The 144,179-nt window shown below is 37.1% G+C and overlaps 6 protein-coding genes across 14 annotated transcripts; all 6 read left to right on the forward strand.

The window, feature by feature from the left end:
• Positions 1–34,525: 34,525 nt before the first annotated feature.
• LOC105224216 (protein white) lies at positions 34,526–53,643 on the forward strand. The gene is made up of 7 exons (XM_011202225.4): positions 34,526–35,850; positions 51,238–51,481; positions 51,557–52,211; positions 52,295–52,426; positions 52,490–52,676; positions 52,745–52,876; positions 52,927–53,643. Exons 1-7 carry the CDS (start codon positions 35,776–35,778, stop codon positions 53,539–53,541), a joined length of 2,040 nt encoding a protein of 679 aa, XP_011200527.2. The 5' UTR covers positions 34,526–35,775; the 3' UTR covers positions 53,542–53,643.
• A 722-nt stretch (positions 53,644–54,365) lies between these two features.
• LOC105224217 (transmembrane protein 120 homolog) lies at positions 54,366–81,450 on the forward strand. Of its 9 annotated transcripts, XM_049456262.1 has the most exons (10): positions 54,877–55,026; positions 55,407–55,595; positions 55,631–55,803; positions 57,305–57,423; positions 68,566–68,695; positions 71,053–71,192; positions 73,543–73,760; positions 73,986–74,212; positions 74,744–74,896; positions 80,581–81,450. In XM_049456262.1, exons 3-10 carry the CDS (start codon positions 55,741–55,743, stop codon positions 80,878–80,880), a joined length of 1,350 nt encoding a protein of 449 aa, XP_049312219.1. In that variant the 5' UTR covers positions 54,877–55,026; positions 55,407–55,595; positions 55,631–55,740; the 3' UTR covers positions 80,881–81,450. The 9 variants fall into 9 exon arrangements, with proteins under 9 accessions (XP_049312220.1, XP_011200530.2, XP_011200532.1 ...); XM_049456263.1 differs by lacking the exon at positions 54,877–55,026 and adding an exon at positions 54,366–54,470 and having other exon boundaries at positions 55,403–55,803; XM_011202228.4 differs by lacking the exon at positions 54,877–55,026 and adding an exon at positions 54,527–54,787 and having other exon boundaries at positions 55,407–55,803.
• A 17,510-nt stretch (positions 81,451–98,960) lies between these two features.
• On the forward strand, positions 98,961–100,310 carry LOC125778461 (uncharacterized). The gene has a single exon (XM_049456273.1). It carries the CDS (start codon positions 99,375–99,377, stop codon positions 100,308–100,310), a length of 936 nt encoding a protein of 311 aa, XP_049312230.1. The 5' UTR covers positions 98,961–99,374.
• Positions 100,311–100,474: 164 nt separating this feature from the next.
• LOC125778460 (uncharacterized) lies at positions 100,475–103,564 on the forward strand. The gene is made up of 2 exons (XM_049456255.1): positions 100,475–102,037; positions 102,245–103,564. The coding sequence occupies exons 1-2, from the start codon at positions 100,832–100,834 to the stop codon at positions 103,382–103,384; spliced, it is 2,346 nt and encodes a 781-aa protein (XP_049312212.1). The 5' UTR covers positions 100,475–100,831; the 3' UTR covers positions 103,385–103,564.
• A 3,799-nt stretch (positions 103,565–107,363) lies between these two features.
• Positions 107,364–109,469, forward strand: LOC125778395 (uncharacterized). Its single transcript, XM_049455749.1, has one exon. It carries the CDS (start codon positions 107,364–107,366, stop codon positions 109,467–109,469), a length of 2,106 nt encoding a protein of 701 aa, XP_049311706.1.
• A 275-nt stretch (positions 109,470–109,744) lies between these two features.
• LOC125778396 (uncharacterized) lies at positions 109,745–111,022 on the forward strand. The gene has a single exon (XM_049455750.1). It carries the CDS (start codon positions 109,745–109,747, stop codon positions 111,020–111,022), a length of 1,278 nt encoding a protein of 425 aa, XP_049311707.1.
• The last annotated feature ends 33,157 nt before the right edge of the window (positions 111,023–144,179 follow it).

Genomic DNA, 144,179 nt, shown 5'->3' on the forward strand with positions numbered 1-144,179 from the left:
TTTACGCCAATAAAGAAAACGAAGACTGCAGCGGCTGGTCGAATAAATTCGAGCTAAGAGGCCTACTTTTCGACCACTTTGTACAGCAATTGGGGACGTAGGTCAGTAATTATGTGCCGCATATTTTCTTCCAAGGCGTCAATCGTCTCGGGATCGCTGTTAATTTTTTTGTTCTTGTAAAAATCGTCATGATTTCAAAATCTCCCTATTCAAAATCCCAAAAATCAAAATCCAATTTTCCGTTAGAGAAAATTGATGTAAAAGAGTCAGTTCTACCCTCTATGAAAACTTTGCTTTTGCAGACTTTCAGCACTTGCAGTCCTGATCGGTGCAACAGCGAAGTGTCCTCAGTTATTTCGCATAAATAAATCCTGTAATCCTGTTTGTGTAGGCTGCTTTTGGAATTGATCAAAAAATTACCCTGTTTGAATCAAAACCGGTATTTGTAAAGAAAAAGGGAAATTCGGATAACATATTTATTTGCATACACAAAACTTAAGAGTGTAAATATAGGGAGTTTTAGGTTGGGCATTTTAAGTTTTGATGATTTTGTGTTTGATGATTGAAATTTCGGGTATTTCAAGCCTCTCCCACAAACATTGCGTGCTCAGATTATATGGATTACAAATTACCCTGTTAGCCACATTATCTGGGCAAATATCTTAAAGTACCCAAAATAATCTTCTAATTGCAGTGTTAGTGAAGCTATCTACTAATTTTAGTATTTCAAAATAACTTAAAGAAATTAAAATAAATTCCCTTCGCAACAATGTAAACTGACTCGCCTTCCCGAAGCTATCAGCTCTGAAACCATTAGCGATATAATTCCCTTTATTGATTTTTTACATAAATTTCACAATTAAATTCATAAGGGAGCTAAGCTGAAGATATTTAACAGCATTTATTTTTAATAACCTTTTAAAACACACACACACACATCCATATCGAGTATAAAATTTTCTAGAAAACAATAAAATGAATTACTCGGAGTGCTTTCCCAGAAGCAACTAAAGTGACCTACGCTCTTTAAATCAAACACACACATGTTTTCATGCATGAGTCTGATGAATACTTAAATAGTAAACAATTTTGCGGCAGCGATGACAGACAGGCGCTTGGCCAGGTTTCTAGTAGAAATTTTTAAATTAAATTTAAATACTTTATAGAAAAAAGGGATTTGAATGATAGGAGACGTTCGTGGAACAAAGACATACTAAGAGTATAACAAGTCTTCGGAAAACTTTCATGAAAGTCAAATTCTTCCCTTATATTTTCATCACAGTTGGTCCCCCATTGCTCTCTATGTCTCGCTAGGTGATATGTTCCATCGAATACCTAGTTTTCTTCAAGTATATACCTTATCCAGATCCAATCAGATCATCTTTACGGGATAAACCACAGAGTCCAATATCTATTTATCAAAAGTCCACAGCTTCACTCGTTTGTTTGTCGACTGTTTGCTTTTTATATAACTTTCCTTTCATAAACATTATTCCTGAACCCAGCATCCACCACGCGGTAGTCACGCACTGCACGCAGTCCATCTCAGTGGACACAAATACACACAAGAGCAAATATAATTTCATAAAATTAATTAAAATACCTTTCAAGCTTTCAGCGCAGCTACAACAATAAAATAATTTGCGCTGGGTCAGGTTTAATTGAGGTTGTGCGTGTGTGTGTTCGGTAAAAATATATTTGTCAAGTTGACTAACAATGCTGATGATAACAAATAGGACTGGCTGTAGAAAATTATGAAGACGCTGGCTGACACTTTGGGCTCAAGGCCAAACAACGCACGACCACTTGTGCGCAACAAAAGCATAAAACCTCGCAGTGGACCCATAAAAGCTCTTAGCTTTAATATATCACACATACACATGTGAGTACACATATATATATATATCAATATATGTATATACACATGAGTATATATCAGAAATGTGCAGGCAACTTTTCCGCTATTCACACACACTCCGCATGCAATGAGCAACAGTGACCAAGCGACTAGAAAAGCATGGCAGCCGCGCAGACCATTAGTCGGACCGGCAGTGGAGCAGTCACATCCGCTCATGAGAGCTGGCAGCGGAAATGCAATAAAATTGTAATTAAAGCGAGACTAGAGCCCTCAAAAATATATGTATGTATGGGCATAAGTGCTTGTTCAGGTTCACATAAATGCATATACGGTGAGAAGCATGTGAAATTATTTCTAAATGCGCTGGCTCGGACTTAATACATATATCTAACTATATGTATGTATATACAAATATATAGTATATGTGCATAGAGATATATTTCCATAGTTCGCTCAGGCATGCCACCACGCACATTTTCTGCATTGTTCTCACACTGCGGTCGCGCCCTCTAGACGCTGAACTTGCTCCTTGGCCGCGCCGTGCCAAGCGCATTTGTTTGGTCTAATGTGATTTTTCGCGTAAATACTGTTGGCGTATGCAAAGTCGAAATTAAATGAATCTACCGCAGACTTAATGCACTTGGCAATGCATAATTTCATTTTCAATATTCTGAATTCGTAGAGGTGAAATACGAGTATGTGCAGTCGCTATATGAGAAAGTAACGTATACGCCATGGTGATTTCAAGTACCTGACGTTAAGGACTAGGGCAATACTAATTTTAGATGGAAAAGTTGATATAAATTTTTATAAGGCATTAGGAGATCTTGAAGCATGGTTTCGGTGAAAAATATTTTTATATTATTTATATTAGATTAATATTATTAAATACCTAACTTGGTACTCCAGTTTTAAAATGATAGGATTTATAGAAAACCAACCTATCGAGTAAAATATACAATTTTTAGTTCTGAAGATGGAAATTAAATTCACTAATAAATGGATGGACAAAGAAGGTATCTTTGGCACAACGGCCGGTCAATTCAACCTCCATGCTGAAACATCTCCAAATAGGTTGAGACTGATCAACTTCGCCGGGGCCCGAAATAATGTTATCTGTAATACAAGAATCTAGCATAAGAAATTTAATCAATCCTCCTAGCTGCCTCCGGATCGAAAATCCACCAACCAGATCGATCATATGATAGGCAGAAGATACGTCTCCAGTATTTTAGATGTGCTTACTCTCCGAAGTCCTAGCATCGACTCGGACCACTCTCTTGTTGCAGCCACAATACGCACCCGCCTCTGTACAGCAAAAGACGTAAGTCAACAAATACAAGAAAGTTCGACGTCGAAAAGCTGTAATCACAAGAGAGAGCAGAACGATTTTCTGCTCGACTAGCACTCTTCTTCTCTTAGAGCACTCATCAGCAACTCGGTATAATGGAACTGTGGTACGGCATTTCAAGCTCCTTCCATACAGCTGCCACCGAAACCATTGGTTTTCGAAAAATGCAAAAGAACAGCTGGTACGACGAGGAGAGTCGTGTCGCAGCGGAGAGAAAACAGGCTGCCTACGTCGCAACGATACGATCGACCACAACACGTGCATAATGGGATAGATACCGACAGCTAAAGAGAGAAGTGAGACACATTTACAGATAAATAAACAGAAAGGCCGAAATCCGTGAGTATGAAGAGCTTGACAAACTGGCCGACAGCGGTAATGTTCGAAAATTTTACGAAAAGATGCGGCGACTAACAGAAGGTTTCAAGACCGGAGCATACTCTTATAGAACCCCCAGAGGGGATCAGTCTAGTGACTGATGCCCAGAGTATACTAAAATTATGGAGAGAACACTTCTCCAGCCTGCTTAATGGCAGTGAAATCATAACATCAAGAGAAGGCGGACCCGATTTCCCAATCGATGACGATGGAGCAGACATTCATTTCCCGACCATGAAGATGCAATTACTCGCCTAAAGAACAACAGGAGTCGATGGATTGCCGGCCGAAGTAGTCTAACACGGCGGCGAAGAACTGATTAAGAGCAAGCATCAGCTTCTTTCTAGAATATGGCCGGACGAAAGCATGCCCGAAGACGATTCAAATTTAAGTTTGCTCTGACCAATCCACAAAAAGGTAGACCCCACAGTATACGCCAACTACTGTGAGATAAGCCCCCCAACGTCGCATATAAGGTTCTATCGAGCGGACTCTATGAAAGATTAAAGTCCATCGTCAACAAACTGGTTGGTTCTTATCAGAGTGGCTTTAGGCCTGGAAAATCAACAACTGGCCAGATGTTCACCATACGCCAAAACTTGGAAAAGGCCAATAGCATAGGTCACAATAACCGCGGCATTTGTTCTGCTTTCTCCAGGTTGAACAATGAAGCGAAGCTTTCCATCTTTATGCAGAGGCTCAGCTATGTATACTGATTTCAAGCTAAATACCATGTTAACTAAACGGCGATCTCTTGTTCACTCTCAGCACACTTTCTCCCTTTTCCTTGAACTCGAAATTTTTATAATTCAGTTATAAATAGTAAAAAAACAAGAGTTTAACTTCAACACCGGAAATAAATAATCACAGTGTATGACTTCCTTTTGAAATGAATCAAATTTAAAAACTTTTTGAGACGAACAAACAATGGGAGGATTACCATTAAGAAGCTGAGAAGAAAAACGTTGCGAAGAAGCGCTACAATGACTTGCGACACTTTGTCGAAGATTTTAAAACATTTCACAGCTAATGTTGTTGTGGTTATTGCTATATAAATATGTAAGTATGAACTAAAGTGCTCACGTGTTTGTGGTGACCAGGTGTGCGGTTCTGTCTGTATGTACTCGGAAAAGTAAGAGCTGCTGGGTTACTTAACTTTCTTTGTCCACAAGCGCTAAAGTGTTGCAGGTTTGTTGCCTTTGTTGCACATATTGTCGCACTCAAGGCTGCAGCACAAAGTTGCATTGCAACGGCAACAACAATCATGACCACATCATTACTTTTTTATACTTTGTACTTTCTCCTTTCGAGTCTTGTGTGAAGTTTTCTTTTTGATGTTCGGTTGCTTTCTGCTCTACAACTTCGCTTCACTCGAGTGCAAGTGCTCGAAAGCATCTACGCTCGTGCACCGACGAAGAAAGTAAACTACAATGGAATGGTAATTTGCACACTTTGTGGGTAGAAGAAAAACTTTTGTATTTTGTACTCGCAAAGAGACACTTTTAGGGGAGATACTTGAAATTAGTTTTTTTCTTTTTTTGGATTTTCAACACACCGATGCGATACTCATATACGTACACGTATGTATGTAATTTAAACGTTGTATTTGTTGTAAGTACAGAATTTACATACATTATTATACTCTTCCCCAAGTGCAGACATATTTCATATGAGCACCAAATTGCATGCCACTTACTTCAGTCTGGTCGAACGGCTTCAGTTAACAAGAATCTAGTATGTCTGGGAAAAACCAGGCGTAATAAAGAAGAATAAAGCTGAATGCATCTACAATTATATTTAAAGGGAATCACTGCACCTTGAGTAAGGACGGAGTTGCTGATAAGAGGAGCTATCCAAATACCAACAGAAGTGACAAGCAAACTTATGACTGCTTATAAAGTAATGCTCCCTAAAATTTGTGCATTTTCATGCATTTTTAGGAGTACTATAGGAAAACGTTTTTGAAAGTTTATCCAAATGGAAATCTGTATTATTTTAGCTTATTAACAGTTCTGTAGAGGTACTAGAACGAAAAAGAAAACATGAAAAGTTCAAAACTTATAATCGATTTCTGGATCTGTTTTATATGGTGATTTTTTAAGAGCTTGATAACTTTTTTTAAAAAAAAAACGCATAAAATTTGCAAAATCTCATCGGTTCTTTATTTGAAACGTTAGATTGGTTCATGACATTTACTTTTTGAAGATAATTTCATTTAAATGTTGACCGCGGCTGCGTCTTAGGTGGTCCATTCGGAAAGTCCAATTTTGGGCAACTTTTTCGAGCATTTCGGCCGGAATAGCCCGAATTTATTCGGAAATGTTGTCTTCCAAAGCTGGAATAGTTGCTGGCTTATTTCTGTAGACTTTAGACTTGACGTAGCCCCACAAAAAAATAGTCTAAAGGCGTTAAATCGCATGATCTTGGTGGCCAACTTACGGGTCCATTTCTTGAGATGAATTGTTGTCCGAAGTTTTCCCTCAAAATAGCCATAGAATCGCGAGCTGTGTGGCATGTAGCGCCATCTTGTTGAAACCACATGTCAACCAAGTTCAGTTCTTCCATTTTTGGCAACAAAAAGTTTGTTAGCATCGAACGATAGCGATCGCCATTCACCGTAACGTTGCGTCCAACAGCATCTTTGAAAAAATACGGTCCAATGATTCCACCAGCGTACAAACCACACCAAACAGTGCATTTTTCGGGATGCATGGGCAGTTCTTGAACGGCTTCTGGTTGCTCTTCACCCCAAATGCGGCAATTTTGCTTATTTACGTAGCCATTCAACCAGAAATGAGCCTCATCGCTGAACAAAATTAAAGCGCGAAACACATTTCGAACCGAACACTGATTTTGGTAATAAAATTCAATGATTTGCAAGCGTTGCTCGTTAGTAAGTCTATTCATGATGAAATGTCAAAGCATACTGAGCATCTTTCTCTTTGACACCATGTCTGAAATCCCACGTGATCTGTCAAATACTAATGCATGAAAATCCTAACCTCAAAAAAATCACCCGTTAGTTACTTATTATTATTTTATGACAGCAACTTTCAATATTTTTGCAAAATTCTTGTACCAGGGATGCACCAACTCCTGGTAAACATATCATTTTATGGCGATTGCTAAATTTTTTCGCTCTGTAGGACTACTATCCACATCTACGCAAAATCGCGGCGGACTAGTGTGCCAGACACCAAACAGATAGTAAATTTCTTAAACAGATTTCAACTCTAAAGTTTGAGAGTGTATTCTTGAAACATGTATCTATGAGGTTTGTTCGCAAAATTTGAAGTTATGTATTTCATAAAGAAGTGTTTAATTATTCATGACAGTTATGACCCTATGGAGCAGATCTGGGTCGCCAAGGACTGTGTCCAACATCTCCTGAGTAGTATCAAAGTGACGCTGTTTTTGATCGAAAATCAGCAGTTTTAACAAAAACTTCGGGGCTACCGACCATATCCAAATCTTTGATTAAAATCGATGGTACGAGACAATCAATATGTTTAGGTCCTCAGCTTTCAAAAATTAACACAACATTAAAAGTGGCTGAGTAACTAGCAATATAACGCACCAAACCAAACTAATCGAGATAGAAATGGGGATATATATAAATGATCAGCCAGTTGAGTTGAGACTATCCGTCCGTTCGTGCAAGCTGTAACCTGAGTAAAAAGATAGATAGTAGATGGACGAGATCACGTCCATAATACGCCATTAACGGAAAACAACGGACAGCGGATCGCAATGCCAAGGGGTGCGTGTGGGCAAAAAATTTTGGAAAATTGGAATTGGAACCTCTAATAAGTTTAATGTACATATCCCCTAAACCGCTAAAGCTACAACAACCAAATTTGCCTAGCACAAATAATATAACAGCTCCTACCTACTGTGTGAATATGGATGAAATCGGATGATAACCCCGATCACTCCCTATATAACGGTACTGTTGGAAACTATATCACTAACCAAGTTCGCCAGATACATTATATTTTACCCCCGATATGGTTTATCTCGTCAAGAGAAGCGTAACGTCGTCCTTTCATGGGCCTCTTCAGTTTAGGGAACAAGAAAAAGTCACAGGGGGCCAGATCTGGGGAATACGGTGGCTGCGGCATCATTAGTGTGTTGTATTTGGCCAAAAAGTCGCGCACAAGCAACGTTGTGTGAGCAGGGGCGTTATCGTGGTGCAAAAGCCAATTTTTGTTCTTCCACAAATCCGGGCGTTTCTGGCGGATTGCTTCGCGCAAATTGCGCATAACTTGCAGGTAATATTCCTTATTGACCGTTCTTCCCTGTGGCAAGAACTCATGATGCACCACGCCCCTGCAATCGAAGAAAACTGTCAGAAAAACTTTCGCGATACTTTTTGAACAAACCTCGTATATGACTATCAGTGACGTTTGTGTCAAATTTCACATCAAAATAATGTTTAGTGTTTACATAGTATGAGTTGTGATTTTCTTAAGTAAATAAAGTGCATTCGGCGGATTTTACGTGAGTGAACTTTTTAAAGAAAGAAGTTCCACACAATTTTTTGTGAGAAATCAAATTTCCGGTGCCGAAACGTTTACAATGTTGCAAAAAGCCTTTGATCATAATTGTTTGTCGCGAGCAAGTGTTTTTGATTGATATAAATTATTCAAAAAGGGTCAAGAACACGTTGACGATGAATCACGTTCAGGACGGCCATCAACATCAACTGATGATCAACACGCCATTACAATAAAGAAATTGATACTTGAGAATCGACGATTAACAGTCGGATATTTTACTGACATCGTTGTAATATCGGAAGGATCAATGAAAACCATTTTGGAAGATCATTTGAGCCTAAGAAAAGTAAAAGCAAGATTGGTTCCAAATTCACTAAATTTTTCGAAAAACAATGTAAAACAATGCTTTCCGACTATCAGCATGTCAATTAAAGGCAATGCGTCTTGGATCTATGTATACCCGGAATCGATCGGGCGAATAACGTGGCAAAGGCGAGCTAAAGCCAAAGGAAAACACATAAAAGCATGCGAGGTGTGATGCAACCGAAACCTTTGGTTTTCGGAAAGTGTAAAAGAACAGCTGGTACGACGAGGAGTGCCGCGACGAGGAGCATGTATCCGCTTCTTTCCAAAATATGGTCGGACGAAAGAATGCCCAACGATTGGAATCTAAGTGTGATCTGCCCAATCCATAAAAAAGGAGACCCCACAATATGCGCCAACTACCGTAGGATAAGCCTCCTCAACATCGCATATAAGGTTATATCGGGCGTATTGTGTGATAGATTAAAGCTCACCGTCAACAAACTGACTGGACCTTATCAGTGTGGCTTTAGACCTGGAAAATCAACAACCGACCAGATATCCACCATGCGCCAAATCTTAGAAAAGATCCGTGAAAAGAGAATCGACACACACCAATTCTTCGTCGATTTCAAAGCTGCTTTCGACAGCACGAAAAGGAGCAGCCTTTATGCCGCGATATCTGAATTTGGTATCCCCTCAAAACTAATACGGCTGTGTAAACTGACGTTGAGCAGCACCAAAAGCTCCGTCAGGATCCGGAAGGACCTCTCCGAGCCGTTCCATACCAAACGAAATTTCAGACAAGGCGACTCGCTATCGTGCGACTTCTTCAATCTGCTGCTGGAGAAAATTATTCGAGCTGCAGAACTTAATCGAGAAGGTACAATCTTTTATAAGAGTGTACAGCTGCTGGCGTATGCCGATGATATTGATATCATCGGTCTCAACACCCGCGCCGTTAGTTCTACTTTCTCCAGACTGAACAAGGAAGCAACACAAATGGGTCTGGCAGTGAACGAGGGCAAGACGAAATATCTCCTGTCATCAAACAAACAGTCGTCGCACTCGCGACTTGGCTCTCACGTCACTGTTGACAGTCATAACTTTGATGTTGTAGATAATTTCGTCTATTTAGGAACCAGTATTAACACCAACAACAATGTCAGCCTGGAAATCAAACGCAGGATAACACTTGCCAACAGGTGCTACTTCGGACTGAGTAGGTAATTGAGAAGCAAAGTCCTCTCTCGACGAACAAAAACCAAAAGTCAATCATAATTCTCGTCCTGCTATATGGTGCAGAGGACGATGACAACAACTGATGAGTCGACGTTGCGAGTTTTCGAGAGAAAAGTTCTGCGAAAGATTTATGGTCCTTTGGGAGTTGGCCACGGCGAATATCACATTCGATGGAACGATGATCTGTATGAGATATATGACGACATTGACATAGTTCAGCGAATTAAAAGACAGCGGCTACGCTGGCTAGGTCATGTTTTCCGGATGGATGAAAACACTCCAACTCTGAAAGTATTCGACGCAGTACCCGCCGCGGGAAGCAGAGGAAGAGGAAGACCTTCACTCCGTTGGAAGCACCAAGTGGAGAAGGACCTGACTTCGCTTGGAATATCCGACTGGCGCCACGTTGCGAAAAGAAGAAACGACTAATCGCGTAACCGGTGTCTACGGCAGTAAAGAAGAAGAAGAAAATGCACACCGAATTCCTTCTGAGTGGCTAAACTGTCAACAAGGAATACGATTTGAGTTTTAAACGTCGTTGGCGCGAAGCTATTAGTGAAACGGTGCGATAATGCAGCGTCGCATACAGCATTAATTCTTCTTGAGTTTTCCACCAAATTTTCAACCAATATCGTGTCACAACCACCGTGTTCGCTTGATTTTGCTCCGTGCGACGTCTGGTGCTTTTGCTACTCAAACGACCGCTCTGTGGAAACCGTTTTGAGCTAATTGAAGACATGAAACGTGAGTCGATACGCGCAGTGAAGGCTATTCCGGAAATTGACATTAAGAACTTTTTCGAGGATTGGAAAAAACGTTGGCACAAGTATATTAGGGCCTAGGGGGATTACTTTTAAGGTTACGACATAGATTTTAAAGAATAAATTAAGAATTATGAGGAAAATCTTACAATTTATTACACACAGTTACAAGATTTAAAAATTTTCAACTTTTTTCCTGTAAAGAACTTTAAATGAAATTCAATCAGTAAATATTTCACACGAATACTCTAAATGCAATTGCATTACTCAGGAAAATTGGAAATTCTTGCAATTAAGTTAGATATTTTCGCACTTTCAAATTAAAATCAATTACATTAAATTTACAATCAAATATTCACGCAGCCTAATAAACGAATACTCTCATACATATATGGAATATATATGTATATATACATATATGTAGTTATATGTAAAGGTATGTAGAAATATTTGCACAGGAGTACTCGCCAAGAAAGTCAGCGGGAGAAATGTATTGTGTAGACTTCTAACTTCAACCGCAAAACTCCTTAATCCAATTTCAGGCGAATTCGACAAAGGCAAGACAACTTTTCAGTTTAGGAGGCGGCAAGGCACGCGGACATATGTACAGGCATACATATGTATATTACCATGTATGTGTGCGCTCGGGCATGACTGTGTGTGTGTAGGCAAGCACGCGTGAAACTTTTTGCGCCACAGCAAAGCGTTTAAAAGGAAAAATTATATGCGAATGAGATGATAAAATTTCCGCAAAGTCGTACATTACAATAACAATGGCAAAAACAACAACAACTACATTCTAAAGAGAGAGAGAGGGGGCAAAAAAATACATTGTAGCAATATGTGTGGCGAAGCAAGAAAAACGCACGCCTGCGTCTGTGTGTGTGTTTGCGTATACTTTGCCAATGCACACACACACACGCAAGCCTATGGAGCTCAACAGCTCGTGTGGCATAAATTACGCTGCCGCATAGCGAAGCGGACGCACAAAGTGCAGGTAATTCTTGCTCCACATATGTATATATACAGATATATAGGGTGATTTTTTAAGAGCTTGATAACTTTTTTTAAAAAAAAAACGCATAAAATTTGCAAAATCTCATCGGTTCTTTATTTGAAACGTTAGATTGGTTCATGACATTTACTTTTTGAAGATAATTTCATTTAAATGTTGACCGCGGCTGCGTCTTAGGTGGTCCATTCGGAAAGTCCAATTTTGGGCAACTTTTTCGAGCATTTCGGCCGGAATAGCCCGAATTTCTTCGGAAATGTTGTCTTCCAAAGCTGGAATAGTTGCTGGCTTATTTCTGTAGACTTTAGACTTGACGTAGCCCCACAAAAAATAGTCTAAAGGCGTTAAATCGCATGATCTTGGTGGCCAACTTACGGGTCCATTTCTTGAGATGAATTGTTGTCCGAAGTTTTCCCTCAAAATGGCCATAGAATCGCGAGCTGTGTGGCATGTAGCGCCATCTTGTTGAAACCACATGTCAACCAAGTTCAGTTCTTCCATTTTTGGCAACAAAAAGTTTGTTAGCATCGAACGATAGCGATCGCCATTCACCGTAACGTTGCGTCCAACAGCATCTTTGAAAAAATACGGTCCAATGATTCCACCAGCGTACAAACCACACCAAACAGTGCATTTTTCGGGATGCATGGGCAGTTCTTGAACGGCTTCTGGTTGCTCTTCACCCCAAATGCGGCAATTTTGCTTATTTACGTAGCCATTCAACCAGAAATGAGCCTCATCGCTGAACAAAACACGCGCGCGAAACACATTTCGAACCGAACACTGATTTTGGTAATAAAATTCAATGATTTGCAAGCGTTGCTCGTTAGTAAGTCTATTCATGATGAAATGTCAAAGCATACTGAGCATCTTTCTCTTTGACACCATGTCTGAAATCCCACGTGATCTGTCAAATACTAATGCATGAAAATCCTAACCTCAAAAAAATCACCCGTTATATATTCAGCTCTGCATGTAGATATGTAGATATATAGTAAATACAGATATATATGTGTGTGCGTGTGCGACATGCTCTTCGATCTAACCAAAAGTAACGTTAACTTTACACCACCGCCGCCCTGGGCTGAGACCAAGTTACGCAAACAAAAGTTAGAGCGGCATTGTGACGGACGAACAGGAAGCGCTAGCGTACAAAGCGGAGCGGGGCAGGATAAGAAAAAGAAGTAAAACAATAACGAACTTTTGGTCATAAAATTTCAAATGCCTACCGAGCGATTACCTCACATATACTAAGCACATACATCTATGTAGAGGCGTGTATATGCCGTTAGTTGCATATTTGCGCGCCCAAAACTATGCAACAGTAAAACTAACCAAGTTAGTCCGACGAGCAGCCAACAATACAAAGCCAAGCAGTAAGTTAGTGAAACGTTTTTGTGCCACAAACACACACACATGCATACTTGCATATATATTTAGCCGCACAGCTCACTTCCCTCCCCTTCACAGCACTGAAACGCTTGCGTGCAAATGCACACGTTGTCGGTCGTCGCGTCTGTAGTTAGATCACGGTACAAAAGCACGTTTTGTAGCACCGGAAGTGGAGCGCATAACAGTTATATACCTGTATGCAAAAGTGTGTATTAATGTTTGCGCATTTAGCCTGCATATAACGGCACAAGGCAGCGACAGTCAAGCTTAGCTGCCATAAATATGAGTTGGCTCAAGTGTTTCTTAGCGAAAGTTTATATTTTATTCTTTTTACAGCTCCCACGCGATTTGATGTGAGTTTATGACGTGTTTGTTGCCTTTCCCCCAACATACCATATGTGCATTCGGCACACCAGTGTAACGGCACAACATAGATTGTACGTACATAATGGAATGGGCAAAACACAATACATGTGTTTGTGGTCGCCCTCAGCTCAAATAAAACATTCACATACATACAAATGTATGTGTGGTTAATGTTGCTAGAGCCTTGGCTTTAATGCTGCCGAACTCGAACACACATACAACTGATAACATATGTTTCTTTAGGCTTTAGTTCAAACACGCTCCGGTATTCGGCATGGAACTTAAGGCTTTAATTGAGTCTAAGGAAAATAATAGGTTTACAAATTTAAGCTAGCTCAAAATTTGTTAAAATTATATTGACATAAATTCTTTTGAATTGACTCATCTCCAAATGAGCACTTTTAAATATTTTTTTGAAAATCTTTAATTTTAAACTTCGGAGGACCACGATCTTTGGCAAAAAACGACCGTAGTGAGATGGATCTCGCGAACCAAACAGTCAATTAGACATTCTGCGCAATGAAGGACAAAGCCTCCAAAAGCTTTCTGGGGATCTGTAGCAGCTCACCAGTTTTAACAATCGCTGCAAATTTGCCAAAATCCCTAAAAGAATCATTGCAATATGCGACGGTGCATTATATTCGTGCAAAAACCAAGAGTTGTCGGCCCATAATTGCAGGTCATTTTGGGGATTGCTTAGCGCGAACGACGCATAACAGTGAAATAATATTCCTTGTTGACAGTTTGGCCGGTCGGAAATAATACGTAGTACACCATACTCGTTGATCGAAGAAAAATGTCAACATAACATTGATTTTTGATCTGCTTTAACGTGGTTCTTTCGGTTTCGGCTCACCTTTGCCACGATATTCGGCCCATTGATCGTCTGTTTCTGGGTCGTAAGCATAGATCCAAGACTAATCGCCAATAATAATTCGTTTCCTGACATCCTCGTAGTTTGAAAGCATTGTTTCACAGATGTTAGCGCGAAACTGTTTTCGAAAAAATGGAGTAAATTTTGAAATCAATAGTGCTTACACTTCCTTAGACCCAATTGATCTTTCAAAATGGTTTTCATTGCTCCTTTCGATAAACCAATAATGACACTACATAAGCTCTCTGACTGTTTGTCGATTCCAAGTTGTAGTCAAAACTTCTTAATACAGTCAAAACTTTTCAAAAAGAGTGTTGAAACCCAAAAACTGAGTGAAACCCTCGTGAAAATAATAAAAAATACGTTTTTGGGATTTTTGTAGGTTAAACTCTCTGCAATTCCCAATAACACAGCTGAATACTTATATTTGGAATGCCAAAAATTAAAATTATGCTAAAGTTGAATCCTTATGTTGAGAATAATTTTATTTGTTTGTGAATACACTTACACTTTTTGCTTTTTATTTCCTACTTTTTGATAGATTTATACAGTGATAATATAAATTAATTGTACATATCAGGGACCGGAAATAAGAGTTATTTTACAATTTTTAATAAAAAAAATCATACATAAAGGAACATCGTAGAAAAGTTTTGATTACACCATCATGATTTTTAGGTGAACTATATGCGAAATATTGTATGATTTTTAAATTTTGATTTTTATATATTTAGATCAAAAATAAAAGTTATTTTTGATTTTTATTTTTTTAGATCAAAAATAAAAGTTATTTTTGATTTTTATTTTTTTAGATCAAAAAATAAGGATTATTTTTGATTTTTATATTTTTAAATCAATAATAAAAATCAATTCAAAATTTGTGACATAATATGTTTCTTAATCTCTGTTAAGCTTTAAAGTAAAACTAAGGTGTACGGTTATAATAACAGCAAAAAATAAATAAATAAAAATTTTGAATTGATTTTTATTACTGATAAAAAAAAAAATAAAAATCAAAAATAACTCTTATTTTTTGATATAAAAAATAAAAATCAAATATAACTTTTATTTTTGATCTAAATATATAAAAATCAAAAATAACTCTTATTTTTTGATTTTTTCGATAAAAGTCATAAGAGTTACGGTCCCTGGTACATATTCATTCAATTATAATAAAAATTATTTACATATGATAATAATGTTATAGTTTAGTATTAAAGTCATTTTCAAAAATATATGAACGGTTTGGTTTTTATTCAAGTTACGACCATTTGCTATTTATTATATTTATTTTATGAACTAAAATCGCAACTATTTCTTTCGCCACCAGTGTGCATTCGTACCAACAAACATGCTCATGCACATAAATAAATATACATATACATATATACATACTTATGTACATAGGGATGTAGTCGTGCACTTACCAATTTCTATTAAGCTGAAAATTTTAATTTTTGTTCGAACGACGCATAAATTTTTAAACGAGGCGATCGCGATACATACTTACATACATTAGCCGTATAACAACAAAATAACTTTGTAAATGCAATAATTTTACCTTTTCTCATTTCACTTCATTCCTTTTATCACCTTGATATGGCACAGAACACATTTTTTCACCTGCATGCGCAAACATGTTTGCCAATATGCCCTTTTTTACTACGGCATTCAATGCACATTTACACACATTTTTTATTCATTAACACTAAATTCATATTTATTTGCACACTTATCACTTCACATTTTTACAATTAGCTTAAAATAACTTTATTAAATATTATATTACTTACTTTCTAAAAACTTCTACCACGATCACGAACCGTCGCGTAATTACCGATGCCGACGCAATTACAATATATGTACATACATATGTATGTATGTACAATATGTAAGTATGTAGGACTACACTGCAACACAAAGCTTTGTTGTGTTGCGAATCACAAAGACAAGCCGAAGCGCAAAAACGACGACCACGAGCCCAGAAGAATATGAATGAAAATGTAGTTCTCCTTTTTTCTAAGCCAAGCAGACAACAACTGCATTTTTTGTTGTGTGTGCAAATATTGTCAATAAACAGGTGCATGTCAGGGCATGCTTAATGACTTTGCAGTGGAATATTCGTGTGTGCAATAAGTGAAAACGAAAGAAGTAAAATTACTTTTACAGCATGTGATTGCAGCATTGGACTATGTTATGCTTAATATCACTGCTAATTAGCAGGAATTAGGTTATATTCCTGACTTTTCGCTCCAAAAACCAAGCCTCATCGCTGGTTGTAATAAGTTTTATGACATCCTCGTAGTCGGAAAACATTCTTTCAAAGACGTTAACGCGACGCTATTTAAAAAAAAATTAATGATTTTTATACCAATCATGCTTTCACTTTTCGTAGGCCCAAATAATCTTTCAAAAGGTGTTTTAGTGATCCTTGCGATAGTCCAACGATGCCAGTAAAAGCTTTGACTATTGATCGTCGATTCCTTTATTTAAATGACGTGCTGATCATCAGTTGTTGTTAATGGCCACTCTGGACATGGTTCGTTTTGGATAATTTGTACCAATCAAAAACACTTGCTCGCAACAATTAATTATCACCGACTTCAAAAATCAAAAACAAAACGGGTATTAAAAAAAACTTTTAGATTTCTCAAAATGTAAATAATTATTTGTATATCCTGAACAGCATATATCACGTTAGCCACAAGGTTTGTAACACCCAGAAGCAAACGTCAAATACTCTGCAAAATAATATGTACATACATATTTACATATACAGAGTTTATCCGAAAAGTAATAGGAATGATTTTTTTTCTATTTCGGAGCGTGCGCGCACTGATTGGATTCGGTAGAGGGCGTTCCAAGCTAACGGACGAGCGCCTGGTCAGTTGTTTCCGAGCACCTGGAGAGTCAGGACAAACATTTTCGCGCGACGTGTTTCTGTGAGTGGTACAAGCCGAAAATTAAGCGCCTATTAGAGCAGGAGTACGCGATTAAATTCTCTGTGAAACTTCGTAAATCTGCGACACAAACATTTGATATGATCAAGCAGGCTTACCCAGATGATACTTTAGCAAGAAGTGGTGTGTTTCGGTGGCACTATGGCTTTTTGGAGGAACGGGAAGAGGTCGCTGATGAGAAAATCCAAAGTGAAAACGATGCTCATTGTCTTTTTTACATCAAATGGATCGTTCACCATGAATTTGTTCATCCTGGACAACCGTCAACGCCAAGTTTTACGTAAATCGACGCAGTCGTATTACTTTTCCGACAAACCCTGTACATGTGAATGATCAGCATTAGAAGCTGAGACGATTTAGCGGATATCACTCTCTAATCTTTTGTCCGTCCGTCCATCTGTCTGTATACACGAGAACTATACCCCCGGTTTCTTTGGATATCGATTTTACACATGTCCTTTTCTTCCAAAGAAGCTGCTCATTTGTTGTTGCAGCTGATATCAGAACACTATAGCATATTGATGCCATAAGAAGATATGAGCAATACCGGTATAATCTCCGAATTAATCCCTCTAATAGACTCATGAGAACTTATAGCTGTCACACAAACTGAACAATCGGAACAAAGTTTTTTTAAGGAATCTTTTGTGTTTGTGAAGGAAAAAAAACCTCAAAGCACAGATGTAAGTTTGTTTCATAAGTGCATGACTATTATACATATATACATATGTACATTTGTATATACATATATACGTAGATTCGCACGAAAACCGCACCCAAAAGTCTGAGCAAACTGTGTAAATTTATTTTCCCCGACGCAATCACTTAGTCACTCATTCAAAGCAGCTGAAAATGACGAATGTCTAGCAGTTTACCGGTGCAAAGGAAGACGAAAATAGCATAAAGCATAGAATAATAGAAAAATCACAACCACACCTACAGTGGGAAGCATGAAATGCGACAGAAAATGAGCGGTAAATTAGCTTCAAGTGCTTCAAAATTTATGAAAATGACATAAACCACTCACATGAAATGCGCACACACACACAATTTTATGCAGAAACGGTGGGATACACCCACCCAAATGTCTGGAAGTATATGCGTGTATTCTAAGAAGCACAAAAGAACGTGCAGAGTCAAGTGACTCACTGCGCTCAATTCTCTTCACAAAAGCTTTTTTTATACATAAGGTAGGTATATACTGCCATATAGGCACCCACTGCCATCTTAAGGCAGTTCCAATGTGTCTTTTTAGCAAGCCTAAGTGCAAGTGTAATAGACAAATTCAGCGAAATCAGCGTACACTGTTGTCACGCGCCTTAAAGTATGCTACGAATGGAAATGTATGAGCCACACGCGCCGCCAAGTAACAGATTTTATGACAAATGAACTACAATGCAGCGCAAATCTTGCCAAATGAACGCCATACCAAACTGGCGCGCGAACTGTACTGAGCCGAGCCAAGTGTCTGAGGTGAGCAGCTAAATTTTTTCCTCGCGCGAATGGTGAGTAATTGTGCGTCGGTGTGTGCGCGCTTGCCATCGCCAGGAAAATTGGCAATTTTCTAGGAGTTCAAAAGCCCTTAGGTACTTGGCTAATAGGCTAAGTGTAAATGAAGCGCCATACGAGCATTCTTCGCCGAATGGCGGCGCTTCAAATTGGCTGTGTATATGGTTTCTTTTCTTGTGTGGGTGTTAAATGGATTTCACTTGATAAATGTTGATTTTGCAAAAATTACTGCAAAAGGTAATTGCCGGAGATTTGCGCGTCTCATTTTATGTACATTATGCTCTTTTGTTGCGAATGCGTGGGGAAGAGTGTTAAAAAATTTTAAAATAATTTGGCAATGCAAATGAGAATAAAACGGGATGTTAACTAGACTTTAGGTAGGGTAAAATTAAGACGAAAATGTTATAAATGTTTGTGTTATTTTATTATGGCGCTTGGTAAATATTTTTTTTTGCCCACTGACAGCTGTCAAAGCTTAAAAAAAAACTCCCAAAGCCGTTAAGGAAATTGGTATCCACCAGAACCCATCTAATTTATCAATCTTCGAGAACACTACAAGCGATATAGAAAACCTAACCTTATAATTGGCAAGCGTTCTAATGTCTTTACTCTCTTTCTTCATGCTCTTCTTTCGAGATCGTCAATTTTGCAAAAGTATGCACAAACGTTGCTTGTTATGCCAAGGAGAACACTTAGTATTGAGCACAACTTGCTACAAGAATCTTGAAAAGATGAAGTCTATAAGAAAATGTGGATAGTACAGTTAAACTTAAATATTTGCGTAGCAGCACAGGGTTTGTAAAATCAGACAATTATAGAAGAGAACATTGATGTCGTCATACTAAAAGCAATACTCCCAGTGTCCAGAAAGCACACGGCTTACAGACAAAACCGGCAAGTCAGAATTATGATCCTGCAACGGACCTTTTACGCCCTGTTCCGAGAAGCTCATAACTGTTTCACATGGGCGAATATACAGAGGATATACAAGGTCTGTCGCAAAAGAAACAGGACTGTTAAAAAAACAACAAAAAAGTAATATTTTTCAAAAGTTATATTTTTTTATTCAAAGTAGTTTCCTTGTGCTTCGATACAGCGTTTAGCCCGGTCAATTAGTATTTCAAATGAGTGTTTAAGGTCATTTTTCGGAATGCTCTTGAGAATATCGGTCGTCGCCTTTGGATAGCTGAAATGTCCTTAAACCAGTGTCCTTTCATGGGTAAAAATCACAGGGTGCCAGATCAGGTGAGCAGGGTGAGTGATTAATGGTTAATACAGAGTTTTTTGTCAAAAAATCAGTGACAAGTGTGGACCGATGACACGGCGCATTATCGTGCAACAGGCGCCAGGACCCTGCCTCACGGTGTTGTGGTCGAGCACGACGAATGCGTGACAAAAGACGCTTCATAACACCAAGGTAAAACACAGCATTAATCGTTTGGCCAGGTGGGACGAACTCTCGGTGTACAATACCTTCGGAATCGTAAAAACAAATCAGCATTGTCTTTATTTTTGACTTCTGAAGACGACCGACTTCTGATCGTCACAGAGGTCCTCACGACCTTCTTGGAATCGCTTAAACCACTCATGCACATTACTACGGGATAGGCACTGATCACCATAAACTTTTTTTTGTAATTTTAAATGTTTCAGTAAACGTTTTCCCAAGTTTAAAACAAAATTTTATATTTGCTCTTTGCATTTTACGACCGATGACCAAAAGCTGCTGTCACTTTTTGATCGATAACATCGATTGTAGTTATCCAATTGTCTTCAAATTTTTACGAAATGTCAACAAGAGGTCAAACTTTTCATTTTATATACCCACCAATAGGTGGCGCCACCAGAAACAGGTATATTTAAAAATTCGCGAAAATCGAAAATCGCCTCAGAGAAGAATTTGAAAGCACACAAAAAGTTCAAGAAGTCGGTAATTACCCGCAGCAAAAAACCATGCTTTGAGAATATCCGTGAAGAAGATAATATTGACCCTTGTGGAACTGTTTACAAAATCTGTATATCGAGATATAAAAACAAGCAGCTGTAACATAAATATGCATTTTTGATGGGAAAAGTCGTCGAAACAGTACTCCCGAAATATGATCAGATTTCCTATGCCAAGCGACGAAGTGAACACGGGTACTTTAGAAGCTATCAGATTCCACAATGTCATTAGTCCATAAAGTATGCCGTGTACAGAGTATATAGAAGACTCTGAACATGTATTATTTTATTGTCTTTGCTTTTGAAATACAAGGAAACAACTTAAAACTACGAGGTGTGTTCAAAAAGTATCGCGAATTTTGCGTTTTTTTCAAAAATTATTTATTTATTCATGAATATCTATCTTGTCCCCTTCAAAGTAATCCCCATGAGATATTATACACTTGTGCCAACGGTTTTTCCAATCTTCGAAGCACTTCAAAAGATCATTTTTTTATCTTCTTCAGCTCCTCCTTCGATGCCGTCTTTATCTCGTCAAGAGAAGCGTAACGGCGTCCTTTCATGGGCCTCTTCAGTTTAGGGAACAAGAAAATGTCACAGGGGGCCAGATCTGGGGAATACGGCGGCTGCAGCATCATTAGTGTGTTGTTTCTGGCCAAAAAGTCGCGCACAAGCAACGATGTGTGAGCAGGGGCGTTATCGTGGTGCAATTTTTTTGATAGGTAAACATCGAAGACGATCCAAAACACGTGCAAGCAAAGCAGCTGTCAACACTTAAACGAACATTCAAAATGGCCGAGCTTGTCGGCATAAGTGAGAGACATGAGTACCAACATAACGCCACAAAAAATTCGAAATACGAATATATGTATGTATGTACGTAACCCGCGAAAATTCAAAATTCGCGATACTTTTTGAACACACCTCGTACACTCGGTGATAGTTTTACGGTCGGTAATTTACAATTACAATTACAAGCCTTTATTTGAAAAGCTCAACTTTTTCTATTTATCTGTATCATTGTTTGGTGATCTTAGCACAGGAAATAAGCTAGAAGTAGAGAACACGGTGGATGCGGAATAAATTCGAAACCCAATTTACGAATTTTTGCCATCGTTTTCATTGTATTTTCTCTTTCCTCACAGAAAGTCCTTTTTTGGCGCTTTCATCCTTCAAACAGTCCACTGACGCTATATAATAATCGCAAAATTTTGTGTTTATTACGCTTGAACATCTCCAAACACTGTGCCGAATCATCAACTCGTCGTTGTTTTTGGTCAAAAATGAGCTTGTGCGGCACCCACTTTGCACAGAGCTTTCTCATACCCAAATATTCGAGAACGGTGTGATGTGCACGTTCAATTGATATCTGTAGGGGGTTTGCTAACTCAAAAACTACAGTTTAAGATCTTCCCAAATTATTTTGCGAACTTTTTGATGTTTTCGTTGGCAATAACTTCTTTGAGGCATCCATTGCGTTCGCCGTTTTCGGTATTGATTTCACCACATCTAAACTTAGCATACCAATTCTTAATGGTTAACCTCGTCACCAAGCCAAGCTCTTGCTTCAACTATATTCTTACCCTTCAAACAGCAATATTTTATCAACATGGGACATTTTTTATTAACCTTTTTTTGACAATAACAAAAGTTGCTTCACTCAAAATGATATAATTCACAAACTATTGATCCGACCGCGTTTGGATTTATACAAGGACCTTGTTGAAGTAAAAATTATAAAAATTTAATTCTAGTAGCACCATATAAGTATCGGGTGGGGCACTTTTCAATTCACCGCTCATTTAAACGCTGAATACGTCTCAAACCATTTGTTTTATTAATACAAATTTTCAAGGCTGAACAGGCAACTTTACCCAACATCAACAGAAAGTCTAATATGCATTAATATTTCAAATTTTCATAATTATTTGGTAAGTAATATCCAAATTACTCGTACTCACATGCACTTCAAGATTAATAATCCAAACACATTTGGATGGCTGCCAAATACTTGCAACATTGGACCAAAACAAAATCTAATCAAAACAAAAAGCATAGAGCAAAACTTTGTATGTGGAAAAGAATAAGCTTAAAAAAATGGAAAAATATAAAAAAATAAAATAAATACAAAAATACGAAAATAAAAGAAAAAATGCCAATAAGAACAAAGTGAAACCAGAAAAGGCAAAGCAACGAAAAATAAGCATGAAATTTACAAGCATAGAAATGAGAGCAGAAAGTGCAATGCACCGCCGCCACGACTAGCTTGTCCAGTTGGTAATAACTAATGCATCACTGTCACTGTCATTGCAATCATTCAGCGCTGTGCTGCACTGCAATTGCTCTGCAACGCACAACGCTGCACAATGACACTGGCGAGACTCGTCATTGTTGCTAAATTATTGTTATTCTAGCCAAAGCAACCGCGCACATACATTCATATGTATGTATATATAAGGCAAAGTATACATATATAAGCATACTGCACACATACAAAGACTTTTTTATGCATTTTAACTACACATTTTGTTAGCAAGCAGTTTTATTACTGCAACTGACAGTAATAGAGTAGTTATTTCAAAGACTATATATGAGACTGTCAGTGTGTGTGTGTGTGTAAGTGTGTCTTTTAAAAATACATTTATTTTAGTCTCCACTTTTTACTACCGTTGCAGTTGTGTAGTGCAACTTTCTATTGGAAATACTCGTAAAAACCGTAAATATACTCACTTTAGCAACTCAATTGTCAGTAACTAACGCTCAGACACTCAATTGGGGAAGCACTTTAAGTGCGCCGCATAAAGCTGACTCACTGCTAACTTGGAATTGTTTGCATTTTTACCTCTATTTCACCTTAAAGCACTCTTTATGTCAGCAGGCTTGTGTTACTACAGTCAATATATTTATATAGAAATGCAGCAATGTGTGTGTTGACGCTAGTTACTTTATATTTTTAGTATTCAGATTTGCACTGAAATGTTGCCCTGTCAGAAATCGCCATGATGAGGATAGTGAGAATGTAGATAAATCAGAATTCTATGGAAATTATAGGACCAAAGCACTTAGTATTAACGAAAGCGCCTTAATTTTTTCACTTTTCGTCTATAAAATCGAGATTGGAGAAATCCGAGATAAAAACATATCTTCTAGTACGAGGACGAACTATAAACCAAAAGAAAATCCATAATTTTTAATTTCTTTCTCAACGTGGTATCTTTATAAAGGGAGTTTTTTAGATATATGGTTTCAAGAAGAAATAAAGGGAGATCCATTACAAAGTTCCCTACAGTTTTAAAGAAAAAAACACAGAAACTTCAAATTTAATAGGGAATGTTTATTATCATTCGAAAAAGTCATTTATTTTTTGAAGATTATCTCTTTCAAATATTGGCCGCGGCTACGTCTCAGATGGTTCATCCGTTGCGCCCAATTTCCGACCCGGTAACTGGCGAGTGACACGCGTGTTACTTTGCTCCAAGATAGAGGCGGGGTTGCCCGCCTAGACTTTAGACTTTACACACCTCACGGTGTGGTATCACACGATCTTGGTGGTCAATTGACCGGCTCAAAACGTTAAATCATCTGCTCACCGAAGTCTTCTCTCCATAAATTTATTGATTGTCGTGAAGTGTGAGAAAAGGCGCCGGCTTGTTGAAACCAAATGTCGCCGAGATCACGAGCTTCAATTTCAGGCATCAAATAGTAATTATCATGGCGTGATAATGGTCGCCATTGTCGGTTACGTTCTCACCGGTATCATTTTCGAAGAAATATGGACCGATGATTCCAGCGACCCACAAACCGTACCAACCCGTTGTTTTTTCTGAATAAAATGGCGACTTTTAAATCTCTTCATGTTGCTCTTCATCGCAAATACAGCAATTTTGTTTGTTTACATACCCATTGAGCCAAAAATAGGCCTTACTGCTTAGCCAAATTTGGATCCATCGGATCTTCTTGGAACTTTTCAAGAGCCCATATAGCAAAGCGAAGTCGCTTAGGAAGGTCTAGCGGTTTCAGTTATCCGCCCATACGTCAGTCCGAGTCGCTGCGAACGTCTCCGAATCGACTCCCTACAGTTTTCATGTACACTCTCAGCTATGACTGCTATATTATTTTCTTTACTGCGTGCTGGATGTATTCTAATTGGTCGAATATTATCCAATAAAGAATGTTTGATTTGAAAATGGGTTATGGCTTTGCGGTTAGTACGCTCAATAGGCCGAGCAATAAGGCGCGTCACAGCGTCAATTGTGTCGGGCGTGGAGATACTGCGCTCACAAAAAGATTATTTCAATTAGTTGTGTACTCCGTTGGCAGTATGGCATGCAGCGCCATCTTATTGGAACCACATCAAAATCCTCTAACTCAGGCACGAAAAAATCATTAATCATGGCCCAATAGTGTTCCTCATAGACTGTAACATTAAAGCCGGGTTCATTTGTAAGGAAATATGGACCAAAGATTCCCACTGCACATAGAGCATAAACCAACATTAACTTTTTGAGGATGAAACGGAGTCTCAACAATAGCTTGCGGATTATCATCACTCCACAGGCGACAATCCTGTTTATTAACCCATTCCAGCAAAGACTTCGTCGCACTGAATCCAGTTTGGAGCATATGATAGATGAGGCAGCCGTCCTGGAAATCCGCCGCGAATGAGCTCAATATTTCTACTTAGTAGCAAAAATAAGATGTAGGGTACATAATTTGCCTTTTCGGCCGATACGAAGACTTATTGCTTCTAGTGCATACCAGCGGGTTCACCTGAGTATTTGAGATGCCTACTTCCTCAGCTGTCTCCTGCGGTTTGCCAATACGAGATCGCGGATTTTTGATACGTCGTTATCCGTGGTAGCAGTTTTCGACGCTCCTGACATCCGGTCGTGGTATATTACAGCGTTAGTTCACATCGAGCGTTTTTGATTATTTTCGTCAAAAATTCAAAACTACATACATTCCGAGTCATGTACTACACGATAGTAAATTTTCTTTACGATTGCGCCGCTATCATCATGGGTCTTGTTAGCTTGAAGCTCTTCATCAGCTCTAGTTTCAAGGTACCAGCTTCTTACATATTCGACTTGTATGAGTGCCCGGTCACAGTCGCCGAAAACTGAAGACCTAATTGGAAGGGCGCTGTTTCTTCAATTTCATCCGATTGCAAGCGACTCGGTTTTCCGATGCTTTCTTGCGTTCTGGCGTTGGACTTTTGTATCTTCATTGAACTTAGTCAGCAACTAGAACTTGAGCGACTGCGGAATCCTTTAGGTCCAATCTGAACGGTAAGAGATCCTTCGAACTACTTGCTCTTAGCAAAGTCAATCTAGTGGCAAATGTAAGTCTTCTGGCTGGATAGTGTCTAGTGGATTCACATGCCATCGATCGTTTATTATTAAGTTTTAAAACCGCGATTATCCAATTCCAAAAGGTTTTTCACCAATTTAAATTTTTCAAATGTTTTATAACTCTTTTAATTATTTAAAATAACGCACAAAGCAATGTATTTAATAAAACATTAGAACAAAGAGAATGAATTAATATGCAACACTAAAAATTCAGTTAAAGCAATTGTACTCAAGCTTCCGTTACATTATAATCCAACCGATTTTTTCCGCTCCCAGCAAAATTTCTTTCGTTACATTTACAACTGTCAAATCGCACTGTCAAAAATGATGAATGTGCACAAAAAGTGTTTATATTGCAGTTTTTATACAGCTGGCAACACTGTTGCATGCAAGCGCAGACTGCGCCATATACGCGCATTGAACAAGAAACTGTAAAAAAAAATATTTAACAAGTCCAGCAAATATGGCGACATTTGCTTTTTCATAAATTGCAATATCCTTATTTTTTCGAAACTCAAATCAACATCCATTGGGTGCTAATGCGCGAATGAACGGCAATTAACCCGTTCAATGCAGGGACCATATTTATGTATGTACGTATGTCAGTATATGAATAAATTTACACATACTACATTTTCGCGCGAACCTATATTGTGAGTGAGTGCGGGTGTGCGTCCACTGTGGCGGAAAGTGCAAACAGTCATATATCACAGTAACAGTTACAACAATAAAACGAAGTAACGGTTGTAAAATAGAAAATGACATAGAGCACAGTGAGTCGACGCTCTCTAAAACAATTTAAAAAAGTTTAAGACACAGACCGTTAACGGGTCATAAAAGTCAAGAGTTCGAAATTATCGACGCAATATATAGAAGACTTCAATTTTATTATGCTGACATGATTTGGTATTAAGAGCCGTAATTATACTAAAATTTAGAAATATTTTGCATTATTGAAATTATTTTCTTCAAGATGAATACTTTTCAGAAATATTTTCTGATGATGCCAAAAAAAATCGTAATCCCGTATCCCTAAAAAAAAGCCTTAAAATAAAGGTTATGAAATTATTCCTTCGCTTCCCAGAAAAATACGGTTAGTTACGATCTTCTACATGTACTACTATGAGCAAAGATTAGTAAGACTTTACTCATAATTTTATAATTCCTAATTTATTCTTCAAATTCTAAGTCGTTCCTCTCAAAATGAACCTCCGTGGCACCAATGCACTTGTCCCAATGTGTTTTCCAATCCTCGAAATAGTTGTTAAAGTCAATTTCCGGAATAGCCTTAAAAGCGCGCAGCGATTCAGGTTTAATGTACTTAATTAACTCAAAACGGTTTCCCCGGAGCGGTCGTTTGAGATTACTGAAAAGCCAGGAGTTACACGGAACAAAATCAGGTGCATACGGTAGTTTGGACACGATATTGATTGAAAATTTGACGAAAGACTCACGATGAACCAATACAGTATGTGACGCTGCATTATCATAGTGTAAAAATCAAGAGTTGTCAGCCAATAATTCTGGCCTCTTTTCACGAATAGCTTCCTGCAAATGACGCATAACTATCAAATAGTATTTCCTGTGGACACTTTGGTCGGTCGGAATAAGTTCGGAGCGCACCATACCTCGATAATCGAAGAAAACTGCCTTGCCGTTGTTTTTTCGGCTTCGGATCATCTTTGCAACGATATTCGGCCGACCGATCGTCTGTTTGCGTGTAGCAAGCATAGATCCAAGACTCATCGCCAGTACTTTTTATGGCATTCTGGTAGTCAGAAAGCATTGTTTTACAAACGTTAAGGCGACGGTGTTTTCGAAAAGATTTAGTGATTTTGGAACCAATCGTGCTCTCACGTTTCTTAGGCCCAAATGACCTTTCAAAATAGTTTTCACTGATCCTTCCGATATTCCGACGATGTCAGTAAGGTCTCTGATTGTTAGTCGTAGATTCTCAAGCAACAAATCTTTTATTATATTGACGTACTGTTTGTTAATATTGATGGCCGTCCTAGGCGTGGTTCGTCATCAACTCGTTCTCGACCCTCTTTAAACAATTTGTACCAATCAAAAACTCTAGCTCGTGACAAACAATTATCACCGAAGGCCTTTTCCAATATTCTAAACGTTTTGACACCAGATTCGCACACAAAACTTAATGGAACTTCTTTGTTGAATAATTTCATTTATCGTAAAATTCTTTCTGTACTTTATATACTTAAAAACAGCCTATACTAAACACTAATGATTATTTTGATGTGACATTTGGCACAGTTGTCACTGACAGTAATACCAACCCTCTAGACATTTCTCTCTCTATACATCTACCGAACTCGGCTAGCATCTCCCAAACGGAAGTACTGTACATAGAAAAGGCCTGTGAAGCTCTATTGGAAAACCACGAGACTATACGTAAAGCACCAATATTTACAGATAGCGAGGCGGCGCTCCTGGCCTTTTCTTCGCCCATGGCAAATTCCAGCATAGTCCACAACTGCTTGATCTGGGTTACCGGCGGCAGGAACATTTTCGGCAACGAAAAAGCAGACGAGTTGGCAGAAGCTTTCCTTAACGAATCCGAGGCGGAGCTAATACCAAGCTCGCTAAGATCGATCAAAAGGGATATGAAGACAATTTCAACAAGTTGCAAATAACAGATGGGAAAACATAACAAAATGTATTTTTATAACTAAACAATTATGGCCAACATATGACAAGAAAAAAATAACAACTTATTAAATGGGTCTAGGAAAAGTATCTACAGAGTAACAGCTACCATAACAGGGCACTGGCCATTTGGAAAACCTGCGTCCAAAATGGATATGTGCTCTACAACAACATCGGCCTAGGCTACGGAATAGCAGGGAACAAGGAAACAATTTTCCACTATCTCTATGAATGCCCAGCCGTATCACATATCCGACACAGAACACTTGGAATCCATCAAGCACCAAACCTTGAAAGGATTTCTACTAAAAGCATGTCGGATATAAGTAGCTTCACCGAAACCTCAAAATGGTTTTAAAGAGAATGTGAAACATGACAGCAGATAGAAAAGGTTTACTAACAGTGCATCAAAATAGCACAGCTTGTGCTAATTGAGCCCGAAAGACAACAGCGCTGCACTCCTACTACTTATAGGCACCAGGAAGGTACAGGAACGAATAATTCTCACCATGGGAGAGTTTGGGAGTGCTTCACATATTTACAATTGAAGTATCTCTGGGCGTAATATTAGTTTCAAGAAAATAAAATATCTAACGCCTTATAAAGAGTTATGGTAAACGGAGGCTGCGTTCATTCTAGCCGGATAAGTAATCGGAAAAGCGATGAGCTCAGTAATGTTGTATGCAGCTCCAATATGGGAGAATAACTTGAGTGATTATATCAGCTATCAGCGCCTAAAACATTGTCCACAATGAGTACCCAAATGTGAGAGGAGAGGTACAAGACCACCCAGATGTGGCAGCTGTGGTGGCAATCCTCAACCAAAGGGCGCTGGACTCACAGTGGATTTCCACTTGATCCAAATGCTTACTGGATTTTCGTGCTTTAGATGCTAACTCTACAGAATCCACGATGACATTAGTCCAAAGTATCCGAGCTGTTCAGAATGTGTAGACGACTCTGAATATGTATTATTTTATTACCCTCACTTTTTAAAAACAGAGAATTACACTCGGTAGTAGGGAGTTTTACGGTCGAAATTTTGACGATACTCATGTGTCAGTCTATTGAGAAAGCGAAAGCTGTAGGCGAAGCGTCAGCTTTACTAATACAAAACTCAGGCTTTTTCAACAGTATAGGCGTCCGTCAGTCCGCACTCCGCGAAGTAATACTTAACTGATGGTCCCGTGGGAGAGTATTGAGTTCAGAACAGGTTAGTTTTAGAGATTAAAGCTCCGCACTCGTGCTTTAGATGCTTCCCGCTACTATAAACAATATTATCTTAATATATAAAAATCACGTGTCACATTGTTTGTTTGCGATGGACTCTTAAACTACTGAACCGATTTTAATGAAATTTTTAACACTGTGTGCAGTTTGGTCCAACTTGAAAGATAGGATAGTTTATAACTCGCATTATTTATTTATTGCAAATTATTTGTTTATTATTAGCAAAGAGCTATCCACCAGTTGGTGGCGCTAAGAGCGGTATTGAGTGCGGTATGTTACAGTAGATGGCGCTACAAACATTAAAAACATTAAATGAAAATGCGTTGTTTGAAGTTTATATTATTTGTGGTAAAGTTATACGAGTCTATGACTTCCAAAAAAAAAATAAAAATTGGGCGGGGCGAAGTTCGCCGGGTCAGCTAGTTTTATATATATTTTGCCGCGATATTTCTAACACCAAAAAAGAAACGTTGGAAACCCTAAAACGTACATAAACATACAATATAAATATTCAACGTGATCACCTGAGTAGATTTAGACACGCCCGTCTATCTGTATTCACGAGAACTTTTCCCTCAGTTTTGAGATACCGACCTGAAATTTTGCCCACGGTGAGTAAGTAAAGGGAGGTTACATATGCAGTAAAGATTTCATAATCTCGTCAATAATTTGTTCATTTGTCAGAACAGATATTGGAAAACATATATGTAGCTGTCATACCAACTCAAATCCCTGTTTGGAAACATTTTTTATTCGCCACAAAATTTGGCACAGATTACTATCTTAAGCGTCAATAAAATCTCTGAACATATTGTTCAGATCAAATCCCCTAAAATGGTCCAGTTAAAATCAAGAAAAATATCTTTCTGTACAATTTATACTATAAAAAATTAACCTGTAAAAAGTATTAAAAAAACAGACGGTCAATAAGAAGTACTATTTGGCCGTATTGAAGTGTTTGAGTGAGAACATTCATCGAAAACGGTCGGAATGGTGGAAGAACAATACATGGATTTTACACGATTGTGACCGAATGTAAAGTCAAAAACACAACGAATACCATCGATTAATCTACGTTTTCACAACTTCTGGCTCCATTTGATTTTTACTGCAACAGATAGGGTTGCCACCTTATTTTTTCATTAAACTTTAGTAATTGGTGGGAAAGTTTTTAGAAATGATTTGTTATCATTTTTACAATTTTATATTTTATTAAATACAACACGCTAATTTTTTTCAATTTTCAAATTTATGGCAACCTTGTTTTGAATTATATCACAAATTTTGTTCAAACTAATGCTGTAATACTATATTAAATAAATATTTAATTTGTATTCAGGCAGACATTTTTCTCAAGAAGCACGACGACATTCTACTATAGTTTTGAATGCAAAAATTTTTGGAAAAATTTAGTCACTAAAGCACCCAAAATTGTGGAACTAATGTAGAAATTCAGATTTTTTCTCATTTAACCACTGTTAACACCCCGATACCAGTAAATAACCCTCCACACGTTACAAGTGGCAACTTGATTTTTAGATTTTGGCCAAATTCTCCGGAAATTTTCAGCGAAACGACTTCTATGTGCTCTTGTATAGATTTTTGTACCCACTTCTTGTATGGCTATTTACTATTCTCGTTATTTGTTGTTGTTTTATTGTTCTGTCTACAACACCAATGATTGATAAATTGTGTATCGATGTGGCAGTAGCAGCAGCGTAACTCGGCTCCGTGCAGGACGCAATAATTCACCGTAATGGTCAGTGGACAGCGACGGTCATAAATCATATGAACGCCAAGCGTTTGCCCAACAACAATAAGTTCATACCAACAAGTATATTGAAAGCTAAAATAATATCGCTTGCATACTAGTAGTATTTGAAATACAGCACTGGCATGACAGGAAGAAAGGCATATCACCGCTGGAATATCGTATGAGTGTGCGCATGTAGCGGAGCGTAAATACCAAAGTGCTCCCTGTTCCATTTCGACTCAGTGGTGTTGGTCGCTAAATGTCAGATGTCAATCGGTTTCGGCATAAATCTTGAAAAATATTATTTTAAAATGTTAAAAATGAAAGTCGATCTTTTTTGGTGTCACAAGGGAACCGTCTAACTGTATGGATTTTATAAGTTCATTGATCTTCATTCAGCATTAAAATTGTAAAATTTTTGTTAGTTTAGTTGAGTATAAAAAGGAAGGTTTCATATTTAGTACAGATTTATCGATTAAAATTTTATAAAGAACTTTTTAACACATATTCGGTCAGAGAGGTAAGCATATACATATGTACTAAGAGGAACGACTTAACTTGTCTACATTCCAAAAAAGGTTTTAAATTACATAGGCTGCTATATATATTTCTGGACTAGGCAACACTAAGTGTTGCCATGTGCAATCTGACATTTCCATTGGAAAGTTTGACATTTTTTAGCATAACATCACTCAGAACGTTTTGTCATTTAATCGTGAATTGTTTTATTTACAGGGAATTAAAAAATTCATCTCGGCCAAAAAATGGAATTAACTCGTGAACATTTTCGTGCGATCATTTTTCACAACTTTCGACGTGGATTATCACGACAAGAGTGCATCGATGAACTAAAATCTTTGTATGGCTATGAAGCACAATCCTATAGCACTGTGAAAAACTGGTACAACGAATTCAATCGTGGCCGACGCTCGCTCCAAAACGAATTCCGTGAAGGTCGTCCAAAAACAGCCGTTGTGCCAGAAAACATCGATGCCGTACGTGAACTGATAATGCAAGACCGTCATGTAACATACCTTCAGATAGAGGCATGCCTATGCATTTCTCCCACCAGCATACATTCGATATTGCATGAACACCTGGCCGTAAAAAAGGTTTGTTCTCGTTGGATCCCGCACAATTTGACAATCGCTCAAAAAAAGGCTCGTGTGGATTGGTGTAAAGAAATGGTGAAAAAATACGATCGCGGTGCTTCAAAAGACGTTTATAAGATCGTCACAGGTGACGAATCATGGATCTATGCATATGAGCCCGAAACAAAACAGCAATCGACCGTGTGGGTCTTCCAAGACGAGTCAAATCCAACGAAAAAAAAAAACATTTTCGTTGATAAATATGCCTATTTTCATTATTAGCAGAAATATATATGGCAGCCCTCGTATTGCAGAGATTGCATTAAGTGCCGCTTGACTCTCCTAAGTATGGATACGTTCATTGCGATAGTTGAGTTGGAGGTTAATTCCTACGCAACGACATATGGCAAAGACTTCTGCTTGAAATATGCTTGAAAGACTTTCCATAGGTATAGCAGGCCTCGTTTAAGGTCATGTAAATGTCAAGCTGTCTGTAAATCCAAAAAACTTTTTTAATTTCCATCGAAGATTCTTTCGGATTTTCTTATTTCTGTAATTAAAGCCGAATGGCTAAGCTTGACCTCACCTGTAATGTCTAACGTTCCGTGCGGCAAATAACAAGCAATGACGATGGAGTTTAGTTTAGGCGTATTGCTCACCACTTCAGCGACGTATCGTATATTTCGAAGAATCTCCCTCCAAAATGAAAAAACAGATTGCCTACCTCTCAACGTTGCGATCGCCCACTACACATACGGGATGGTATAAATACCGAGAGCTGTAGGGGAAGCGAAACGCATTTGCAGAAGATTTTAAGCCTTACGATAAAAAGATGTGGATTTCTCTGAATTTCAATTATACATTTCAGAGGTTTCACAATATTTTCAGTACAATAACATTTATAGGGACTGCGGTCCATATATTGGGTATCTGAAGCAGTGAAACATTGCTGTCAGATTTCGACAATTTTTTGACATAAAATGCCATACCCACAAGTTACTTTTTGTACAAAGCTTTGTTCCGAAATCTTCATTGGTTACTTACTGTAAAGAGATTTGGGTTTGTGATCCAAGCGGTGGTTGTACTCCAACTTTTCCCACTTTCATAAGGTAACATACGAATGTTGAGATAAAAAGTGTAAAATTTAATATATCTGACGATTTTTTTAGAGAGTTATCACACTTTGAGTAGTAGTATTCAACATAACCATTATATATGGAGTGCGATGATCTAATTGGTAGAGTGTGCTCTAGAGAATCTTACTTGTAGATCAATGTAACAGCTTATGGGTGACATTTATGGAACTTACTGTAATAATCGCTGTCGCCAAGGCTCTATCTTCTAAAGTATATTATAGAACTAGCAACAAGTTGGGAACGGGTGTTTTGCAATAGAACCATGTGAGCGTCGTAAAAATGCAACATAGTTATATTCGACAGACATCAGAGCTACCGAAAGTAAAATCATGATTTTGTAAAATAACAAAATTACAAGACGAAAACTCAGACTAACTTAAATATCAACAGATCTGTTGCTTTTTATTTGCTAAGTAGAAAAGCGGGTCAACAACACAGTGCATAATCTATCTGGATTATAATTTTTTTTTTCGTTTCTACAACGTTCTATTAATTTCTTTGCCGACACACGAGATGCTACACACCGGCTAATACACCGACAGAACGGCGGATTAGCAAAAATCAGATAATGCTATCAACACACTACCTTGGCTACAGGGCATACTTATCTGTCATATTTAAATGAATTTCAGATAAGCAAAGCAAACTAAGCGCCTTTCCAAGCAAACCGATTGCCAGCAATTATCACTCAACCGACGTTGAGACCCCAAAAACAGCAACAGCAACAACCAGACGAATAAGGTGCAACGCATTTGTACGAAGATTTGTACTAGAAGCCGCAATAGTTCTCTTGCTCAACGCACAGCAAACAAAAGCTGAGCATCATTTGAGTTAATCTTTGCAACAACGTTAGCCAAATGAACGCTGCAACTCTGGCGAGGGCTTTACCAGCGTTAACTTGACGAGCATGCTCAGTTCAATGCAGTCAGTGGGAGTGCACAGTAACGCCTGGTGGAATTACAAGTGGCATAAGTAAATTATTGGAGTTAAATAAATTGTGGTGAAAAGAGGTGAAGAGGCGCTAGATGCAAACATATATGTGTGCTTAAATATAGCTAAGTTTGGAGGTTATTTGTGGTGGCGCGAAGGACGAGCATACGAACTTAGTTAGCTATTTATAAGCGTCAGTGAACTGCGGCTGCAGGCCTTATAAGCATTTATGCGAGAGATATATTTTAAATATCGAAAAAAGTGTTAAGTAAAGCCTTCAAATTATTAAAGTCAGTGAAACCGCAAGGAAATTAAGTGAAACAGAAACGATTTGCGACAGAAAACGAAGTCACTGAGAAACGTGAGTCTTCATAACCGCCATAACGCTTGCGTCTGGTGAACTCTGGCAAGCAGTGTCAGCGACGCTGTCAACGTGACGAGCAGGTCATAGCCGCAGCAAAGAGGCGGAAGTGATTTGCTGATGCAACAGTGAAATTGAAATTCAAGAAAGAAAAAAAAAATAAAAAAATTTAAATTAAAAATAAAAAGCTTTTTGTGAAAATAAAAAGAAGACAACATTTAGTGGATATAAAAATAAATGAAAAAATAAGCATTTTGTTGAAATAAATGAAATGAGTTAAGGAAAAGTGAATAAATTGCTCTCTTTTACGCCAATTTAAAGTGAAAATTACAAAGTGTAATGAAAAAATACTAAAAGCCTCCGAAAAAAGCGCCGTTAAAAGTTTGTTTTGAATGCAAACTTCCGGTTAATTGCCATTAATTGATTTAGCATCAATAACCAACCTCCGCGCACTCACACACACACAACCAACCAACCGAACGACGCGAAAAAATGCAAAGTTTTTCACGAAAAGTGTAAAAATTCCTTACTTTTGACTACTTATCTTCATTTACTCACTTTTTTGTGTGTGCCTTCGCAGCGTGCCGCCCACGCCAATACATTGTTGTATTAGCACAAATTACGACTTTTCGGCAGCAGGCAGCAGACAGCGGGCGAAAAAAAATTATAAGTTAAATTGAAATAGAAAAAAGCGAGCAAAAAAGAAAAAAGTGAAATATTTGAGTGAAAAAAGTTGCAACAAAAAAGTAAAATCAAACAAAAATCGTAAAAAAGTAGAAGAGGACAGCAGCAAAGCGAACTGAAAAAATGGGTCAGGAGGATCAGGAGGTGCTAATAAGAGGCGGCAAGGCCACTAGCACATCGGCCGAAAGTTTGGATAATGTAAGTAAATACATATACACACACAGAAGTGTAAATATAGACAAGCATACAAATATAACTGTAAGTTGGCCGTAAGGATGCACGAATTACAAATAAATGATGAGGCAAATGAAAGACAGCTGAAGAGACCAGCTAAACAAGGCAGCTGCGACGAATGGACAGACACAGCAATACACAGATAGACAGATAGACAAACAGACAGACAGACAGACAGATAGACAAACAAACAGATAGACAAGGAAACAGACAGACAGATATAGCACAATGAATGTAGACAAACTTTTCTAATGGCAAATGACAAGTTGTTAGGTAAACAAAAAATCAAAAAGGATCCAAAAAAAAAACAACACAAATAAGAAAGTAGAAAAACGAATAGAGACACAGTACGCCAGACAGTAATAGTAACAGTCCAATATGCCGTCGCGTGTTGGACTTGATGAAGGCAAGCGCAATTTGGCATTACAAAACGACAAGACAAAAAGAAATGTAGATAAGTAGAGCAAATGACTGTGAAGACGCTGTTGAGTGTAATAGCGTGGAAATAAATATAAAAATTAAAATAAAAAAGAAAATTACTTACCACTTGTTTAGAGGCGGCGTGTACCTAGAAAAAATAGAAAATTAACGTTTTAATTTATTAATTTTGGGTTTTTCAGCAGAAATTTGCATTGTGGAGTTTAATAAAAGCGGTAGAAAAAGGGAGCAATAGTTTGAAATTTATATTGTATTGCCTCTAAGTAGGCAGGCGCAGAACTTCAGATCAGAAACTACAAATCACATGTTCTCACCTCAGTCCACTGCGCAATGTAAGACACAGCAATACTAAGCAGAATTTTCATTAAGAGGGTATTCTAGTATGGATATATGAATTTCAGGTGATTCTTGAAGCGTACTGAAGTAAAGCATTAAGGGGGTATTCTACTCAAGAAATCAAATTTTGGGCAGTTTTTTGAATTTTATTTACAAAAAAAACCAAAAATATTTTTACCATCCATTTTCATACTCTCGAAACAAAGTTGCTAAGGAGAGTATTATAGTTTTGTTCACATAACGCTTGTTTGTAAGTCCTAAAACTAAAAGAGTCAGATATAAGGTTATATATACCAAAGTGATCAGGGTGACGAGTAGAGTTGAAATCCGGATGTCTGTCTGTCCGTCCGTCCGTGCAAGCTGTAACTTGAGTAAAAATTGAGATATCATGTTGAAACTTGGTACACGTATTTCTTGGCTCCATAAGAAGGTTAAGTTCGAAGACGGGCAAAATCGGCCCTTTGCCACGCCCACAAAATGGCGAAAACCGAAAACCTATAAAGTGTCATAACTAAGCCATAAATAAAGATATTAAAGTGAAATTTGGCGCAAAAAATCGTATTAGGGAGGGGCATATTTGGACGTAATTTTTTTGGAAAAGTGGGCGTGGCCCCGCCCTCTAATAAGTTTTTTGTACATATGTATCTCGGACACTACAGAGTCGTTTCCTTCAGGCATTTCCATATATAGTTCAAAAATGGAAGAAATCGGATAATAACCACGCCCACCTCCCATGCAAAGGTTATGTTGAAAATCACTAAAAGTGCGTTAACCGACTAACAAAAAACGTCAGAAACACTAAATTTTGCGGAAGAAATGGCAGAAGGAAGCTGCATCCAGGCTTTTTTTTTATATTGAAAATGAGCGTGGTGTCGCCCACTTATCAACCAAAAACCATATCTCAGGAACTACTAGACCGATTTCAATGAAATTCGGTATATAATATTTTCTTAACACCCTGATGACATGTACGAAATATGGGTGAAATCGGTTCACAACCACGCCTTCTTCCAATATAACGCTATTTTGAATTCCATCTGATGCCTTCTCTGTATAATATATACATTAGGAACCAATGATGATAGCGGAATAAAACTTTACACAAATACGGTATTTGAGCTGAGGTATCCCTTATAGAAAAATTGTGGTGATCGGACTATAACTTTTCGAGGTCCCTGATATCGAACACGAAGAACTCAGTGCCCAACCTAACCTAACCTAATTTTTCACCGAAAATATCGGTAAATCTCTCAGAATTTAATTCTAATTAATTTTACAGCAAAATAAAAAAATATGTAAATGACGGATAATGAAATCTCGATTATCACTTTATCATACGAGAGTATAAAATGTTCGGTGACACCCGAACTTAGCCCTTCCTTACTTGTTTTATGGTATTTTTATTGATATCTTAAAAATACAGAAAAAAAATTTAGAAAAAAATATTAAAAATTAAATAATTGGAGGGGGGAGAGACAGGTGTAAAAAAATGGCGCCTGGTGGCCTGGTGACATTGATCCTGACTCTCCTGTTGGTCTGAAAAAAAAATCAAAAGAAATTCTTAATCACTAAGGATGCTGTTATAGTCCTTACCTCAGGGAACATGAAAAAAATTTTTTTTGAAAAATGGCGAATGCCTGTAAATAAAAATCCTTTTTTACGCTTTTTTTTGAAATTCCTGCATTTTTTTTTTAATATTAAAAACAAATGATTAAGGATTATATAAAGATAAAGAATCAAGGATTATCTAAAGAAGGTTCACACAAAATTTCAAGTAAATCGGTTGTATAGAACATGAGATAATGCCGGTACTGTGTGGAAACAAGTAGTTTCGAGAAAAACGCGTTTAAAAAAGTGAGTCTACCTACCTACCGGGCTAGGTACTGCGTCACTAAAGTAACTGTAACTCTTAAAATAATTTTAATTTTTAAAAATCCTTTGGAGGATATGTTCTTAAAGGTCTAAACTGTAAAATACGTATATATCTAAGAATAGTTTGAATTTTGAATAATCCTCTCGTAATCATATACATGAATAGTTAAACATTTAATATTAAAAAAAAATCGAGTTTTTATTATTTCTAGACTAGTGGACAAAATGTTTCAATAGGAAAAAAGATATTTGATATTGACGACTAATGTAGGTTAGAAAATTAGTCAGGCTTTGGCCTAAAAATTTATCGAATATTAGAAACGCGAAAAAAATAATAGCTCTTAAGTCCTAACAAAAACAACGCTTTATTATCGGGTGTTCCATCCGAGGTGCTCTACTTTTTTAAGCAAAAACACAGAAACTTTAAATTTAATGGGGAATGTTTATTATCATTCAAAAGAACATTCTTTCACATTTATTTTTTGACGATTGTCTCAACTCTTGAGTCCAATTTTTAATGACTGCTTCGAGCATTTCGACTGATAACTGGCAAATGACACCTGTAATACAATTGCTCTAGGTCTGAGTCGAAGCGGAATAGTCCACATAGACTTTAGACTTGACATATGCTCACAGAAAAAAGTCTAATGGTGATGTCACACAATCTTGTTGGCCAATCACCAAAGTATTCTCTTAATAAATCCATTGATCAATACCATGTGTGGGAAATGACGGTGAGATCACTAGCTTCAATTTCAAGCATCAAATAGTCGGTTATCACGGCGCGATAACGGTCACCATTGACGTTTACGTTCTCACCGGCATCATTTTTGAAGAAATAAGGACCGATGATTCCACCGGCCCACAAACCACACCAAACCGTTATTTTTTCTGGATGAAATATCAGCTCTTGAATCTCTTCAGGTTGCTTTTCGTCATAAATGCCGCAAATTTTGTTTGATTAAGCCAGAAATGGGCCTCATCGATCAACAAAATTTGGCTCAAAAACATCGAATTTTCTTGGAACCTTTCAAAAGCCCATAGAGCGAAGCAATATTGCTTGGGAAGATCGAGCGGCTTCAGTTTTAGCACAAGCTGTATTTTGTATGCTTTCGTTTTAAAATCTTGACGAAAAGTGCGCCAAGACATTCCATACGTCAGTCCGAGTTGCTGCGAATGGCGCCGAATCAACCATCCACGATCCAAACGATTTGTAAACTATTGAAAAAAGGAGCTCTACTTGTGTCACCCGTTGTGACGCAATTACTCACCTGAGAAAATTTTAGTAAAATAAAGTGCTAGAAATAAGTGATGCCAAAACTGATTGTAATCGACCTATGCCTTATAAACATTTCCCTCCCATCATCTATTATTTATAACACACCATTTATCGATTGGTTAAATAGGGTCCAATATCTAACCTAACTTATTTTAGTGAAGTGGGAATCGGTCCCTTAATATAATTAATAGGAGTTTTTCCTATAAAAACTAAGAAATACATATATCTTTCTATACCTAGATAAAACTGCATGAAGTAGTAAGAGTGGGTACATATGGTATATTATGAATAATAACGAATGCTAATTTCATGCGGACAATATGTATAGTAAATTTTTGTAAATACCTTGAAATATTACCTATTCCTATTACTAAGGACTAGGTAATATTTCAAGGTATTTACAAAAATTTCCTCGAAATTACTACAAGATAGTTTCCTGCCGCTACTACAACAACATTACCACGTCTTTATTTCTTAAAACATTACTTTTTTTGGTTCCCCATGAACTTAGCCTGTCTTAGTTCTTCATATTTCTTAAGCTATTTTTAGAATTATGTAATAATATAGTATATGAAGATGCAAAAGCTATCGACATTGATGAGAAATGTGTCAATCGAATTCTTTATTACTTCTCGATCTATTCTATTTATTTATGCATTCTAAAGCAAATATGCATATTACTATCCGTATGTGAACGTATACGTACATATGTATATATTAGGGTGGTTCAAAAAAATATTTTTTTTTTCGTTTGGTACTCGGAAAAATAGATTCCTAGACACTTCTAAGAAAGCCTCTCCAAGCATGAATTCTTAATTGTAACGGGAAGGTCCTCCTTCTTACAGTTTTCTATTTTTTCTTATTATCAGATAGAAAAAGTTATATCTCGCTTCCAACTACTTGAAAAAATATCTTGTTTCTTAGGTTTTGTAGGAAATTGAATGCACTACAAAAAAGGTCTCCACGATTTTTTCGTAAACTCAACCGTTTAAAAGATATTAACGGTTGAAATTTGATTATTTTTGGGAACATTTTTTATTTCTTATGAATTTTATAACTCAATGAAAAAAATCATTCTAAATGATGAAACTCATAGGTTTTTGGAGAGGCTTTCTTAGAGGTGTTATATTTCCGAGTACCAAACGAATTTTTTTTTTTTTGAATCACCCTAGTATATATACATACTATATCAAACAAATAAATATGAGTGCATTTCTTTATAGTTACATAGTAAACACATGTGTACAATAAAGTAACTAACGGTTTTGTGGTTTTATTTCACCGGTATGGGAACAAGCACTTCATGCAGCTACTCGTATCTCCTTAACTGCCCCATTAGAAAATGAATCATAGTTGAACATGCAAAGGTGGTTTCAACGTGGGATTTAGGGATCTGATATTAAATGTGAATATAAATAAATTAGTCATCGTGTATTAGCAAAAGATCAAAAACATGGGTTTTGTGTCACACATAGGTTATGACACCTACCATCGTCAGATCTTATTAATTTGGACAGCTGTTTTCCATCACTTTTAGATCTTGGTGGAACCGCTTTCTCTTTTCCTTACTATTATTCCTACAACTAACCGAAATTGTATTCATACGGTGGTCTTATAAATATTTGCTCCTAGAGTCTGAAAATTTTGTAGCTTACATATTTTACTCAAATTCTTCGTAATTTGGTGCTAAGCTTCGGAAATTTTTCAAAATGTAATTAAAACAATATCATTCTACCTTCAACACTTTTATAAAATTGCTTTGTCATTCCCAAGGGTTTTCACGTTTGAAAGCAATTAGTTCATTATGAAAAAATTGGTCCTTAATGAATTTCAAGCAGAGTTTTCGAAATAATGTTGTGAACTCCATTTAAGACTGAAAATAAATAGTAAGCTTAACGAACTTTAGCAGAAATGTATGTTTAGCTCGAAAATAAGTTCTTTTTAGTTCTCAGTTTCTTGCCGGGTCTTTTCGGACATAAATGTGCTATATATTATGTAAGTAAAATATAGTTGAAATTCCATTCATGCGAATATTTGTTTTGCGGTTACCTTTAGGCGCCGTTGGAAAGCGCTTCCAACTACAGCGCCTCATACTAGTTATATATTATCTTACTCAAACTACTACCTCTAAAGCCAATCGACTAAGTCAAGCGGAAAACGAATAGGAATACGTGGAGATACGAAATACTACACGAAGTTGTTATGCTTAGATGAGCAATTGGCTGATTGTCTCTGTGCTTATATTAAATATTTGCGTCAAATTATTTCAATAACAATATTTTGTATGCTATTAGGATCTGCATTAAAAAATGTAATGATTGAATTTTAAAACATATTGAAAGAAAAACTTATCATTTTTAATATAATTGCTTCTGTATGGAAGAAATGAGACATTTTGAGTGAAATCAGTTGAGATATGTAAAATTATTTTTTAAATGCGGTAATCTGAGGATGAAGTCATGTGTAGAAGTTCACGCAAATGAGGAAAGTTCTCTGATCGCCATTCACTTGGTAGTGGCCAGAAACGATTTTTTTACATATGACTCAAGCAGCTCACGACTTCCGATCTTTGACCAAGTATCCTCTGGGTAGCCTAAGAACATCCGTTTGAAGGCGAGCTAAAGTGAGAAGGCGAAACATCCCCTACATAAGGTTGTGCGCTGGGTTTGGAACCCGCCACGTAAAAAAACACCCCAAATAAGAAGTAATCCAACACAGGATAACTCTTGTCAACAGGTGCTACTTCGGACTGAGTAGGCAATTGAGAAGCAAAGTCCTCTCTCGACGAACAAAAACCAAACTCTATAAGTCACTAATAATTCCCGTCCTACTATATGGTGCAGATGCTTGGACGATGACAACAACTGGTGAGTCGACGTTGCGAGTTTTCGAGAGAAAAGTTCTGTGAAAGATTTAGGGTCCTTTGCGCGTTGACCACGGCGAATATCGCATTCGATGGAACGATGAGCTGTATGTGATATACAACGACATTGACATAGTTCAGCGAATTCCTTCGGGACCTTGGAAATGACCGAGCGAATCATCGAGAATTGGACTCGGGTCGGCCATCTGCGAACTAACCGCGGACAACATTTGAATGAAATAATCTTCAAAAAAAAATAAATGCCAAAAAATGTTCTTTCGAATGATAAAACAAAAAACATTCCCCATTAAATTTGAAGTTTCTGCGTTTTTCTTTAAAAAGGAAAAAGGTTTTTTGTTTTAAAGGAAGGTAGGGAATCTTGAAATAGATCCCCCTTTATACATATAGAAATTTTTGACAGGGAAGCAGAATTCCAAATAGAGAGATAAGGAACTCTCACTGACAAGAATCATTGCTCAGTTATAGCTGCACTGAGAAAATGTAACCAAATTTTATAATGACTTTTACTACGAATGAGGAAACGCAATAGAGAAAAAATAATCTAAATAACCTTTAAATAATATTTTAGGGAAGCGGTTATGAAAGAAGAAGTTATGTAAACGAGATCTATCGATGACACTATTATTATACTTATATGAAATACTAATTCTATAATGTGTCTGCAGGGATTACGAAAGACCAGACCAACTTTTCAGGAATATAAACAAACATCCAAAGAAGAACTATACATTGTTCACATACATACTGATGTATGTATGTATTTAGGAATAATCAGTGAAAAAATATATCCAGATAAATGGCGTGAACAGATATGAAATAGACATATTTGTGTTATTTTATCACGAGTGTTATCACGGTACATACCAATGTGATATCTTTCACGTTTAGTGAAAGTGCAATCATATATATGTATCTACATATCTACGTATGTGTAGTATGTAAATACATATATAAATTATTACGTACTATGTGTTCATATTTGTGTATAAGTATTTGTACATATACGTATGTATGTATGAGCATAAAGCTGAGCATCGGTGTACAAACGATTCTCTCTGAAACTTTAGAAGCACAATTGAAAGTTTATCTGGAGATTTTTATATTTGATTTAGTACGCAGACTAAATAAATAACATTCCCTCTTTATCTAGCATTTATTTATTTTAGACGAGCATGCTCATATGCAGCGTGAGTGACAGCATACTTGTACAAAGATGTACATACATTTAGTTTCTTTTCTAAAGACCAATTTATAATTTTCGAAAAGTCGAGATTTTTTTGGACTAAACTCCACTCCAGGGACAGTATTACATAACTAGAATACGGGGAAAGAAAAATATTTCGGTCCTATCCATTGTAGAGTAAACGATTTTTTTTGTGTAAGACAATGCATTTTTGAAACTTCAATGTGTAAATCGGGCGATAAAGATACTCGAGAACATATCGATCTCAAATTTTGCAAACGTCATTTTCTCCTCAAGAAATTGATCAGCTGTCGGAACCAGCGCTAACGGATCACTTTAGCATATAGCTGCCATGCACACTAAGAGATGAAAAATAAGGAAGGGCTAAGTTCGGGTGCAACATAACGTTTTATACTCTTGCAACTTGCAAGAATCATAGCCAGGAAAATACCTTAAGGTCTACAACGTCAACCACAGGAACTGGATCTAAGCAATTTTATATATAGTCGTACATGTAGTATATACAGTGTCCAAAAAATAAGGTGATTTGATTTGAATTTAAACTGCGCGCATCGAAGGATTTGGAGAATTATTTTTTTTTAGGTTGGTAGTACTGTCAGTCACATTTATGTCAAATTTCATGTCAAAATATTCATTAGTGTTTGAGATACGTGTCGTTTTGTGAGCTGCTAAAAGTGAGTTTTTCGTTTTTTGCGATGTCGAAATTTGTTGAGCAAAGAATTTGCATTAAATTTTGTTTATGGGTTTATCAATTTTCTGCTGCGGATACGTTGAGGATGGTGCAGAAAGCCTTTGGTGATGAGGCTATGTCTAAAAAAAAATGTTTATAAGTGGTATAGTGAGTTCCAAGCCGGATGTGAACGTGTCGAAGACGAAGAGCGTCCAGGGCGACCATCATTTAACAATTAGAGACCTTGCTGATGAAGTTGGCATATCGAAAGACTCAGTCAATACCATTTTGAAGGATGTTTTGGGCCTCAAGCGCGTCAAATCTCGATTGGTACCGAAAACATTGAATTTATTGGAAAAAAATTCGTGATCATTTCGCCAAAAACTCAACCCATATCGTTCCGCAACCACCGTATTCACCTGATCTGGCGCCGTGCGACTTCTGGCGGTTCACCAAGCTCAAAATACCGCTCCGGGGACACCGTTTTTATACGATAGAGGAGATTCAAGCCGCAGCGAAGACGGAACTGAAGGCCATCCCGGAAAGTGACTACAACCAGTGTTTCGAAGATTGGAAAATCCGTAGGCATAAGTGCATTGCATCGGGAGGGGATTACTTTGAAGGGTATGAAATTGATTTGGAAGAATAAATAAAGAATTTTCAAAATAAATACAATGTCACAGTATGGGCTCATATTCTGACCGACAAATTCAGCATTAGGTTTGTTAGAAAAACGAGAATCATTTCATATACTCGTATATATACATATATACTACATATATGTATGTAGTATAAGGAAGTTGGGTTGATATCAACCCGATTATATCTATTAACTATTATCATCCCGCATACTACATCTGGGTTTCATTAAGGTACCTTACACATAATCACCAATCATATGGAGCAAAGTCAGCTGTATGTTCCAAAATCCTGGTAATAGTTATATGGAGGGTCAAGTTTTCGTCTGAATGTATCTATTTTAGACACAAGATACACTGTTATGAGTAAACCATTTTCTGTATTTTCATTGAGATAACTCAAATATTGGCCGATATATGCAGCAAAAGTCACCTGTAAGTTCGAAAATCTTTAAATTAAGTATAAGGGGGCTAAGGGCGTATTGACCCGATTCAACCCATTCATGATACACAGAACTACTATTGTAAGGAAAGGTTTCTGTCTGAATATCAATTGTATATCTCTCACATTGACCTATATTTTCGGTTGAAAGTCAACTATAGTTACTGGGGTCCACATATTAAGCTCTTTTTGAAGATTTCGATCCCTAAAATTTTAAAACTACTCAAATTTTAGATTAAAAATTTGTATGCACGATTTTCAGATATAAAATTAAAAAAAAAATAATATTACAAATTTTAACTGTCAACCACCTTTTTCCCACAACTCTCAAAATTCAAACGGAGTTTTTTAAAAATGTGCCGCTAATTGTCAATTGTGCGCGCATTTTATATGGTTTCACACCACACGCAACCAAAAACCACCAACCATTGACCAATTGGCCATTCATGGAGTGTCAAGCAAATGTACAGTTAAAGCCACCCTCTGACACACAGCGTGCTCAGCTTGCATTCATTCATGAAAGCTGCTAAGCTTTGATGGCAGCGACAAAAATACCGAACAACTCTTTCAAAAAGAGAAAAAAATATATATATTTCAAATAAAAACTAAATAATAGTAAACCACAAACAAAAACTAAATAACGCTGGACTAGAATTAAGGAAAAAATTAAATAAAAATCAAATATCGCTAAAATAACCAACAAAATGGCAGAAAACGCGCATGAGTATATTTTATGAGAACCAAAAAAAAAAAAAAATAAAATAAATATGCAACAAAAAAACAATTACCGGCAGTTGGCCCTAAGCAGTTCAAAATGCCCACAACAACAAATAAAAATAAAACATAGACATATTTTATTTAGAATTACCTAATTTCCCTGAACAAATATACACTTAGCACTGTGTACTTTGCGCATTTGTTGTTATTGTTTTTATAATGTGTTATAAAACCTCAAAGGAATAACACAATTACAATTTCCCGCCAAATATGCGCACACTCTGCCGATTTCCATTACGGCGCTATGCAATTTATTCGTCAGCTTGTGGTCACTTCTGCAGCTTGTTGAAACTTAGATGAAAATTGGCAGTAATAATCATAAAAAGAATAACGAAGAACACCGTTAAACTCGACGGCAACGATGTGAATATGAAGAACCGTATAATTTAAGCAAAACAGCCACAAGCAGGTGTGAGAGCAATTTTATCTTGTGTTTTCCCCCTGGGGCAGATGTTGTGTTGAGACACGCTGTTAGTATATTAAGTAATATAATAGGTATGATCTGGACCTGACGCTGGCCATGAATGCCGAAGAACAAGTCCATGTTAAGTATTATCAGCGAAAAGCCACAAGCAATTGGGGAGTGAGCATAAAAGTTGTGTGCACATTTAGGCAGCCCATGCAATTAATTTGCGCCAGGCAGTGGCAAAGTAAACGGAGACAGGAAAAACTGTTAACTTCGGCTGCACCGTAGCTATAATACCCTTCACAGGAGCGCTTTTTATAGCACAGAAGAGTATAGAAGGATCTTTATCTTGATTTTGATGGGTCAATTTACAAAATGTCGTGAAGATATCTCGGCCAACAAAAAAATTGTCCATACAAAAACTTGATTTTAGTCGGTCAGTTTGTAAGAAAACTTTATGCTATAGTCGTTCGATATTGGCGGTTGCTACAAATTGCTAGCTTCTTGGGAGAAAATTACATATGCAAACTTTCAGTTCGACATCTCCAACACTGAGGGACAAGCCCGACAGACTAAATCGACTCAGATTGATCATTTATACATACATAGTATATGTATATATGTACATACATACATACATACATATGTATATATTTTACAGAGTCTGCAACATTCTTCTAAGTGTTACAAACTGGGTTTAACTTAATACACGCAGTCCAGGGTATAAAAAAAAATAAACGCAATATGCGGCAAGAAAAATTATCAAGTGAAAATTTAATATCCGTTAAATGTTGAAAAAGAAGGAAACATAATGGCGTTAAGTCGACGAAAAGCGAAAAACGCAGACACATCACGTCCCATGTCCGAGTAAGTAAAGGAAAACATCTCAAGACAACATATTAATGTAGTTGTTGTTCTTGTTTTTCTTATTGGCGAGTGAAAATGCTGTGATGGCGGCTTTTATCATTTCACTTGCATAGCTTAAATGAGACATGAAATGCTTCACAAACAAAAAATGTAAATAAAATATTGTATACCAACGTCTGCGGCGGTTTAATTCGTTATTATTGACTGCCTTAAGTTAAACTTTTAGCGGCCGACAGCTGAAAGGATAATGGTATTAAATATCTTCATTTCTGATTGGCACATCAAAACAAAAAAGTTGCTGCACGTTGAATTGGAAATTCAATTAAACAACGGTTGAACACAAGCGTATGCCAACAGCTGTTAACGGATGCTGCATGTAATGCCGGCTGCAGTAATAATCCTCTAAATTAAGTGTTAGGAAAGAAACTTTGACGTTTACCTTTGGCTTTGTTGCAAGTTAAATTGTTTTTTTCCTATTAGAACACGGAAGCACAACAAAAAATATGCTGAAATAAAAGCAGTTGGCGATTATAAATATGCATACAGATGTATACATGCATATGTATGTAAGTTACAGCGTGATGAATGGTAGAATTTTTCCATTCTTGTGCAGCCACGCATATTTGCATTTAGAACCTTCCACATTTATCTTACTACAACAATACGAACGAAACAGTTACTACTCACCAATGCCGCCTCAGAGTCGTACGCAATTTCAATTTGCAATTGCTCCTCGCACTTTTTCCACTACATTTATATTTATTTCCATTCACATACATTTAATTACACTATAAACATTGCACAAATTAACACATTACATTTGTTAACACAATTTTACCGGCTATTAAACGCGCACTTAACTTTTTGGCTTATTTTCATTTTCCACTTGAAATCCAACTGCTGGTATCGTAAGGTTGCCAGCTGATGCTTAAAAAAGCTGAAGTTTGCATACGAAATGTGGGTGATGAAAGCGAAAGTATGGAAAGCGGATATAATGGTATTAAATATCTTCATTTCTGATTGGCACATCAAAACAAAAAAGTTGCTGCACGTTGAATTGGAAATTCAATTAAACAACGGTTGAACACAAGCGTATGCCGACAGCTGTTAACGGATGCTGCATGTAATGCCGGCTGCAGTAATAATCCTCTAAATTAAGTGCTAGAAAAGAAACTTTGACGTTTACCTTTGGCTTTGTTGCAAGTTAAATTGTTTTTTTCTTATTAGAACACGGAAGCACAACAAAAAATATGCTGAAATAAAAGCAGTTGGCGATTATAAATATGCATACAGATATATATGTATATGTATGTAAGTTACAGCGTGAATAATGGTAGAATTTTTCCATTCTTGTGCAGCCACGCATATTTGCAGTTAGAACATTCCACAATTGTCTTACTACTACAACAATACGAACGAAACAGTTACTACTCACCAATGCCGCCTCAAAGTCGTACCCAATTTCAATTTGCAATTGCTCCTCGCACTGTTTCCACTACATTTATATTTATTTCCATTCACATACATTTAATTACACTATAAACATTGCACAAATTAACACATTACATTTGTTAACACAATTTTACCGGCTATTAAACGCGCACTTAACTTTTTGGCTTCTTTTCACTTTCCACTTGAATTCCAACTGCTGGTCTCGTAAGGTTGCCAGCTGATGTTTAAAAAAGCTGAAGTTTGCATACGAAATGTGGGTGATGAAAGCGAAAGTATGGAAAGCGGATATGATCAAATGATTGATGGCAATTTGAAATGTGTAAACATGTGTATGTATGTGTGTAAGGTGGCAGCACTAGCACTACCGTTTGTAGCACGGATGTGGTCAGTTAATGAACGTTTATTGCTATTTACTCTATTTCGGTGTTCTTATTGGAAACTGGAAAGATTTTTGACAAATAAGCAAAATCACGCAGCGGATAATTGACATTTTCGTCAGAGGACAAATTATTTTAAGGAATTCTGGTGAGCTTAAAAATTTAATGAATACAAGCTTTGCTTACAACAAGAATTTGGCAAAGTAAAAAAAAGGGTTGAAATAAAATAAATCAAATACAAGTGTAAACATACAACAGAGGTGTGAAAGGAAATTGTAATGTTAACTTCTGTCTAGGATTCAAGTGTGATTAAGAGATACATCCACTTGTGAAAAAATCTTTTTATTTGTTTTTAAATATTGCGAATAAACACATGTCTGTATAATAGAGAATATTTTCCTGAAATTTCAAATTGTTCCGGCAAATTGTTTTGGATATATGTACATACATATATGTACATATACATATGTAGGTATGAATGTGCTTATAAGAAAGAGTTTAATCGGTTATCAAACCTTTTAAACGCGTTTTTCCAGATATGCTGTTTTCATAGTCGGTGAGCCAATAATCAAAGGAAGACATAGTTTTCCGACGCTCCTCCTGGAGATGGGCTTTTTGATCTAAGGAATTCACAATTTTTGAAAACAAAACAATTAAAGTAACTTAAATTCTGAACAAATACTTATGGATACATTAATACCTTTTCCCCAAAAATTTAAGCACTGAAGTTACATATGTAACTATAATAGCTCTACGCTTGTAAGTGTATTTTCGCCTAGAAATCGTTTATGAAAGACATTTAGAAACCGAAGGGCGTTAAACAAATTCACAACCTTTTGTGGCACAGCTTCAATGAGAAAACCACAAATATGATGAGAATCTTGCAATCTTACTAGCATTTCCTTGAGTATTTCTCTTAAACACACATACATATGTACATCTATTTCAAAAGTAGTATAAGAATGTGTATAAAGAAGCGTTCGAACCACAAACTTTTAACTTTTACGGAACACAGACAGACAGTATTTATACTCCTGCAATGCCTTAACAACTTTATGCTCAAACCAATTAATTTGTGAAACAATCTGTTAATGTTTGTAGCCACTTTAGCCTAAGCCCCTTAGCTAACTTTCAGCCCACCAGCTCGCATGTAGTGAACTTTTAAGATTTGTGCTTGAATAGAATTTTTTATGCCTACTCCAACAGTTTCGAATTGTTTTTTTTTTACATTTTACTTTGAAGTTTTTCGCTGTTAAGCTTACAAATTTGCTTAACCGCCAACAGGCAGCAAGGCAACAACCGAACATGCCCTGGTGTTAGCAGCAAAGAAACTTTTTTTTTGCTACAAATTACAGAATTCTTCGAGAAAAATCCAATTTGCACTTACAGCAGGCGCTGAAGCGGCTTATGCACCATTCGGACCTGCTAATTTATGTTATTACTTTGTTATTCATATATTATGGTGGAAGGAGGATGGAAACTACTTTAAGCTAATTTCGTGAGAAGATAACTCGCTTGCTTGTAGACTCCTTTCGTAAATAAACACAGCTTGAGTTTGGGCTTATTACGTTATTCGCCATAAATAATAATGTTATTTTATAAGTTAAATATTTTGCCTTCATTTTCGTACACCTTATGGCCACTAGAGACATAAATTAGCACATAATTTTAAATTACTTCTAACAACCATTTTTTTTTTTACTTTCTAGAACAATGAGCAGTCCTATGAGCAGTCTTCCATAAATCAGGGGTTTAGTAAAAATTACGGTACACTCTCACCACCATCGCCCACACTCACCGCGGAAAATCTCACCTACTCTTGGTATAATTTGGATGTGTTCGGTGCTGTGCACCAGCCGGGTTCGGGTTGGAAACAACTGCTGAATCGTGTAAAAGGTGTTTTATGCAATGAGCGTCATATTCCTGCGCCGCGCAAACACCTCTTGAAAAACGGTAAATAGCTAATTAAGTAGATTTAATTATTTTACTCGCGTTTTACACTCTTAAACTGCTCAATTTGTTTTCCAGTTTCCGGCGTCGCCTATCCGGGTGAATTGCTAGCGGTCATGGGCAGCTCTGGTGCCGGTAAAACCACACTACTGAATGCGATTGCTTTTCGCTCATCGAAAGGTGTACAAATATCGCCATCCACCGTACGCTTGCTGAACGGTCATCCGATTGATGCCAAGGAAATGCAAGCACGTTGTGCTTATGTTCAACAGGATGATCTTTTCATTGGTTCACTCACCGCACGGGAGCATCTCATCTTCCAGGCAATGGTGCGTATGCCAAGGCATACGACAAAAAAACAAAAGATACAACGTGTGGATCAAGTTATTCAAGATCTTTCGCTCGGAAAATGCCAGAATACTTTGATTGGCGTGCCGGGTCGTGTGAAAGGCTTATCCGGTGGCGAACGTAAACGCTTGGCATTTGCTTCGGAGGCGCTAACGGATCCACCACTATTGATTTGTGATGAACCCACTTCGGGTTTAGACTCATTTATGGCGCACAGCGTCGTACAGGTGTTGAAGAAACTATCGCAGAAAGGCAAAACAGTCATATTGACCATACATCAACCATCTTCTGAGTTATTTGAACTTTTCGATAAAATATTGCTCATGGCTGAAGGTAGAGTCGCCTTTCTGGGTACACCGGGCGAAGCGGTAGACTTTTTTTCATAGTAAGTGACCGTGTTTTACTCAATTCAGCCTAACCTAAGTTTCTCTTAATTTCAAACTTTGCATTTTATTTGTTGATCCTTAGCATCGGCGCTCAGTGTCCGAACAATTACAACCCAGCAGATTTTTACGTACAAGTTTTGGCCGTTGTGCCTGGTCGAGAAGCGGAGTCACGTGACCGTATAGCCAAAATTTGTGATAATTTTGCAGTTGGAAAGTAAGTAGCGCTCGCAAACAAAGCCACACATTTCTATACTTAATGTCTTCCATTACCGAGCAGGGTCTCTCGCGAGATGGAGCAAAATTTTCAAAAAATGGAAAAATCTAACGGCTTGAACAAAGAGGACGAGAATGGATTTACGTATAAAGCTTCATGGTTTATGCAGTTTCGTGCGGTCCTTTGGCGCTCGTGGCTGTCAGTGTTGAAGGAACCGTTATTAGTGAAAGTGCGCCTATTTCAAACGACGGTACGTACATCCATATACCGTTATAGTGGATTAACTGCAACTTGATACAATAATGTCTTTCATTTTAGATGGTTGCTGTTCTCATTGGACTGATCTTTCTGGGACAACAATTAACCCAAGTCGGTGTGATGAACATTAACGGTGCCATTTTCCTATTTTTAACCAATATGACCTTTCAGAATGCCTTCGCCACCATAACTGTAAGCTACATATTGCATATTTATGTCCAACTCAGCATCATATTTTACAGGTTTTTACATCCGAACTGCCTGTATTCATACGTGAGACGCGCAGCCGACTTTATCGCTGTGACACTTACTTCCTGGGGAAAACAATTGCCGAACTGCCACTCTTCTTGATTGTACCGTTACTCTTTACAGCCATTGCTTACCCAATGATTGGTTTGCGTCCTGGTATTGATCATTTCCTAACAGCGCTGGCGCTTGTTACATTGGTTGCCAATGTTTCGACATCGTTTGGCTATTTGATTTCGTGCGCCTGCTCGTCGACATCAATGGCGCTTTCCGTCGGCCCACCTGTTATCATACCATTTCTACTTTTCGGCGGCTTCTTTTTAAACTCCGGCTCGGTGCCGGTGTACTTCAAGTGGCTGTCGTATTTATCATGGTTCCGTTATGCCAATGAAGGATTATTAATCAACCAGTGGGCTGATGTAAAACCTGGCGAAATTACTTGCACTTCATCGAATACCACCTGTCCCAGCTCAGGTGAGGTTATACTGGAGACGTTGAATTTTTCGGCGAGTGACTTACCATTCGACTTTGTTGGATTGGCTTTGCTCATTGTTGGTTTTCGGATATCCGCCTATATAGCATTGAGAGTGCGCGCTCGGCGCAAAGAGTAAGATGAGGTCGAAAGAGACTAGTTTCCAGTTTAGTTTTTTGGTATTAAATATCTAGTTTTGTATGCTTTTTTTTCAAATAATAAATCGATAATTTTGGCAAAACTCGTGTTTTTCTTTCGAGGAAAGGATATTTTCCCAAGAATCAGACGTGTCAAAACTTCATAAAATAACAGATTGCCTCTTGATGTGTCCCATCGAACGCATGCTCAATGACAACTTAATGCTTCCGGTTAAGGAACACGATGTACATCCTTCAATCAGCTTCTGCTAAGACTCTTTGGTAGAAATCATTTTTTCAGTAATAAGTTTGGAGTGGAACCGCCTTTTAGGTTCAGTCACGCACTGAACGCCATTAACAATGAAGCTATTAACACCTTCACATACTCCCACCCAGCGAATGGCGTATTTGGAGTCGAAACTTCGTGATGGATACTGTAGGTGGTTCAATACCTACTTAACCAGAATATACCCGCAAAACTAAACGTTTGTCTTGCATGTAATGAATCCACAACCAGGATTTAGTTAACCGCCACACCAATAAAGACAATCTGTTTTTGTTTTGAATTTAATTTTATAATATTTTTATAATTAAAAGTAAAATTAGTATGATTTTTATAGAAATTGCAATAAATTTTCTATTTCATTTCCCAATAATTTTTAAGTGGCTACACCGCAGGAAGTCCGGTTCCGTAAAATTTAAAATTTATATTTCCATTCAAGCAAAACAAAGCATTTAAATTTTTCCACCACCTTTGCCAAGCGACCTAGTCATATTCACCACAAACACACCACGTACGAATGTCAGCATGACAGCCACACAAGAGACTGAAATAGCAACAGCTGTCAACAAAGGAAAGGCGAAAATGAGAAATAAAGCGTCAAAAAAGAAGGAATGCGCAGAAATCGCCGGCGTGAACATTTTTCTGAAGGTAAATTGCAACGGAAATCGATTTATTAATGGAAAATTACATAAATTTTAGGAAACCGTGCCCAAAAAGTCATATTATATTCTTGACTCGTGTGTGAGAAGTGAAAATAAGTCAATAAATACAGTGGAGAGCCGAGAATGAATCATTAAAAAATTGACTGGCTGTGCGTCTGCTAGCGTGGCTACGCTTGCTGCAAGCGATGTCTACATAGGCTGGAGCTTCTACATATATTATAAATGTTTATACAATACAAATCAACTATATGCTAAATTATTTATCTAATCAACAAACGTATTTTGTTGAGCGGAAAGAGTGGCGTGAGTATTTCAAGAGATGTGCACGTCGTGAGTGTGCTCCATGAGCGCTTGTTGTCCAAGCAAACGTCGCACAAGAAAACAAAGTAAACTCACTATTATAATTTGTTAAAAATATCAATTGTTTAGTAGTGCTCCTAGCGAGCGGTTAAAGAAGCAGTGCGCCCACTACAGTACATAGCTGGAAATATATAAATTTCGTAGTGACGTGATAATACAAGAAATTTATTTTACTTTCACACGTAAGTGTTGTTGAATAGTTGTGCGTCGCCCACGGGAAGTGACAATAAAACGTTTAAAAAAGAAAGAAAATCGAAACGTGTAAAGCTATTGACGTTGTCATGTACCTACGTCACAGAACCGCATAGTTCAACAGTCATACGAGCATATGTAGTGTATTGCGACTACAATCCCTAAACATACATCCTTTGGAACAACTAAATACGTGCTATTTAATTGCTATTAAACGTGTGTATACGATACTCTCCACAATAAACGTTCAAATTCGTATTAATTCTTTATTTTGTTATTTAACCGGTTCTTCAACCCCTTGTAGGTTATAACGCTAGCATTGGTGTCTCATTTTATTTATTCTCTTTCATTTCTCGGTTCGGTCAGACAGTTCCAATACAATTAATTAAAACTGCAGTTGGTAAAACAACAAGGGACAGTTCCCACAACTGCTCCAGTGGTCGGCAGCTGTTACACACGCACATTACCTCAAACTCAACCAGCTGATTTTGATTTGCTTGGCTGTGAAACTGGCAGTTTGTAAACAAAGTGTTATCAGCGCAACAAATCCACTCCTACCTACTCTTGCTTCACAACCAAGAAGTTATCCGCATTTCCTTTTATGCTCCGTTCGACTTTGCGCCAGTCAAGAAGTCACATTGCTTCCCTCGTGGTGAGTTAATAAAATTGTGCATGCAAGGAGTGCGCTAGTACAGAAGGACAAAATGAATATAGACACATTGCGAAACGAGTGGGACGAACTCACCAAAGAGTACAATGAACTCGAGGTAAGTAGAAGTAATGCTTTCCTTAAAATTGTTTTTGTAAAAGTAAAAGTCAACAACTGTTGCATATGGAATAAATTGGACTAGGGTTATAGTTGAACAACATAAATGCGGAAATTTATAATTTAATATTTATTGTATTTTGTTGCCATATTTCAGCACACTTGCATACATAAAACATTAAATAAAATTACGAGTTCAACGGTTTTATGTGCCTACTTACAGACACAAAGCAAGAAAAGTGAATTGCAACACATTTGCACTTAAATTAAAAAAATTGTGAGTCATTGTTAACGACGAATTTTGTAACTCCGTTATGCGTTTTAACGTAAATAACAATTTTTTCTATATTGTTAAATCGAAACAATACAAGCAAAAGCAATATAATTTCAACCAAAGGTGCATTGCCAAACATTAAATTGCATTTTAACTATGGAAGAAAAAACGACCTTCACATACATACATATGTATGTATGTACTTCATCTTCTTTACGGAAGTTGCAAAAAATATTTATTATGGTTTGCTTGCGATATTATTGATGTATTTTGACCTTTCGTTAAACTTCCGGTCCGACTATTATGCAAATTTTTTGTTACGCTTATTGAGATTTTCTCAATTATTTTGTTTTTATTATGGTTTTTAAAAAAACTGCAATATAAACAATAAATACTCGCATATTAATGTATGCATATATGTATGTATGTGATATGAAAAAAATATTGCAGTTAAAAAAAACAACAAGAAAAAACCTTAACTTCGATTGCACCGAAACTATAATACCCTTCAGAAACAAAAAAAATTCCATGCAAGAATTTGATATTAATCGTTCTGTTTGTGTGGTCTGATCCAAATAATTTGTTAGTACATTTTAGCGTTGCCTTGGGCAATAATTTATGCTAAATTTCGTGAAAACATCTTGTCAAATAAAACAGTTTTCTATACAAGAACTAAATTTTATCGTTCAGTTTGTATGGCAGTTATATACTGTTGAGTAGTTCGATATCGGTGGTTCGACCAATAAGCAGCGGAATGTGCAAAATTTCTGATCGCTGTATCAAAAACTGAGGGACTAGTATACGCGCAGACTTAATAACCCCTGTCCAGGGTATAATCAATGAGCGGACATTTTTAGTGCATATTTATCTGACAATAAAAACTTGATGTTAATAATACTCGTGCCTAGCATAAAATAGTGACGTAAATATTAATGAATTTTTTTTTTTCAAAAACTCGTGTGAAATTCGTAAATTTGTGTTGTTGAATATAATAGAAGAAATATACTTTCCACCAAAGAAATGAAAATGTTTAATTTAAAAATTTTTGGAATAGTTCATACTATAAAATTCAGTTCAAATATGTACATATTGTTATATCTACATATGTATAAGTATATAAACATGTACTTAGTTTCATATTTATAGATTTGCTTATCAACATTCTTGATAACTTAAACCAAATAATAATAAAGCACTAAATATTTTACGCATTTTTCATTCATCATAGGATTGCAATCGGCGATATATTGAGTTGCTGGAACAACTCCACAGTCATCAGCAGAAATGTTTCAATGAAATAAAACATCAGCGTTATCGGATGAATCAAATTACAGCTTCACTAAAGCAGTAAGTCGCTTTGAAAATTTATATCTATAAAAACACAAAAATAAATTTTAGTATTATTCGCACATAAACACATAAACTTCATTAATATTGGCTAGTTGTGGTTTATTTTGCAATTCAATGTCATAAAAACAGCATGCAATGCAACAAAAAAACTCGTATAATTAAGTCAATACGCTTGTCAAGGCAGCCAGACTGTCAGTTATCCAAAATCACTAATAACACTATATAAAAAGTGCTTAGTGCTAAGAAGCAGCTCTATCAGTACTCACAGTCACGCATGTAGCGAGCGGCAGTGCGGTGGAGACCATTCACCCTACACGTGACATTGCGGCTGGTTTTGTAGACAACAAATAATACAGAAAAAACATTAAAAAGGAAGGAAAATTTCGACAGTTTAATGTGCTCTGTAAACCAGCATCTGACAGACGCATGGTAAACATACAAGCGTGTGCGGCAATAAGCGTGCGCACATTTTATCGTATGAAAGACAAGAAGCTACAAAGTCCAAGGCTTGCCTATGGGCAAAGTACTTGCAAACAATATTCATAAATGTTCCGATATGAACGCACCCTTCTGAAGGGCCAAACTGGTTTGATGCCGAAGTGCTTTTTTCGCCACACACGCATGCGAATTTAAAAGTGTTAATGTGTAATGTGTATGTGCATATAAATCGCTTTGGTTTTTATTCCCACTCTACGCGCACCGCTTTGTTTTTATCGCTATCAGCAACAGCGCTTGGCTACTGATAAGCGTTTAGCACCTGAGCTTGTTTGCCGACACGATTTTAAATAAAAACACCTAGACGTTTCGATGTGCTCTCCATCAGTTATGCATTAAAACGAAATGTTTATTTATTTATTATGTTGTCCACAACCCATACCTACATACATATGTACGTGTGAGACCAATCAAATAGGGCAGTGCAATTAAATTGCTTAATGAATGTGTACAAACTTGTGGCAGCGCTTTGCCACGACTGATTGTTGCATTAGTTACGAGCAGTAAAGCAGCAAATTTGTTAGTGTTGTCCAAAGGCTTATCGCATTTTTTAATTTTTTTTATTTAACTTACACCTTCTGCGTTTTGGCACATTTTTTCGTGTTTTTGCAATTATCGCTTGCCAATCTTTGAACATTGATTGGTGATACATACATAAGTATATACATACATATGTATGTATGTATCTACATATATTGCTATAATCTATGTACATATGTATATCGTTTTCCTTGTATTCAGACTGGAAATTAAGCAAAATACTTTTTATTTTTGCTTATCATTTAACGCTAATAGGTATTTTTATTTTCTTGTGCCCCGCCTCCATACAACACTTGCTTTGTTGTGTCATTGAATATTTTTTGCACAAAATAAAACGAAATTGTCTTATGTATAATTAAATAGTCATCAAATTATACATTGAACTTGTTGTTGGTAATTAACCGAAAATTCCTGATAAAAGTCTATGTGGCCCCTGTTGAATATGAATATGTATTTGATTGAAGAGAATATTTTATTTATCCAGATTGATGTGCATTTTTAGTAAGAAGTAAAATGAATTCTGTGCAAGATATCATGCTTTTATGGTTTGTATATTATGGTGATTTCGGGCTCAAAAATTATACTTCGACCAGATTATGGACCCAAAGTTTGGAAGTCGCTGACAAAATCGGCTTTCTTCCGTTTATATGAGGTTAGATGCACTGTTGTGTTACTATTTGAATGATCAGCAGGGTTAACTAGCTCTCTTAATAAAAACCTATTGAAATTGTCGAATGTATGTACATATATATTTACTTACATACATACATGCATAAGTAAATTACTTCTTCTGACTTTCTTCCCTGCCTAGTCAAAATTAACTAGAGTTTGAAACTGGAATTCTATTCTATATCAAGCTTCTGCCACCTGCACTGCTGCATTAGCAAGTTTTTTCTAAAATATTCCAAATTTGAAAAAAGCGGTAAACACTCGAATCATTAATACAACCACCTACACATATATATGCACACACACACCCATATATTCAGTCTATCAAAAATAAAAAAAAATCTTCCAACTACTCGCGGATGCCCAAACTTATTATTCAATAAACAAATAAAGCGTTATAAATTTAGCAATAAAATTTGCATGAAAAATAAATTTTCTGAAACAAAAACAACTAAGAACCGTGCACAAATGAAATCCAACAACAGTAACAACAGCAAGTGCAATTTAAATTAAGCAAATAATATGCCAAGCTATGAAATCAAGTCAAGCCTCTCTCAACCTTCAACGTGACTCAGCCGTTGTTTGGAGCGGAGAGCCGTCTATTTGTGTTTAGCTTTTGCTTTTTTCACGTAATCAGCTGTTATGTCTATTATCTACATGTGCTTTGGTATTTGCTTTGCAAGCCTCTGTGTCGCTGAAGCTGCCGTCAAAGCTTTTATTTTATTTTCTTTGATTTGCATTTGGTTTTTTTGCTTTGTATTACTTTGTATAGAATTTTATGACGACAAGCAAAAAAGAATAGATAGAACAGAAATTGCAATGTCGCGTGATTTTTCCCGAAATAGAATAAAATACAATGTACTATATATAAATATGTTTGTATGAATGTATGTATGTAAGTATGTATAAAGCTTAGAGCGCAGAGCGTGAATATTCATTCTCAGGCGAGTGCAGTATACTCGTATGTCCCTTACTACAACAACAGTGTTGTCTTTCATGCGTATTTTTATACTCGCACAACATGTTGTTACAGGGTATAATAGTTTTGTTCACGTAAAGGTCTTTTGGATCATCTAAAACTAATCGAAATAGATATAGTGTTATGTACATTGTATCTGTATAAATATCCGGGTGTCTGTACCTATCTGTCTATCCGTGCAAGCGATAACTTCAGTAAAAATGTCTTAATGAAACTTGGTCCACGTGTTCCTTAGCAACCAAGGAGCGCGGCAGCTTCCGTAGATTTAATGTAGATTACTTTCAAACCGCTGAAGCTAAATTAACAAAACTTGCTGAAAATAAGTCCTCATAGCACCTCTTTGTACGCTGTGGAAATGGGTCAAATGCGTCAATAACCACAACCACTTTCCATAGAACGATTTTGTTGAAAACTATTAAAGGCGCGATAACTCACTGATCATGATGGTAAGAAAGGACCTTATAGGAACAGTTTTAAGAATTAGAGAATGGGGGTGTACCGCCCATCCTTACTTTAAGTTCCAACTGATTCCTTCACTTTTTAGTATGCAAATCAAACATCTAAGAAACTATCGGAAATATCATGCTTTGATTCTTGCAAGTTGTGAGAGTATAAAATATTCGGTTATACCCGACTCCAGACCTTCATTACTTGTTTGTGGTTTATTATTTTTATACCCCGAATAGGGTATATTAAGTTTTCTACAAAATTTGTAAGACCAAAAAGGAAACGTCAGAGGTCTTTTACTGTCCAAGTTAACGAGACAATCTCCAAACAAATTGTTCAGATCGGACTACTGTAGCAAAAAACGTACGAATCGATTAAAATAAAAATCATGTATGAAAAACTTTTTTACTTGTATCGAATAGTACTATAGTTTCAGTGCAACCATAGCTATAATTTTATCTTTCTTCTTTTTATAGACATTCCATACTTGTTTTTATTTTGCGTCATACATTGCACTAGTAAAATGGGATATATTTATACAACTGCTTTTGCTACGGATGAATTAGAATTGAGAGCGCGTTCCGTTTGGTATCAAATGGCATTTGAAGTCAAGAATGACGTCATATAAGAGAACCCAGTTTCAATATATGAACCGGGCCTAAGTGCGGCCGCTGTGGTCTGGTGCTCGCGTGCCTCTCCTTTTCGATCAACCAAACAATGTATAAACCGAGCCGCTAAGGGCATTTGAAGATTACGAAATTTAAAGGCGACGAATTAGGGCTCTTGTCATCTCCTTTTTGGTGTTTCAAAAATTGTTGGCATTTCTTTGTATGAAAGGAAGCTTTGGATTATCAACAGGGACGCATTATTCTATAAAGCTTCATAACTAAAGTGTCGTTTATAACACGGAAAATCCTAAAGTGCAAGATTCAGGCTCAATTTGATTTCTACACTATCCAATATTCGTATGTATATTCTTTTTGATTTCGTATATTGTTTACTATTTCATCTAAAATTGGATATGTTCAACGATTTGAGAAGATTTTTCGAAAAATAGTTGTCAACTACAGCAAGGTCCCTTAACTTGCAGAGATAGTGCTTGTTGTTGTTGTAACGGGTACCTAAGACCGTGATAGATGTCTAATACCTCGTTTACAGTGCAAAAATCTGTTTGGAAAATGTTTTATGCAACAATAACAACAAAGATTTTAGTTACGAACTCTTAATATCGATTTGCTTTTTGTATTATTTTTAAATATGTGAAAGCATACATTTTGCAAGCGAAAAGAGTCGCAATTCTGCATGTCAACATATGTATGTATGTATGTATGCTCCTATATTTATCTGCCATTAAACCTGTCGAATCTAAATTATTGATGATAAGGAATTTTTGAAGCTCTTTTGACGGAGTTTACAAAAAACAAAAAGTTCGAAGTGGTTAAATATGGGTTTGAGGTCGTTGGTCTCAGTGTCGCTCTAGTCGTTAAGTTAAGCATTACAGACAACGTTTAATACATACATATACATATGTATGTATATTTATTTGTATATGTACATATGTGTTGATATGTATGTATATTGACACTTGCGACTATGCTAGATATCTGTGGGAACTTTTTCTTCTTTTAAAAAATATTTGGGTTTAAACAAAAGATATTAAAAAAAATTTACTTTCATTATTTCTTCCCTTTGCTGCTATAGCATTTGTGTTTACATTCTACTGTGCTCTCAGCCACAAGTAACACCCTCTGTACCTGTTGCTTGGTATTTACTTTAACAATCAAATATGCATTCCGACCTTTGAGTGGCATTTGTGCAAAAAATCAAAATAAAATACGCATTTTTATCTGTCATGTTTTTTTATCAGATTTCGCTTGACAAATACATATTTACCAAGAATAAAAGTGAGAACAAAGTGGAAATAAAACAAAATCTTGGAAATAAATATTGCAATTTGCAGTGCAAAGGTAAATCCAAAGTAATTGAATTGATTGCGAATGAATTAAGTAGGAACTAAATGCATATATGTATGTATAAGTACCGCACAAGTGTAATATTTACTTACATATGTACATATACATTCATATGTATGTAGCATACGCTGAGCTGAGCGTCTTTTTCGCGATTTCACATTGCAATTTGCGATTTTAATAGCTCGTACACGTATTGCATGCGCCGGCAGGCAGTCAAGCCGTCCCCAAAACCTCAAGGTGGGTCATTAAGTCGAGCAATAAATGATGTAAGTTGTGAATTACAAAAATAAAAACAAAATACAGCTAAATTGCAGCGGCTTGCGTTTCACTCGCTCCTAGTAGAGGCGAACCTGTGAGCAATTGCTTAAGTACACTTTATTGGCTAAGCCAGGCTTGTAAAGCGGATTGCGCTCAATGACCGGTAGTACTATGTATTGCTGTTGTTTTTGTCGCACCGGCCGGCTGAATAAATTCAAATTAAAAGTGATTTAAAACAATAAAAGCATAGTTGATGTGAGAGCGCGCGTTTTGTCAGAGGCGATCGGGCGCTGCTGCTGCCCGTGTAATCAAAACAAACATTAAAAATACACAAATAAAAACAAAATAAAAATAATATGCAATTTATGCAATTATCTACAATATTTATTTGCATATTTTGTGCGCACTCGCAGCAGTTTTGCGCTTTGCTAGCTACAAGGGTGTTTTGTACGGATATTTGACCTCCAATTCGGTTTTGGTATTTAAGTTTCAGAATAAAAAATGTTAACTACAATAATAGGAAAAAAATAATCAAAACAAAAAAAAAATTAAAAAATTAAAAAAAAAAATAATACAAAAATAAAAAAAAACAAAAAAATTAAAAAAAAAATAACACAAAAAAAATTAAATTAAAAAAAAATAATAGTAAAATATCGAAATATCTTTAAATTAACTAAAAGTAAGAGTATTTAATTTTTTTTGAAAAAAAGATACATAAATAAGTAAATGATTGCAAAAATAATATATAATACAAATACTCAGAGAAAAAAAAAATCCGACGCATTCGAATTTTTTCTAATATTCTATTTTTAAACTGTCACTATTCACTCGAAATTCACTATTTGTCTTGTTTCACTTATTTGTTATATAACTATATTAGTTTACCGTTATTTTTGAAACAGTTAGTCTCTGCACGAGTTTATTTTAGTACCTTCGGTATTTTCTTTTGAGTCAGTTGTAAAAATAAGTAGAGTTGCACATGGTGTTGTCACTGACTTTCACCGATGAGGAGGTTCAGAGAGATCAACAGGGCAAAATCGGCCAAATCTATTAGTGCTGATGGAATCAACATGCTCCTAGGCTCGACGGGAGTAAGCTACCGCACCAAAGTCCTCAACCTGTCGCTGAGAGTGATCCCTAAATCCCGCCATTTAAAAGGAGTCCTATCGTCCAATAACTGTCCTCTCCCCAGTAGTGAAGACACTTGAGTCTTTGCTACTCCAGACCTTCACACACCACCTGAGTCTAGCAAACCACCAGCATGGCTTCCACAAAGTGCACAGCACCACCACAGCACCCAGTGTCATAAACGCCCAGAAAGTTCACGGCCTCAACCAAAAACCACCCTGCGAGAGACGATTCCCGTAGCGTTGGACTTGTTAAAAGCGTTTGATACAGTCAATCACACAATGCTACTTTGAGACACCGAAAAATCTACGCTCCCTCCAGGACTGAAGAGGCGGACTATGAACTACCTCAGCGGTCGTCAATCATCCACACTATTTCGAGGTAAAAACTCTAAATTGAGGAGATTTAAACAGGGACTCCGCAGGGTGGTGTCCTTTTCCCAGTGCTGCTTTACTTCTACATCTTGAAACTCCCTCAACCACCAAAGGCAATTTCTGCACCTCCTAAGCTGATGATTGTACGGTAATAACGTCGGGCAATGAAACTGATGGCATGTGCTCCAACGTAAACTGCTATCTATCCGACCTTTCTCGCTGTCTCGTTGCACGGAACCTAACATTCTGCCCCACAAACCCACAGTGACCATATTTACAAACTGGATAAAGTAGTATAGACTTGACTTAAATATTGCAGGCGATGGCGTCCAATTCCGATTGTCAATAGACCTAAGATTATACAAAGCCGCAACAAAATCCTCAAGTCGCTAGACGACAGCACATGGGGAAAAGACAAAGAAACGTTGTTGGCAACATCCAAGGGAATCGGCCGGCCGGTCCTTAGCACCTGGATGCAGTGAAAGCGGACGGCTAAACTACAAACATGCCAGAATTCTGCAATCCAAACTGCGACAGAATGCCTCTTGATGTCTCCCATATCATATCAAACATGTCCAGCGTGCAATGAGTCGCCGCATGACCCTACACATGCCTTCCTACACATCTGACACCCTTCTCTCTATGGTTCGATCCCGTCTAAACAGCACGTTTCCTGGGGTTACCGTTAGATCCTAACAGGATTAGGTTATAACAACAACAGCATGGTGTTGTCAATAAAGATGAATGTAGAAATCATAGTGTCATCTAAAAATAAATTATCTAAACGTCAAATACCCCGTGAAATGGGCATAAGTGATTGGAGTATGTGCAATACTATTAAAAATCGATTTTTCACTTTGTAGGACATGCCTTAACGAATAGCCGAGGTTATTAGCAGACCCCTTCCTCCTTCTCACTACTAAGCTGGTCCAAAACTGAACTCATATCGTATCATATCTCTAGCTAATAAAATTACATGATTCAACGCATTTATAATCAATATTTATTACAATCAGCTGTGTGCAGTACAATCAAGAAGGTTACAGAATTCCCGAAATTGTTTGTGAACACACAGAAGTTGTAAATCAAAATGTTTAGTCATTCTCGGACAGTCCAAAGTCCAAAGTAAATTAATCAATCATCAACTTTGTGGGAAATCACTGTTAAGCGCTTTGTCACCGAAGCTTATCACGAATGATATTTGCCTATATATTGCTTATATACAAACGTACATACATATGTACATAGTTCAAGCATATGTTTTACATTTTACAAATCGGCAATTGAAATGCATTTGTTTATATTAAAACTGACTAATTAATTATACATACAAACACACAAAGAGATTTGTCAACAATTAATCGCTGAATTTTAAAATAAATTTTGAGCAACACGCAACGGAAGCATGAATATCGTGTGCTAGACGAGAAACTAGACAAAATGTGGTGGATTATGTGCGGCCAATAGTTGACAGACTTGGGTAGACTACCAGTGTCTTTCTTATCTTGATTCACATAAACTTAATAACATTTTAATGAAGATGCATTGTGGTTATGATGAACATGTTTTTGGGAAATTTTTAAGTGAATACAGGGTGAAACGTATGTATAATTCCTTTTTTTTTTATTAAGAAAATCTAACAAAAATATTTATCTTGAGACTTCTGAGACAGATTTGTGGCTTTAGCACTAAAAAAGCCATTTTATACCTAAAAAAAAATGTAAAAAAAAAATTAAGATGAGTTAAATCTTAGTCTCACTGCTTCCACAATAAGAAAAAAGTTCAAAAGTCTATGACAGGGGCCCAAGAAAGGTGCCATTACTTAAACTCCGGCACGTGCAGGTCAGATTTCAATTTGCTGAAGAGCACCTGTATTGGTTAGTCGAAAAATGGCGCAACATATTGTGATCCGTCGAAACAAAAATTGTTGTATCTGGTTCCCGAGGAGGCCGACAGTATTTATGGAGGCCAGTAAACGCTTCATTTGATCCTAAATATTTTTCACGGACGGTGATACTTGGAGGTGCCAAAATCAATGTATGGGGGTGCCTCTCTTACTATGATATACAGGTCCGTTATTGTGGATTAAAGAAAACATGAATACCGAATTGTATGTTCAAATAATGGAGTCGACTATACAACCACACGTTAAATGGAAAGTGCCGTTGAAATGGGTTTATAAACAAGATAATGAACCTAAGCATACGAGCAGGTTGGCAAAAAATTGGTTTGCTCTAAATGGAGTTGAGGTTATGGGTTGGCCGGCTCAGTCACCGGTCCTCAATCCAAATGAGAATCTTTGGACAGAGGTCAAACAAGCTCTAGGGAAAGATAATCCGTCAAATATGAAGCAATTATGGAGTTCGTCTGTCTATATATACGAGGTATGACAATTAAGTAGTGAGACTGGTTCCATAAAAACCGTATATTTGAAAATTATTCTACAACTCTGCCATCTCCTTCAAAGTAGTCCTCTTGGACAGCTATACAGCGATTCCAGCGCGTTTTCCATGCTTCTTAACATTTCTGGAACGCTTCGACTGGGATGTCCGCGAGTATCCTTGTTACGGCCGCCTGCCCGTAATCGGCTCAAAATGGGTTCCTTTGACCACCGATTTTGTTTTAGGAAACAAAAAAAGTCACAGGGTGACATGTCGGGCGAATAAGGCGGCTGTTGCAACACGGCGATCCCTTTAGAGGCCAAATACTGGGACACGCTGAGGGTGGTGTGGAACGACGCGTTGTCGTGATGAAGGATCCAGTTACGAGCGATGTCTGGGCGCACCCTGTTGACTCGTTTTCGAAATCTTTCGAGTACTTGGCAATAGTAGACTTGATTCGCAGTTTTCCCCGGTGGAACGAATTCTTTGTGGACGATTCCACGGCTATCGAAAAAGGCAATAATCATCGTTTTCACCTTCGACTTGCTCATGCGAGCTTTTTTCGGGCGTGGGGCGCGCGAAGACAACCATTTTAAGCTTTGGCGTTTGGTTTCCGGGTCTAAGAGCACTACCACCATATACTCTTACAATTTTAGCGTACGTTTCCGAAGCTGTTTCGACCAATCTGGCGCAAAATTTTATCGCGACGCGTTGCCCTTGTTTTCGTTTTTCGATTTTCGTGACGAGCACTACAAACACACAAACTAAACAAGTTAGAGCGATGGTACATACATCAATGGAGAGGGGAGGGATGCCGGAAATAGAGAAAGGGAATTTCAAGGTCACAGGTTTACCACAAGCGCGGCAATAAAATCAGTCTCATTACTTAATTGTCAAACCTCGTACTAGTATACGAAATAATCCCACAGTTTTTGAGATATCGGTCTGAAATCTTGCACACGTCATTTTCTCCAGTAGAAACTGTTCATTTGTCAGAATTGCCGACATCGGACCACGTTAGCATAGTATACAAACTGACCGATCAAAATCAGGTTCTTCTAAGGAATATTTTGTATTTGTGCAGGGCATTATACCTTCGGTGCAACCAAACTTAACGCTTTGCATTGTTATTAATTATTTTCTTATGCTGTTTCTGTGTTTTTTATTACTTTGTGTTGCAAAAGGTCTAAAGTTTAATTACAGTTAATTGCCGGTGGTAGTCGTCAACCGGTTTCTAACTCTCCATGCCAATAAATTTAAATATCGATATTGCTTCTTATCATAATCGATATTTTAGTTTTCTAATGATCCCAATAAAAGTTTCAGAAAATATCCGCGCACTTTGCTCTTTGCGCTGACTGCTCGACGGACGGACTGCTATGTTATGTATTTACCCCCACCGTAAAATGGACTTTTATCCATCCTAAATTTAACGGGCTCAATATAGTTCATAGAACAAAACTGAAGTTTGATTAATTGTTGTTACGTGATTTTGAGGCGTCGCCACAATTATGCCACAGAAATTAAAAAAAATTAAAAATAAAAATTGAAATTCTTAGTTGTAATAATCGATGTGCGCCTGCATATATTAATGCACATTAAACGGTTAATTACTTCTTCTTTTATTGCTATTTATGGTTATTTATGTAAATATGTATATATTTCCAATTACACGGTCCATTGCAATAAAAAATTATTATTATTGCCGACACAAAGTTATCTACACGAATAATCGGTGTGTTTTTATTTCCCTGTTCCGTTTTATTTCCAGCGCTTTTTGTTTTGATTTTGCTATTAAAAAATGTATAATATTTTTATAATTGCATTTTGCTGCTCACAAAACATTAAATTCATATTTCCGTTCTATTGTTTTTGTTTTTTTGTCTACTATCTAGATGCAAAACAGCTCAAACGCCGGAAGAGAAGAGCAAAGTGGAGGAATTGAATAAAAACACACTGAAGCGTAAAGCGCAGATACACGAAATCGAACAGTCATTACCCACCAAATCGGGATTATATCTCAAGGTAAGTGTCTAACCTCATTACATAAATAGAAAATGCTATATTATTTTTTCATTATTTATAGAAATATATTTTTAATATATCTCACTTATCCTGCCTTCATTTTTTATTCTATGGTCATTAGGGTGATTCAAAATTTTTTTTTTTTTTCGTTTGGTACTCTGAAAAATAGGTTCCTAGACACCTCTAAGCTCTAAGAAAGCCTCTCCAAGCATGATAAAATTTTTTTTGAATCACCCTAATGGTCATAACTTTTTCTGCATTTCCAAATCCTTCTTAATCAAGATTTCAAAAGCGGGAAAGCTGGAAATACGAAGTTGATCAATCATTACTTGACTTCTGTTGTCAAGTTCTTATCAAATCTTTGTAGTTTTGAGGTAGTCGATAATTTTTATAATCCTGCTAATGCGTCTGCACCATATAGCAGGACGGGATTATAGAGTTTGGCCTTTGTTCGTTGGGAGAAGACTTTAATTTTCAATTGTTTACTCGGACTGAGTAGCAGCAGTTGTCAAAACTTATTCTGCGTTGGATTTCGAGGCTGATATTGTTGCTGGTATTAATACTGGTTCCAAGATAGACAGTGTCAACAGTAACGTGGGAGCCATGTGGCAGTGTGACGACTATCTCCTGGTGTTATGCTTTCGCTGCACTTCAGCAGACTGCCAAAACTAGTTCTAAACTTCGGATGGGCCTTCAAAGCCATCAGCGAAGTTGACTTCTTACAGTTTTCGCTCATTTCCGTATCGCCATTCGCCAGATTTTTCAGTTGGACAGTATCGACGTCATATTCTACATAACTACACCCTGTCAGCAGTAACAATATGTTCAATGAATGTAGAGTCCTCAGCGGCGTTGTCAAGCAGCTCTTTTGGGACCTCGAATTGTCTTCGGTTTACCCAGAGATCCATTTTTTTTGGTGTGAGTCTAGCATTAACTCGCTTCATACCAAAAACATTAATCAAAATGTTTGAGTCGATCAATAAAGAATGTTAAAATCCTCTGCTATCTCTTTAATGCATTACAAGCACTCTCTTTAACAGAGAGAGTTAGATGGACGACTCGCAAGAAACAACCTTGACCTCACCACCTTTTGTGAATGCTTTGAGTTACTCAAATACTTGAGTGCATGATAAAGTAGATCCACCAAAAAAATTTTGCAAGATTTTTAAGGTTTCCGCAACCGTGATTCCATTAGAAACTCAAATTTCAAGCAAACTTATCGTTCAGATTTTTTTCATGGTAAAAATCATCCGACAAATAAAACGCTAATTGTTATTTGGAGATCAAACTTCACACGAGCATAAAAAAATTGTTAAAAAAAACTTTATTTTTTGTCGTTTCGGGTTGCGCACGCAGTTTAAATGCACCATTCCGAGTCAAATTTGATCGGTTGGTATGTAACCTATACTACTCATCAATTTGAAACTGAAATGTCAGATTTAACCCAAGAATCGATCACAAAAGCTATCAGCATTATATAAGTTTACTTTTGGAACCACAATTGTTTAGTTAAAAACCCGATTGGAACTAAGGATTCGTATATACTCCGCTTTTGCCTATTATTTTACCTTTGACTCTTGTGATGTATGAAAAATAGCTAAACTAAGTTCCTTACCCAGTCCTTTTATGTTTAGTACCGTTTCAAATAGAATATCACTTATCCCCTTTTTACAAATAATAATAAAAACGTCACTTAATTGTATCGCATTGCAATTACGTCACATACCTTTGCTCTATTGCCGTCTCCGCTACGCTTTCATGAACTTGCATTGACCTTTCAGCGCTATTTATAATACTCGCCATAACAACAACAGTATTTGATTATATTTTCCCATAGCTTTTTTCTACTCCGTACTCGTTACCACGTTGAGCTATTTGTTTACGTTTCGTTTACGGCTTATTTATGACCCGGCAGCATTTGGCTTTTGAGACACGCTCTGGCAGATAACGAAACTGTGGGCGGGGCATTGCTGGTTTAGCTGGTGTCAACGAGCAATTTGAAATGCAAATTTTCGCCATTTGTTTACATTGGAATCCTTTCGCTCGTTTATAGTTTTCGATATGCGCGGCTGATAGGGGTTGGTGAAGTGCGGTGGAGAAAAATATTATTCTTTCAGCTCAACTATCAATTTTCGCAATTTCCTTTGGAGTGATGCTTACACATTTGAGGTCAAACGACGATGTTTATTTTTATCCTTTGCCATTCATCTTTTTTGTACTTTTTTTCTTCATTTTTTTTATGACTTGTATTATGGCTTGTAATTTCTCTTTACATATTTACGACATTATCAAACCATTTTGCATCTCTCTACTCCATTAATATTATTAATTTCAATACGTTTGTATTTTTCTTGCAGATCATTCTCGGCGATGTCAACGTATCAATTTTGAACAGAAACGACAAAGTTCGCTATAAAGATGACTATGAAAAGTTTAAATTAATACTCAACGTAATTGGACTGTTAATGGCATTTCTCAATTTGATATTCAACTACAGGTGAGTTAGTGTTAGTGTGCTGTACAGTTAGTGAAGGCGTACGTGGCAGTCGAGTCAAGCACGTCCACGTCGCACTGTGCTTTACAGCATCGTTGGTTCTCAGGAAATGCGAAATGCTCGCTTTGCTTTTAATTTTCCTGCTGCTCACCTCAACCTTTGCCATCGTCTTATGTTTGTCCTTTTCGTTGGCTTTCATGCTTGAACTTTAGCGCTTGTCCTTTTTGATGGCGCTATTTGTTTAGTACTTTTCTCTTCGTTGCGCTGTTTATGAGTCTCCCGCCTTCTTTAACCCCCTCCCACTACTTACTGCACTCATTTATTTCATCATTTTCACACCGTAGCGTAATAATTTCCGTCAAAATTATTGCTCTGCTCTCATTGAGTTTCGCAAATTGTTTTCTAATTGCATTCGAATGTCATTCCAAATATTTGTTTGCCAAAGAATTTCTACGAATTGTTCATAATTTGCTTTTCGTTCTCTTAATTTACGCTTAATACTATCTTTTTCGCTCCAAATCGCGTGGTAAAAAGTTGTTTTGATAACGTCAGGACAAACTTCTACGTTTTGGTTTGGGTTGGTACCTAAAAAATCGCATTAAAAAATAATATTTTTTAGCAGCGAGTTTTTAATTGGCTTTCCAATAAGCCGTAGTATGTCATTAAATCAGATTTTACATGAAAACTCAATTATCTTTGCTTGAAAGGAACTTGTTGTGTTAAAACAGTTTGTGTCAGCGTAGTTGAGATATGAAAAAATATTTGTTTAGGATTCATTGTTATTATTAGTTAATAAAAATTTTACAAGTTTTCAATTACATTTTTTGGTAACTCGAAAATGGCATAATAATTGAGGAAGAAAAAATTAGTAAAAGTAAAAACACTCTGAATTTTTGATGAGTTATGATATTTTACTTCATGGAAATATGCCAATGTTATCATTTATATCCAGATGATTGTACAACATTGACTTCAGGCAAACTAACCGATGGCATGAAAATAAACGACCGTCTCATCGACCTTTCTTGCTTCTCCTCTCCAAGCCTGACACATTTTCCCGCTAAATCATCTGCCATATTCAGTAATTGAACGTAGGGACCGGATCTTAAAGCGTACAGACCGGATCTTAAAACCGGATCAAAATTCCGACTGTCAACAACCCTAAGATTTTAGACGTTACATTTGACAGCCTTTCCTCCTCCTACACTCCTCACATTACTGCGTTTATTGCTAAAATATAGAGCCGCAAAAAAATCCTCAAGTCGCTAGCCGGCAACGGCTTGGGAAAAGACAAAAAAAACGTTGTTGGCAACATACAAGGCATTTGAACTGACGGTTGTTGTTGTTGTACCGACAGAAAACTTCCCTGAAGCAATTTCGAGGAATGGTGCCGAGTTGACAGTCCTGGGCCGGTTCGTTCCGGTTACTTAAACCCGACTGCGGTCGATGCACAATCAGACGGCCGGTTGTTGTTGTTAAAGCGGCAGAAAACATTTCTAAAGTAATTTCGAGGAATGTTGTCGGGTTGACAACTTAACCCGGATAAAAATTCGGGTCCATTCCGGCTACTTAGAGCCCGCTGCTTTGGGAACGGCCATAAACTAAGATGCACCTGTCGCCTGAATGTAGTGAAATGCAAACGAGGAGGCTGCAAACGTGGCAGAATAATGCACTCCTCTCCAAGTAGTTTCTGCTTGACAAATCTTGACTTTCCACGACGGTCGGTTTACGTAACCGCAATTATTATAATTTTTGTCTGTAAAATGGTAATCCGGCAACTTTCCGCAAAATTTAAAAATTGTTTCACTAGTCGCATTGCTTTTGGCTTTCTTGAAATTCCTTAACATTTTTAGGGGAGTTAATATTTTTCACTCTTATCAGTCCCTTTTAACTCTCTTATAATATTCATGACTCTTGTTAAAGAGTATTATAATACCACTCATAAATCATTGCCTACATTTAGGTGCATAACTCATAGTTTAGCACAGGCCAGCACCTAATCATTGCCTACATTTAGGTGCATAAATTACAGTTTAGCACAGACCAACACCTAATGTAATTGTACATTGAAAAAATTTTTCTTCTCATTAAATATTCTTTCAATTACATTTATATTTTGTTAAATAAAGATTTTGTCCACCCCTCCTAATCTAAAAGTTTATTTTTTTTTAAATATCTTTAACTAATTGGAGATTTATTTAATAATAATAATATATAAATATTACTTTTCGCAAAATTTTTCTCAATTATATTTTTTTTTTTTATTTCATTATTTTTTCACTAAACCTTTCCTCTAAACCTCTCTTAAACTACATATAACACTAATATGACACTTGTTGCCTTCCACCCACAGGGCCCTAGAGCTGGCTTACATATTCCTGCTGGTCTGGTATTACTGCACCCTCACCATACGTGAATCGATACTCAAAGTGAACGGTTCGCGCATCAAGGGCTGGTGGCGAGCGCATCATTTCATCTCAACCGCCGCTGCCGGCGTATTGCTTGTGTGGCCGCAGGGCGAGCACTGGCAGTTGTTCCGCACACAATTCATGTACTTCAATGTCTATATCAGTAAGTAGTCAAGTAGCCGTAGCCAAGCTGCCGCGACGCAGACGTACTTATCATGTCAACAGTATCATTTGTATTAGGCGCGTTTAGCCTTAACGTAAACACACCCAATACACACACCACCAAACTGGCTGACTTACAAATTGCTGATTTATTTGCCGTGCTATTACCTATTTATTATATGCAACAACAACAATAATCTTTTTTTTTGCTTTCTCCACATTACAGACATTGTGCAGTATCTGCAATTTGGCTACCAAAAGGGTTTGCTCTATCGACTGAAGGCGCTCGGCGAACGTCACAACATGGATATCACCATTGAGGGTTTCCACTCGTGGATGTGGCGTGGCCTGAGCTTCTTGCTACCATTTCTATTCGGCGGCTATACATTCCAAGCATACAATGCATGGACGTTGTACAAGTTGACAACGTATCCACCGGGCGCACCGTGGCATGTAAGTATATGCTTGAAATGCGACTGCCGCTACTTGCCGTAAGCGTCGCATACGTCAGTCTCTTAAGTGAGCGCTTGTCAAGGACATTTAATTTGCTGTTGCTGTATATTTGTTGCTTGCCCGCTTGGCTGACTGGCTGCCTGTGTGATTTATTGAGTGGGTACTTGAGTGACAGTAGGCAGCAGCAGCGTGCCAGGCGCCTTGCTGCAGGCACATCTACACTTGTGGTGCAACTCAAAGCGTCTGCACGTGCCTCATGCATATGCGGCTGTGTGTATGTGTCCCTTGATTGCGTGCTGGGCTTAATGCATTGATTGATTGTGCCTGATTTGCTGGCTAATTGATTAATACATTTCAGCTAATTCGCATGCGCTGCTGCTGCCTGCGTGTATGCGTGTGTGTGCTTAATCTTTGTTGACTTTCCGCCTTTTATCGAGCACTCACCGTTTTCTGCATTATTTAATTTGGCTGACTCAACCATTTTTCTTGTTGCATTTCGTTTTTCTTTTTTTCGTGTTTGTTGCACTGTAGGTGTCGGTGATGTGCGGCTTCTTCCTGCTGCTGTTCAGCGGCAACATTATCACCACACTGTTGGTGGTGCCGGAGAAGATACGCGAACGTGCCAAGGAACGCTATCGCCTGCAGTCTATGGGCACATCGATGAAATTGCGCAAAATGATGAGGGTGAGTATGGAATGGTTGAATGCCAAAGCATTCACTTAAATTTGTATGTGTTATAGCGCTTTAATTATCCATCACACTGCATACTAGCTAGCTTTATATAAGAAATTTCATAAATTTAAGACAAAGTTTGTATGATCTCATTTTTTTCTGCAAAAAAATCTTGTGGGTTGGATTTAAGTTCAAATCTTATATATTATTTGGTTTCCGATATTTATGGGCTGTAGTATGTGACACCTGAGCTTTTTACAAGCCTAGAGCTTTCATTTCTTATTGCCTATTTCTTTCTATTTCTCTACATTGCTAATTAATAAATATTGCAAAAATTATAGTTTCGCTAAAATAATAATAATAAGACGACTTTGAAAATAATGCTTTGCAAGCTTAAAGCTTCAAAAACGCTTTCAACTTTTAAATTATTACAATTATGTTATTATACATTATAAACTGCGTTTAGAAATAATTTTGTTTAAAGCTATGAAAAAGCTTTTATTTTACGATTCAAAAAGAAATTGAATTTAAAATAACTCAAATAATGAAAAAGCTTTTTAAATAAAAATAAACTGCGTATAAAAACAGCTTTTGGCATAAGCTTTAAAGCTCTTTGCAACAACTATTATGTTACGATTTGTATTGTTTACTTATTTAAAGAAAAAATAAATTACGTTTAGAAACAATTTTGGTTAAAGCTATGAAAAAGCTTTTACTTTAACATTGCATTGTACGAATTATTATAATTTGTACATACTGCCATAGTGAAAATCAAATTGTAGAACTATTTTTGTAAGTTATAATCAAAAATAAGTAATAGAAAATAACCCAAATTTTGAAAAAGCGCTTTATAAGCTTAAAGCTCTGAAGAAGCTTTTAGTTTTTATTAATTATTTCATACTTTTCATAGTAAAATTAAAACTAAATTTAAATAAAAATAAACTGCGTTTAAAAACAGCTTTTGGCATAAGCTTAAAGCTTTTTCTAACAATGCATTGTTCTAAGTATTATGATTTGTAGGGTATACACCTGCAATGCAAATCATAATAATAACTATTTTTTGGGAGTTTTAAGGTTAGGCAGTAATTGAAATCAAAAATAACCGGAATTTCAAAATTTTCCTTTTTAAGCTTAAAGCTCCAAAGAAGCTTTTAGTTTATTTTTTACAATTATTTCATACTAAAATTAAAAATAAATATAAAGAAAAATAAAATTTAAAAGCGACATAAGCTTAAAGCTCTAAAGCTTTTGTATTATTGTAACTAATATTATTTGTATAGTATACGCCTGCAATGCAAATCAAATTGCATAATAATTTTTTTGAAATTTTAAGGTTAAGAAGTCATTAAAACTAATCCGAATTTCAAAAATTTTCTTTATAAGCTTAAAGTTGCGAAACAACTTTTTGATTCAAGCAGTTAACTGTCAAGTTCCGGTAAAAAAAAAAAATTGAAAAAAAATCTAAATCTGAAATAAATAAAAAAAATTGCTAAAAACTAACATATTTATATGTACATTTAGTTTTTTTTTAATTCTTTTATCTTCAAATACTTATTTTTTATTATTCTAAAGAATTATATATAAATATGTATATATATGTACATATATACATATACATATATTTTTGTAAATAAATTCCTAAATTTTAGAAAAAAAAAATTAAAAGGAATGTAAGTTTGGAAATTTATTTTTTTAATTATTTAATTTAAAAGCGAATTTAAATTTGGATAATTATTAAAATATTATTTTATTTTATTTTATTTTTAATTTTAATTAAATAAATAATTAGAAAAGTTTATTTAATTAAAAAAAGTTTAATTAATTAAATAAATAATAAAAATAATAATTTTCCAAATTAAAATCATTTTTAATTTTAATTCTAAAATTTAAGAATTTACTTTAAAAAATTTATTTAAAAAAAATGTACTTTATATAAATAATAACAATAATAATAAATAACAATTTATTTAGTTGAAGTAAAAAAATATTTAAAATTTCTTCATTATTTTTAAAGTCTCATTAATTATTTTAATTAATTAACACAAATCTTCTTCCACTAATATATCTTAAGCTAACTTCTTGCCATATTTACTTTCTTTAACTAAAACTAATACTCAGATTAGTCACACCATTAATTTTTTTACTACTTACAATGTATAAAATTCTCTTTAATCTATAATTCGCTTTTAACAAAAAACATCCTAACTCAAAATCACGCTTTGGTCACAACCGCAATTACTTTGCCGTAATTTTTTGTTAATTAATTTTTAATACAAATTTTAAAGGTTTTCCTTGTAAAGAATTGGGCGATAATTAATGACTTTCTCCCTACCTCTGCTCAGGATTACATTTCAGCCCATAATCCCCGAACCCGTTAAGTTATGTTTTTTGTTAAACATTGTACTTAAACGCAAAATAATTAAAATTAGGTAATTATTGTTAAATTATTTTAATTTCCAATATTTAAATATTAAAATAATTAATAATCAAAATTATCCAGCTGCCAAAACGATTGTATTAAGCATACGAGTATTAATAATAAAAACATTTATTTCAAGTAAGCAATGTTTATAAAAAAATATAAATTATATTGTAGATAAAGAATAAAACAAATGTTTCCTCTTAAATGTGTTTTAGTTTTTAAGTAACCCAAAATACGTCTAATGCGCATGTATGTAAAATAATAAAAAATTATGCTAATATTCCTTAAGTTTTTGTGTTTTTTTGTGAGTTCGTTGTGTCTAAATTGATTTTTCTATAAATTTTAATTTTAAGTTTTTTCTTTTAAATTATAATTTTAAGTTTTTTTTATTTTATTGTAATAAATAAAAAATGATTTCGAAATTAATTTGAAAAAAAAAATTATGAAAAATGAAAAAAATTGATATATTTTATTGAAAATAATTTCTTTGTTGCAAAATTTATTTGCCATGACTAAGATGACGGCCGATTATCGTCATAAAGCTATGCGCATAGTGTAACAATGCAGAAAGCACCGGCTGTTGTGAGCACTGTTCTACTCAGTTCGTCCTCCCAGTATCGATAGCTCTCCTCTCACCAGTAGTGAGAACATTTGAGGCCTTGCTACTCCCGACCTTCACGCACTACCGGAGTCTAACAAACTCCACATGACACTGGCCACCTCTTTGCATGCCCAACCAACCCCACTCATGTGACACCCCTCTCCCTTTGGTCCGACCAGGTCGAAACAGCACGTTTCCTGGGCCTACCGTTGGATGACCTCGATGACAACTTATCTAATCCTAACCATCTTAATGGGGACTAGGTAACCGTTACAACAACAACAGAACTGAACTAAACCAGGGGTACCCAATCAATTTAATATATGGAGTCACTTTGTAATAAGAATTGAATGAAAGAAAATATTATTGTATTATTAAATTGTACAATATCTTAAAGTTAAAAGTGTTGTAAATAGTCCTGCAACCGCTTCTTATATTTAAAGATCCTTTCTAATATTTTTTTTTTGACTTGCCAAGTTATTTATGGTGCAGTTTGAAACAGAAAGGACCGACGTAATATTCTGGCCAGCGCAGGCAATGGACCTGAATGCAATCGTAGATTTATGGCGAAATATTAAACGAGTTGTAGGAATAGCAAATAGGTACATAAAGTAGGACGCAACTTTGGCTAGTGTTCAAAAATGCATGGAATTAAATCCTTATGAGACGAAGTCAGGATCTAATAGACCCCATGGAAACGTCCGTGTATGGATGTAATAAAAATAAATATTATATAAAATTTAATTTTTTTTGTTTCTCTTTTCTTTTCACTACTATTTTCGGGAACAGGCAAATTTTTTAGTTTTTTTTTAATAAATCTTTGTTAGTAAAAAATACAAATATATCAAAAACTACGTAAAAATACCTAAAAATTACTCTTTAGAAGTATAGAATTCATAGTTTGTATTTTTAATTTGATTTTTCTGTTGGAACCTATCCATGAACACTGCTGTATATACATATGTATGTGTGTATGTCCTTTCAACCGTAGTAATAGTTCATGGGCTTCAAGTCTATTGAGACATTTCCGCATCAGATCGCAGTCTTCATAAGGCTAAAGTACGAATTTTATGGCTCTGGATCGTATATGCAGCAAAGGCGACCGGCATAATGAATCGCTGATAAAAAATATAACCTTCCGAGATGTTTTTTTTTTGTTTTTATGGTACGAGGAAGCATCGAAAACCGGAGTGCTGAACTCTAATCTGCTAGATCCATTTAAGCATCAGCTATTGTACGGACGAACTGACGCCTTATCTTTTGTAAATGTCCCAATCTTATCAGAATTAGAGCTGCCGCTGCGCTGACAGTTTTCTATTTTACAGGGGACTGTTCGCCGATTTTTTTTTTATTTTTTTGTCTCTGAAGTGTTGCTTTCTATAATGTGCACATGTATTTAGTTCAACACGTAACTTCACGTAACAAAACGACACGTGTCTAAAACTGTTATTAAAAGCTTAGATATATAGATCGAAGTTACACATGCCTTTTTTAATCTTAGGTGTTTACAGACTGTGCTGATACTTAAGGTTATGGCAAGGACATGGTGTGGAGCAAACTTTAAGCTCTATTTTATACCATAAATACCATGCCACATAAAAAATAGTGGATTGGCCATAAGACGGCCGGTCGAATAGAATCTTTCAATATTTCAATTTACTAAATTTTTTGATGTTTTGTTTTAAAATTTATTTTTATTTTTTAGTTTCAAATTTTATTTTTTTAAATTTGTTTTTAATTTAATTTTTAGTTTCATTTTATGTATTCTTATATATATTTTTTTTTATATTATCACTTATTTTTTAATTTTAGTTTTTTATTATTTTTTTTCATTTTAATGTTTTGAATTTTATTTTTATTTTATGTATTTTTATATTTTTTATTAAAGTTTTATTTTTACTTTTTTTTTAATTTTAGTTTTTTTTTATTCCATTTTTAGTTTTTTTTTTAATTTTATCTTTATTTTTTATTTTATTTTGATTTATTTTATTTTTTTTATTTTTATTTTAGTTTTTCTTTATTTTTTTTTCACTTTAATGTTTTTAATTTTATTTAGATTTTTTTTTTTTAATTGTATGTATTTCTATATTTTTATATTATTTTTTATTTTTTATTTTGATTTTTTTTTTTTAATTTTAGTTTTTTTTATTATATTTTTAGTTTTTTTTTATTTTATCTTTATTTTTTATTTTATTTTGATTTATTTTATTTTTTTTAATTTAAATTTTTTTTAATTTATTTTTTTCCGTGTTTTTTTTTTTTTTTTACTTGATTTTTTGATTTGGCTTTGGCGTTTGTTTTCGTTCACCCTCATATATGCATATATGTATGTATGTATATATTACTGTTATCGTTTAGATTCGACCCACAATCATCACACTATACTAATATACATACATACAATATATGTATATATTGAACACACATAAAATATTGTGCTTAAAAAAAATTCACAAAAGTGAATAGCATTTAAACTGAATTTTAAGCATTGTAAGCAACAAGCTAGCATAAATATACATATATACACATATACATATACTTATGTGTAACATAAAGCCTTTGTTTCTATTGCCTTAAATGTCATTAATTTATGAATAACACGAATGTTTAATGAATTTCCCTTCCTCTCTCTCTCTCTCCCGCACACACTCACACACCAACAACACACTACAGAATAGCATCAGTGAAACGGACATTTCCAGCCAGCAATTGCTAGCCAATAATAAATTAGAAAACTCTACCTCCTTCCAAAACATAGGCGATGCAGCAGAACAAACAACAACAACAGGAACAGCAACAGCAGCAACAACAATAGATACGACAACAAAAACGTCATCAATTAGCACCGGTAATGCAATCACACCAGCAGATGGTGAGGTCAAGCAAAACCAACACAAAGCACAACAGCAACAGCAACAAGAACCCGAGCAGGATGTGGAATTGACGAAACCAGAGGATAAGAAGACCAATTAAAAAATGTAGCAGCTCCACCAGCCCGAGCAGCGGTGCAGAGTGTTGCAGAGTGTGCTTGGGTTCTTTCAATTAAGTGAAACCTGATATTTTCAAGGTTTGATTAGTACACAAAATGTAGAAAAAAAATTAACTAAGGAACGAAAAGAGATTGAAGGAAATTGCATACATACATACATACATATGTATGTAAGTGTAGTGAAGTAAAAACAAAAAAAAAATTGAACATTTTCAGAAAATATATCAAAATGAATTTTATTATTTGTGATATACCAGAAAATGCTCACATAAAGACCAACAAAAACAACAATTTTAAATAAGAGCAAAATGTGGCGTCTTTGAAAGCGGCAAATGTGTTGCACTATTACTATGCGTAGTAGACCCCCTTTAATTTTATAGAGCAACAAAAACACCTTTCATTTAATATTAGTACTAAAAATAGTGAAAAATATCAAAAAATATAGAAAATGTAATGAATTGTATTTGTAAGCAACTCTTTTTATTTATTGCAATTTTTAAATAAATGTGTGATTGTGCTTTTTTTAATACAAAGCATAGTAACTACTACTATAACCACAACTAATTTTAATTGTATGCTAAAGCAAGCAAGTGTTAAAGGACACACCTAATGTGAAATTTTAAAAATTTGATTTTTTTTTTCATTTTTCAAAAGTTTGTACCTTTAAGGATAATATAGTAGAATTTTAAATCCATAATTCAAATTGTTTTTGAGTTACTGACTTTTAAAAAGTAGCTGCTCAGTTCTATCAGCTCTATCAAAGTTTCTCTTTAAACTAAATTTTTTCAAATTTGTATGAGAAATTTTTTAATAATTTTTTTTATTTTGTTTCGGAGAGTTTCTCTAAATTTTTCAAATTCGCTTTGGAGATTTTTTCTAAATTTTTCAAATTTGCTTTGAGAGATTTTTTTCTACATTTTTTACATTTGCTTTGGAGATTTTTTCAATCTCCCAAGATTTTTTCCAAATTGGTAGAGTATCTCTAAATTTTTCAAATTAGCTTGGGAGATTTCATCCAAATTTTTTAAATTTGCTTTGGAGATTTTTCTCATTTTTCAACTTTGCTTTGGAGAGTTTCTCTAAATTTTTCAAATTTGCTTTGGAGATTTTTTCTACATTTTTCAAATTTGCTAGGGAATTTTTTTCAAAAATTTTCAAACTTACTCGGGAGAGTTTTTCTAAATTTTTCAAATTTCTTTTGGAGATTTTTTCTACATTTTTCAATTTTGCTTGGGAGAGTTTCTCTAAATTTTTCAAATTTGCTTTGGAGATTTTTTCTACATTTTTCAAATTTGCTAGGGAATTTTTTTCAAAAATTTTCAAACTTACTCGGGGGAGTTTTTCTAAATTTTTCAAATTTTTTTTGGAGATTTTTTCTACATTTTTCAATTTGGCTTGGGAGAATTTTTTAAAATTTTCAAATTTACTTTGGAGATTTCTTTTACATTTTTCAAATTTGCTAGGGAATTTTTTTCAAAAATTTTCAAACTTACTCGGGAGAGTTTTTCAAATTTCTTTTGGAGAAATTTTCTTTTCTACATTTTTTTCTACATTTTTCAAATTTGCTTTGGTGATTTTATCCACATTTTTCAATTTTGATTGGGAGAATTTTTTAAAATTTTCAAATTTGCTTGGGAGATTTTTTCTAAATTTTTCGAATTTGGTTGGAAGATTATTTCCAAAATTTTCAAATTTGCTTGGGAGGTTTTTTCTAACTTTTTCGGTTTTTTTTTTGGGGTTTCTAATATTTTTCAAATTTGCTTTAGAGATTTTTCTAAATTTTTTTAAATTTTTCGCTATCAATGTTTACATGTTCTGTGTAAAGTTCTACGTACAATTACCCATCAAGTTTTTGATCTGATCAAAAACCGAATTTTGACATTTTTTGTTTTAAAGTGAGCGATATCTGCTAGTTCCTTGAAAAAATCTTAAAACAATTATACAATTGTTTGAAAAAATCTTAAAACAATTATAAATATAAACTCAAAGTTTTAAAATAATTGATATAATATTGTTTTTTTTTTTTAATTTCGAAAATATTGACTTATTTTTTGGCTGTCACATTAGGTGTGCCCCTTAAATATTGAGCGAACAATTGAGAACAAGAGTGTAAGCAAGTGTGCGCATAGCGAGCGAGTTTATAGAAACGATATATTTTTACATGAATACTAGTGTAGGCGCCTAAATGTATGCTACGATATATTTTTGGTAACTTATAAGCTGTAAGCTAAATGTAGAGAATTGTAAAGAGCGAAAGTTTCTTTTTGCTTGCATTTCAGTCCTATGTATGATTGTGGTCACGCCATATTTATAAAAGTTCTTTTATTTGAACTTTTTAGATTTTTTTAGTCTTTTTATTATTTTTAATATTGTTTATTGTTATAATATTTGAAGCTTTTTTTGAAGTTTTTTTTTGTTTTTGTAATTTTATTTTAAATTTTTATTATTTTGTAAGTTTTTTATATTATTTTTTTTAGTCGTTTTTTTTAATATTTTAAAGTTTTATTTTTTTAATTACAATTTCTTTATTGTTTTTAAAGCTATCTTTATTACTTGTCAGATTATTCATTCTTCTTTAAGCTTTTTTGAAGTTTTATATTATTTTATTTTGAACTTTTATTATTTTTTTATAATTTTTTATTTGTTCGTATATTATTATTTTATGCGTGTTTTAATACCTTGTTTAAAACTTTAATTTTTGAATTATTACAAAATATTTCTATATTTTTTTAAGCTCCATTTATTATTTTTAAAATTAATGATTATTTTTTAAGCTTTTTACATTTTTTAAGTTTTTTTGTTTGTTCTTAGGCGTTGTTGTAATTTCTAAGCGTTGTTTGTATACTTTGTTTTAAACTTTCATTTTTTAATACATTTTTTTCTTGTTTTTTATGCTTCCTTTATTATTTTTAAAATTATTTTTTAAGCTTTTTACATTTTTTCGAAGCATTCACTATTTTTATTATTTTATTTTTAAAGATTTTTTTGATTTAAAAAATTTTTTAAATTTCCTTGTTTTGTATTGATCGTTATTATTATTTTGAAGCGTTTTTGATTTTTTTTAAATTATATTTTAAACATTTATTTTTTAATTATATATATTTTTTTTTTTTTAATTTAAATTAATTTTTTTTATTATTTTTAAGAGTTTTTCTCATTGTAAGTCAACAAAATTTTAGTTTTTTAATATTTTTTTTACTTTTATTTTTCCAATACCCTTTTTTATTGGTTTTTAAGATTTATTATTATTTTGTTTTAATTTTTTTAAGTTGTTTTATTATTATTTTATTTTGTTTTTCTTTTACGCGTTTTTATTAAGGCTAAACGTTGTTTTAAGATTTTATTTTAAACTTTTCTCTGTTAATTAATTTTTTTTTAATATTTTGTTTTAAGCTTTTATTTTTTAATAACATTTTTAATTTTTTTGTGTTTTTATTACTTTATTTAAATTTTTTGTATTTTTTTTATTATTATTTAATTTTTGTTGTTTTTTTAATATTTTGCTGAGACATTGACCGAAGAGTAAGGCACTTGTAGTAGAACAGGAAAATGCAAATTTGCAGAAAATGGAACTTAAAGCGTTAAAAAATAAACCGTACTTGCATACATACATACATATATACATACCCACATAACTAGCCACAATTTTAAACCCCATACATACATACCTGTACGTATAAGAAAACATCTAGCATTTACTTACACTTGTTTACGTGTAAACGAAAATCGAGACAAAAAGTAAGAATTGAAGAATTGAAATTTAACAATGAAGAATACACTAAAGGCAACACTAAAGCAATGGAATACAACCACGAAGCCAAAACCAAGAAAAATATTCTGCATTTATATGCAGCCAACTACATTTGCCACTAAAATAACAGTATTCATAGTTGTGTGTACCAGTGTTCTTATTTTTTTACTTTTCTGTTTTAATTGAATCAGTGTGCCACTAGACCACGGCGAGAATTAAGCAGTTGACCGCATTTCCTACAGCGAATGCCATAAAAGTTTGAGGAAAAAGCGCGTTTGCCGAATTTTTTTGTTGGAAACGCGTGAAAATTTTATAGCAACAAACAGAAAATATCGAAAAAATTATGAAATGCAAGCTCACATGCATACCAAACTTAAAAACGAAAAGAAAGCACTAAACAACGGTAGTTGTGTAATCGATTAAGTAAACTTTGTAAAACCTTTAAGCAAACGAAGGATTACAATAGCAAAACAAACTGTAACACAAGCATAACAAAAATGAAAAACAAAAAAATAATAATAAATAAATAATAATAAAAGCAACAAATAATAATTCAATGTCAAAACATTTTAATTGTATGTCTAATTATTGTGTTCCTTTGATTGGTTTATAGCAGATTGAGCAAAGCGGAGTTTTAGTGGTGGATATACATATGTTAAATAAAAAAGGTAAATTGTGGTCTTTGACTGAACTCTTCGGATCAATTCAATATCTTTTAAACAACTGAAAGTATTTTTGCACATAATTGATACCTAGATCGAAAGTATGTCTGCCTGCAAGTGGCCTGGAACATTGCCTTAGGTTTCCTAATCATGAAAATTGGTGATTGAATTTTTGACCTAAACACTTTACTATTATCGTGGTGTATGTATAACAAAACATTCAGTAATATTCTTTTATCCCGGCAAAATATTTAATATTATGTATAACCTGTTTGGCCCTGTAAGAGGAATATCTGTGTTTTGACAAAAATATTTAAGTGCCTTGTAAGCATCAATATCATTAATTGTGTCGAAGGTTCAATAATCCAAAATGACAATAAGTGTGAATGTGGTGGAAATTCTGTATATCTATAATTCGGTACTTATAGTAATTCTGGTCTGGTGAGTATAATAGTGGTTACTTTGGTTTTTCATGCACTATATAAGTTTACGAATCACAAACTAATTAGACCTCAAAGATTGACCGATAGCAGAGTTTTATGCTAACAACTTCGTTCATTTTTGATTTGTATAGTTCAAGACTGTAAAGTTTAAGAATCAGAAAGCATGGCATTTAAAAATTTGGGGATGTTCGGGCAAGCAAATAACTGCAGCAATATTGCGACAGTGTTGTTTTTCTGCAGATACTCAACTGATAGACAATAGAATTAATTGAGGTATGCACTGCGACCTTGGGTCTATTGTGCCCTCTCCTAACTCACAGGAACTCACCAAGCCCCAACAAATCGATAAATACTAGTATTTTGCTGGGAGCTAGTGAGTCAGGTACTCAACTGATACTTATATTGCAATATTTTTGTATCGAATAATATGATGCCTTGCTATACTGCCGCAGTGACTGAGACTCGGACATCTCCTTTGTTACATGGGAAGTTGGCATGGTTGTATATAATAGAAATGTTTGAGTGGCACCACACACCATAATTGAAATCGGTCAAGTAGTACCCGAGATATAAAGGGTGATTTTTTAAGAGCTTGATAACTTTTTTTTAAAAAAAAACGCATAAAATTTGCAAAATCTCATCGGTTCTTTATTTGAAACGTTAGATTGGTTCATGACATTTACTTTTTGAAGATAATTTCATTTAAATGTTGACCGCGGCTGCGTCTTAGGTGGTCCATTCGGAAAGTCCAATTTTGGGCAACTTTTTCGATTATTTCGGCCGGAATAGCCCGAATTTCTTCGGAAATGTTGTCTTCCAAAGCTGGAATAGTTGCTGGCTTATTTCTGTAGACTTTAGACTTGACGTAGCCCCACAAAAAATAGTCTAAAGGCGTTAAATCGCATGATCTTGGTGGCCAACTTACGGGTCCATTTCTTGAGATGAATTGTTGTCCGAAGTTTTCCCTCAAAATGGCCATAGAATCGCGAGCTGTGTGGCATGTAGCGCCATCTTGTTGAAACCACATGTCAACCAAGTTCAGTTCTTCCATTTTTGGCAACAAAAAGTTTGTTAGCATCGAACGATAGCGATCGCCATTCACCGTAACGTTGCGTCCAACAGCATCTTTGAAAAAATACGGTCCAATGATTCCACCAGCGTACAAACCACACCAAACAGTGCATTTTTCGGGATGCATGGGCAGTTCTTGAACGGCTTCTGGTTGCTCTTCACCCCAAATGCGGCAATTTTGCTTATTTACGTAGCCATTCAACCAGAAATGAGCCTCATCGCTGAACAAAATTTGTCGATAAAAAAGCGGATTACGGAACACTGATTTTGGTAATAAAATTCAATGATTTGCAAGCGTTGCTCGTTAGTAAGTCTATTCATGATGAAATGTCAAAGCATACTGAGCATCTTTCTCTTTGACACCATGTCTGAAATCCCACGTGATCTGTCAAATACTAATGCATGAAAATCCTAACCTCAAAAAAATCACCCGTTACTTGTAGGATTTGACCTAAAGGTAGGCGGTACCACGCCTATCGTCCAATGAGTAACAGGTTTTTAATTAGAGACACTTTTGGCAGATCACGCGTTAGTTGTGTCAAGCTGTCACATAATTTTTGTTCAGTATTGTTTGTTACCGGGTAGCGCTAGTCCTGTTTACTCCTTGTAGAACGAGTTGGCACATTTTACGCCGAGGTCTTAAATGGAAGGCGTTAAAACTACAGCTTGTGCAAGAACTGAAGTCGCTCGACCTTCTTACGCGACATCGGTTCGCTCTATGGGCTCTTGAAAAGATCCGACGTTTTCGAGCGAAATTTTGTTCAGTGCTTGAAACCATTTATGGCTCAATGAGTTTGTAAATACAAAATTGCGCATTTGAGAGGAAGAACAACCTGAAGAGATTCAAGAGCTGACTTTTGTCAAGAAAAAATAATGGTTTTGGTGGGCCGGTGGAATGATTTTTTCATATTTCTTCAAAAGTGATCGCGTCTTGATAACCAACGATTTGATGCCTGAAATTAAAGCTCGTGATCTCGGTGACATTTGGCTTCAACAAGAAGGCGCCACTTCCCACACATAGCATCCATCAATGGATTTATTGAGCGAACACTTCGGTGAGCAGATAATTTAACGTTTTGAACCAGCCAATTGACCACCAAGATAGTGTGATATCACACAGTTAGACTTTTGCCAGTGGAGATATGTAAAGCCGAAAGCCCATGCGGACAAAGCCGCTTTTATTCAGGCCTTGGAGCAAAACATCACGAGTGCCATTCGACAGTTACTAGCCGAAATGCTGGAACGAGTCATCGAAATTTGAACTCAAAGGATGGACTTTCTGAGACGTAGCCGCGGACAACACTTGAAAGAGATAATCTACAAAAATTAAATGCCAAGGGGTGTTCCTTTAAACGATAGTGAACATTCCCCATTAAATTTGAAGTCTTTGGGTTTCTTCTTTAAAAAAAAGTGGGGTAAATCGATCTAAATTACGGTTTTAATCGAGCAAAGGCCAGTTAATTGGTTCATTAAATCCTAAGCGTGCCTTGTGCCTTGAAAATAAAGGGTTTTTGAATAAGACACTACAAAAGTAGACGAAAGGGACATCAAGCGACGCCATATTTTTTCCGCTCTTTCGGCATTTCTCTTCAGTAAGCTTTGCCATTTCATCATGGAAAGATATATAATCCAACAATACGATCCAAGTGGTCTCAACTGTTCGTACGTAATCCATGAGTCACCATTGCAAGACGGCGGCTTCATTGGGCCATACTTCCTCCATAATGATCAAGACCGGCACGTTACTGTGAATGGGAATCGCTACAGCTCAATGATAACCGAATATTTTTGGCACGAATTGGATGACATGGAATTGGAAAATATGTGGTTCTAACAGGACGGCGCTACAAGCCAAAAAGCGAATGTCACAATCGATTTAATGAAAATCAAGTTTGGTGAACGCGTTATTTCACGAAATGGCCCAGTCAATTGGGCGCCTCGGTCTTGCGATTTGTCGCCGTTAGACTATTTCCTGTGGGGCTATGTCAAGTCTATGATCTATGCCAACAAGCCAACGACGATGTATCAAATACCGAGTCTGATTTTCATGTCAAGAGAGTTTGAAGTGGTTTCAATATACAGCATTTCTTTTCTTCGTTTTGTGTTTTAAGAATAAGTAAATAAAAGAACCACCCTGACTTAAAGTTTTTTAAGGAGTCTGCCTTCTTCGAAATTCATTCATTTAGACATTTTTTAGCAGATGAGGGTGTTAATTTCAAAACATTTTCAACATATTTGAACATTTAACATATTCTTCTATCTAAGTACCCAAATCAATGACGTACAAACAATGGACTTACCTCTGCTGGTTCATGTTTACCGGTGGCAAAATACAACAATAAATAACGCACAGTTCCGTTGCTTGAATGTCTGTTCTTGGTGCGCAAAGTTTGTGACCGACTCACGTGAAAGCTGACAGATAGTGTCAGGGTGCTAGCTCAGGTGGAGGTGTACAGAGGGAGAGCGCTGCATGTAGAAAATTTATGCGTAAGTTTGTATGATTTATGGCGCACTTTTTGTTTGGCAACAACAACAAGAGCCAACTGCCAAAAGTGTATGTGTTGATAGGGGACGACTTATTGTTTGGATAGAAAACAGTGGCTTGCAAAGTTATATTTTGCAGAATACGTTTTCCAACTGCTGAAGATATCACGACGGCATGCTGGTGCGTTTATGCGAAAAACAAAAACAAATGCAAAGAAATATTCGCCATTGTCTTGCCGCAACTTGTGAGATTGCAAAGAGATTTCAGAGCACGAAAGGAGGGCAAGCGTGCCGTTATCTAATACGGCTTCCTTTAACGATTAGCCAAAATTATTATCACTGCATTTGTCTGGGAAAAAGTGGCAAAAGTTTTTGTTTAACATTCAGTATGTAAATTTCACAAAATGTGCTTAGTTACAATTACCTCGTTGCCTCCCTGCTCACTTCAGCTTCCTGCAGCGCCTTTTTATTAAATTTTGTAGAACAGCATGTTCCATAGTAGCATATGGAGTGTGGCGTTCCTTTGTTTCTTAACTGCCAAAGATTTTGTTTGTTTGCTCTTTGCTGCCGTTTGCTGCAAGAAAATGAGAAATAATTTCTTTTGAAAAAGTTTTACAAAACTTTTTATCGCGAAAGCGAATATTTTGGGCTACCTGCATTCATATACATATGTACATGTATGTACATATCTACTTACATATGTATGTCTCTAAGGAGGAAACAAAAATAAGTTGGAAAATATTCACCATCGGAAATTTCTATATACCGTAAAGGCATTAATATAGGTATGTGAGAATCCTTTGCGATTTGTACAAACATGCATATGAATGGGGATAACAAAAATTAATTTTTTTTTGTAATTTAAAGAAAACATGTCGGTAACAAAAAATCGAATGTTATTTTTTTTATAATCTCAAATAGCAAAGGACCTAAACTAGTCTATGATCGGTTCACTTCCTTCCGATGGTGAATACTTACAAGACTAACCTAACCCCTACTCTTGCAACATGTTGCTACTGAGGAAAAGAGTTTTGTGCATCTAACAGTTGTATGTACGAGGGCTGCTATATATATTTCTGGCCTAATAATGAAAATAGGCATATTTATCAACGAAATTTTGGGGGAGAAATGCATAGACATGCCTCTATCTGAAGGTATGTTACATGACGGTCTTGCATTATCAGTTCACGGACGGCATCGATGTTTTCTGGCACAACGGCTGTTTTTGGACGACCTTCACGGAATTCGTCTCTGAGCGAGCGTCGGCGACGATTGAATTCGTTGTAACAGTTTTTCACAGTGCTATAGGATGGTGCTTCATAGCCATACAAAGATTTTAGTTCATCGATGCACTCTTGTCGTGATAATCCACGTCGAAAGTTGTGAAAAATGATCGCACGAAAATGTTCACGAGTTAATTCCATTTTTTGGCCGAGATGAATTTTTTAATTCCCTGTAAATAAAACAATTCACGATTAAATGACAAAACGTTCTGAGTGATGTTATGCTAAAAAATGTCAAACTTTCCAATGGAAATGTCAGATTGCACCTGGCAGCACTTAGTGTTGCCTAGTCCAGAAATGTATATAGCAGCCTACGTATTACCTAAAACGGATCGAAATAGATATAGTCTTATGTATAAATAAATAATCGGGATGAAGAGAAAAGTTGAAATCCCATGCGGATTGTATTTTGAATATTTACCTTTAATTTCGAAATCAGTGACCTCGAAAATCCCTTGATACATAATTTTATAAAAATTGAAGAATTTCTTAAAAATTGAAGAATTTTTTGAATGTTCAAGAATTTTTTGAAAATTTTGACGGCCATATTGGATCCGCCATTTTGTATTTTGAAAATTTGTCTTTAATTTCGTAATCAGGGACCCTTCAAAACCCCTCTATCCCAAAATTAAGCTATATTCGTTAATATTTTTAAATTTTTTTCCGTCAAGTAAAATCCGACATGTATTTTGAGGTTAGGAAAAAATCCTGACGCTATGGAGCAAAACGGACTTCAGATTCGGTTTCAGTGGCCCAAAATACATAAATATAATACACCATGTTTGGTCAAAGGAACCTTTCATCGATTTTTTTTGTGAACCTGTGTAATTAATCGCAGAACATTATCAACATAACCATGATTTTTGACCTGCTTTGACGTGGTTTTTTCGGTTTAACCTCACTTTCGCCACGATATTCGCTCGATAGTCGTCTGTTTCCGGGTCGTGAGCATAGATCAGAGAGATTATCGCCAGTAATAATACGTTTCATGACATGCTGGTGGTCAGATAGCAGTGTTTCACAGAAGTTAACGCGTCGTTGTTTTCGAAAAAATCAGTGATTTTGGAACCAATAGTGCTTCCACTTTTCTCAGTTCCACATGATATTTCAGAATGGGTTTCACTGATCCTTCCGATATTCCAACGATACCAGTAAGATTAATCTTCGATTCTCAAACACCAATTGCTTTATTTTATTGTTGTGTTGGTCATGAGTTGAGGCTGATGGCTAGCCTGGACATAACCCATTGTCAACGCGTGCCCTCTTGAATATTTTGACCAATCCAAACCACATGCTTGCGAGAAAGAATTATCACCGAAGGACTTTTCCAGCATTCTGAAAGTTTTGTTTTATAAATAAATAATTAGTTTAAAATAAATAAATAAAATTAACAAAATGGCGGCCTCAGGGAATTTTTTTCTAAATTTTTACGAAAAAATCAACAGTTAATTGGTCTTAAATTTTGGTCGAAATTTTTGAAAAAAAATCCTACGGTCAGGCCTGAGTTTATTATGTATTCTAAAAGTTGTTAAATTTTATTAAAATCTACTGAGCGGCTTTCGAGTTACACTTGTCACCAGTTCAAAAAACATAGTTTTAAAAAAAAAGCATTTAAAGTTTCACACCAGCGCTTTGAAGTGTCCGAGCTCTCTTTCTTATTTCTCGAATAACTCAAAAACTAATTAGCGGATCAACGTGAAATTTTCAGAGAATATTTCTAAGATATTACACTTAATGAAAATGCAAAAAAAAATAACTTTTTGAAAATTCTGACTACCCCTAATCCCTTAATTAGGTCTTTCTATTTTTTGCCCACAGTACTTAGTATAAAATATCAGCAGAGCTGATTTAATTAAGCCACGTCCGACTGTTTGTCTGTATATACGCACACTGCCCCTCAGCTTTTGAGGTATCGATCTGAACGATCGGAATGAAGTGCTTATATGAAAAACTTTTTCATTTGCCGAGATATATTCCAGAAATTTGCAATGCGATATTATCCAAGGCAACTATGCAATATCTGAAAAAAATGTTTAGATCGGATCACTATGGCAGGAAGTTGACATACCAACTCACCGAATAAATCAAGATCTAGATTTGTGAAGGTTATTATAGCTTCGGTATAACGTTTTTCTTGTCTTATCTGAGTTTATCGTATCGGAAACGCTACTCTAACTGTTCTCTTAGACCGAACACCTATAAACGGCAGAATTTTTGAATTGCAACATTTTCGCACAAAATTCTATAGTATTTTCCCCAACAGCATCGTGCCAGCCATTAACCTTTGTCAACAACAACAGTTCAAATCCCACTGCGCAAATCGACGCGTATTCCCGGGCATACACTATATACCATGCATCGCCGGCAAATGGAAATGCGGCAATTCGGAAATTTAGCGATGCGTTGGCAGCCACATTCTAAATTATTTGCATTGCCGCAATACAGCAGTGATTTCGGAGCTAAATTACGCAGCTCGGCTCCTCGTGCTATCACCAATGCTAACGTCGACCAACAGCAACAACAAAACCAGCAGCAAGAGCAACAACGATAGCGACAACAACAATGGCAATAACAATTACGAATGCCAAAGTGACAGCAAGTAGATAACGTGACGTCAGAGTTCAAACCATTGCACAATTGTTCAGTTGGCGCCACTGACCGCAATTTATTTAATTTCCCATCGGGCACTTTGAGGTTATTTAATTTGTTGCTACGGCAGCCGCGACGCGAAGCAAAGCAACGCAACGCGATCATTTAAAACGCATTTTACGCATGCAATAGCCGCAGCCGGCGCTGAAAGATGACGTTGCCGCGCTCATGCATAGGCACTCAATCTCTCATGTGTACCATATGTGTGCGTGTGTATGTGTGAGTGCGGGTTTGCAAATTGATGCGCATTGATTTATCTGTGCCGAAGCTGCTGCAGTGTAATAAAAGCTCCGGTGGTACACCGCCAAACCGAGCGAGCCCACAAAATGGCACTGCTTTGCTGGATTATTTGCATCCATATCAATTTATATACATACATACATACCTGTAGGTATATATACAATATAAAAGTACATAAGTATGTGTGTGAAGGCATTGGTTCAGAACGCTGACTCTATGCAGCGAGCTGTGCAGCCGATTTCGGCGCGAAAAAGCAAAATTACATTATAGTTGAAAAAATTGGCTTAAGCTTTAAAGTAAAGTGCGGCTGAACCAATCACTTCGAAGAGTATTCAAATTTGATTACCAAAAGTAAGTATATAAGCGAGTTACTGAATATCTATAACAGCAAAAATAAGTATTTATGTAACGGGGTTTCCAATAAGATATGACTTTAAAAAAAAATACTAATTGTTAAAAGGTTTTGCTCTGGGTTTGGGACCCGCCACGTAAAAAATACCCCCAGTGAAACGGACACAACAGCCTCGGATGAGTGACCCCCTTTTTAATAACAACCACTTTAAACGTATTAAGGATTGCGATTTAAGGGAATGCACCTGGAATGTCAGGTCCATGCGACTTCTTCAATCTACTGCTGGAGAAAATTAATCGAGCTAAATAGAGAATATACAATATTTTACAAGGGTGTACACTGGTGCAGGGGTATTGATAGCATTGGCCATAACAACCGCGCAGTCAGTTCTGCTTTCTACAGGTTGGACGAAAAGCGAAGCATATGGTTTTGGTAGTGGAGCGAGAGCAAGCGAAAATCATGGTCGATGATAACGAGTTTTCGAGACTTTTCGGATGCTGCGGAAGTTTTATGGTTCTTTACGCGTTGGCAACGGCGGAATGTTGCACACGATGGGGGATGTAAGGTTTGTTTCGTCGAAAAAAGACCTTTTTTCATGATTTTTTTTAGAAAAAATTATTGCTGTAGGTTTATTTTACTTATTATTATATGAAAGTACAACATTTGAAGGGTACTTAAAAAAAGTTTTATCGAAAAATAGCGCGGAATAACGGATTTATCGCCGATCTCTGCAGGCACTCGAAAAGAAGTTTTTGTCCGGTGACCAGCCTACTGCATCACTGGATCATCTGAAACCAAAAAATCAAAATGCTTTCTTTAGTTTAGTTTTTTTTAATTTTTCAATTTTTCAATTTTTGGTACCATTTTCAAGCTAAAATGACGATTTAGACGAAAAAATCTGCCTATTTGTTATTGTAAAATTGTTAGTAATTAAAATATATAGAATATTTGTACAAAATTTCAAAACGATCGATGCAGTAGTTTTTTTTTGTAGGCTGGTAACCGACTTTAAAAGTGACATATTTGAGAAAATTGATTCAAAGTTCTCGCCGCTCAGCGCAGGTAGCTGGAAGGCGCGCAAACCTAAGTTAGAGGTACCGTTATTCAACCTGCTGGAACTTCGTTAGTTTTTCTCCGAATGACCTAAAACTGTGTCACAATATTCTTGAGATGATGATGGTTCAGAAAAAAAATAAAAAAAAAAAAAATGGGGAAAAAGTTGTTAAACCTTACCCCCCCTTAACGAGATGTACGACGACTTTGACATAGTTCAAAGACAGAAAGAAAAGAAATTGTTATCGTCCTCAAGTTGTTTCAAAGCAAAATCAGCAATTCATAACGTATACGTCCAATTGCTTCAGTTCTTGAGTGAGAATAATTTTATGTATTATGTGTTTATGAGAAATCCCTTTTCAAAATCTGCCCGATTTTGATCGGATATCTGATTGATACTGAACGGTAACAGTATTTTTAGTACCTCAGACGGATCTTTGTCTCATTGACACTAGAACATAATGTAAAGAAGGTGTATACATATGTATGTCCACGGACTTTTCATAACTGATTAGACCAAATATTGCCTGCACCACTATATAAGCATTCTCTCCCCAAGTTTCTTCAGTGCTTGAAAAGGGTCGATTTCGCCCATTTACAATATCAAAACTCTAAGCTCCAGATATCCGAATGAAGATGCGCGATTATCTAAAATCATTGTGCTTTTTATAATCTTGAAACCTGTTGCTAGAGAGTACATAGGCTGCTATATATATTTCGGGACTAGGCAACACTAAGTGTTGCCAGGTGCAATCTGACATTTCCATTGGAAAGTTTGACATTTTTTAGCATAACATCACTCAGAACGTTTTGTCATTTAATAGTGAATTGTTTTATTTACAGGGAATTAAAAAATTCATCTCGACCAAAAAAACGGAATTAACTCGTGAACATTTTCGTGCGATCATTTTTCACAACTTTCGACGTGGATTATCACGACAAGAGTGCATCGATGAACTAAAATCTTTGTATGGCTATGAAGCACCATCCTATAGCACTGTGAAAAACTGTTACAACGAATTCAATCGTGGCCGACACTCGCTCCAGGACGAATTCCGCGAAGGTCGTCCAAAAACAGCCGTTGTGCCAGAAAACATCGATGCCGTACGTGAACTGATAAAGCCAGATCGTCATGAAACATACCTTCAGATAGAGTCATGCCTATGCATTTCTCCCACCAGCATACATTCGATATTGCATGAACACCTGGCCGTAAAAAAGGTTTGTTCTCGTTGGATCCCGCAAAGAAATGCTGAAAAATACGATCGCGGTGCTTCAAAAGACGTTTATAAGATCGTCATAGGTGACGAATCATGGATCTATGCGTATGAGCCCGAAACAAAACAGCAATCGACCGTGTGGGTCTTCCAAGACGAGCCAAATCCAACGAAAAAAAAAAAAAACATTTTCGTTGATAAATATTCCTATTTTCATTATTAGGCCAGAAATATATATAGCAGCCCTCGTCTAGACATTTTGTTGTTTTGTTCACCTAACGATTGTACGTATCACCTAAAACTAAGCAAGATCGATATAGAGTTATGTAACGGGTGATTTTTTTGAGGTGAGGATTTTCATGCATTAGTATTTGACAGATCACGTGGGATTTCAGACATGGTGTCAAAGAGAAAGATGCTCAGTATGCTTTGACATTTCATCATGAATAGACTTACTAACGAGCAACGCTTGCAAATCATTGAATTTTATTACCAAAATCAGTGTTCGGTTCGAAATGTGAAAATCCGCTTTTTTATCGACAAATTTTGTTCAGCGATGAGGCTCATTTCTGGTTGAATGGCTACGTAAATAAGCAAAATTGCCGCATTTGGGGTGAAGAGCAACCAGAAGCCGTTCAAGAACTGCCCATGCATCCCGAAAAATGCACTGTTTTGGACCGTATTTTTTCAAAGATGCTGTTGGACGCAACGTTACGGTGAATGGCGATCGCTATCGTTCGATGCTAACAAACTTTTTGTTGCCAAAAATGGAAGAACTGAACTTGGTTGACATGTGGTTTCAACAAGATGGCGCTACATGCCACACAGCTCGCGATTCTATGGCCATTTTGAGGGAAAACTTCGGACAACAATTCATCTCAAGAAATGGACCCGTAAGTTGGCCACCAAGATCATGCGATTTAACGCCTTTAGACTATTTTTTGTGGGGCTACGTCAAGTCTAAAGTCTACAGAAATAAGCCAGCAACTATTCCAGCTTTGGAAGACAACATTTCCGAAGAAATTCGGGCTATTCCGGCCGAAATGCTCGAAAAAGTTGCCCAAAATTGGACTTTCCGAATGGACCACCTAAGACGCAGCCGCGGTCAACATTTAAATGAAATTATCTTCAAAAAGTAAATGTCATGAACCAATCTAACGTTTCAAATAAAGAACCGATGAGATTTTGCAAATTTTATGCGTTTTTTTTTTAAAAAAAAGTTATCAAGCTCTTAAAAAATCACCCTTTATATATAAATAATCAGGATTACGAGAAAAGTTGAAAAGTTTATCCGTCCGTCCCTCCGTCTTTCCTTATAATAGTATGTCTGTGTTCTACAAATGGGTGGAATCAATTACTTAAATAAATTGATTAATAAAATTGAATGAACGTGTTTTTTTACAATGGTGTTTCTTTGTACTTAGAATGGATGAAATTGAAAAAAACTTGACCTAACCCCTAATATAACTAATATCAATATTTTCGAGCACAAGGCTGACTTTACCCCATATGAGTGGTGATTGTGTGTGAGGAACTCTGATGAAACCTTGACCTTTTAATTGCCTCTAGTGTTGGCAAAATATAGATACAATTGGGTCTATACTAAACTTAGTATAAGGTCTTCCAACTTTCATCAAAATTAACTAATCGTATAATATTGGATATACTCTACTATAGTCTAATGCCAAAAATGTGAGAAATTGGTCTAATAATATTATAGTTCACATATAATTATTTATATGGGTAGTCAATAAAATCTTTTCGTATTTATAATCAAACTTCAACTTTTTTATATTTATAATGAACTTTAATGAACCAAATATGTATAATTTTGATCAACCACTTTATCATTTTTCCGCTGAAGACAATCAGTCCATTCCACTAGTGTACAACTTTTTTGGTTTCTCGGCGAAAAACTACTTGAAGCCAACTTTACTTCACTCAGGCAGTTCTGCATTGACCGAAACAAATGGTAGTCCGATGGTATAAAGTGAGGGATTTATGGTGAATGCATCAAAACTTTCCAGCCAAGCTCTCCCAGCTTTTGCCGAGTCATCAAAGATATGTGTGGTCTAGCGTTGTCTTGAAGGAAGACGAAGCTCTTTCTGTTGATCAGTTCTGGCCATGTTTTTGCGATTGCTTGCTTCAATCTCATCAGCTGTTGACAGTAAAATGTAGAATCAATCGTTCGACCAGACTGAAGCAGCTCTGCATAAACTTTCGAGGCGTCAATCCTGGCTTTGCAACCATTTGTTGAGCTTCACCACGATTGGACTACGATCTTTTTCGCACATTATTCTCGTATTTAATCCACTTTTCATTTCCTGTTACTATTCGCTTCAGAAATGGTGCGATTTCATTTCGTTTCAGCAAAGAATCGCAGATGTTAATTCGGTCCATTAAATTTTTCACAGACAATTCATGTGGTACCCAAACATCGAACTTCTTTTTGTAGTCAGCCTTTTTTTAAGTGGTTCCTTAGCGATGTCATGGCTGCTTATGTGGCGGTTCTGGTCAATCTATTCCATAATACCATCGACTTTTTCAACGATAGGTCGACCAGAGCGAGGTGCATCTTTCACTTCGAAATTTCCACAACAAAAGCGAGTGAACCATAGTTGTGCACAGCTTCGTATCCGCAAACTTCACAAATTTCATTGGTGGCGTGCGTGGCATTCTTCTGTTTTTATACAAAAATTTCAAAATATAGCGACTTTCTTTATTATTTTCACTTATTTTTGTACAGCTGTAACTTTTTTTCAACTTCCCTGAATTTAATTTTTTTTTTGGTTAAATGAAGCTCACCTTTCCAACACTATATGGTATGACACAATATGACTGGTAGCACTGGTGATATGTGGCAACCCAATTTAAATATATTATTTTTCGTTAAGCCGTCTGGCAACTTTTTTATGTAAGAAAATCGAACTGAACTTTTTGAACAAGCTAAGAAAATCGAACAAAACTATTTTACCGTTTCTGAGAAAATATAAGAAAGAAATAGAAGCCAAATATTGTGTTCAGCGTTTTTATTATAAATTGAGAAATAGGTGAAATATAGAAGTGTGGAAATAACCCCCACATAATTGGTGACCCCGCAAAGAATAAGCGCGTAAAAAAGAAACTTAAGGAACGCCTTCCACTATAATCATCCAACACATAAGCGCCGGCGTGACGACAAACAAGCGCAAATTCAAAGCTGCTACGCAATTGACTTTGTTGGCAGTTACAACGTGTATACATCAACTGCAATCAGCATATTCTTGCATCGCGATGCCACTGCTGAATTCACCTAACAAAGAAGAAGGCACACCGAAATCGGACGCAACTTGGTCGGCTCAGCAAGCCCGGGCAGAAGCGGATGCAAGAGAAGGGGGCCAACACAACGCAATAGAAGCAATTGGTGTCATCAGACTACCCCAGTTTTTGCCATCGGACCCAGACCTGTGGTTCACGCAAATAGACGGTTTGTTGCACATAAATCGCATCACATCTGATGTCTCGAAATATTACACCGTAATCACAGCACTTGATGCAGAAACCCTACGCCAAGTTTCAGATGTTGCAAGAAACCCACCGGACACGGGCAAGTATGACAAATTGAAAAAGGAACTAATTGCTCGTTTCAGTGAGTCCAAAGAGAAGCAGCTGATGAAACTTCTAACAGGAATAGAACTGTTCAACAAGAAACCCAGTCAATTGTTGAGGGAAATGCGTGATCTGGCCGGCAATAACGTATCTAATGAAGCTCTGTCAACATTGTGGTTGCAGCGGATGCCCAACAACGTTCGTTGCATATTGTCGGCGTGCAAGTCTACAGACTTGGAAAATCTCGCCGAGGTAGCCGATCGAATTGTAGATAATTCACCCTCATACATAGTCGCATCTACAACCATTCCGCAAGACAACGAAGCCAATTGCTCAGCTATAAACATATCCAAGCAAAATACCTTTGAAGCACGACTATTGGCGTTGGAGACCTCCTTCAACCAAATTATTCAAAAACTAAGCGAAATATCAGTCAACATGGCTGCAACAATGAACCAGCGCCGTGGTTCAAGCGCCGAACGCGCCGGCGAACGAAGCAGAAGTCGACTACGTGAAAACGCAAAAGTATGTTACTACCATATTCGATTTGGTGCAGCATCGAGGAAATGTCAAGCTCCATGCGAATTCAACAAACCTACGGACGGCACGCAGGGAAACTAATCCCGCTGCCGTCTATCGATGCAACCGATGGCAGCGTAAAACATGATATCAGCATCAAAGAACGAAGACTGCACATTTTTGATAGCAAAAACAATCTCAACTTTTTAATTGACTCCGGTTCTGTCATCTCAATTGTACCACTGAACATCATTCATAAACACTCAACACTTACTCCTGACAGCCTTCAGCTTTTTGCAGCAAATGGCTCAACCATTCAAACTTTTGGTACCAGAAATCTGTCACTAAGTTTGGGCTTACGGAGGAGTTTCACATGGAACTTTGTAATAGCGAACGTAAAATCACCTATCATAGGAGCAGACTTTCTGGCACACTTTGGCCTTCTGATAGACCTCAGAGCAAAGTGTCTAGTTGATTCACAAACAACCCTTACCACAAAAGGAACAGTACGGCAGGCTGAAACGCACAGCATATCAACAATAAGCCCCCTATCTAAACTTCAAGACCTCATCAAGCAGTATGTTGAGTTGACAACGCCTAATATTTACACCTTACCAACATCAATGGACGTCAACCACCAAATTGTAACAGATTGCCGACCTATTGCAGAGCCACTTCGGCGTTACTCCGGAGAAAAACTAAACGTCATCAAAAGCGAATTCAATGAACTGTTGCAACTAGGTATAATTCGTACATCAAGCAGTCCTTGGGCAAGCCCAGTTCACCTAGTGAAAAAGAAAACTGGTGAATGGCGAGCCTGCGGTGACTATCGCTCCCTAAACGCCCACACGCAACCAGATAGCTATCCAATACCGCACCTCGATAGCATAGTCGACTGCTTACATGGTAAAGCAGTTTTTTCCAAAATAGATATAAAGAAAGCTTATTACAATATACGCATGTGCGAAAAAGACATAGCGAAAACAGCAGTGCGAACGCCAATTGGACTTTTTGAGTTTGTCGTTATGCCATTTGGGCTCAAAAATGCCACTCAAACTTTCCAAAGATACATAGACATCACATTCAGAAATATGGACTTTGTTTTCTGTTACCTAGATGACATTCTCATATTTTCAGAAAATGAAGAAGAACATCACAAGCATGTCCAGTTGGTGCTGCAGAAACTTAAAGAGGCAAAACTATGTGTCAACTTATCTAAATGTGAGTTTTGCGTTAGCGAACTAAACTTCCTAGGATACCACATCTCAGCGGAAGGTATACAGCCACCGAAAGAAAGAGTAGAAGCAATCTGTCAGTATCCGAAACCAAATACAATTGTTGAACTCCGCCGGTTTCTAGGAATGGTAAATTTCTACAGGAAACATATTCCTAACGCCGCACAAATTCAAGCACCTCTACATAACCTTTTCAAAGACTCGAAAAAAAATGACAAACGAAAAATCGATTGGGATGCAGAGCTTGAAAAAGCATTCAGCGACTGCAGAGCCAGTTTGGCTACACAAACATTGTTAAATTTTCCGGTACCAAATGCGCCGTTTGCATTAACAACAGATGCCTCGGAGACTGCAGCTGGAGCACACCTGGAACAACAAGTGAATGGGGAATGGAAGCCAATCGCATTCTTCTCAACAAAACTAAAAAATGCGCAAAAGAACTACTCTGCGTATGACCGCGAGCTTTTGGCAATATACTTAGCCATTAAACATTTTCGGCCAATACTTGATGGTCGCAAATTCGTCATTCGCACCGATCATAAGCCGTTAACGTACGCATTCCGTCAAAAAGCAGACAAAGCGTCACCACGGCAGGTAAGGCATTTAAATTATATTGCACAATTTTCAACGGAAATCGTCTTTCTGTCTGGTAAAAATAATGAGGTAGCAGACGCACTCTCCAGAGTATGCCAAATAGATATGCCCATATTAGTCACAATGGACGAAATAGAAGAAGAACAGCAGACAGATTCAGAGTTACAACAAATAGTCATAAATAATAACACTAGTTTAAATTTACAGAAGCTAAAACTTCCATCTGGCAATACAATATACTGCGATACATCAAATGCAATGGTTCGGCCGTACGTTCCAGTTAAGCTTCGTAACAAAATATTTCAACACATTCACAATTTCTCACACCCTGGTACAAGATCAACTTTAAAACAAATTAGAAGCAAATACATTTGGTTGTCAATGAACAAGGACGTAAAAGAAATGGTTCGTTCTTGTATCAGTTGTCAACGATCAAAAATACAAAAGCACAATCATCTAGCGCCTAAGCCGTTCAAACAAACTGATCAACGTTTCGACCATGTCCACCTTGACATTATCATTCTTCCAGAGCATGAGGGATACAGATATTGTTTGACCATGATAGACAGATTCACACGTTGGCCCGAACTGGTTCCGTTAAAAGATATTTCGGCCAACACGATAACGACAAGCTTTTATTCAGCATGGATCTCACGTTTCGGTTCCCCGAAGACCATAACAACAGATCAGGGCTCCCAGTTTGAGTCCGCAATATTCCAAGCATTGACAAAAATGGTTGGCGCACACAAGATACGTACATCAGCTTACCATCCGGCGTCCAACGGCATGATTGAGAGATGGCATCGTACGCTAAAAGCTTCACTCATGTGCAATCGACAAACTCCATGGCCACTTCTTCTTCCAACAGTGATGTTAGGACTTCGCTGTTCCCACAAAGAAGACATTGGAGCATCCCCAGCAGAAATGCTGTATGGCACCAATCTTCGTTTACCCGGCGAATTCTTTGATAGCGGGGATGGATCATATAATCCACAGGAGTTCATATCCAAGTTTCGTGAGTACATACAGCAGCTAAAACCAAGTTCACCGGTATACCACAATTCAACACGATTTTTCATCAATAAAAATCTACACGATTGTAGTCATGTGTTCATCCGCTCGGATCATGTGAGAAAACCACTAGAGCCTCCTTACTCGGGTCCGTTCGAAGTTGTGGAACGCATTTCAGACAGACTCTACGCAATTAAAATTAACAACGCAATACACAACATATCTGTGGAGAGATTAAAACCAGCATTCATTCCCAGAAGTGACGAATTACCAGATACACCGCTGCGAACCTATAGAAAAAGAAATGTAACATTTGCAGACAATTCTAAAACGTGATTAAATCACTGGGAAGGGAGTAGCTGTGGCAACCCAATTTAAATATATTATTTTTCGTTAAGCCGTCTGGCAACCTTTTTATGTAAGAAAATCGAACTGAACTTTTTGAACAAGCTAAGAAAATCGAACAAAACTATTTTACCGTTTCTGAGAAAATATAAGAAAGAAATAGAAGCCAAATATTGTGTTCAGCGTTTTTATTATAAATTGAGAAATAGGTGAAATATAGAAGTGTGGAAATAACCCCCACAGATATACGACTGCAAGGACATCTATTGACAAAATATGGCAAGTTGCAAGAGTATAAAATGTTTGGTTTTACTCGAACTTAACCCTTCTTTCCCTTCTCTGGGATATTTTTTTTCACAATTAGTTTGTCCAATATTTTTTTGAACAAAAAAAAACAATCAAAATGTCTAAATTTAAGAAATTTTGTTAGAAATTTGATAGGTATGAAGAAGAAACCAGTTTGAAAGTATGCTATCCTGCCTAGAATTTAATGAAATAAATTTAAATTAAACATTTTTTTGTGATTTGAATATATGCAGCTGTGTTCTTCGAAGAATGATTGTGTAACAACAACAAAATCGAAATCGAAATTCTAGCTAAACGTATTTACGGCACCACGCTACCGAAAGCCAATCAGCGACGCAATAATTCCGCTGCAGTGACATGGTTCATTAGCGTTCATGAACATTTATGAACGCTTTTATGAATATGCAGCCATGAGCTATATGTCTCAGATACTCATATGCCATAAATGTAGCTCATGGCTCCGCATTCGCCGCTGCTAACGATTGCGTTATTTGCGTTACGCACATTCTCAGTGACGTTTGGTCATTAAAATTGAAAAATCCCACGTTTGCGAACATGTAATGGAATTTCCTAGTATCGTCTCGCAATTAAGCATTACCGAGTCAATTAGTTCACATATTCATGCAGAATATTAGCGGCAAGTCAATGATTAAGTGCATCAGTTCGCGTAAAATTTCACATGCCAAGAGCAACCGCCACCGCGTACGCTGCTATATACGTGTGAAGTTACGCAAAGGACGGGCAAACAGAAGGTATGGATGCATTACCAAACTGTGTATACGAGCACATAGTATATGGCGCTTTTACATACATACGTTAAATATTGACCTTTAGACGAACCGACTGCTTCAACCTTGCATACTCGTATAACGAAAATATTTGTCAGAATACTTATACGCTACAAGAGTTTTTAATCCTTCTCAAAACCTTTCGGGTCTATCTATTTATGGAACTTGATAATTAATTCGTAGAGTAATTTTTTCCAAGATTTCAAGGTTAATTCTACATCCTCAGATATAATGATAGTTCCTCAAGTAAACAAGATTATAGGAATAACATTTCATTCTCCAATAGTCATACTTATTGCCTAATCTTAGTGGAGAATCAGAATATAGTTGGTAGTCTGTGAACATTTCTGAGTTCAGCTGAGACACCGACTTACGAGTACAGTCGGTCGATTGTATCAGATAGTTTAACTTAGAGGAAGGATTCCATAAAACATTTAGATGAACTTAAAATGTGAGCAAAAAACACAGGGAAATAATGCCTAGAACATTTTATTGGATACGAAAACAAACAGACCCAAAATAATATAATAGTAGTTAAACTTCTACACTTATATGACACGAGGACATATGTATATATTTAGGGAGAGGATTCTATAAATATATCAAAATTAGAAAAAATCTTAACGTCAGTTGCTTCGAACTTTGTAAGCGGTGTCTACGCCAGTAAAGAAGAAGAAGGATACCAGGTGGCATCTAAATGCTTAAAGCGAAGCCTTGTCAATACGATACAAGAGCACAAGAGATGTTCCATTGCTTCCTTGCCCTTAACAGTCCCATCCTTCAGGCGTGTGCCGCCACCAGTCTGTGACCAGTGAGTATTCCAAGCATGTTCCTAGAGTCGTTCTTACCGAGTGCCAGAAAGAACTTTGTATATTTCCGACCTATCGTTTTACACTTGATTTTGTAGTTTGCATGTTGTTTCATCGCGTTTTGATTTTCCTTGCCATGCGCCTATTCTGATCGTCGAATAACCTATGTGTTTAGGATTATTTACGTTAGTTTTAAGTTTATTTTCTAATAATGTAAAGTCTGATCTGGCAATACTGTTTTATCTAAGCTTTCTATTTCTCATCTCTCTTTTATCATACATTTCTGTTTGTTATTATCTTTGTTTGTTAATATTTCGAAGTTACGGTATTTGAAATTCCTTTGAACTCCTATAAATACCGGAGGACATGTATGTAAGAACTCTTCTTCTCTGATTGTCACTTAGTGCAGATGGTACTCATCTTAATAAAGCGTTGAGAACTCTACCCGCTGGTAAAATTAATTATTTAACATTTTGGTGCCTCCTGTGAGGACAAATATTTTTAAATTTATTTTGTAATTGTTTGTTATTGCGGTTGTGTGGTTTCATGGCGGAACTTAATTGGCGATCATCGGCGGTGAAAGCAATAAAGCGCATACATGCACGTGTCTCGGAAGGTGCCATGGAAAGCCGTGATATGTTTCATCTCCAACAAGAGCTTAAGTCGCTTGAATCACATTTTGAACGCTTCATGGAGAACCATAATCGTTTGGTTGGCGGAGCTACGTCCACCGAGATGGGGCCACATGATGCACTTTTGGAATCAGTAGAGGAGCTGTATACTGCGGCATGTGGCAGACTTAATCGTCTCATCGCATCGTCAAGGGTTGAGTCTAATGTCGCTGACGGAACGCAAAATTGCCCCACGACATCTCTGGATGGGCATTTAGTTGACCTCAAATTGGACCCGTTAGCTATCCCGTTGTTTGATGGAGACATGTGTAAATGGTTAGCGTTCAAAGATGCCTTTGAAACACTGGTACACAATTCTACATATCCAGAAGCGTTTAAGTTGGGAAAACTTCGGCAGGCGGTAAATGCGGCTACTGTTCCTTTAATTGGTGGAATATATTCAGGTGGCTATCAGGAGGTTTGGAAGGCTCTCAAGGACCGCTATGACAACAAAAAGCAGCTAGCGGAAATACACGTATCCCGTTTTCTTAACCTCAAAACAGCTACCCACGAGTCATCGCAGTCGTTACTGAGTATTGTGGATACGGTTCATGAGTCGCTGCGTGCATTGCGTGTTATGGACATCCCTATAGATCAGTGGGACGCATTGGCAGTACCAATCGTGGTGGCTAAGCTTCCAGCGGTAACTAAGCGCGACTGGTGTATGAGGTGCTCAACTACAGAAATACCCCAGCTAGAAGATCTATTGAAGTTTCTGGAAAGACGTGCTTATAGCCTAGCTCCTGAACCATCGATCTCACTAACGGCTTGCCGTCAGCAACGACCACTGAGGGCGCATGTGGCTACTACGGATGCCGCTCTGAGCGCTCATTGCGGGTTAGCGCATCGGCTTGCCAAGTGTCCAGCAATATTGGCTCTCAGTATCGAGCAACGATTTGAAGCCCTTAAGAGATTGAAATTGTGTTACAACTGTTTACGTTCGGGTCATTCCTATCGTCAGTGTTCGTCTGGTAATTGTCGAAATTGTGGACGCAAGCACAATACAATCCTATGTCGAGACAAGGTTAACAACACATCAACGTTTTCTTCTACAACTACGTCAGCCGTATGCAATGAGGTACCTGCGGAGGTGCCGACAGCCACAACAGCATGACTAGCAGCACCAGCAAAGCCTCTCGCTGCCAATCCAAAGCCGATAACTCTTTTAGCAACAGCGCGTGCATATGCCTTTGGAGAAGCATCGGTGCAGCGAGTGGCACGTGTTCTGTGTGATCCCGGATCACAGGTTCGCTTTATAACGGATCGTCTAGCAAACTGTTTGCAGCTATATCGACGAAAATGTGACTTGATGGTAGAAGGTGTAGGTGCGACCATCAATACTCGAGTGAAAGGCAGCGTTACGTTCACTCTGAGATCAACAACATCTAATTTTGAAATGCGAATTGACGCCTTGGTTTTATCGTCCATTACTTCACCGACTCCAGCAGTGAAGATTGACATGAATCAATGGCCATACTTGAGAGGCATAGATTTGGCGGACAACCAGTTTGGTACGCCTGGAATTATCGACGTTCTTATTGGCGCGGACGTGTGGGGGCGTCTCATAGAGGGTGAAGTCATCGGTGGAAGACCAGACGAACCTTTTGCCCAGCGTACCCGCTTCGGATGGGTGGTGTTTGGTCCAGCAGCAGTGACCCTTCCTGCAAAGGAAGCATTGCTCACACTCACCACTTCGCTAGACAGGGAGGACCACCGGTTGGAGGAACTGGTGTCAAAGTTCTGGCAAATGGAAGAAATAGCGGTGGTTGACAATCTGCCAGAGAACGAGTGTGAGCAGATTTTCGATACCACTCATAGCCGTACCCCAGACGGCCGTTATATGGTACAGTTACCCTTGCGGCAAAAGGCAACGGAACTGGGTGACTCGTACACACACGCACTACAGCAATTTCATAGACTAGAGCGTCGTATGGTTGCGGATCCAGTCCTTAGGGAAAACTACATTTCATTTATGAGGGAGTATGCAGCACTTGGTCACATGGAGACAGTACAACCACCTTACAATCACACCAATTGCTACTACATTCCACACCATGCGGTCACAGCTAAGTTCCGCGTAGTGTTCAACGCATCGGCACCTACCAGCACTGGAATCTCACTGAACGATGTCCAACTGGTAGGTCCAACGCTTCAGGATTCGTTGAGTAGTATTCTTTTACGTTTCCGTCGCTATCGAGTGGCGATAACAGCAGATATAGAGAAGATGTTCCGGCAAGTGCTGGTTGCACCTGAACATCGCGACTATCAACGAATTATATGGCGTGAGTCTCCTGCAGACGATATCCGAGTATATCGCCTGAAGACTATAACATATGGTATGGCATGCAGTCCTTACAATGCAGTACGAACTTTACAACAATGTGCTCGTGACAATTCCGCTGTGGTTCCTGACGTACTACAGGCGGCTCGCGCTCGAACTGCGATATTAACTTCGTTTTATGTGGACGACTTCTTGACAAGTTGTGACAGCGTTATCGATGCAGTGGAGCTGGCTAAAAATGTGGACGCCATTTTATCCGCGGGAAAGTTCACGCTAAGAAAATGGAACTCGAACGATAGTCAGGTGATGATGCGTTTATCTAATGAGCAATCTCTTTCTAGTTATATATTCCATCCTGGTGAGGCTTCCGTTTTGGGTTTAAGATGGGACGCACTGTCGGATCAGTTATTCTTTCGCGTCGATCTACGTCAAAGAGGAGAGATACCCACAAAGCGCCGTGTACTCAGCGAGGTAGCAAGACTCTTTGATCCTACTGGATTGTTAGCGCCTGTTATCGTAACTGGGAAGATATTCATTCAGAGACTGTGGTCTACCGGTCTATCTTGGGACTCACCATTACCTGACGATCTTTGCCGTGAATGGCTGAAGTATCGGGCACAGCTTCCAGAGCTTAATCAAATACGAATCGAGCGGTGGATGGGCATGATTCCACGCGTTGAAACATCATTTCACGGGTTTTGCGATGCTAGCTCACACGCGTATGCAGCGGTGATTTATGCGAAGACATTGCACACAGACGGTTCTGTACGTTTCACTCTTCTGACGGCACGTACCAGGGTAGCACCACTTAAAGCTACTACCATCCCACGCCTAGAACTTGCGGCAGCGCTACTTCTTACTGAAACATTCCAGAATGTGCGGGTTTCTTTGGGACTAGTTGACGTTCCCTACTATCTATGGTCGGACTCTGCTATCGTATTATGTTGGTTGAGAAAGGATCCAACAACACTAAAACCATTCATATCAAATCGTGTTCGTAGAATACAGGAGCTGACATCCCCCACGCGATGGCATCACATTCGTTCTGCTCATAACCCAGCTGATTGTGCCAGCAGAGGCATCACCCCTGGAGAGCTACTAGCACATCCACTCTGGTGGCATGGACCTAAGGAAGCAGAGATGATCTATTCGGACAGTAGTGACGTTCCTCTCAGCAAGGATGAGTCAGATATATTACTCACCGAAATACGTACAAGTTGATTACACTCGTGTCACATCCGTTATATACTCGTCGTCCAAGCGGACATGCTATTCTGTTAACTGAACGGTTCAGTAATATCACTCGATTGTTGGGAACGGTGGCCATTATTCTACGTTGGTTAAGAAACCGTCGACACCTTCGCCAACCGGTTATCAGTGCTCAGGAACTAGACGACGCACTATACACTATAATCCGTTTAGAGCAAGAGGAGCATTTTGCAGATGAAATCCGTCAATTGAAGTCTAGTTCAGGTTTGGCATCTTCCAGTCGAATAATGCCTTTAAATCCCTTTATAGATAAGAACCGAATCCTACGTGTTGGAGGACGCATTCACAAGGCCGAACTAGGACATGATCAACGATTCCCTATTATTTTGCCGAAATCGACGCCGTTGGTCAAGCTTTTACTACATCAGGCACATGAATCTACACTGCATGGAGGGACACAACTCATGCTGCACACTCTTCGTCGCCGCTTCTGGATTCTGAGTTCCAGGCAAGCAGTCAAGGGTTTCATCCATAACTGTGTAGTGTGTCGGCGTCATAGAGGGGAAGTTCTGAAGCAGCAAATGGCTTCCTTACCCGGGCAGAGGATTAGAGCAGCTAGGCCGTTCATCTCATCTGGTGTCGATTACTGTGGGCCCTTCACTCTACGTATCGGAACGAAACGCTCTCGAACGCTTATCAAAACGTATCTCGCAATTTTCATTTGTATGGTCACCAAGGCTGTACACATTGAGGTGGTTGATGATCTATCGGCACAAGCCTTTTTAGATGCCTTCACTCGTTTCGTCAGCCGACGCGGTCCCTGTCGGGATTTATATAGCGATAACGGTACAGCGTTTGTTGGTGCCAACCGACTCTTGAAGGAAGACCTTGCGGCATGGCAGGGTGAGAATAACCAGCGATCGTTAGCAAATTCGGGCACACATTGGCATTTTATAACACCCAGTGCTCCGCATCAAGGAGGCCTCTGGGAGGCGGCAGTGAAATCCGCTAAGCACCATTTGGTACGCTGTGTAGGTACGCAGGTCATGTGGTACAGTCAACTGCAGACGTTGGCTGTAAGAATAGAAGCCTGTCTCAACTCCCGTCCTATTACACCGCTTTACGACGATCCTGAGGAGAAACTTGCGTTAACGCCTGGTGATTTTCTGATTGGGTCTCCACTACTGGCGGTTCCCGAACCAGATATCAAACAAATCCCTAGCAATCGTCTGAAGCAATGGCAATGGATACGTCAAATACAACAAGGATTTTGGAAGCGATGGAGTGAGGAGTATCTAACCATTCTGCAGAGACGAAACAAATGGCTTCGGCGCACGAGGAATATAAGGGTGGATGATATCGTCCTCGTCAAACAAGAGAACCTGCCTCCAACCCACTGGTGTCTGGGTCGAGTGACAACAGTACATCCCGGAGCTGATGGAGTGGTCCGCAATGTCACGCTGAGAACTGCTAGAGGATACATGAAACGAGCCGTCCAGAAACTATGTCTGTTGCTTGAGAAGGAGGATTTCGAGTCGACCGACTCGACCGGGCAGGATGTTTAGGATTATTTACGTTAGTTTTAAGTTTATTTTCTAATAATGTTAAGTCTGATCTGGCAATACTGTTTTATCTAAGCTTTCTATTTCTCATCTCTCTTTTATCATACATTTCTGTTTGTTATTATCTTTGTTTGTTAATATTTCGAAGTTACGGTATTTGAAATTCCTTTGAACTCCTATAAATACCGGAGGACATGTATGTAAGAACTCTTCTTCTCTGATTGTCACTTAGTGCAGATGGTACTCATCTTAATAAAGCGTTGAGAACTCTACCCGCTGGTAAAATTAATTATTTAACACTATGCATGGGTATTCCAACGTTGATCACGTTTTCGGATGATATCCGTACAGTACTCTTGACAATCTCGTCCACTATCTCAGTGCCCTCGATGCATATGGGACCCAGTAGAAATGAAGTCGTTTGTTTCTGACGACACTCCCCACTGCTGCGCTGCTTTCTACTTCTTGCCAATATGAGAAATGAGGTTGAGACATTGATTGCTGCTTGGCTATTGACGTAGATGTTGGCTCTCGAGTTTTGTGCTGTTGCAAAAAAGGCTAGCTTCGCGGCTCTCCCAAATACACAGATTAAAAAATAATTCAGTGTTCTGGCAGCTTAAAAGACAGTCTTATACCTAAGTCTGGACATTATATCATCACCTCCTTCCTTCACTTTCGAGCCATCCGTATAAATGTATAATGTGTTGCGCGAAGCCATCAAGACTTTCCGCCAACCATCTTTTTCTATATCTACTCTGAATTTTCATTCCCAATTGAAAAGTGAGATATGCTCGAATTGTCTATGTGTAAATCCTCCTGTTGCTTTAAATGTTAAATTGAAATGGATTTTTTATTAACTCACCGAACATTCGACCAGCTACCAGAAAGAAAACAATAATTGCGAAACAAAAGAAGCAAAAATTGCCAAAAAAAAAAACAAAACTGTTTATATATGAGTATATACAAACATACAGGCGCCTATTTGTAGCACGGCATGGGTTTATTTGAAGATGAAAGCATTTATTACGTGCCGGAAAGCAATTTTTTCCCACCACCTACAACATGCACATACATTGAAATGCCTGCATAACTTGCCGTCGATCAAACCTCTACATATATGTATGTACACACACATGTATGTAGTTAAATAATAAATGACCACTTTAGCAAACAACAATGAAATAACCAAAATAGCAATGTGGGTAAAAATAGATATGTGAAGAAATTGCATTTCAGCTAACTTATTTCCCATTGCTTCTTGACTTTTTTTATTACTTAGTGGAAGTTTGGTGAAGCCACTGGTTTATATGCGTGTATATTAGAGTGTCCATTATTTCCCAAACTATTTTTTTACAACCCGATTTTTTTTAAACCCGGACATGCTATAAAGTTCATATGTGAGTTATCAGCGAGACGAGCTGAGCCGGTTAAGATATGTCTGTCTGTATGTCTCTATATACGCGAACTACCGTGCGATTCTGTAACGTGAGACAGTCTCAAGTCTCTAAATTTGAGATTTTGAGTTAGAGACAATTTTTGAGACTTGAGCCGATTTTGCTATTCTGTAAGTGACAGTCACAAAATCTATTACATTTCATCATTCAGAGATGTTTTTACACTTGAATGGAAATAAATATGTCGATAACAAATATTAAATTTTCTATAACATCGTCAAAAAACATAGTTATCAATAAAAATGAAAATATATGTTGACTTTGTTTCATAATATTTACGAAATGTATGTAAAATTTATTTATTTTTAACTTTTTCGTGTTTGAGTTGCTTACAAAATATAAAAATACGACAATCGATTAATATCTATGATGATCTCTATTCAGTATATTCAAAATGGCAGACAAGAGCTCTTTGTAGTTTTGTGACCGGCTAACAACCAGGTCTCAATATTTTGAGACTAACGCTAGAGACTGTTTGGTGAATAGTAACTAGTCTCAAATTGAGACTTTGCCTCAAAATGTCTCAAATAGAGACTAGAGACTGGTTACAGAATCCCGCTACTAGTCTCTCTGTTTTTGAGATATCGATAACAAGCTCTTAATATTAAATTTAAATCGTGCGCAAATCATTTTCCTTTTCCCATGGAATTTTATAATATTTTTTATTAAATAATGAACCTCCAACTTTAGGCGTTTGCGAAAAAAAATCGATTCGGTAAATAACAGACACCCTAATGTACATATGTATATTGAGAATCCGAGTACGTGCATACGTGTATATACAACGCAGAGACGTCCGAATTTGTATTGCGTACGTATGCCCATGTCACTCATACGCCACGCACGACTCAATGTCCGAATGTTTTTTGTTTTCGTCCCTGGCACTAAATACAATGCGCAGTATTTTGGTGACAGTATCATTTTACCATTGGTCTTTGTTATTTTACTCTTTACACACTCATCTCTTTTGTTATTGTTTTTGTTTTGCGTATTTATTTTGTGCGTTTTTTCTACGCCGGCAAATGCGTTTGCGCCTATTTTGTGTCATTCATTTTCCATTTCCGCTTCATTTCGCTCGCTCGCCGTACAATCACATCAATAACGGTACATCGAATGACCCACATTTATACGAAAAGCTACGAAGGCACTACAGGCGGATGTACATAATTTCACAAACGTCAATATGTACGTGCGTTTCGCTGGGAGTTCACCATTTCAGACCGGAACATTTGATGCCAATGACAAAACGTTCGATTTCACTGACAGTCAATCGCCCATCAAAATGAAAGTGAAGCGGAAATGTGCCTTTACTGCGGCACACGACGCAGCGTTGAGTGCAGACGGATCGATGAATGGGCGGCTAAATGGTGACTGCTTGAATGGGTAGGTGAGTGGGTAAGCGAGTGATTATTGCATGTATGTTTGTCTGTGTGTGTATATATATGAGCGTATGTATGTACTAGTTGTGTTGAGTTGTTGCTTGTGCGGAGAATTATTTACTTGAATGCATCTTAACTTGCTGCCTCACTGTCGTCTACTATTTTCTCAGCACAAGCAAACCAGTACACACATACATATGTACTATATATACACATAAACACACATGAAGAGCGGGAAAAGTAAGGCGACATAATTGCACGATATTTAGGTCATTGGCGTTTAGTAGATTTATTCGTTTGCTCTTATTCCGGTTTGTCTATTCACCAAACTTTTGCAAAGTTTTCTTCTCCCTTTTCTGATTTTTTTCTTCTCTTTTTGACCACATTACCTCGGGGGCATGTGTGTGTGTTGACGTAGTGTATTTGCCGTTTGCGGTTTGGCGACACGCATGGCTTGAGTTGATTAAGTCATCATTGTCATTTGATTGCTCAATTTAATTTATGTGCGTTATGAGCTGCTGTCAGCACCCATGATGGACCCTCATCGCTGATTGATGCGCCAATTTCGGCTTTATTTCCGCGTTGACTACTCTTTAATGAGCTGCAATAATTTTTCACAGATGATTTGTTAATGAACAGCTGTCGAAGAATTTGTGAACTTTCGAAAAGCGCTCGAGATTTTATTGTGCAGAATTATGTGAGTAATTGCATTGATTCAGTATTAAGTAAGCGAAAAATTACTTAGGTATTGAACGCAATTTTCAAGAAGTCATTGTTATTGTTACTTAATTATTGAATAATTTTTTATACTTTGGCAACATGAGTATAATAATTTCGTTCACCTAACTGTTGTACCTATCACCTAAAACTAATCGATATAGATATAGATTTTTTATATATACATATTTCCAGAATATCGAGACGAGTTGCAATACCCGTTACAGTCCGTCTGTACATCCATCTTTTCATTTCATTTTTCTCAAAGTACGCTCGATAGAGCCTTATATGCGTCGTTGAGGAGGCTTATCCCACGGTAGTTGGCGCAGATTGTGGGGTCTCCCTGTTTGTGAATTGTACAGAGCACACTTAAATTCCAATCGTTGGGCATGCTTTCGTCCGACCTTATTTTACAATGAGGCTCATGCATGCTCCTTATCAGTTCTTCGCCGCCATATTTGAATAGCTCGGCCAGCGGATTAAATGTTTTGCAGAAATATGGAATATGCAACAGCCAGATCTTATCTTAACCACAGCCATTCTAAGTCACCTTAACTCATGTTCGTCTTATCTCATTATTTTCATTGCTGGATTTGTTTCTTGAGTAATACAAATTTTTGAGTCACCAAGTTAATGTAATATCAAGTTCTTGATAACATCTTCAAATTTGATTTATGACTTTCGCATCTTTATCGCATGTGAATAAGAACTCATATGTCAAAAATTACCGTTAGTTCTACTAAAACAATAATCACCTTTATTAGGCAAGGAGCAAAGAAAAAAAATAAACACTCGACAATATAAAAATGTATATGTTAACCAACAAAAAATAGCTCAGTGATTAGTAAAGTCTTCAATGCCATGAAATATGAAAAAATTAAAGCCAGAGAAGTTTGGAACAAGTGTAGTTAAAATAAAATAAAATAAAATCCCGAAAACATCAAAGTTTTTAAAGTATTTTCATAACCCTTACATCAAATAAATACTTCAAAGCGCATTAATTAACGAAATTCTTCCGAACCTTTTAAAAAAGAACCCTCCATGAGAAGAACTGCTTCGAATATATAATATTTCAACATGTTAGTGTCTGAATTGTGTTATTGTAATATGTTTATATGGATTTCAATACCTGAAAATGCAAAGTAGATTTTTAGCACAAAAGTTAAAAAAGCCACAATCCCTCTATACTCTCTAAAAAATAGTTATCTAGGAACTATGAGTAATTGTATGGAATTTAATAACGTACTGAAAGAATATTCTGAGAGGTTCGACCTAACGCCGCAATGCAGGGAACTGGAAAACAACCTGTCCGCAGATTTTAGACTATGATGATAGTCGGTAATTCGAATCCTATTTTAAGGAAGAAAATCGACTGAAATCAAACACCGATCAGACTTTGTATACAGTGACTCTTACATTATGGTATTGCGCGAAATAGTTGAAGTCGAGGGAATCTCTGAAGATCGCGCAGGCCATAGCCAGCAAAAAATATTAAGAATGAGACAGCTGTCAAAATTAAAAAGAGTTTCTACGTCGCACAGTGGCACCGCTCCATACATTTCTTGGAAAAAAATAGAAGGAGTGGTCGTACAACAATGAAACTTTGCAGAAACACTTCTCTGGACTAAATTAAGAAATTTTGAAAAAATCTTGGAAAACTGCCCACTGCCACACCCACCTCCCATATAACTGCAATTGCCAAAATTTTTATTTTTGGACCTAGGGACTTGAAATTCGGGACACTTCTTAATTGAGTTCTCCTGATGAAAAAAAATTAAACTTAAACGCAAAGTGACGTTATTTATACCTTTACCTTGATAAAAATCCAATATAATATGCAATGTTTTATTGAATATGTAACAGGCGAAAAATTGTGTTAGTTTTTATTTGTAATATTATGCAAGCACCATATCTTTAACAATGGGATCTAGTTCTAAGGAAATTTTGTTCGAATGACGCCTAAAGCTACTTATGTAAGGATCCGAAGTTATAAGAAGTCTGTTGAAGACATCAGTATTTGTGGAAATTCGATCACACTTTCTCGAAAACATCAATCGATACTTCCTGTAGTCTTTGTTTCTGGCTTCCTCTGAAAGCATCCATTATATCCTTACCATGCATTAATACTTTGTGCACAGTAACAGGCATATAAAACCAACTATAATTTAGTACGAACAGTTTCGCAGTGTCCGACGTATATAATTTAAATTTGTCACTATCAATTTTTTCGCCACATGTAATTATTTGAAGAATTATCCTGAATCGATCGATAAGGTCTTCATTGACGCCAGTAATATCCGTAACCATTTGTGGGTTTAAAAAAAAGCCTTGACGTGTTCCCGTCGTTAGAAGTTCCTGTACCTTGTTGAACAATTATCTTTAAAGGCCGCTTCGCTCCACAAATGTAGCATACTGCTGCTGCAGTAGTATGTGTCACTATCTGAGCGGTTTTACCATCCAGCAATGTAAAAAGGAGCTTGTGTAATACATTAATTTCCTTGCCCTTTACATGAGAGCCTGAAAGTATACTACATTTTTTGTCTTATTGACCATTTGTATGAAATATTGGAAGTGACTTTTGAAATTAAAATCGATGTTACTAAAAGAGACGGTAATTGGCGGTTGTTTTTTTTTCTTTTAATTGAAAGTACAGACTCGGAACTTTCATTTTTTTATAGTAAGAGGGCTAGGCAAGGCAAAGCACATAAAGTTTTTTCCATCAAAAAATGAAAAGTTGATATTTTTTAGTATAATTTTTGAAAAATTATAAAAATTAGCTTACATTGCCATTTTCAATAAATTTTTGTTTTTATAAACAAGTAGGTTCTATATTTTCACTAAAAAATAAAAGAAAAGCCATAGCTGTAAACTTACACACAAAAAAAATTCTGTATTTGGACAATAATTTTAATCTGATTTTATTGAATAACTTTCCGTCAACTTCTGTTAGATTTTTTAACTATAAAATTTCACTTTTTATAAAAAACATTGTTGAATTTTTCTTATCCAAATATTTCTTTACAAAACAAAATCCTTAAAGTTTTGAAAGTGGAAAGTGGAAAAATCCTATTTTTTCCGCCGAAATGCCACTGTGCGTCGTATCATGACCGACAACAAAATATGGATTCATTGGTACACATCAGGAACCAAGCAATAGTCGAAACAATGTACCTCATCCGACAAACCAGCATCTAAGAAGGCCAGGACTGTCCGGATTGATCTGCTGGACTAAACGGATTTAAAGGTGGTACCGCATAAGGGGAGAATGCTCTTCCACCATGAAAACGGTTCGCCTCACCGTTATGCCTTCTGGCGTTGCCAAATTGGTTGGAATTTTCTACAAATTTCTATATTCTTTTTCAAACAAGAAAAAGATATTGAGTGTAGCGTTTGCTGTATGGCACCAGTTTACTTCTAGTGAATAGCGACCCATTTCGTAAATTTTAGACTTTTTACTGAATATCTGTCACTTTCCGATTGGTATTTAACGTTTCCAATGTCGAAATATAGATAATTCAAATTTAAAACGTTAGATGGCCCACCCGTTAAATGCGTTTAGAAGTACCTTAAGTTCAGCTGACTTTTGTTGCAAGTCCCCATAAATTATATATTTCCACCTAAATTTAGTTATTGTTCTTAAAAGTTTACACATAATTTTTCAGTTTGAAAAGCACTTGTTGTTTATTGTTTAACTCATTAGTTGAGCGCTACTAAAGTGTCTGCCCACTAAACTTCAATGGTTTTGTTATTTTATCTACAAAAATACATTATGGACCGAATCAGACATTAGCAAAACCGTTGGCAATTAAGTCACTACAGACAGTTCAAGGATTAGCTTGCCAAACTACTTAATCCAGTTTATCGGCCCTGTAATGGCGCGCTATATATATGTGTGTGTATGTATGTGTGCACATAATGTAAGTGCCGAAGTGTGCCGCGAACATACAAAGTAGTTAAGTTCAAAAAACCACAAATGGCTTTAATTTTGCACAACCCAACGACCCGACCGCAGTCGCAGTGCGAGAACACCCATTTCGCATTTCGAGAGCACACAAGTGGCGAAAAAACGCTTGCATTGCGACAATATTATTGCGTGCAAGTTCTAATCAACTAAGGACCTCCGAAAATTCAGCTAATTTCATCTCAAGCATTTGAATATTAAGTATTTTTGTTTGAGTTGCTGTTCGAGTTTGCGCTTGGTGTTGTTTTTGTTTATGTTTGCGAGTGAGAACTTTTTAAGCGAATTTCATACTTAGTTTTGTGCCGCAAACACCGCAATGTCGGCAAGTGGCAGGTGGCCTGTAGTAAAAATTTGGAAGTTGCGAAAGGTTGTCGAATCACATTTGTTAAGTTAGGTTAGTCCGAGTTTTACTAATAAAAAATATTGGCTATTTCACGCTAATTACTTATCGAATGATAAATTTTCATCGAAAGTCGAGTTTATGGATGAATTCTAATTAGAAAATGTAAAAGCTTAATAAATTCATTCATTCTTTCTTTCATACCGTATGTAATAGATTACTTTGAAAACATTCTTCCTTCCTAAGATTGCGTTAAAGTAGCTGAAAAACTCCAAGAAGATCCAACGCTTTTGAGCAAAATTTTATTCAGCGATGAGACCTATTTCTGGATCAATGGGTATGTGAACAAGCGAAATTGCCGCATTTGGGACGAAGAGCAACCTGAAAAGATTCAAGAGCTGTCATGTTATCTAGAAAAAATAACGGCTTAATATGTTTTGTGGGCCATATTTCTTCAAAAACGATGCCAGTGAGAACGTAAGAGTCAATGGCGACCGTTATCGGCGACATTTAGTATCAACAAGACGGCGCCACTTCTTACACCTCGCACTAATCAATGGTTTTATTGAGAGAACACTTTGATGTGCAGATAATTTCAAGTATTGAGCCGGTCAAGTGGCCACCAAGAGCATGTGTTATCGCACCGTTAGAATTTGTAAGGTCTAAAGTCTTTGCGGACAATCCCGCTTCGATTCAGGCTTTGGAGCAAAACAACAAGCGTGCGCGTCCGTTACCAGTCGAAATGCTCGAACAAGCTTTCGAAAATGGAACTCAATGGATGGATGATCTGAAGCGTAGCCATGGCCAAAATTTTGAAGGATAATCTTCAAAAAATATATGTTAAAAAACATTCTTTCGAAAGATGACAAACATTCCCCATTAAATTTGAAGTTTCCGTGTTTTTTCTTTGAGAAAGTAGAGTACCTCAAAATGGATCACCCTATAAAATGAAAATCAACAAGTGGCTGTTTAGTTGAATAGACCGAAACTTACATGGTCTTCTTCGTTCTACCTTTTTTGTTTCTTCCGTCTTTTTGGCAATAGCCAAGAACCGTCAGCTGGATATACTGTTTCTACATATGTACATTAAAAAGGCGGTAACAAAAATACTGAGTTCATGATAAACCACATTCAGCTTCCTTGATTTTCACTTTACTTGCAGCAGCTATAGCCATTAGATGCTTCTGCAACCCTGAGTTGTTCTTCAGCAGTAGTTGCGTAAAGAAAGATACAACGGCAAAACTGGCAAAACCCAGCATTTCATACTCATAAGGAACGCTTTAGGAAAACACCAATAAAACTTTAGACTCTGAATTAAAATAGATTAATTTCAGATCCTAGAAACACTTTAAGGCTTTTTGTTTTAAGAATAACTTGAAAGAGACTTGCAAAAGCAGATATTCGAAGGAATATCTTTTCAGATGATCTATTTTCACCAAACCACCGGCACCTCGAGCCGCCCCCCATATTCATAACATTATAAAATATACATCTAAGAGTTGTGAGATAGTTCTAAAGAGATAGTTATAGGAGAATATATCCAAGGTGACTGGACTCCAATAAAAACTTTAGTTTAAGTTTTGGCGAGCTACTTATGCAAATAGTAACAGTCTCAGCGTACCTTGAGATTGAACTTCATATAAAACTAATAGCCCAGGTTCTATTAAGTTTGCCACATCCAAAAATAACGTCGTAGACCCTGCTGAGTCCGTCTGTTTAAAACTAGTGCCTGAGTTTTTGAAACTAGAAATTTTTACACGTTCTTTTCCATCTAAAAAGCTGTTCCTTTGTCGAAACCGCCGATATCGGACCACCATAGCATATAGAATTTTTTGGAAAAGTATATTACTTATCTTCGTGAGAATTGGGAACGATAACTATGAAAACCAACGGTACAATCTCCGAAAAATTGTTCAGAATTCACTACAATAGCATTTAATTGCCATACAACTGACGGATGAAGCTGAAGCCCTTGTATGGAACTCTTTTATTTATCAAAGTATCTTTATGAAATTTGGCACAGATCATAATTTCGAACATATTGTTGAGAGCGCATCGCTATAGCTTATAGCTGGCAACTGACCGATCAAAATCAGAAAAAAGATCGTTTTAAACTCTTTTTGCATGCGGCTGTGAAAAGTATTAAGCTTGGTGTAGCCGAAGTTATGATCTTTTCTTATTTACTGAGTGCTGCCATTTTCCGAAGATTTTCTTCTCTTCTTGGAGTGGGTAGAGGTGTTGAAGTGCTTAATTCTTTGACAAGTTTCATCATCTCATGTGATCTCAGCTTTTAACCAAAAAACAAAACTCATCTCTGAACTAATTAATATTTTCCCCACAGGGATGCTTCTACGAGTACACATGCCACGACAAGCGAACTCATTAGACGCATTTCGCAATGAGCACAAATGCTGCCAATGTTGAAACCGAAAAAGCCAACAATAACAAATTGTCATGCTTTCAACTTTTGTTTAAATAAGAGCATAAGCAAAATAAATTTAGTTGCACGCAGACAAATACAATTTTATGATTCTATAAATTTTACCGCACGCACACACACACACACCTACAACTACATACGCAAAATATATGAGAAGTGGAAAAAAGTACTTTGGCTATAACAAATGACACTCACCACCGCCATTAACAATAAAATGTGAAAATTAAAAGCTGCAAATGAACATTTGAAAATACACTCGCTAACCGCAATATTCCAATTCTGAACTTAGTTTGAGTGGCTCCTGAGGGTATAGGCAAGCATGCGTGTATGTGTTGGTACCCCTGGAAACTGCGTGCGAGTGAATTGGTTAGTTTTCGGTGGAAAACGAAAAGTTTTCAGCATAAATATGTTCGTGGTCGGATCTTACGCAGACGAGCATAAAATGTGGGCTGCTCTCTTGAGGCGAGCAAATGAGTGTAGGTGTACGTGTGCGGAGTGTCAATTATGGCTTAGAAGTCGGTTCGCTTATTGTGAATGGCTACTTTATAATGCAAATTACTTATATTCTAAGCGTGAGGAAAAAATTATATTTTAATCTTTTTTTGGGTTAGGGAAAAGCGAATAAAATACACTGCTGTTGAAGATGATGACATAGTTGTTTGAAAAGTGTGGGCGGTTTACCTCAGTGTGACCCGAATAATGTCAGGAGAGTCTTAAATTATTGATACCTAACTGTTGTCATGAAATGCAGAACACGAAACTTGTGAAAAGCTCTCAAAAAGGAGAAATGAGGTAAAAAATGGCTAGATAGATAAAAAATACATTTTCATGGTAAATTTAAGAATTTCAATTTCGTCTGAGCGGGGAATATGGTGAAATAGATTAGGAATAGGAAAATTCATCAAGCTACTGGCAGTCTCCGGTTCGGAAAGCCATCAACCAGATCGATCATGTTGTGATAGACGGAAGACATGTCATCAGTGCTTTAGACGTACGTACGCTACGAGCTCCTAGCATGAACTCGGACTCGACTAGCACTCCTGTTCTCTGAGAGTATTCAGCAGCAACTTAGTCTAAGTGAACTGTTGGACAGGATTCCAAGCTTTTTACTTACAGGTGCAACCGAAATCATTGTTTTTCTGAAAATGCAAAAGAACGATGAGAAGTGCCGTGTCAACGGTACAATCGACTTCAACACGTTCGAGATGGGATAGATACCGAGAGTTGAAGAGGAAGCGAGACACAAATGAGAGTGGGTGAAATGCGTGAGTCCGAAGAGCTTGACAAGCTGGCCGACAAAGCCTGCTGAATAGCAGTGAAAGTACAACACCAGGAGAAGCCGAACCCGATTCCTCAACCGATAACGATGAAGCAGACGTTTCATTGCCCGACCATGAAGAAGTTCGAATAGCAATTACCCGCCTGAAAAACAACAAAGGGATTGGAACCGATGGATTGCCGGCCAAGTTATTCAAATACGGCGGCGAATAATTGATATGGAGCATGCATTGGACCTGACTTCACTTGGAGTCTCCAAACAGAGAAAAGGAAGAACGACTGGCGCGCTGTTGCAAACTTGGCTATAACCGCGTAATCGGTGTTTACTTTTCAAAGTCTCGAAGTCTTAATTACTAATGAATCTTGGGTATATACATAGATAAAGATTATTGCTTTTATATATTTTTTTTACTTTAGGAATGAAAGTCGAAGTATCGTTTTCATCCCTTTAATTAGTTCATCAACTTGGCAGAAATTCCGCTAGTGAAGCTATTAGACAGTGTCCAGTTATAACACTTACAATTAAAGTTAGATTGACTTTGCTAAGGGCAAGTAGTTCGAAGATCCTCTTACGGTTCACTCTGGGCCAGAAGGATCTCGTAGTCGCGTAAGTTCTGTTGTTGTTTTTGTTGTTGGAAGTTGTTGTAACGGTTATCTAGTCCCCGTTAGTGTGGTGTCCTTGCGTTGGAGTAGGACCATAGGGAGAGGGGTGTCAGATATATAGGGTTAACTGGGCATACGAAGATGTGGTTAGAGTCATACAGGGACTCGTTGCATGATGGACGCATGTTTGGTACATAGGCGTTAATTCTAGATAAGTAAAAGTTAAACCTGTTATAGTATTCCAAACGAAGCTGCGCAAGGGTTTCTCTCAATGCTCGAGCAACTGGAGCTCGTTGTCTGCAATAGGTGGTGGTTTGTTTCTAAGTACGCCATTCACTGAAAGGAGTCGGCGAAGGTTTTGATGGCTGGGCTGTGAATGGCGGTCAGCGCATGTCTGAAGATAGTTGCGTCCGAAGGCGTATTGTGTTATGTTTTCGACGAAGTAAAGGAAAAACCTTTTGATGTTCCTAGGAAGCGGTTTCGCTTCAAGAAGGCAGGAATGATTTCTATGAAAATACCCCAACAGAAACTGCCTGGAATGGAGTTCATTATGCTCCTTAACTGGCCGGCGATATGAAACATCAAGAAGCATCCCATTATAGTCCGAAGTGCCGTGTTCTGGCATGTCTGAAGCTTCTTCGTTTGCGTTTCACTACATTCACGGCGGGCCGGCCGATTGCTTTCTAGGTTACTAATAACGTTTCTTTGTCTCTTACTCTGGTTGTTGACCAGCGCTTGTTGAATTCATTGAAGGTCTAAAGTTCAACGCCAGAACGCAAGAAGACATCATAAAAACGACTTGCTTTCATCCGGATGAGATTGGAAAAGGGTGCTTTCCTTAGATAACTCAACGGCTTTGCAGTTTCTGGCGATTTCGCTGTGACCGGGCACCCATACGAGTTTAATATGAAAAAAGGTTGAAACTATTACAAACGAGATCATACACTTCTTGATGAATTTTGAGCGCAGGTGCATTTACAGACGGACGGACTGATGATTGGACATTCAGTCAGATATGGCTAAATCGGCTCAGCTCGTCAGTTGTATATAGAACTTATAGAATCTCCGATGTTTCCTTTTCGATGTTACAATAATCGAGGCAAGCTTCATATATCATGTTCCGGGCATACAAATAAATGGTCCTCTCTACACCGCTATTTCAACCACAAACAAGGCATAATGTTAACTTCGACTGCATTAGAGTTCAGGGTATAAAAAATACTCAAACTTCGACGTGGTCTCATTAAGAATGGCAGAAGTCGCTAAAAGGTAGCCATAAGCCCAGATGAGAAAACCCACTCGATGTCTCTGTAAATAAGAGGTGAATACGAATGAGTATTTTTGAACTAAGTCTTTGTGAATATTTAAACAGCCGCAGCCAACTGCACTCCAAAATCATGTCAAAAGTACATTGAAGTTATGCATTAGCGAAATTTATGCAATAAGAATATTTAAATATGCTCATTTTATGCGCGATTTGAAGTGTGTAATTAGTGAATGCGAGAAGTAAATACGGAAAGTTGGGGAGAAATATTATATAATAATAACCAAGGGCTGGCCAACCAGATGCGCTGAATAGTAATAAAATACCACGAATTCAAATAAATATTTTTGGTTTGGCTATTAGAGCGAAGTTCATGTGAGTGTGAGTGAGCGCTTGTGCGCGAGCAGCATTTCCATGACCCACAGGGCGTATGCGTAACTACTGAAATGTGCAAAATCAGCATAAGTTGCCAAACTGAAGTGCCGCTGGTGCAAAATGAAGTGCGAGCTTCATATTTCAAGCAAAAAAGTTCACTCCAAATTAATTTATGACCGCACCACACACTCTGTTTGAGCCAGAGCAAATGAGTAAACCCTCCGCGCACTTTACTGACCCCGACGCGGGTAATAATAACTTTGCGGTTCATTGCACTGCTCTTGTTCTTCTGCTTTCATTATTTTAACTGCGCTAAATGGTTTTGGTTGTGTGCGGTTTTTAGCTCAAATTCTTTTGTTGTGTGTTAAAATGCTTTTTGTTTTTAGATTTTTTCCATATTTTTTCGCGTAATTAAATACACCAATGTCATGAACTCTCCTGGCAGTCGCAACCTGAAGCTTCTTAAAGATTATACCTGCGTCAAAAATTAACTGAAAGCTGCAACATTTCTTTACACTGTATGCACTTTAGCATTGTCTGCCCAGTGGAACTCTTTTTTATTTTTTAGTCTTGGGCGAAAGTACCATATAGGAGTAAGTGGGAGAATAGGAGCTCAAATATTCCAAGATGAAGAAATTGATAATAGTTTCAGGTTCTGACAGTATTTTTTTACGAGGAGGAAGCATAGAAAGTCTGAATCCCTTGTCGGTGTGAAAATGTCTTGCACCGATCCCCTCCGGTACCACCGTCATCAAGTACAGGTATCACGTCTGGAGGATGATTGAGTATTGGTCATACATATGTGATGATTCGAATGCATTCAGCAACAAGCTGCATTTACTTAACCCTACCTCGTTTTGTCTCATAACCTCCCTTGTACAGGTTTTGCTCCCAAACTCCTATCCGCTCCAATCAACGTTTTTGTATCGCGTTTTAGTTGTTCGTTTCATTTTATCTACGTTGTTGTTCTCCGACTCTTTGGTGTATCATTATTTTGGCTGCTACTTCGCACAAGTCTCTCCTTTTATCTAGTGACTTTACCTTTTGATAGTCTTGGTTTTCTGAGGTTAAGTCTATCCCGAATGCATTTTTCAAATTTCTCTTTCTTCATCATATTTCGCACAATAGAACAAAGTGTGCTCTACATTCTCAATGGTCTCGCCTCCGCAATAATCGCATATGTCGTTGTCTTCGTGTTTGAATCGTTTCAAATATGATTCAAAACAATCGTATCCTATGTGAATTTGGGTCTACTTCACCGTGCGGTCTATTTAATCATGGTTCAATGTTTGGAATTGGTTGGAATGTCAAGAGACTATTTCGGCTGTCTTTGCATCGCTTCTGCCAGTGCTTCACCGTATCTGCTTTGGCTTTCTTGTTACTCTATCTTCTTGACTAAAAAGTCTAGCGAGTGTAAACCCGCGATTACTATGTAGGACAGCAGCTTCAGATAATGCGCAAAAGGTGTGTGTGGAAAATAGGCCGCGCCGACAAGATTTAATCTAGAGGGCCTTCTTCCATATCTGAGCGCTAACAGTCGTCTCCTATTTTGTTTTCGTCCGCGGGGATTGAGCATCAACCGGATTAGAGCTCTGCATATTTGTGGAAGCCACGTGGTCTTGACTTGACGAAAAACATATGTAACGGGTGATTTTTTTGAGGTTAGGATTTTCATGCATTAGTATTTGACAGATCACGTGGGATTTCAGACATGGTGTCAAAGAGAAAGATGCTCAGTATGCTTTGACATTTCATCATGAATAGACTTACTAACGAGCAACGCTTGCAAATCATTGAATTTTATTACCAAAATCAGTGTTCGGTTCGAAATGTGTTTATCGACAAATTTTGTTCAGCGATGAGGCTCATTTCTGGTTGAATGGCTACGTAAATAAGCAAAATTGCCGCATTTGGGGTGAAGAGCAACCAGAAGCCGTTCAAGAACTGCCCATGCATCCCGAAAAATGCACTGTTTGGTGTGGTTTGTACGCTGGTGGAATCATTGGACCGTATTTTTTCAAAGATGCTGTTGGACGCAACGTTACGGTGAATGGCGATCGCTATCGTTCGATGCTAACAAACTTTTTGTTGCCAAAAATGGAAGAACTGAACTTGGTTGACATGTGGTTTCAACAAGATGGCGCTACATGCCACACAGCTCGCGATTCTATGGCCATTTTGAGGGAAAACTTCGGACAACAATTCATCTCAAGAAATGGACCCGTAAGTTGGCCACCAAGATCATGCGATTTAACGCCTTTAGACTATTTTTTGTGGGGCTACGTCAAGTCTAAAGTCTACAGAAATAAGCCAGCAACTATTCCAGCTTTGGAAGACAACATTTCCGAAGAAATTCGGGCTATTCCGGCCGAAATGCTCGAAAAAGTTGCCCAAAATTGGACTTTCCGAATGGACCATCTAAGACGCAGCCGCGGTCAACATTTAAATGAAATTATCTTCAAAAAGTAAATGTCATGAACCAATCTAACGTTTCAAATAAAGAACCGATGAGATTTTGCAAATTTTATGCGTTTTTTTTTTTAAAAAAAGTTATCAAGCTCTTAAAAAATCACCCTATATATGTGTACAACTAAAATCCATTTCTATCGTCTTAGCTTAACTGAATAGAGTGGTAATCTACTTTCACTAAGTTAAGTAAAGAAATGAGATAAATCGGTCTAGTGCTGAAGAAGAGATTTGGCATGTGAAAGATATGTTTTTCTTCGTTGGTCTTTTTGGCAATATCTTCGGAATTCAACGCGGATTTTCTCGCTGAAGACGAATGTTCTGGTCTGAGTAGGTAATTGAGAGGCAAATACTTCACGACGAAACTAATACAAAGTGGAAACGGCTTTGCTTTCGCGGTGTGGGAATAACAAATCTCTATTGCCTATTCGACGCCATGTCTAAATTTGGCATCCCTCAAGAACTCATACGCTTATGCGGAATAGCGTTCAGCTCAACCATCAGCTCCGTGTTAAATCAGGAAGGAGCTCTCTGAGCCATCCGATTCCTGAGGAGGTTTTGGGCAGGGCAATTTCAATTCAAGCCCACCATCAACAAACTGATTGGACCTTATCAATGTGGCTTTAGGTCTGGAAAATCAACAACTGACTAGATATTCACACACCACCTCTTCGTCAATTTCAAAACTGCTGCGAAGAGGTGATGCCTTTATGCCGCTAAGTCTGAATTTGATGTCCCCGCAAAACTAATACGGCTATGTAAGCTATCTTTAAGCAATACCAAAAGCTCCATCATTTACTACTACAAAAAATAGAGGTAACTGGCAAAGAAGAAGAAAAATAAACGCATATATCAGTGTAATAGATGTAACCACCGTAGAAAATATGATTTGGACCAGAAGTAAGACCTACCTCGTCAGTTGATTTAATAGTTGCATTCGCTATCTATCACACGTAGAAGCTGCCTTGTTTATGCATTTCAGCGCTGCTACGCATTGCCTACATTCCACACACTTTCGTAAAGCCGTTGCATTTAACACCCAACAAGTCAACCTCGGGTCCAATAGTTGCGCTAAAGTCCGCGAGCTTGTACACTGTCGCTGTAAATTTAATTGCCACATGCAGCAAGTGCAACGCACGCGCCACACACAACTAAACCATTATAGAGCTCTCAGTGACCTCATGACACTCTGTACATAGATTCACTTTTGCCCACAGACTTGCTGAGGGTTGGCAGGAGCAATTCACAGTAAAATTTCGCTCGTTGCTCTAGCCAAAAACTGCACGAGGGCCATGTTAAAAAATAAACACAAAAATGCTACAGTGAAAAGTTGGTGTTACTTGCCACACCACTGACAGCAACAACACATTTGGCAGCATACGGAAATGCCGCTATGTGCTTGTTTGGCAGCAGCAACAGCATGGCCTACGGGGCTTTGTGAGGTGTCAACAGTGACCGACAAAAGTTAGAAACTCAACAACAACAAGCCAACGACAAACAACGCTTGGGGAGTGGATAAAACGAGTTAGACGGAAAATATTTAAATATTTTTCTTGCATTTGAAAAGCCATTTATTTATTTTGGTAATTTTGAAAAATTTAAACACTAATGTGCTGACGGGGTTGAGCTGGCAGAGCGCAAGAATTGTGAATGGAGATTTTGTTCCAATTGTTTTGCATCCTTGACGTCTAGTGATGTTGCTATACACGTTCAATTTTAAAATAATTGGAATTTCAACTTTCTACCCTTCGAGTATTGAGCTTCTTCTTTAATTAAAATGAAGGTCTGTAGCACATGGAAACATCTATTTGATCCGTCCACGTATAAACCTATTTTAAGTGTAATTGTGCCATAAGGCTCAGAGAGATTTGTTAGTTGTTGGTTTATATCTCGTGTGAAACTGGAAAAAAAGGTTTTTATTGATATGATTATATATTGGGTTGTCAAAAAAGTCTTGCGGTATTTTTATTGAATTTTTTTTTTTTATTGAAATTGAAATGAGTTTTTGATGACTCATGCCCAGCACTTGACCGATGCTACGGCTGCTACTATGCCGGTCTCTTTCGACCAATTCAGCGATTTTATCGCAATTTTCGACGACAGGCCTTCCGGAGCGTGGCGCATCTTCGACCACCTCTACACCAGAACGATAACGTTGAAACCATCGTTGTGCGGTGGAAATAGAAACTATATCGGGTCCATAAACTGCACAAATTTTATTGGCGGCTTGAGATGCATTTTTGCCTTTATCGTAGTAGTACTGTAAAATATGTCGTATTTTCTCTTTATTTTGCTCCATGTTTGCGACGCTATAACTAACGAACGACTTAAAAGAAACGACAATCAATCAAACACGTGTTAGCGCGTGAAATGAGCTTTTCAAAAAGGTATAGCATGACCCGATGCTTTCAGCGCCAACTAGTGAAAATACCGCAAGACTTTTTTGACAAACTGTTATTAAGTTAAAATGTCGATCCTACCTAGAATTCCTTTAATATTAATGATAAAGACTCTCAAATATAATAGAAGCGCTTTTATCAATGTCTTTGAAATCCACTTCAGTGAACCTCCTCTATTGTGTAAGTGGGTTATGATGAAGTCGTAAATACCGCACTGTATTCATGTAGCAAAATTTAAGATCCTGATCAAGTAACTAGTGGTAATAAATCGCCAAGCAGACGGCATAAGCCTAATCGCTTAAGACCGTGTCGATATCAGTTAAGAGAATAAGACAAGAAATCAATTCATAGAAATCAACAAGTAAAAACATTAAACTCGCACTGAAGCTAAAGGGTGATCAAAGTATTGTACTTTTTTCAACAGCCATATTTTCGACAGATAACGCGGTAGTCGGGTCAAGTTGTTATGTTCTTATTGTTCAGTATTGTTTAGTCTTTCATCATATGAAGGCTTACGTGTGAATAACGTTTACAAATCGTTTAACTTTCTTACGAAAATTCTCGTTCTGCAAATAATGTGTTTTGCGCGCTTCGCTCAACTTATGGTCAGCGTAATCGACCCACTGCGCGTACTAGTCTCAACGCCTTCACCCATCTTAAAACCCTGCATTAATTGCTGGATAATATTCGACCGAACGTAGTGAAGAAGAAGACCGTGCAAATTCAGCGCCGTTCGCAGCAACTCACACTGACGAGATATTATATTAAAGCGTACAAAATACAGCTTGTACAAGGCAAGGTGCCGCTCGTCCTTCCTAAGCGATATCGCTTCGCTCTATGAGTTCTTGAAAACTTCCAAGAAGCTTTCCAAGCTAAATTCTCTTCACCGATGAGACCCATTTCCGCCTCAATGGGTATGTACGAGGGCTGTCCGATAAATAACCGACCTCAACGTGAAGCTAGCGGCACATCTGAAAAAAAAGTTTCTACTTCAAATTGTGCATATTATAATAGCTACTCGCCAAAATTTCAGAAATTTATCTTGCGCAATTATCTGTTGACAGTCGTTTTTGTGAGTCTATTTCGGTGATTTCCCCAAAATGGAAAAAATTGAATATCGAGCTGGTATTAAATTTTTATTTTTGAAAGGCAATACGCCTGCACAAATCAAAGATGAGTTGGACTCTGTGTATGGTGACTCTGCACCATCGTTTACCACCGTAAAATTTTGGGCAGCTGAATTTAAACGTGGTCGCAGGAGCTTGGAAGATGATGAACGTCCTGGGCGTCCAAAAACTGTAACCACTAACGATAACATCGCTAAAGTTCATCAATTGGTACTAGACGACCGCCGGATTAAAGTTAGGGAAATAGCTGAGATTATGAAGATGTCAAAAGAAACTGTTTTTCACATATTAAACCGAGATTTGGGCATGAGAAAGCTGTCCGCGCGTTGGGTGCCGCGTTTGCTTACGCTAGACCACAAACGTGCGCGCATGAACATTTCCAGCGCTCTGTTGGCTCAGTTTAGAGGCAATAAGACCGAGTTTTGGCGCCGATTGATAACTGTAGACGAAACTTGGATTCATCATTATACGCCCGAAACAAAAATCCAATCTAAACAGTGGATTGAAAAGGGGGAACCAGCCCCAAAAAACCCTAAAGCTGTGTATTCGGCTGGGAAAGTGATGGCGAGTGTTTTTTGGGACAGCCATGGAATTATTTTTATCGACTATCTTGAAAAAGGAAAAACTATAACAGGAGCATACTACGCATCATTATTGGACAAGCTAAAGGAAGAAATTTCGAAAAATCGGCCACATTTGCAAAAAAACAAAGTCTTGTTCCACCAAGACAACGCACCATCTCACACCTCAACAGTCGCCATGGCGAAAATCCACGAATTGCGGTTCGAACTGCTTGACCATCCACCTTATTCACCGGATCTAGCACCAAGCGACTTTTTTTTGTTTCCTCAACTTAAAACTGCGCTCGGCGGCCAGAGATTTTCGTCAAATGAGGAGGCAATCTCTTTCGTGAACTCGTATTTTGCAGACAAAGACGCCAAGTACTATTTGGAAGGGTTGCAGAGATGGGAGCATCGCTGGGAGAAGTGTGTGGAGTTACAAGGAGACTATGTAGAAAAAAAAAAAAAAATTTGAAAAAGTCGCGTGCATATTTATCGGACAGCCCTCATATAAAGGCAATATTGGCACATTTTGGACGAAGAACAACCTAAAGAGAGTTGGTTGGTGGTTTGGTCTGGTTTATAGGCAGGTAGACTCATCGGCCCATATTTCTTCAAACTAAATGCCGAGAAAAACGTAACCGTCAATGGCGACCGTTATCGCGCCTTAATAACCCATTATTTGATTGAAAATTGAAGCTTGTGATCCGGCGACATTTGGTTTCAACAAGACGGCGCCACTTCCAACACATTGCGCCCATCAATAGATTTTTGAAGAGAACACTTTGGTGAGCAAATTATTTTTGTTCCGGTCAATTAGCCACCAAGATCTTGTACGTTTTCTTCAAGTCTAAAGTCTATGCGGACAATCCCGCTTCGATTCAGGTCTCTGAGCAAAACATCACGTTTCTGTGGTTTACTTTAAAAAAAGTAGGAAACCTCGAAATGGAGCACCTTTCACATTGTTGCTAAAAACTTGAAATGAGATATTATGGCATATACATATATTTTCCTTCTAGAAGCAAAATGTTTCGAAATGAGCTTAAGTGAATGAATAGATGTTTCAGCCGTTTAAGATTTTTAAACCGCATGAACTTTAATTCGATGCAACACGGTTTTCACTTTTCGCATAATTGCAGTAAATTACTTTTCGGTTCGAAAAGCCCTTTAAAAATGTATATACACATGCAAACACATATGTACGTCTATATATGTATATACATACCATCTTACGTCGGTATTCGCATATGCTCTTTTGGAAATTAATGGCGCCGCAGGGGATATGTTGTAATGTAGTGGTTTACCACATACTCGTATTCATCAGTTCGCACGCGGTAATATTGCCAATTAATTATGAAAATGCCTAATAAACACAATTGTGTGTATTAAACTTATGTATTGTACACGTATCTTTATGAATAATGTACATATGCCAATGTGAAAAATTTGCAAACAACATAATAATATAAAATCGAAAATGTGATAATTTTGGAAAAAACACTTTATGCTTAATGCTCTTAAATGAAAATTTAGCTCTAAAAGGGTTACATAGGTTTCGTCAAACTAAAAACAGCCAAATTTCAATACTTCTTTTTTCATATCAAAAAGGTATTTAATGAAATTTTATTCTTTCAAAGATACAGATTGTAGATTTTGTGAAATTTTCAAACGAAAATATTTAAAACTCTACAAATCTTTACGATTTTATGTTTTTTTTAAGTTGCAATTGCATAAAAAAGGAGGATCTCTTATCCGAGGCTGTTGTGACTTTTTCTTTAGGGGTGTGTTTATTTACATGGCGGGTCCCAAACTTAGCACACAACCCTTGGTAGGGATGATTCGCCTTCTCACTGAAGCTCGCCTTCAAACGGCTATTTTTTGGCTACACAGATAGTACTTACTTGTAGACTACGACCGGAAGCCGTGAGCTGCTTGGAACATATCTGAAAGAATCGTTTTTGGCCACTCTCAAGTGAATGATGCTCAGAGAACTTTCCTCACTCTCACTCACTTCTACACATGAGTCCATCCTCCAAAATCGAAGTTACAGATAATTTCGTCTATCTTGGAACCAGCATTAACACCTACAACAACGTCAGCCTCGAAATTCAACGCAGAATTACTCTTGGCAACAAGTGCTACTTCGGACTGAGTATTCAATTGAAAAGTAAAGACCTATCGACGAACAAAAATCAAATTCTACAAGTCACTCATCAACCGCATCCTGCTATATGGTGTAGAGGCATGGACGATGACAACATCTAATGAGTCGACGTTACACGTTTTCGAGAGAAAAGTTTTGCGGAAGATTTATGCTACTTTGCGCATTGGCAACGGCGAACATAGCAGTCGATGGAACGATGAGCTGTACGAGATATGTGACCATATTGACATAATTCAGCAAATTAAGGGACAGCGGCATCGCTATCTAAGTCATGTCGTCCGAATAGATGTAAACACTCCAGCACTGAGAGTATTCTCCTGCCGGGAGAAGTAGAAGAAGAGGAAGGCCTCCACTCCGTTGGAGAGATCAGGTGGAAAAGGACCTGGTTACACTTGGAATCTCCAATTGGCTGCAAACGGCAAACAGGAGAAACAACCGATGCGCTGTTGTTAACTAGGCTGTAACCGTGAACCAAAAGCCTTACTCGAGTCAACTTGAGAATTTAGGACAATGTGCTATAGATGTTGCAGACATTTCTTTTGACGCCATAAAACCCATGTAACATCCTGAAGAAAAATTTTGGTGTCGTGTTTACAACTAATAGAGACACCATTGTAAAATTACAGAAAAGGACTCCAGAGTCTGATAGAGAAATTAATAAGAGTTGACGACTGTGGGCTCTCTCACCGATTCTCTTCCTGACCTTTGACATATTCGTAAAGAAGCGCACTACTATCGCCTGCGCTCTGAATTAATACATAATACTTCTATATAACTATATTAAATTATTCCCAAAGCACCGAGCTAGTAATTGCATTTAAGCCCCGAGCTTTGACTTGCCCAACCTATCACGCTTTTTAAGTTAAACAGTAGATGAACTTTTTTGTTTTTATTTTTGCACAACCGGCTCATCTTAATTTGAAATCGCGTTCTTGCGCCAAAGGCAATTTCACTCATTCGGCTAAGAAATTTCAAGAAAAATGCTGCGAAACTACCTCAGCGCAGACATAAGTATGCTTATGTAGCCATGTAGGTATACTCTGTAGGTATGTGCAGGCATTCAGCTGCAACTCGCGACTGGCAAGGAAGCAGCATTTCTGGTACACGCGATAAAATTCGAAAAGCTTAACGCTTCACTGCACTCAGCTAAATAGCAGCTTTGGCGAGAGCGAAAGCAATTGTGCATACGCTGATGCCGCCGCCGAAGTGCAGGAGCAGGCGACCTGCAACGCAGAGCCAGGGGGTGGGCAGCGTTGCATTTGCATAAGTGTGTCTGGAAGCAAATTGAGCATGCGCTCCGCTGGGATAAGCACACCAGCTACCAACAGCCGAAAGTGCATGGCGCTGAGCAAAATGAGCAAATGTTTGATGCCAAAATGGAAAAATTATGCTGAAGAAAAATGCAACGGTGCTTAAGTCGATCCGCGTAACGGTTGTTTGTGCGTAAGCCAGTGAAAATGCTCGCTAGTGTATGAGTGTGTGTGTGTGTTCGCAAAATTGTTGTAGTGGAGAAATCGCGTGTGCATATGTAGTAGTGGCGGTGTAATGGATGTGATTATGCGCGCATGTGTTCTAGCACAATCAGGCACACACACACATACACATATGCGCGAAAAAGTTCAAATGTGTGGCATCAGTGCGGCAGGTGGCAGGCGGGGCAGGTGCGCTCGGCGCGACCATCGTAATCAACACGATTTCTCAAAGGTAAAGGCGGCACTAGAAAATTCATACAAATAATTTAATGGCACATAAAATTTGCGCCTTTTCTAAACCGAATTAAGGCCAAGTGGCAAGTGGAAAATACAAAAACAGAAAACAAGGCGAAATGCAACACATTTGGGACGCGAATGCACTAAATTTCAGCGTAATAAAAGCGCAGCGTCGGCATATTAAATTAATTAGAATAGTCGGAAAACTATTAAACTTAGTAGTTTCGGTCGGAAATTATTTGCATTCCAGAAAATATATAGTTAAATTGTAATCTAATTTTGGAATTAAAGGTAATACTTGTTTGCTTGTTCGTTGCTTACTTTCTTCTTCTACTTGGATGGAGCCATGTGAGAGGATGGAGCAATGTGTACAAGTTCACACAACTGAGGAAAGTTCTCTGATCGCCATTCACTTGGCAGTTCCCAGAAACGATTCTTTTACATATAGCTCAAGCAGCTCACGCTTCCGGTTTTTGAGTAGCCAAAAAACATCTGTAGAAGGCGGGCTAAAATGAGAAGGTGAAACATCCCTTCTCAACGTTGTGCACTATGTTTGGGACCTGCCAAATAAAAAGCACCCCAAAGGAGAAAAGAATTACTTGCTTTAAGAACAATAAAAATCCGATAGATGGCGGAATAGTTATATTATTACCAAAAATTGTATATAGAGTCCGATAATTTTCATAATTACTTTCCTAAGCAAGAGTAGAAGTCAGTAGGTATTACTATGAGCAAAAAAAAGTAAGACTCTGTTCATATTTTAAAATTCTTGAATTATTCTTCAAAATCTATGTCGTCTCCCGCAAAGTAATCCTCATTGGCCACAATACACTTGTGCCAACTATTTTCCAATGCTCGAAAGAGTTGTTAAATTAAGGGATTAGGGTTAGTCAGAGGCACGAAAACATGATAGTTTTCAGTATTCAGTTCAGAATTTTTGCTATTAAATCGCGTTATTTTACAAAAGTTGTAATATGGCATTATTATAGGATGTGTTGACTTGACGTCAAGAAAATTTCAAAAGAAAAAGATTTTATGTCTAAAGTTATAGTTGTTTGTGTTGACCCTATTCCAAAAAAGGTACTTGCGGTGACAACCATAAGTCCTTGGAGATTCATTTAAAATCAATCGGACAAATTAGTTTTATAAATAGATAAACTCGGGCCAGATCGAAGGATTTTTTTTTTCAAAAATTAACACAATGACGGCCTCAGGAAATTTTTTTCTAAATTTTTTCGAAAAAATCAAAAGTTAATTGGTCTTAAAAAATCGAAGTTTTTGAAAAAAAAAAATCTTTCTATCAGGCCCGAACTTATTATGCATTCTAAAAGCTGTATCAATTTCATTAAAATCTACTAAGCGATTTTCGAGTTACAGTTGTCACCAGTTCAAAAAATAGTTTTGAAATAAACGCGTTTAAAGTTTCACACTAGCGCTTTGAAGTGCCCGAGATCTCTTTGTTATTTGTCGAATAACTCAAAAACTAATTATCGGATCAACGTAAAATTTTCAGAGAATATTTTTAAGATATTACACTTAAAGAAAATGCAAAAACAAAATATTTTTTGAAAATTCTGACTACCTCTAACCCCTTAAATTTCCGAAATAGCCTTCTATGCGGATAGCGATTCGCGTTTAATATCTTCAATGAACTCAAAACCGTTTCCCCGGAACAGTCGTTTGGGTTTTCTGAATTGTTAAAATGTCACACAGACTTGAATCAGACAAATACGATGGGTGCGGAACGATATTGGTTGAAAATTTGGCGAAAAACTCATGAGGAATCAATGTAGTATGCGACAAAATTAGTCTTAAACGATACCTTATAACCATATCATAATCGATTATGTTGACACAAATCATCTAGACAGTGCTTCTATCGATCGACAATGCTCTGACTTTCCACCCGAATTGGTTGATCCGACTTAATTACACTCGTTTCAACTCTTTCCTACAGAGCCCAAGCTATTGCCGAATAGATATTTTTACAACGATGCCTCTAGTTATCAGGTTTAACCTATTTACTCGCATTTCTACAATACTAATAAATCTTTATTTTATAAGTTCACTCCTCTAGCATCATTTTTAAAGAGCGAAAAATTCTTGTCAAGGCTTGGCTGGTGATTTTTTGTGTATAGTTTACTTGTTGATCTACTTCAAAATATATCTTGGCAACGAATACGAGTATTATTGACTGTTTCTACGCGACGAGTTTTATTCGGACTATTGCCCTATGAAGCAGTCTTGTAATAGTTGTTGTTATAGGTCTTATCAATACTTTAAATAGTTGGCACTCCCTATGTACAAGGGGTTTATTATTTAAGGGGCTATACCAGTGTAACACTTTCAAAAAAAAAAATATTTTCTTTTTCGATAGCATATATGTATTTTCATAAATCCTGTGAAATTGGGAAGGTCGTATCTTGAATAGTATTTGGATGGCAGAAACGTTAAACGCGTTTTTCTCGAAACGACATTTTTCCAAATTGCTGACATCATAACTAAACGAGAAATTAACCGATCGACTTCAAATTAACACTGAATATATTTGAATACATTTGCCATACAATGAATTTTGATTGGTTGGAAATTGTCAATTTGGCATTAAAAAAACGACAATTTTTTTCGAAAAAAAACAATTTTTTTTTTTCAAAATTACGCCATTTTCTTTATTTTTGATATTTTTCAAAGATCGTAGTTCATTGTATAGAAAATATATTTAAGTTTAATAAACATTTTGAATATTTTAGTTTCAGCTACTCATTCGATCGGAATCATGCCAGCAGTTGAGGCAATTTTTTTGGCCCCTCCGAAGACAGCCCATAACTCCGTTATTTTTCAACATTTTGTAAAGAAAAAACATTTTTAAATATAGCTGAAAATATACTTTATTACGTTCAAAGAAATTCGAAATGTTCAATTGCGTACTTTCTCTAAAAAAAATCATGAAAATCGGCTAATTTTTCATGCGTCACACTGGTATAGCCCCTTAACAAAAAAATATAAAATATATTTAAAGTTGACCCATTTGTTTCTAAAAAAAAAGAACAAAAGAAAACAATGTTTTTTGTTCATTTCAAAAATAATTTATTTTGGTCCAAGGGGATTTGTTTCAGCTAATATTTAAAAATTAGATCGCGTAAATGGGCACCTTTAGCTTTGACAGCTAAATGCACTCTTTTTTCGACATTTTCCATGACTTTGGCCAATGTTTCGGATGATATGGCGGCTGTTTCACGTCGAATGTTGGCTTTCAGTTGAGCTAAGGTCTTTGGCTTATTAGCGTATACCTTGGATTTCAAATAACCCCACAAATAAAAGTCTGGTGGCGTCAAATCTGGTGATCTCGGTGGCCAGTCAACATCACCATTTTTCGATATCAATCGCCCGGGGAAAAATGGTCGCAATAAATTGATTGTTGGTTGAGCTGTATGGCATGTAGTCCCGTCCTGTTGAAACCAGAAGTTATCCATGTCATCTTCGCGAATAATGGGTATCACAAAATCCGTTATCATGGCTCGATAACGCTCACCATTGACTGTTGTCGTGGCTCCATCATCGTCTTCGAAAAAATACGGCCCGATGATCATATTCGCGCAAACACCGCACCAAACTGTTACTTTTTGGTCGTAAAGAGGCTGTTCTTCAATTAATTGAGGATTTTCGGTGGCAATTTTGCTTGTTTACGCCTCCATTCAACGAGAAATGTGCCTCGTCTGACATGATGAGTTTTCGCCAAAAGTCAAGTTCGTTTTCAGCCATTTCGATGGCCCATTTGCCAAAATTAAGGCGTCGCGGATAATCAGCTGGGTTTAGTTTTTGTGCCATTTGAATTTTATATGGAAACATCTTCAAATCTTTATGAATTATGCGTCGGAGAGTGGTGCGAGAGATGTCTAATTCCTGAGAGCGGCGATAACTCGATGTCGATGGAGTCTCCTCAATATTGGCTCGTACAGCTTCGATATTTTCATCAGAACGTCTTGTGCGTTGTCTGGATGCTTGACTGGCATTACTGAGATTACCGGTGTTCACAAATTTTGCGTATAAAGACTTAATTGTGTTCTTAACTGGATCACTTTTCACTTTATTTTTTTTGCGAAACGCACGTTGAGTTAACACAAGTGAAAAGTTATTTTGAATATAAAGCTGAACAATTTCAGCGCGTTCTTTTGGAGTGTACTGTTCCATGGTATAAATTGTCTTCGAATGACGCTTCTAACGCGGTATGACATTAGCCGATTTGTCAGCGCTGTTAAAAGTTACAGCGTTGCCAGATGGGTCAACTTTAAATGGTTTGTATGTAATGCTTGTATGTTCTTTTTATTCTTCTTCTAAGTACTCGTTAAAAAACTGATGGCCAATAAATACTTGAATGACTTATATACTATCATAGATAAGTCTAAAACTAAGAATATTTGACAAATTTCACACACGGTATAAAATTTTATTAAAGCCCAACATAATAGTTACCACCACTGCATATGAGTAATAAATGGAATGGTTGATAAATGAGTCCTGATTAATTACATACAGTGGGGAGCAAAAATGAATATAGGTTTTTGCAATTCCAAACAAAATGGTTAATAATATAAAAAAATAAAATATGGAATTCTAAGAAAAGCACATATAAAACTAAAGCAAATCACATGTATTCAATTATGCACCTGACTATTTCTGGATCCGCCCCTGCATATATCGTATGTGACTCAGCCAACATCCTCTTCAGCAATAAGGGAGGTGGCTCTACCTCATCACCATGGGACATGCTGAGATTAACACACACTTCAGCGCTGCCGAAGCTAAGTAATATAAATACCGTTTATTCATTTCGGAGCAATAAATAGGCTCTGATCGCCAGCAACTTATACTTCTTGTCCCCAGTCCAGTGATGCCATAACTGCTTAGTTGCTAGATCAGCACGTCATCAGCTCCGTCTTGTTCCAGAGGAAATTAACGAACGCCTTTGTATGTTTTGTTTGTTAAACTGAAGGAATCTCATCCTTAAGACTATTGCGCTTCGCCAATTAACGAATCGCCTTCAGAACACGTCATTTCTGATAGAACGGCGTCAATAACTAAGATCGTTTGACCATCTCTCCTTGACCTATTCACTTCACCTGCATGCTGCGAGACATCAGCTTTGGCAAACGTTGGAAGGGTCTTGAGGACCACCCTTTTAAACCCATGGTTTCGCTGAGAGGGCCGACGGACTCCGTATTTAGCGCTTGCTGATAAGTTTTCGCAGTTCTTTCTAGCTTTAATACCCTCCTGTCATACGTTGGTAGAGAGCGTTGCAATATCTAAACATTTCTTCAATCTCACTTGTGGAGGAGAGTTTTGCCGGCAAAAGGAGGTCCGCTTTATTCACAACCTCCAATAAGGCTCCCTTCCAAACCTCCTCTATAAAGCGGCCCGATGTGAAATTCTAAGCGATAATAAGTCTCGTAATAAGTCTCGTGAAGTCACAGAGGGCCAGATCTGGGGAATACGGTGGCTGCGACATCATTAGTGTGTTCTTTTTGGCCAAAAAGTCGCGCACAAGCAACGATGTGTGTGAGCAGAGGCGTTATCGTGGTGCAAAAGCCAATTTTTGTTCTTCCACAAATCCGGGCGTTTCTGGCGGATTGCTTCGCGCAAATTGCGCATAACTTGCAGCTAATATTCCTTATTGACCGTTCTTCCCTGTGGCAAGAACTAATGATGCACCACGCTTCTGCAATCGATGAAAACTGTCAGTTACAATTCGCGATACTTTTTGAACACACCTCGTATTCTAACAAGAAACCTTTTTTAAAGACAAGCACTTGAATCCGATTGTTCAGTTTATATGACAACTATAAGCCATAGAGGTTCGATATCGGCGGTTCCGACAAATGAGTAGCTTCTCAAGCAGAAAAGAAAGTGGCTAATCTAGCCGACGGATAAAGCACGGAAGGTACTTACTCACTTTTTACTCTCATTTATTATTACACCACTCACCACTCACTCATTTAAGTTTCTTAATTTTCTACTGTTTCAATTTAAATTCTCGAATTTCGTTTAAAGCCCAAAAGAGTGAAAGAAACTTTTTCGGTTTAAACTAGGATTCGAATAAAACAAACTTCAGAACAACCAAAAATCCAGACTATTTCCCAAATTATATTCCGCTCATTATAAAAATGCATGGAAATTCGTCAAAAGCCACACAGTCGCTGTCAAAGCTAAAGTACACGGACAATGGGAAGTGCTTAGGAAATCATAAATGTGTGAAAAGATAATCACTGGCGTGTAATGCGGAAAGAGCAATTCACACACATACATACATACAAGTACACGCAGTTTTACGCAAAACAACTCAAGCGCCAAATGTAACGGGTGATTTTTTTGAGGTTAGGATTTTCATGCATTAGTATTTGACAGATCACGTGGGATTTCAGACATGGTGTCAAAGAGAAAGATGCTCAGTATGCTTTGACATTTCATCATGAATAGACTTACTAACGAGCAACGCTTGCAAATCATTGAATTTTATTACCAAAATCAGTGTTCGGTTTTTTTTTTTTTTCGGACAAATTTTGTTCAGCGATGAGGCTCATTTCTGGTTGAATGGCTACGTAAATAAGCAAAATTGCCGCATTTGGGGTGAAGAGCAACCAGAAGCCGTTCAAGAACTGCCCATGCATCTCGAAAAATGCACTGTTTGGTGTGGTTTGTACGCTGGTGGAATCATTGGACCGTATTTTTTCAAAGATGCTGTTGGACGCAACGTTACGGTGAATGGCGATCGCTATCGTTCGATGCTAACAAACTTTTTGTTGCCAAAAATGGAAGAACTGAACTTGGTTGACATGTGGTTTCAACAAGATGGCGCTACATGCCACACAGCTCGCGATTCTATGGCCATTTTGAGGGAAAACTTCGGACAACAATTCATCTCAAGAAATGGACCCGTAAGTTGGCCACCAAGATCATGCGATTTAACGCCTTTAGACTATTTTTTGTGGGGCTACGTCAAGTCTAAAGTCTACAGAAATAAGCCAGCAACTATTCCAGCTTTGGAAGACAACATTTCCGAAGAAATTCGGGCTATTCCGGCCGAAATGCTCGAAAAAGTTGCCCAAAATTGGACTTTCCGAATGGACCACCTAAGACGCAGCCGCGGTCAACATTTAAATGAAATTATCTTCAAAAAGTAAATGTCATGAACCAATCTAACGTTTCAAATAAAGAACCGATGAGATTTTGCAAATTTTATGCGTTTTTTTTTTTTTAAAGTTATCAAGCTCTTAAAAATCACCCTTTACTTCCACAATCAACTTAACGCAAGAAGCGGCAGCGCCCAAAAAGACAAACACGCTAACTTTTGTGCAAAAAAATAAAAAAAACAACAAAATAAAAATAGTAAGCACACTTTTTCGCTGCATTCTTGCTCATTTTTTCTTCATTCTTTCTTTTTTAATTTTTCTCTCACCACTAAGGCTTCATTATGGACGCTTGCTTGCTTCCTTGCTTGCTGCCGGCTAACTCAGTGAGTCTTGATTTTTTTTTTGCAGCACTTTATACTTCTCCAACTCTTGTATTTATAAAACACTTCGTTTTTTCTTGTGTTTTTTTGCAGCGGTGCATCATTTCGTATGCATTAAAATGGTTTAGCGTTATCCTGGCGAGCTGCTGCGCTCGCTGCCTTTACCCATGGTCACCTCGTTCATCAGCACGCTGGCCAACTTTCATTGCATTTTGCATAGCGAAAGCTTTAGTGTCTATCTGTTGTTTATATTTTTCCATTTATTCTGTTTCTGCAGGTTTTTGTTATTCTTTTTTTATTTATCACTTTTTGTGTGGCATGTTGCAAGCTAAACTATGTGACGGTACGCATAATAAAAAATGAAATAATTTTTTCTTTCTGTTATTAATGCGGTTTCCGCTTCAGTCTTTTCTGAATTACACTTTGCGCACGATTTCTCATGCTTTTCTCATTTCTTTCTACGCAAGTACTCAGGTTTAAAAGCTATTTCCTTTACAATTCTACATTTTTTAATGTTTTTGTGCAAAAGTGTGATCTCCGAATAAAGGAAATGAAGGTAAGAGAAGCAAGCACCAAGAAGGAGAATATACCGGTATATGATGTCATGCCTCATTTAGCTATAAATAAATTACGAATCGGGTTCTTTATGAGATTCAATATCAGCCTACTATTAAGAGACCAGCCTAGAAATCAATCAACAGAAAAACATGGTCACAACAAGCCTACGCACCTTCCATGCCCTCTCTGTCCCTAGCTACAGGTATATACTTGTAGAGTTTAATATGCAATATTAGTCACCGACGTTTGATCTTCAAAGTGATTTAGTAAGAAATAGGGCAGAAATCATAATAAAGCCTATACATAAGAATATGTACTATACAAGGTGGGTTCCAAAGTAAACAGGACTTTATGAATCTACCGCCCCATGGTAATGGTAATCTATATGTCGACTGATGCGTTAGCATCTGCTATCTTTATCGATTGTCCAGAGAAAATTTCAAGACATTTCATGTATTGGAAGTGAAGTTATTGCGTTTTAAGTGCCAGCATGTTTGTGTTATCGGTGCGAAAATGATCCTCGGCCAAAAATTGCTTAGAGTCCAACATTCGATCGACGCTTGTGACCGATTATTTGACCAAAAATCACATTTTAACCATAATCCACTCCACGTATTCACCCGATATGGCACCGTGCAACTTCTTCCCTTTCGGAAAAATACATTTTCCCATGAAAGGAAAGCGTTATGCAGACCTAGAGACCATTCAAAAGGCTTGCACCGGCATACTGGCGGCCATACCGGCCAACGAGCTAAAACACTCATTCGACATGCTTTTGGATCGTGCAAAAAGCTGTATTGAAGCAGAAGGAGACTATTTTGAATAAAATAAATTAAAAATTGAAAAAGCCATTTGTTTT

This window comes from Bactrocera dorsalis, chromosome 4, assembly GCF_023373825.1.
Source record: "Bactrocera dorsalis isolate Fly_Bdor chromosome 4, ASM2337382v1, whole genome shotgun sequence".
Taxonomy (NCBI): Eukaryota; Metazoa; Arthropoda; class Insecta; order Diptera; family Tephritidae; genus Bactrocera; species Bactrocera dorsalis.

What these genes read in the sequence shown, in the direction of transcription:
- LOC125778460 (XM_049456255.1), top strand. Translation starts at nt 100,832, where the DNA reads ATGGACGTCAACCACCAAATTGTAACAGATTGCCGACCTATTGCAGAG. An exon ending in ACAAAGCGTCACCACGGCAG is followed by an intron (nt 102,038 to 102,244) that starts GTAAGGCATTTA and finishes TTAAATTTACAG; the next exon opens with AAGCTAAAACTTCCATCTGG.
- LOC105224216 (XM_011202225.4), top strand. Translation starts at nt 35,776, where the DNA reads ATGGGTCAGGAGGATCAGGAGGTGCTAATAAGAGGCGGCAAGGCCACT. An exon ending in GATAATTTTGCAGTTGGAAA is followed by an intron (nt 52,427 to 52,489) that starts GTAAGTAGCGCT and finishes ATTACCGAGCAG; the next exon opens with GGTCTCTCGCGAGATGGAGC. An exon ending in ATGCCTTCGCCACCATAACT is followed by an intron (nt 52,877 to 52,926) that starts GTAAGCTACATA and finishes CATATTTTACAG; the next exon opens with GTTTTTACATCCGAACTGCC.
- LOC105224217 (XM_049456263.1), top strand. Translation starts at nt 55,741, where the DNA reads ATGAATATAGACACATTGCGAAACGAGTGGGACGAACTCACCAAAGAG. An exon ending in ATTACAGCTTCACTAAAGCA is followed by an intron (nt 57,424 to 68,565) that starts GTAAGTCGCTTT and finishes TCTACTATCTAG; the next exon opens with ATGCAAAACAGCTCAAACGC. An exon ending in GTACTTCAATGTCTATATCA is followed by an intron (nt 73,761 to 73,985) that starts GTAAGTAGTCAA and finishes TCCACATTACAG; the next exon opens with ACATTGTGCAGTATCTGCAA.
- LOC125778396 (XM_049455750.1), top strand. Translation starts at nt 109,745, where the DNA reads ATGCCTTTAAATCCCTTTATAGATAAGAACCGAATCCTACGTGTTGGA.
- LOC125778461 (XM_049456273.1), top strand. Translation starts at nt 99,375, where the DNA reads ATGCCACTGCTGAATTCACCTAACAAAGAAGAAGGCACACCGAAATCG.
- LOC125778395 (XM_049455749.1), top strand. Translation starts at nt 107,364, where the DNA reads ATGCGAATTGACGCCTTGGTTTTATCGTCCATTACTTCACCGACTCCA.